The sequence below is a fragment of the Phragmites australis genome, chromosome 4 (genome assembly GCF_958298935.1).
Source record: "Phragmites australis chromosome 4, lpPhrAust1.1, whole genome shotgun sequence".
In the NCBI taxonomy this organism is placed as follows: Eukaryota; Viridiplantae; Streptophyta; class Magnoliopsida; order Poales; family Poaceae; genus Phragmites; species Phragmites australis.
Window position 1 is genome coordinate 38,094,646 of NC_084924.1, and position 141,550 is coordinate 38,236,195.

General features: G+C 43.2%; 12 protein-coding genes and 2 pseudogenes across 16 annotated transcripts in view; 8 read left to right on the forward strand and 6 right to left on the reverse strand.

Annotated features, from left to right (window-relative positions):
• Positions 1-1,230: 1,230 nt before the first annotated feature.
• LOC133914767 (uncharacterized) lies at positions 1,231-18,344 on the reverse strand (annotated as a pseudogene).
• Positions 18,345-23,005: 4,661 nt separating this feature from the next.
• Positions 23,006-24,118, reverse strand: LOC133916382 (photosystem I reaction center subunit III, chloroplastic-like). Its single transcript, XM_062360025.1, has 2 exons — positions 23,298-24,118; positions 23,006-23,173 (listed from the first exon to the last, which is right to left on the reverse strand). Exon 1 carries the CDS (start codon positions 24,010-24,012, stop codon positions 23,323-23,325), a length of 690 nt encoding a protein of 229 aa, XP_062216009.1. The 5' UTR covers positions 24,013-24,118; the 3' UTR covers positions 23,006-23,173; positions 23,298-23,322.
• A 6,502-nt stretch (positions 24,119-30,620) lies between these two features.
• On the reverse strand, positions 30,621-31,672 carry LOC133914380 (uncharacterized). The gene is made up of 3 exons (XM_062357497.1): positions 31,380-31,672; positions 31,117-31,222; positions 30,621-30,954 (listed from the first exon to the last, which is right to left on the reverse strand). The coding sequence occupies exons 1-3, from the start codon at positions 31,422-31,424 to the stop codon at positions 30,866-30,868; spliced, it is 240 nt and encodes a 79-aa protein (XP_062213481.1). The 5' UTR covers positions 31,425-31,672; the 3' UTR covers positions 30,621-30,865.
• Positions 31,673-42,239: 10,567 nt separating this feature from the next.
• Positions 42,240-50,291, forward strand: LOC133916383 (ABC transporter B family member 20-like). The gene is made up of 11 exons (XM_062360026.1): positions 42,240-43,093; positions 44,324-44,378; positions 44,456-44,631; positions 44,735-44,935; positions 45,188-45,447; positions 45,528-45,838; positions 45,920-46,140; positions 46,251-46,591; positions 46,857-47,650; positions 47,756-47,997; positions 48,882-50,291. The coding sequence occupies exons 1-11, from the start codon at positions 42,683-42,685 to the stop codon at positions 50,109-50,111; spliced, it is 4,242 nt and encodes a 1,413-aa protein (XP_062216010.1). The 5' UTR covers positions 42,240-42,682; the 3' UTR covers positions 50,112-50,291.
• Positions 50,292-52,762: 2,471 nt separating this feature from the next.
• On the reverse strand, positions 52,763-59,834 carry LOC133916384 (kinesin-like protein KIN-5B). The gene is given in 25 exon segments (XM_062360028.1): positions 52,763-53,097; positions 53,180-53,691; positions 53,965-54,116; positions 54,196-54,305; positions 54,406-54,507; positions 54,622-54,827; positions 54,904-54,987; positions 55,066-55,224; positions 55,315-55,422; positions 55,521-55,682; positions 55,778-55,953; positions 56,039-56,125; positions 56,233-56,344; positions 56,457-56,537; positions 56,636-56,689; positions 56,809-56,885; positions 56,956-57,003; positions 57,006-57,024; positions 57,105-57,261; positions 57,359-57,456; positions 58,039-58,177; positions 58,251-58,588; positions 58,673-58,828; positions 59,076-59,202; positions 59,432-59,834. Coding segments are annotated over 24 exon segments (3,183 nt in total). The 5' UTR covers positions 59,647-59,834; the 3' UTR covers positions 52,763-53,097; positions 53,180-53,475.
• Positions 59,835-76,573: 16,739 nt separating this feature from the next.
• LOC133914381 (zinc finger protein ZAT12-like) lies at positions 76,574-77,495 on the forward strand. Its single transcript, XM_062357498.1, has one exon. It carries the CDS (start codon positions 76,715-76,717, stop codon positions 77,273-77,275), a length of 561 nt encoding a protein of 186 aa, XP_062213482.1. The 5' UTR covers positions 76,574-76,714; the 3' UTR covers positions 77,276-77,495.
• A 2,740-nt stretch (positions 77,496-80,235) lies between these two features.
• On the forward strand, positions 80,236-84,450 carry LOC133916385 (uncharacterized). 3 transcript variants are annotated; one of them, XM_062360029.1, is made up of 2 exons: positions 80,236-81,095; positions 81,362-81,425. In XM_062360029.1, exons 1-2 carry the CDS (start codon positions 80,341-80,343, stop codon positions 81,408-81,410), a joined length of 804 nt encoding a protein of 267 aa, XP_062216013.1. In that variant the 5' UTR covers positions 80,236-80,340; the 3' UTR covers positions 81,411-81,425. The 3 variants fall into 3 exon arrangements, with proteins under 3 accessions (XP_062216013.1, XP_062216015.1, XP_062216014.1); XM_062360031.1 differs by lacking the exon at positions 81,362-81,425 and adding an exon at positions 83,871-84,450 and having other exon boundaries at positions 80,237-81,095; XM_062360030.1 differs by lacking the exon at positions 81,362-81,425 and having other exon boundaries at positions 80,238-81,342.
• Positions 84,451-86,992: 2,542 nt separating this feature from the next.
• Positions 86,993-88,684, forward strand: LOC133914382 (uncharacterized). The gene is made up of 9 exons (XM_062357499.1): positions 86,993-87,044; positions 87,122-87,182; positions 87,283-87,389; positions 87,484-87,560; positions 87,640-87,798; positions 87,963-88,037; positions 88,170-88,235; positions 88,388-88,406; positions 88,539-88,684. The coding sequence occupies exons 1-9, from the start codon at positions 86,993-86,995 to the stop codon at positions 88,649-88,651; spliced, it is 729 nt and encodes a 242-aa protein (XP_062213483.1). The 3' UTR covers positions 88,652-88,684.
• Positions 88,685-90,974: 2,290 nt separating this feature from the next.
• Positions 90,975-95,480, forward strand: LOC133916386 (arginine biosynthesis bifunctional protein ArgJ, chloroplastic). The gene is made up of 16 exons (XM_062360032.1): positions 90,975-91,368; positions 91,468-91,591; positions 91,885-91,958; positions 92,079-92,123; positions 92,235-92,285; positions 92,366-92,434; positions 92,535-92,593; positions 92,733-92,802; positions 92,900-92,980; positions 93,077-93,163; positions 93,602-93,724; positions 93,983-94,045; positions 94,224-94,301; positions 94,418-94,563; positions 94,696-94,766; positions 95,178-95,480. The coding sequence occupies exons 1-16, from the start codon at positions 91,201-91,203 to the stop codon at positions 95,258-95,260; spliced, it is 1,392 nt and encodes a 463-aa protein (XP_062216016.1). The 5' UTR covers positions 90,975-91,200; the 3' UTR covers positions 95,261-95,480.
• A 7,494-nt stretch (positions 95,481-102,974) lies between these two features.
• LOC133916388 (histone H2A-like) lies at positions 102,975-103,804 on the forward strand. Its single transcript, XM_062360034.1, has 2 exons — positions 102,975-103,287; positions 103,395-103,804. The coding sequence occupies exons 1-2, from the start codon at positions 103,060-103,062 to the stop codon at positions 103,650-103,652; spliced, it is 486 nt and encodes a 161-aa protein (XP_062216018.1). The 5' UTR covers positions 102,975-103,059; the 3' UTR covers positions 103,653-103,804.
• A 1,615-nt stretch (positions 103,805-105,419) lies between these two features.
• Positions 105,420-106,306, forward strand: LOC133916387 (ATP synthase subunit b', chloroplastic-like). The gene has a single exon (XM_062360033.1). The coding sequence runs from the start codon at positions 105,507-105,509 to the stop codon at positions 106,137-106,139; it is 633 nt and encodes a 210-aa protein (XP_062216017.1). The 5' UTR covers positions 105,420-105,506; the 3' UTR covers positions 106,140-106,306.
• A 2,321-nt stretch (positions 106,307-108,627) lies between these two features.
• LOC133914383 (organelle RRM domain-containing protein 2, mitochondrial-like) lies at positions 108,628-110,056 on the forward strand (annotated as a pseudogene).
• A 619-nt stretch (positions 110,057-110,675) lies between these two features.
• Positions 110,676-119,365, reverse strand: LOC133916390 (uncharacterized). Of its 3 annotated transcripts, XM_062360036.1 has the most exons (22): positions 118,951-119,364; positions 118,754-118,834; positions 118,306-118,670; positions 117,586-117,898; positions 117,390-117,461; positions 117,083-117,281; positions 116,927-116,990; positions 116,318-116,565; positions 116,140-116,227; positions 115,902-115,986; positions 115,751-115,810; positions 115,603-115,655; positions 115,301-115,437; positions 113,209-113,308; positions 113,056-113,113; positions 112,915-112,968; positions 112,608-112,826; positions 112,459-112,517; positions 112,273-112,332; positions 111,933-112,026; positions 111,272-111,412; positions 110,676-111,121 (listed from the first exon to the last, which is right to left on the reverse strand). In XM_062360036.1, the coding sequence occupies exons 1-22, from the start codon at positions 119,041-119,043 to the stop codon at positions 111,047-111,049; spliced, it is 2,718 nt and encodes a 905-aa protein (XP_062216020.1). In that variant the 5' UTR covers positions 119,044-119,364; the 3' UTR covers positions 110,676-111,046. The 3 variants fall into 3 exon arrangements, with proteins under 3 accessions (XP_062216020.1, XP_062216019.1, XP_062216021.1); XM_062360035.1 differs by having other exon boundaries at positions 116,140-116,565; positions 118,951-119,363; XM_062360037.1 differs by lacking the exon at positions 110,676-111,121 and having other exon boundaries at positions 112,278-112,332; positions 116,140-116,565; positions 118,951-119,365.
• An 18,380-nt stretch (positions 119,366-137,745) lies between these two features.
• Positions 137,746-141,550, reverse strand: part of LOC133914768 (uncharacterized) — a 4,504-nt gene continuing 699 nt past the window's right edge. Inside the window, exons 2-10 of the mRNA XM_062357790.1 lie at positions 140,308-140,426; positions 140,023-140,216; positions 139,660-139,916; positions 139,436-139,542; positions 139,142-139,331; positions 138,771-139,057; positions 138,551-138,691; positions 138,075-138,254; positions 137,746-137,963 (exon numbers count right to left, since the gene is read on the reverse strand). Of these exons, the coding sequence (XP_062213774.1) occupies positions 137,760-137,963; positions 138,075-138,254; positions 138,551-138,691; positions 138,771-139,057; positions 139,142-139,331; positions 139,436-139,542; positions 139,660-139,916; positions 140,023-140,216; positions 140,308-140,426 (1,679 nt within the window). The 3' untranslated portion in view covers positions 137,746-137,759. The remainder of the gene's footprint in view (positions 137,964-138,074; positions 138,255-138,550; positions 138,692-138,770; positions 139,058-139,141; positions 139,332-139,435; positions 139,543-139,659; positions 139,917-140,022; positions 140,217-140,307; positions 140,427-141,550) is intronic.

Consider the following 141,550-nt stretch of genomic DNA (forward strand, 5'->3'; position numbering starts at 1 on the left):
TTCAAATAATCTAAGTACTCTAATTTATCAATTTAATATAATTTAACAAATGTAATTGAACAGATTAAACAATCTATTCATTCTAATTACTATTATTAATCTAAGTATTAATTACATATATAATCTAAGTACTCTAATTTATCTACTTAATATAATTTATCAAATGTAACTGAATGTAGTAAACAATCTGCTTACTCTAATTACTATTATTAATCTAAGTATTAATTACCTACATAATCTACGTACTTAATATAACTGCTCGTGCTGCTGCACCTCCTCTCCCTGCGTTGCTGCTGCTCCTCACCTCACATTGTGCTACTGCTCCTCACCTCACACTACGCTGCTGCTCCTCCCTCCTCACTCCTCATTTTATAGCGGGCATCACATGACACACCGAACACGGCTAGCAAAAAACGACATCGACGCGACATGACGCAACAATGAGGCGATGCGAGTGACACAAATGAATCCCAGCCTACTATTTTTGGCACACGAGGTACCGAATACGACACTGTGGACTGTATTCGGCACATCACCCTAGGTTTTCCGCACATTAGGTGCTAAATACGGGCCGTATTCTGCACCTTGTGTGTCAAAAACGGTGGGGTAAGCTTGTTTTCGGGGTAAGTGTGCCGAAAATCCATTTTCAATAAATAAGCTACTGAATACGTATGCTAAAATTATAAACATGACAATATGTTATTTATTTCGATAAATACGATCAGGTATATTATCCTCTTTTGGGTTTTTAGCCAGCTCGACCCGATATTTCTATATTCTTTTTGAACATTAAGAAATTAGACGTTTAGACATATGGTAGGATCATAATATTGCCGGGAAAATGGTGCCGACAAGTAGCTTTTAGCATCGGCAGTTATGCACTATCTAATTTCGTTCTGGAAGTCGGGATCCCGGACAGCGACAACTGGAACAAGTTAGGTGATACACTGAAGCTAGCCGGGAGCACAGGCTAACTTTCCCGCGAGGTAATGCAATAAAGCCACTCACCCTTACTGTACATCGAGGCTTTCGGCAATTTGCAACAGCAACCCAACTACCAATAGTTTGCTTTGAGCCGGCAAGGCGACAAGATCTAGAGTTAGTTAACACAAAATAGTTCCATCCGTCAAAAAGACTGGATCTAGTGGCCTGAAAGTACCAGAATAACCTAAACTGCACTGGGCACTAACTCCTGGTAGCAATCTCCCTTCAATCATTTTGACAAGGAGCAAGATAAAATGCACAAGGCTGCCATTATTGAATAATAATAATAATTTGAGCAATAAGTCAAGATAATATAAATCTGGTACCTAAAACAAAGCTATCAGCCATAAATACAAATGGTAAGCAAAATGGTATCTATAGAATCACTAAAATGGAAGAATCGCATGAACAATCCCCACCGAATCTACACCATTTGACATGCAAAATTGCCCTCCATATGAATTCTTTACAAGCCACCGGACTAATACAAGCTTGAACCAATATCTGGAGCAATGAAGACACAGAAAAAGCCCTCCAGAGTTGGATGTCAGATCAAAATGGTAGATGCGATGTTGAAATCCTGAACAAGAAAATGAAAGCACGCAGAGATTAAATCATGTCAAAAAAGGGCAGAGATGCAAATCAAGGCCAACTACTTCATAGTTTGAAAGATCGATAGTGATACATATGAATCTTCAGACTTCAGGCCAATAAAATCGGGGCTTGCAAGACTGAATGATGTTAGTTTCAGAATGGAACATGATTTTTTTTTTCTTTTTGAAAATAAACTGGAACATGAAGGTGAATGGAACTCTTTAGCCCTGTTCTTCTTTGGAGCGCCCTTTTCTTTTATCCTCAAGTATTACTTGCAACGTATGATTCTCAGAGGAAGCAAAATGCCTACTGTGCTATTAATCTCGTGATGCTATGTTTAGTTGTTTTACTAGCAAACAGAGCTAAGTCTTGTTGTAGCCCTGTGTTGCAGTGCTACAATTATGGAATGAGCATGTCAACACAAGAAAAACGAAGTGATTGTAATACCAAAAAAAAAAACGAAAAAGGAATCACCTCAAGACAATATAACCAGTCCAAGGTATATCGACGCACAGAGAAAGATAAATGAGATGAAGCCCCTGAAAGAAAGAATAGCAATTATCTGTTAGCACGGAAGCCTTTAGCTTCAGGAATATCTTATTACGATAGCAAGAAAACGGGGATGAATGAAATTGCGGACCATACCATATAACACCCCATCCAACACCATTGCAAGGACAAGGGCAGATTTCAGCAAATTTCTCAGCATCACTTGAATGAATTCTTCGGGATATCAAGTCATCATAGATATCTAGATAATTTGAAAACAAATAATTTAGATGAGCAGATAGTAACTCAGTGCTTGTTCTAACATGGAACAACAAGAAAAAGGTCATTAATTTCCCTTACCATAAACTGAAAATAAGCTATTCATCACACCTGTTGCACACAAACAGACATAAGCACCAAATTTCCAGCCATATAATCGTTCAAAATGTATAATAAAGGAAAAGAACATGTCTGTAGGGAGTCTTTGCTCTCACGGTCTCACCTATGAATAAAATCACATACTTCAGAATATGGAATGTTGTAAATTCTTGTATAACCCAAACAACAGCAATGAATACAATGAATCCTGCAGAATAAGATTGCAATTAGCATATTGCAGACCAAGTTCTTAAATGAACTTTAAATGAACACGAAGTCATGTTTATGCATACCAATGCAGAGCCAGCGAAGAAACCACGGCACAATTCAAACAAGAGATGACAAAGCTTTACTAAATAAGTAAATAATCATTATTATCATGTGGGCAAGCAGGAAAGGACAAATGAAGGAAATCATAAATTGCAACCAATAATTTAGCAAACTTACATTTTTTGCAACAAAAAGAACAACAATCAATGCAAGTATGAAGCATCCCACTGCAATTCTTGTAGTGAGGAGATCTGTGGATGCAAGTATAAAGACCATTCCCCAAAATGAAGAGCCCAGATCTGCTCTTCAAAACAAAACAGTAGCATCACAAAAAAAGACCATATGATGGATTGCCTAGATAAGGATATAATTAAGAGAAATTTGAACACTAGACAATAGTCCTTTAGAAAATCTCTGGTTGGACGGCATTAAAAGAACAAAAGATTTCTCAAATATCCAAAATAAGATAGGCCAGTCTTGTCAGGATTGCAAATTCGTCCCATCAAATCATTCTTTAAATTCTTTAAAAATTTGCCTGTTGGTTCTAAGTGTCCAAAATGATCAATACAATCAGCCATTCAATTCCCATGTGTTAATCAATTAGAGAGAACACATCATTAAAAAGTCAAGTAACAGTGCATAAGCTAATTCATCTTTTTTGTTGGCATTGTTGTGAGTAATCGTATGAGAAAGAGAGAGAGAGAGGGACAAGTGATTTACATCCAGCATGCAAGATTATCCAATATATGCCACCCCAAGTCTGTGTAACACCGCCCTCATTAGCATGGACCTGCATGCCTTTGACCTGAAGAAGCCAAATAAATTGAAATATAATATTAGAATGGAGCTGCATGTCTTCCACCTGAAGAAGCCAAACAAATTGAAATATAATATCAAGTTATCCTTTTTGACGAAAATAATATCAAGTTATCAACCTAGGAATTCTTCAAAATGTGCACGTCTGAGGCAGATCTTATCTGGCACTAACAATGTCTAGATATAGTAAGTTGGCAGAAGCCGGCCAAATATTATGGCTATGTAATGCACCAAATGCCCAACTCCAGACACATCAAATGACTACATTTTTCGAAAGGCAGACAAAAACTTCTCAAAACAAGAGTATAGGTCTAGATAAGGAACTCAGAGATGCTTTTGAAATGTTCCAAACATTTCTTGCCTACAAGGCTGTTCACAGATACAATCAGGGCTATAAAACAATTGATCATACTCTTAGAAGGAACTGTTTAACATGGGGAGGAGCACCAAATGTCCAACTCCAAACACCTCAAAAGACTGCATTTTCCGAAAGGCAGGCCAAAATTTTTTGGAACCAAAGTATAGACCGAGATAAGCAACTTAGAATATGCTTTTGAAATGTTCCAAAAGACATTTCTTACCTACAGGGTTGTCCTTGTCCACAGATACAATCAGGACTATCCAACAATTAATCATATTACATTGGAGGAACTGTTTAATGTGGGGAGAAATAAAAGGAAAGAAACAAAGGCAAACTAGTAAGAACTTCAGTTCTGTTCATGATGACCATGGAATAAAAAATTATCAGCAAACAAAGTCTTCATGACCCACAGTCCACACTTAATCCTGCGGTTGTCCCTCTAGTTGAAAACTTCAGAAGCATGCATTACTTCCCATTTTGCAGGAACAAAGTACAGCACGATCTTCTGAGGTCCCCTAGCAAAGGGCCATTGGTCTGCCTTACCAGGAGGTTGGACTGCGCTTGAGCATACCAAAACGCCCTGCACTGCACATTTTGCAGACAGTTGACAATCATTGGCCAGAATCCCTCACTTGAACACTGAAGAACAGTACAACAGCAGCAAGAGATAGTTGCGGGTAGAAGGAGAAGAAAGCCTAGCTGCGGTGTCCAGGTCCTTGATGAAATCATGAAATCAAACCCCTGTATCTAGAAGAATGCAAAGATTCGCAGTATATTCTGCTCCCGTGCAAAGCAAACAATATAAAATGCGCACCCCCACTAGGCAATATGGACTCTGTGATCCCTACTGATTGGGTGCCTACTTTTCCTACCTAGCAGCACAAAATGATGGGCGAAATCCATCCGCCCCCATTTCGAGCCTAATCAGACCTCGCTCGTAGCTCCTCGAATCGCAATGCCACACCATCACGACACAGCGAAAAACAAAATCCCAAAACGGGTGCGAGAGGGAGCAAGGGTTTTGTCTTTGCTTACATCGCCGCAGGTGAGCTTGCAGGCGAAGGCGTGGCTGGTCTCGTGGAGGAAGACGGTGATGAGCTTGAACGGCGTGAGCAGGAACGTCCTCCACAGTTGCAAAAAATTCCAGACCCTGGTGAGTCAGAAACCCCCGGCTCGGACTTGCGAGAATCGATCGACCAGAGAGCAAAAAAGGCGGCGGCGGCGGGAGGGACTCACGAGGAGGATGACGACGGTGGAGACGCCGACGGCGGCGATGAAGATCCTCTGATCGTGGTCGCAGCATCCCGCAACTCCCAGTTCATCGCCAACCTCCCCGCTCACCTTTCGCCGCCGTGGATCTGACTCCGGCTCGAGACAGTTCGGCGAGCGCTCGCCGGTGAGGGGAAGGGGATGAGATGGAAACTGCTCCGGGCTTTGGTTTGGCGATCGGGATCCTACCGACTGTAGATGATCTACTGTAGCCGTGATTTCACGATGGTTGCATCAGATCCGTAGGCTATAACGCTACTGCTGTATCGTTCTACTGTTGCTACAGTAAATATGATTAGCTAATGTATATCATTATAGTACCAGACTCATTTTACTGTATTTCATGATGTATATTTATGTTTAATGAAATATGAATTTTTCCATTGTATCTAAAAAATAATTAATCGTAGCTACACAGAACGGTGAAGTAGAAGACTCTCCGTAGATCCGGCCTCGGGTTGGTTGGTGGGCATAAGAGGCGACCAGTTCAGGGACTCGAGCCATCGTTGTGATTTGAGTAGGTTCGGTGGTTGGTTTGGGTCCTGAGCTGCGGTTGGTTGGTCGGTTTGTCTCTGCTTCTTGCAACCGCGATTCAGGATTTTCTCCCGGCGGTTACGTCCACCACCGGATTTTCCTTTTGGAGCTGGAACTTGTTCGCAGTAGCCGAGATTTAAACTTTTTGCTTAACGGAGCTCTAGTTTCATTTTATTCACACGAGATATTGACAGTGTAATCTAAAATAAAATAGCTTAACTATTTGTTTTTAATCTAAATTATGGATAAAATAATTTTCTTAATCTCATAAATGTATCTATAACTCTAACTCTATAAATTTTTGAGCTAGAAATACCCAACTCTAAAAATATTTAGAACTGAAGCTCAACCAAACACGTCTTTTTTTAGCTAGAACCTGTATCACATCTCAAATTTCGTAGGCATGTCATTAAGCATAATTATATATCATGACCATCATGTTTAATTGTGAGTATTTGTTGAGTACTTGTTAATTTCAATAGTAGCTTAGGCCATCTCCAACGGAGTCTTCAAATTTGAGGATTCTCGTGCAACAGTGTTTTGCGGTATACTGTAGCACTAGAAATCCATCTCCAACAGATCCTCTATCCAGTGATACAGTACTGCTACAGTGTTAGAGATAGGGGATGCTGTAATAGTATTTTGAGGATGAAGATTTGAGGTAGCTGTTGGAGATGGTCTTAGCATTTGACAAGAGTTATGAGAATATCTGAACGTGGTGTTTTCTTTTAATTTAAGTTTCGCTTAGACGTTGTGGGTGAATCCAATTAAAATAGGTTTATTCTTTTACTGTAGTTGCTACACAAAATTTTTTAGGATTTTTGGAGTACTATAGCACCTCTATTTGGGTCAAGAAAAGGAGAAAAACAAAATGAGCAGAGAAGGAAAAGAAATAACAGTTGTAATAGGCTCGAGGCACTTATACGTGGGCCACATGAGCTGAGTTGGCCCTACCACCTCTCGTTCTCTTTCAGCTACAACAGCACCCTCTCCCTCACCTCACTCTCTCACTCCCACGTTCTCCCTCCCTCCCACCGAACAGCCAAGAGCTGCAACAGCTCTCCCTCCCAACTCTCTCCATTTCTTCCCCAAATCCTCTATTAAGAAGCTAAAATCAAGATATGTATATCACATCATTGCTTTCCCTAGCTTCTAAGCTTCACATTCATCCAATCTTTTTGCGCATGCACGAAAGATTCGAGTTGTTCTTCATCTTCCCAAATTCTTCTGGTTGAAGCTTGTGGAGCAGCAGCTTGGCCTCTCTTCCCTAAGTTTTTCCCCCTGTTTTTCTTTCTCAACCAACGGTCATCAGTCTCAACAAGGACATTGGGTAAATCTCCTAGAATCCCCATGGTGAGAATGCACGAATTAGTTTGATTAAGTTCGAGTTTTTAGACTACAATTGAGTAGTTGTGAAGCACCACTTCGTTCTTGTTGCTTTAGAGCTCGTAGGGGAATGTTTGGATGAGCAAGAGCTCGTGAATTGTGCTTGTGAAGTGGGTAATTTAAGTCTAGAATACATGCTTTAGTGCCAACACGTGCTCATGTGGGATAAGTTTTAACATGCAAGTTGAATCGACCGACGAATCATCGCGAAACTCACGTCTGCTAGTTCACCCGGAAGTTCCAGATTCTAGATCGAAAGTTTCGGATAATCCGAGTTAAAACTAATCAAGAACCCCTGTCCAAAAGTTTCAGCCATCGACCGGAAGTTCCGGATTAATCCGAGTTGAACCACCCGAGACCCAATGTATGGAACTACACCCGGAAGTTTCGACCTTAATCCTGAATTTTTGATTAAATAGCATTGCAACCCGAGAACTTTTGTTCAGAACCATATCTGGAAGTTATGACCACTCGAAAGTTTCGACCTTAATCCGGGACTTCCGATTAAATAGCATTGCAACCTGAGAACACAAAAACTCTTGTTCAAAACCACACCTGGAAGCTCTAAGTTTAATCCAAAACTTTCGGTTAAATAAAACTTGCCAACCCAAGAACCCCTATTCGGAATCACACCCGGAAATTCCGAACACCCGAAAGTTCCGACCTTAATCCGGAACTCTGGTATTTAGTTAGAATTTTAGATGTCGTTTGGATCGGAGAACTTCTTATTATTCTGCATGTCTTTGTACTCTTAGCTTGTTGTACTGCATCCTCACTCTTAATGCATCTTATAGCATATCTCTTTGCATCTTATTCATGCTCATCACATTTCATGTGCTCTTATTTAGGGAACGAATAACTGGAGCGTGACGCAGGCGTAATCAGGGGCGATCCGGAGTTTGTTGCCATTGATTGTGAAGCTCAGCACCAATGCAAACATCTAAGCATATTTTAACTTATAATTTGGATCATATAGAGTCCAAATTGATAAGTTATCACTCTACATATGTTGTGCATGTTTAGCAAGTATATGTCAGGTTTCATGGGTAGAATCTAGGTTGATGCATTACATCTACCTTGTTTTGTTGATGATCTCTATTCTTGTAACCCGAGTATAACATGATATTGTCTAACTTAAAAGTTATTCAAGATGCTTAGATATACATAGGACATAGGTAGGAGTCGAGCAGTGGTTCGACCATCATTCGCAAGCTATAGACTTAATTATTAATCACAAGGATAATATTGACGATATGATGTATGAAATATGAGAATGAGATGAGATGTGAGCGATGCTAAGGGTGGATCGGAAGAGGAACCCGAATGCTATAGACAGCTTATATCGTTTAAGCATCGATCGTTGTTGTAGTTAGGGATGACAATTTATCCTGATTACTCGTTTATCCGTGGATAAATACCCCAATAGGGTAGGGTATGGATAGCAAATAGTACCTGCGGGTATGTTTGTGGGTAAAAATACTACCCGGTAAGTAAACGGCTACAGGTATGGGTAAGTATACCCATACCTGCGAAACCCGTATAACCTCCATATAAGTATCTCACCTCCAAATCCTAACATTCTATATCATATAAATACCTTGTCCCGGCCCACCCCGCTGTGCCACTGCCACCCCATCTCGCTGATGTCACCCCACGTCGCACCACCTCGGCCTGCCCCGTCTCGCCTCCGCTGTCGCTACGCCGCCCTGTCACGTTACGTCATTGCGCCGCCCTATGGATAAACAGGTATACCCACAAGTAACGAGTATCCGCAGGTAACAGGTTTGGAGTCGGTTCTTCACCCGCGGGTGTTCGTAGGTATACCCATGGGTGGGTAAAAACAGGCAGGTGTGGGTATGGGTGAGCACTACCCGTACCCACCATACTTGATTGCCATCCCTAGTTGTAGTTGACTTTAGTATTTTTCATACTTTCTAAATATCTGTATATGAGACAAGTGAGTTGAGTACCTTATGTTGATGTGGCCTTTTGGTGTTCGAGTCTATAGAGTTGTGGGCTGCGAGCTTATAGAGGTATTTAGTTTGCTCGGAGAGTAGTTCTAGATGACACCCACACCTATAGATGCATGTTCGAATGATTGGAGCTTATTTGGGAAAGATTGTCATGTGAATCATTGCTTGCAACTGACAGGTTATATGGAGGGTGGTCTCGTGTTGTGTGGATAAAGATGTATCTCTGAAGGGTGTGAGAACAATTCGAATTTCTGCGCTATCGGTTATGAGTATGTTTCTGTCCATTTGCATCAATCGTAAAGTCCGATGTGAAATGATGTTATGGTATGTTAGGAAGTAGTTGTTATGGTTGATGATGAGTTGGGATGTTTCAAGTTACATATATGTTTATATTGTTGATCTCAGTATAGAAGGGTATAGGTGTTTAAGTGTAGCTGTTCACACACTTGAATCGAATTTTACTTTTGTATACAAATTTACTTAACTTTATGGTCGATTTCTTGCTAATTAATCTAAATGTATTATTCTTGGTTTTAGGTTATTATATGTATCCATTATGGATTAAGTCGTGCGAGTACTTTTATACTCACGTTGTTTTGATGAGTTTTGCAGATGAGGAAGAGGTAGTTTTTAGTTACTTCACACCCGCTGATGTTAGTGACGGGCGAGTGCGGTGCCATCTACTCAGATGATGTCGTTTTAGGGAGGTGCCTCTGGACAAAAGGCTTCACCTATTTTTTTTTATCAGACTTTATATTCTGCTATGTAGTATCTCTAAGCAGATAAGATGCTAAGTTGTGCTTTTATCCTCCTGTCATACGTTTTTGTAAATAGATAAAATCTATAATAATTTAAAGACTTATAATATAATTTTATTACTTGGCATTCATTACATTTTGATGCCATGAATCATATTGTAAAAGCTTATGTTTCAATATTGGCTATAAAACACTTACTAAGATTATTGAGATTAGATTTTAGTTAATTATTATGGTTATGATTATATAAATGACTACTCTAATAATTAAATAAATACAATTTGAACGGTTCTGATAACTTGTTTGTCGTTGCGAGATTTTTTGAAGCTGAAACTTGTTTGCCATAGTCGTACGCTACCGGAGTCGAAGATTTACTTAAGCCTATGATTCAGCTAACGCAGCTAATGATTTATGCTATTTTTGTGTCGGTGTGTGTTGGGTTGCGGCGGGAACCAATTTCTTTGACGTAAATATTAAAGAGCAGTTGTCATTGATATATGAGCCTCTCACACCTGAACCTTCGTATCAGTGTCGACTGTCTTCTGAGGTTACATTAGAGGAGCACCGTGGGTTAGGGCGGGGGTTCGCATGTTGGGATTTGAGTTCGATTATCGTGTCGAGGTTTCGGCGGAACACTGACCACGTGCGGATATGGTGCCTCAATTCGCAAGCAGCTCTGGTGCCTCCACAACATTTTGCAGTTATTAGCCACTCATAATGTTTTGTTTTATAAATGAAAAATCTTAAAGAAGAGAAAAATAAATTTATATTAAAAAATAAGTTTTTAATATATGTATGTGTTGCTTATTTTTTAAAATTTTATAAAATAAATTATTATCTCATAATAATTTATGATGACTCAAAGAGTTTGTTTCTTTTATAAAAAAAATAAGCTTTATCTATTTTTTCTTTAAATAGTTTTTCACATCATTTTTTTCTTACGTAGACACCTAACTAATATTTAAAAATTAATCATATTAGAGCATTTAAAAAGACCTTAGACTAAGGTCAACGGTTTCCCTTCAAGAATTAAAATCCTGTTGCGAAGGGATTTTCGTTTCTTTCAGCGTTCCAACGGTTTCTCTTTATAGTTTCCGTCACGAAGAGATTCTCAAGATCATTCCCTCTAAAATGGGATTATCTCTCCTTTCACTTCACGATTTCTCTTGAAAAAAAACTGTTGGAGATGAAAGAAAATAAAAGAATAGAAACGAAGAAAAAAATCAAATAAAGAATGAAACGAAGAAAATATGGTTGAAGATGATCTTATTATCTATGTATTCGGAGGTAAAAATTGAAGCCGCGTGGTCAACAAAAGGAAATAACGCTTTGGGACAAAGTTTCGACGAAATCCTACGCTTCAGCGAATGGCTGCACCCGATTAGTCTGCTCCGAGAGCGTGGACGGGCGAATTTGCTAGTTTATTTTTGTTTTCTCTGTTAAAATGTTTATTTTCTCTATAGAAACGAGTATAATTTTATTAGTAGATCGACACGGTCTCCGACGTAAAATAAATAATGAATAATTATATATTTAATAGAAATGTAGTATATATTAGAACAGGTATCCACCGTACATATGTCTTTTAACTCGATACGGTAGATTTTATAACCGTCATAGGTAAATAAGGTATGCGTCGATATTTCAACCAATTAATTGTGTTCTATATGAAAATCATCCTTGGTTTAGAAAAGAGTGTTCTAAATATTTAGAAATAATACAATTTGAGAAGGATATATTTAGAAACTTCAAGTACGGTATGTCTCTTTGACCCGACTATATAAGGAGAAGAGCAGGTACATCCTAAAAGAGTTAATGGAGAGCCAAACAATCAGATTTTAAGCGAGAAGTCAGATAAGCAGCAGAGAGCAAACTAGTCGGGTAGGATCAGAATCAATCTATTGAAATCCACAATAAAGTTATATTAAATTTAGATTTATCCAACAAAAGTGCTTTGAGATTTAGAACACAAGGAATCTCCTCCAGGTCCTTATGATTAGATTTAGACACATTCCTATTTTCTTTTCATGAGATAAATTAAGACATAACATGATATATAACTATTTTCTTAAGGGCGGCATAAATCTGAATAAAATCTCATATTCTTTTCTTCAACACTCATAGTTGATTACTAGTTATCCCTACTTTTAATAAGTATTTACATAATCGACTTTAACGATCATCTACTGTCTCTAATATGACACTTTAATCAGCAATATGTATAAAAGTATATTATTTTAAATATAAAGAATTATATATATATAAGTACTTTCATAATAAATCTAGTAATATCAATCTTAATTTTTTAGATATTTATGACAAAACAAAATTGACCAATCACAATCTAAATGAACTTATACTGAGATCGGAGTAGTAGCATACGTAGTGAATCGTCCCATGCAACCATAGATTTTTATTTTTATATTTTGAAAATAAAAAATTGCAGAACTGGAAGTCCATTTGAAAAATTGTAAAAATAGGCTACTATAACCCATTAGAAGAGCAACAACAAGTTGTTGCCTTTTCAACGGACGATAGATTAAAATTTTTTAAAAAAACAATGTGTTCTATTGTTCTAAAATTCAAAGTACTGTCAAAATAGTAATGAAAATTTTTAAAAAATATGTTGTACAGGATACTATGATTAGAAAAAAAAAATTAAACAAAAATATAATATATACAATGAGAAAAAAAGACAAATTTTATTGTACACTATGTATAATGAAATTTGTCTATTTTGTTTCTCATTGTAAAAGTAATTATTTGAATTAATTTTTTTAAGATATATTATAGCACCCTCTATAACATACTTGTTTTTTTAAAAAGATTATGATTATTTTAGTAGTGTTTTAAAATTTTAAGATCAATGAAACGTAGTGTTTTTTTATTTTCTTTAACTTGTCCCCCGTTTGATGGGATGCATCTTTAGATTTTTAAAGATGTCGCATGGTAGAAGAATGATATGTGTTCTTTTAACGGATGATGATAACCTATTTTTTTAATTTTTTCAAAAGGACATCTGGTTTTGATTTTTTTTTTTGTTTTTGAAATATAAAAATAAAAAAGCTCTGCAACCATATACTTCAGATGCGCTCTAGGCCGGACAACTTCGGCCCAAATTGCATACAAAGCAACGGCTCACCCGAACATATCAAAGGCCTGATAAAAAATCCATCATGACTGCAGTCCAATCCACTCGAGATTTCAGATGAGTCGGGGCCAGGGCCCATTTAGTTCATAATTAATTTTGCAAAACATTTTTTTCCTATAAAGATTGCAAGCTGTATGGGCCATCATATGGGTGGTATGTCTCCGCTTTGGTCTACCCTCTAGCAGATCCGACCTTTTACAATCTTTTATCTCTACTATATAAAACACAAGTTAATTTCATATTACATTTTTTCCTACTCCCATCTCATCCAATAAAATCTTTAAAATTAAAATAATTTACTTACTTTTACCACTGAAAGGATCGAATAGCTCAAAGGAGATAAATTGAACCCTAATTCAAACTATTTCAACCGAACTCTAGAACAAATAAACAATCTTGTCATAAATGAATAATAAAGCAACTATAATGACCAAATTTGATATGATGCCAAGTAAGAAAACATGCCAGATATAACAATAAGAGAATTGCAAACATTTGCTTCTAAGAAAGTAAATGCTCAAGATAAATGCAGAAAACTAAATAGATGTACAAAAAGACATCAAAAAAAATTTAGGTATCGAGGAGTTGGCACTCCCCTTTAATCTTCGTTGGAACATCTACTAAGGATACCGCTCCACCTTGAATCAACAAGACTCAAGTGTTCACTAGTGATAGCCACTTCTCTATCTCCAGATTGGCGGACTTCAAACCAAGCACAAAATTTCCTCTTAAGGCTCCCATAAAAACTCCAAGAGCTTACTAAGATATCTTCAATCACCAAGACCAGCTAGGTGTTACCAACCACCAAGATTAACAAGTTAATAGCTTCAATTAACCTAAATCAAGTCTAGACTACAACTAGATACACGCTTGCTACTCTCCTTGCACTAATGGTGTCCTTAATCTTCAATTAAGAACTTTGCAAATCACTCTAGTGCACTCCCTTGCCTCTTGATCACACACAAAGTGTTTCAGCTCTTCTGGCTCGCAAGGTTACTCAACTGAAATGAAATGAGAGGGTATTTATAGGCTTAGAGGTCCAAAACTAGCTATTGCGCAACCACCCACATTTCCCGTGAATGCCGGATGATCCAGCATGCACAAGCTCCAGACACCGGACCATCCAGTGTGAATTTTCCATCCAGGACAGGCTGTTACAGCCACTGAATCCTCCGATGAATCCTCTAGTGAATCCTCCAATACATACGTTGGATCATTGGCGTTGTGTAAGATCATTTTTCAATGAATAGAACCTTTGGACTTCACTCCAGCAACGCCTCCAATATATGCGCCAGACCATCTGACGTGCATAAGTCTATTTCCAGTGAACATAAAGAAATCCTCTGAACTTTACTTCAACGACCCCTCCAATGTGTACGCCAGACCATCTAACGTGTACAATTTGAAATCTTTCTTCTGAAAAGTACATCGGCGTGTATAGCGCTTCACTGTCTGACCATTGGCGTGTTCAAACTTGAAGTATCTCTTCTGAAATAATACTCCAGCATGTATAGGCTCCTTAGTGTCAGACAACCGACGTATAGAGTTTTCCCAAAACTTGTCCAATTCAAACTTCTTTAAGTTCTATTTTCTTTTCAATTCATCCATGAGCTTCTCTGAGCTCCATAATGTTAGAATTTCACAAGCATGCATCCAACTAAATCTAGACTCAACTAGGTTAAACTACCACTCTTAACCCCTCTTTATAGTACGATCAAAGAACAAAAGAGAATATATGCTACTTTAAATGTTCTTTATCTCGTTGTGACACTTAAAACTAGAAGCTCCTTAATCTTGACGTTCACATCCTTTGATCGCTCAACCATTCCATTAAGGGACCAAATCACCCAACAATATTATGAACTAATATTTTAATTGCCCTTCAAAACAAACTTATTAGTCATAATAATATAGTTATCATTAATCATCGAAACACTTACCACTTACCTAAGAGCCTAGATGCTACGACCATTCACCATCGTCCTCCTGCCTCCCCCACCCCATTACCGGCTATAAATATTGAACTTGTTTTACTAATGAAAATAAATGAAAAAATTAGGAAGAAAATTAGCGAATAATATCCTCCTCCTTTTTTGGATCCCATTTAAAATCAAACTACGACATCGCATTGACGTATTCGTTCAGCGGTGCTCTCATGGTGCATCCATATCTCCATACCTTGAGTTTATGCATGATGTTACAGCGTCCAATATTTATGTTTTCATTGTAACTTACGAACACTTAGCTAGTATCTAAAATGCCTCGATTTCTCGACATCTGGTTGAGCCATGTCACCAAAAAGGTTTGGACCATCGAATGAAGCCATCAAGGAAGGAGAGCCATCTGATCGTGGATTGTGAACCATCTTCATGAGTCTTCCCCTCGCTGCCCCGATCCTCATCCTTTCTCCCACCCCCCCACTGCCCTGCTCCTTCCTCCTCCCCCGTCTCCCATGCCAGTACGCCGACGATGGTTACTTTGTGAGTCTGCTAACTGCCGGGATCTGCTATATCCTTCGCTCCTACTGCAGCCTGCAGAGGGCTCCTCGTATGGCATTTCCCTTGGTTCCCTATTGCACTCCCTCCGCTGAGTCTCGACACCAACTTTGGGCTACGTAACTACCTTGACTCACATCGATTGGATGTCACAGAGGAATTTGTTGGTTTGCCACTCCTCGGTCTCTGCAGTGTCGACGTCGGCGAGTGCAGTGGGGTCCTCGAGGACCTCGTGAAGGAGATACATGTGTGTGGCATCGTCCTCAACGAAGAGCGTGGCTAGCTATCGCAACACCCTCATGCACTGGATGACCTCCCTAATCTCGACGCGTCACCATGGTGATATGTCGAGGTAGGCGCATAGTAGCACGGTGATGACGGCATTGCCTCAGCGACCCTGTCCCTCACTATGGTCCTCTAAAGCATCAGCAGCAGCTTGACTGCCTCAGCGTCCTTGGAGCTAGACACATGTTGCTGCAGCAGATGCAGGGGACGCAGTATCCTAGGGCTGGCTAGCTGCAGAGGGACCATCCTTGGCTGAGCAGGGGTATTTTGAGGCTGCTATTGGTGCCTGTTGGGAAATCGGGGTGGCCATAATACCCACCAAATTGAGGATCTAAGATATACCAACTCATGTCTAACTCACGTGAGTCAGATAGCCCTTTTTAATTTCTAATTACTTAGTGCACTGAGTCCTTTTGACCATAGAGTCATCTTCTCACTTCCAAGTGGCAAAGCCAAACTTCAGATAGATCAAGTGATCTCGGGTGGCAGAGCCAACCTTCAGATGGATCACAACCTATTGTGCACTAAGTACTTAGAAACTAATGGCCTAACTAAGAGACTACTAATTACAAGAAGATATTATATATTACAATACCAAAATATTGTACCGAGTACACAACGCTCTTTGATTGGTGGCTAACCTAGCACTCACCCTTCTCTCTCACTGTCCTAGCTCTTACTCCTAGCTTTCATCTACCATTCTCCTACTTATGTGTGTCGTGGCAATGTGCATGACACCTCTATTTATAGTTGTACAAGGCCATGGGAATATTGCCATGTGGTAATATTTCACACTCTTCTCTACAAAATATCTTTCTCTAAAAAAATCACTCATACTTATCTATTTCCTAGATATTCTCCTTAATGGAAAATATCTTGTTCTACAATTTTTCTTACTTTGTCATGAAGCATGGTAGCTTTAGTCTTAAATTATTTCTAGTAGTTTCATAGAAAATATCATGAGTCATGAGAGGTAGGGAGATTTCTAGAAGATTTCATTGCTCTTATTTCAACACTCCTCCTTAATGCAAACTTCTTTCCATAGCTGTCTTGCAGACCATGCCGAGTGCCTCTCAAAACTTTTCAAATTTTGCCTTATTGAACCTTTTGTTAGAATGTCGGTAATCTGCTCGTCAGTCTTTGTTAGCACCATCTTAACCTCTCCCTCAAGGACATTTTCTCTTATGTACTGGTAGTGAACTTCTGTGTGCTTGGTCCTTGAATGAAAGACGAGATTTTCTGCCAAGTGAATAGAATATAAATTATCATAGAAAATCCTTCCTTGGTATTCTGTTGGTTGGTGAAGATCCTCCATTAATCGCTTGAGCCAGGTGTTTTCTTGTGCTACTATTGCTGCTGATCGATACTCTGCTTCAGTACTGGATAATGCCACGGTAGGTTGTCTCTTACTGCACCATGCTATTACTCCTGATCCAAGACTGAAGGAATATCTTGTGGTTGACCATCGCGTGCTATAATCTCTAGCATAGTTGGCATCACAATTTCCAATTACCTGAGAATATTTTATTTTCTTGTATAGAATACCCTTTGATGTACCTGAGAATACGCCTGACTGTATCAAGATGAGGCTTCTTTGGTTTGCTCATATATCGACTAACCACTCCAACTGAGTAGCATATGTCAGTGTGAGATAAATAAGACTCCTGACCACTTGTCGATACATGCTTACGTCCTTAAGGTTTTTTCCTTTATCTTCTTGTAGCCTCACATTAGGATCCATCAGGGTGGAGATAGATTTTTAGTCAAACATGCCATATTTTGTGCACTCCACCTAAAGTCTAAGTAAATGCTTCAGCTCTCCAAGCTCCTTCATTTGAAATCAAACAGAGAGATTTTCTCTAGTCTTATATATTTCCTCATAGTAGTCTCCTGTGATGATCAATCTATCAATGTAAACTAAGATTATTGCTAGTCTTACTTCCTTGACCTTCACAAATAAACTAGAATCTAATGGAGTGACTATAAATCCACTTCGTACGAGGAACCCACCAATCTTCTTGTACCTTGTTCTTGGAGCTTGCTTCAATCCATAGAGCGTCTTCTTCAATTTGTACACATACTTAGGTGGGTATTGTTTTCGAAGCCTCTTGGTTGCTCCATATAGATGTCATTATCAAGTTTGCCATGTAGGAAGGCATTCTTGACATCCATTTGCCACGACCTTCAAGACTTGCAAGTAGCCAGTGCAAGCAAGACTCAAACAGTTGTGATATTCGTCATTGGGCTGAATGTTTCTTCATAGTTCAGCCCATACTGTTGAGAGAAACCCTAAGCAATAAGTCGAGCCTTATAGCTTTCAACCGAGTCATCTAGGCGAGTCTTCACCTTGTAACCCCACTTGCAAGATATGAGTTTTACATCTTTTGACCTTGGCACTAAATCCCATGTTTGATTTTTATTTAGTGCATTTATCTCTTCCTACATTGCCTTACGCCACTCAGGATCTTGTGCTGCTTCTTCATAAGAGGATGGCTCAGTGGGTATAGACTCATCAACAAGAGCAGCATTTGCATACCTTGGGTTAGGCTTGATCTGCCTTACTGTCCTTCGTAGTTCTTGGATGGGCTCCTCAAGCTCCATTTGTTGTGGCCGAAGTACCTTCGGGGTCGACTGATATACATCGGTTTTTCAATGGCTCTTAGCTTTACTTGGTGAACCCTCTTTGTCTTTATTTGGAGTTGGTACCTGCTTCTCTTCTTCTTCTTGAATTTCTTCTGGAACCTCCTCCAAGGTATGAGATCCGTATCTCTCAATCTTCTCAGGTGACCACCATGCAGAAGCTTCATCAAACACCACATTTCTTGAGGTATGGCACTTGCCTGTGGTTGGATCGCAGCACCTCCAACCTTTTCGTGCATCATCATAGGCAACGAAGATGCACCGAATTGTATTTTTCTCGAACTTACTCCTTGGGTAATCTGGTACAAACACATAATAGACAACCAAATACCTTCAAGTTGCTGGTGGCTAGCAACCGACTTCACCTTCCATAACATCTCGTGAGGTGTTTTGAATCCCAGCTTGGCTTTTGGTAGCCTATTTATTACATAGTATGACATCCTCATACACTCGGCCTAGAACCTTTTGGGAACATTTTTGGCATGTAGCGCACTCCGACAAGTTTCAGTAAGGTGATGATTTTTGTGCTCGGCTAGTCCATTTTGTTGTGGAGTATTGGGGGTAAGTTAATTGGCTCTTTATCTTGTGCTTATTAAGATAGATGGTGAATTCATTGGATAAGTACTATATCCCATTATCAGTGTATAAGCACTGGATTTTCTTGTTGAATTATCCCTCTATCTTCTCTTTAAACTCCTTACATTTTGTGAATGTCTCACACTTCTCTTTCATGAAGTAAACCCACACGTACCATGAGAAATCATTAATAAAGGTCACCATGTACCTCATTCCTTCAAGAGATATTTGCTTGACTAAACCGAAGACATCCGAGTGTATGAGCTCAATGGTCTCTGGAACCGATGCTATGACTCCTTATATGGCAATTGATAAGCCTTTCCATATTGACAATCATCACAGATTGTGTCTGTCCGGATGTCCACTTGAGGAAGCCCCTTCAGCACTTGCTTTTTCATCATCACCTTAAATTTATTATAGTCCACATGTCCAAGCCACGCGTGCCAGAGATCACTAGTCTTATTTCTCTGAGTCTTGTCCACATATGCGGACTCTGCGGAGAGAACATAGACCGACTCTCTCCTCCTTCCTTCGATGATAGGTGTGTCGATCACCTTCACCCTTTTAAAAATGACCACCTCTTACGGCCCAAAGAGCGCATATTTTCCTTCCGCCATCAATTGAGGAACTAACACCTGATTCTTCTTTAAGCCAGGGACATGATAAACCTTCTCGAGTTGGAGTTGTTGAGGACCATACCTTGGAATTGCCGTCTTTCCGACATGAAAGATGGGAAGTCTTGAGTTGTCTGCCGCCAGCACCACTCTCCTTCCCTTGTAGCCTGTCATATCTTGCAGCTTCTTACCATCACTTGTCATGTGATTGGAGCACCCAGAATCTACAATCCAATCCTGCTTGTAATTTACTCTTGAATTTGTGGTTACTGCAAAAGCAGGTGCATCAATGTCCTCCTCAAACTCTTCTTCATCAATTTCTTGAAAAAAAATAGCTTCGAGGTCCCATTCATCTTCACTTGAGGATGCTTCCTCCTTATCTATTTTGGTGGTGGCCACATTCCCTTCGAAACGCCTTTTTGGCAATCGACACTCTTGAGTGAAGTGACACTTCTTAACATAATTGAAGCATCCACCATTATTCTTTTTCACATGTTGCTAGTCTTCTCTTCCTCCTTGAGCTCCTTCCACATAGCTACTTCTCTCCTTTGGTTGATGCTTGCCACCTTCCGTCCACCTTGGCTTGGGCCTTCCTTGTCCTCGAGGTGGACTCTTCTTCTTGTTAGTAAAAAAACCTCCTCTTCTTCTTTCACGATAATACTCCGCATTTGCTTGGTCAGCTCCTCTTGATTAGCCAATAAATTTTATAGCTCCACCAAAGAAGGCTAATCCCCTCACCGTGGCTATAAACCCATTATATTCGGGTCTAAGGCCGTGAATGATGATTCTCCTCATACTGGTCTCGCTCACCTTCTCATCCGGTGCAAGTTTGGATATCCCTCGACAAATAGATTTCATGTTTGTGAAATATTGGCTGATAGTCAGAGTGCCTTGAGAGATACCTGACAGTTTATTCTCTAGGAGCTGAAAGCACGCCTCATTTTCTTTGAGAACAATTTCTCCAAAATCTCACAGTCGCCTTTGGAGTTTCCGCATCTTGGATGTGTTCTAATAAGTCATCCTCGATTGTTGTTTTCAGTACAAGCATAGCCTTGCTAGCTTTGATACGCCACTTTCGCAAGGTATCAACACCCTCCTTTGGTGGAGGCACTATCTCGGTGCCTGCAATGACCTCCCATAAGTCCCGACCGTATAGATAGGACTTTATGCGTGTCTTCCAATGGTCATAGTTGTAGCTATTGAGGTTCTTGGTCCCACTACTTGTGCTAGTAAGATCCGCCATGGTGACTAATGCCTGACGTTAAGTAAGCTTCTCTGGTTCCGGATCAATAAGCTTCACAGTCCCAAACCGTGCACCGACAGAGTCTCCCCTTAGCTCCTTGACATTGCACCAAACACGGTAAACACCCTGTGCTCACCAAAGCCTCCTCCTACAGACGATCTCGAACCGCTGGCTCTGATACTAATTGTTGGAAAATCGGGGTAGCCCTAATACCCACTAAGTTGGGAACCTAAGATAGACCAACTCACGACTAACTCATACGAGTCATATAGTTATTTTTAATTTCTAATTACTTAGTATATTAGGTAATTTTTGGAGCTAGGAATACCTAGCTCTCTGCCAAACAAGACATTGGTCTCCAAATATTTATAGTAGCTTCATAGAAAATATCATGAGTCATGAGAGGTGAGGAGATTTCTAAAAGATTGTATTGCTCTCTTTCAACAGTGCATGTACAACATGGGTTTGGAAGAGCGGAGGAAGAAGAGCCCATGCTGCAATTCTTTGGCAAAGGCGACACCTTGCCGTCGCCGTCGTCTCAAGGATTCAACGCAGCGAGCACTCTGGCAACAACCACGTGCTCTTGCTCCTCGCTGGCTCCGTCGGCGCCCGGATCCTTGCGCGCCTCCGGCATTGCAAGCATCAGGTGATGAGCTGCCTACTTTGCTCTGTGTTGCTGTCAACGTGAGATATTGCGATTGTGCCTTACTGCCCTATGCTTGCTAGCTGTTCGACGAAATGATTGTTTCATTGAGCGTTAGGGATGACTGTGACGCCCTCGTGTTTGCAATCATGCTAGAGCATTTCTATCTGTAAGGAATATGATGAGAAGCTTGTGATCTCTGAGCCTCCAATGCTGATGAAATTTGAGGATATGTTGGTGCTTGCAGATTTTGAGTTTGAAAAACAAAACCTAAACAAATGTATTCTGCTTTAATACTGGTTCTGAAAAAAAGGTTTGCAAATCTTAAAGCAAAAATAATGTAAAGGTTAAGCTTGCATTTGCCACTAACACGTCCCAAATCTTCCTTTCGCCACTGAAAATCTCCACTTTTTTTATTTTGGCACTCTATGTAAAAGTGTTGCAGCTTGTTTTTTTTTTTTGTTACTTTTTTCACTACCATTAGTTATCTACAAGTCAAATTAGTAGAACTATAATCAAATTAGTCACGCCAGTCTCCACAAAAATTTAACCATTCTGACCTAATTCTATAGTCAGATTGAAGAGAGGAAATTGGTGGATTTATACCATAAGTGACGGATTTGGTTGGAATGGTAAAAATGGTCAAGCTAAAAATTGCTAGATTTTTTTTTTTTGTCAAAATGAGATATATCCTTAATAGCCCAGACAAAATTCCCTCCCATAGCCGCCGGGGTTGAAGTTAGCTTGTCTCATTGTCATCAGAATATGCCTCCTTTTCTAAAGGATTAGAAATCTTCAAATGCTTAAAGAATACTATGAGGTTTTAAGTTGATATTATTTTTGAAAATGAGTTTGTTTCATTGTCGTATATAATTTATTGTAGCATGAAGATATGAAGGCACCAGTGTGAGAAATTTCTAGTTTTATGATCACTTGAGTGACTTCTTACCCAAATCTCGATTTCATTGTTTTATGGGATTGAAATTTTCTGTGATAGTTATGGTTACAAACTTTTTAGCGGAAAAAGCATGCAAGTGTGTGTGAATGTTTTATCTCTTTTGACCTCACCCTGTTGCTTCATATTTACATACCCACACTCACCACGTCATAGGAAAGCCACAGAACAGAAATCATTCACAGAGCAACTCACGGGCGGAACAGAACAAGTCTGCACACAGGAATTTCTCTTTTGTCCTGAAGAATTTCTAAAACCAATCGGGATCCTTAACGTCCACACGTCAGTAGTGATGACTGACTTCCATCAGGAGATCTCATCTTTCATACACATAACCTTTGGACTTCAGAGGTCAAATCATGGAGATATCAGCTTACAAGCTAGTACAGTACTGTGCTTGTAAATTATCCAATCAGGCCCAAACCACATTACTGGTGAGTGGTGACACACCAGACACAAGAGTTCCAAATGACAAATGGTGAGCCCATAAGCTGCGGAGGGATCCCATCCGGATTGACTCCTTAAGAATGCACGTATGCGACTGTTCATGATTTTCAACACGGCTGCGACTGATCCGGCTGTTGCTACGAATGCATCATGAAATCGTTCTCAAGAATTTTCAACACGGTGAATACACACAAGAGAGAGGTACAGTTATACGAGGCTTCAGTTTCTTAAATACAGCAGAGCTTCCATTCCTCCATAATCCTATCAGCTCCTACACCAACAGCCATCTTCCCCGACTGCCCAAGTGTCCAGCTGCAAGACAAGGCAAGAAACAAGAACACGAGGCAGTGCCACATCAATCTTCCATTAATCGTCAACTAATTGAGCCTTGAGACAACAAACAATGATGCTCTGTGCATGAGCCATGGATGCTTACCTAGCCAACAGCCAGGCATGGGCATTTAGTAGTAGCCGATGTCGGCGTCGTCGACGACGAGGTCTCCGTTGATGAGCTCGCGGTAGGCGGCGACGGGCCAGATGAAGCCCCTGGGGAGGAGCCGTGTGGCGAGCTCGACGTCGATGATGATCTCCCTCATGGCGGGCTTCTTCTCGCCGCGGATGGCGATGAGGTAGCTCCTGCCGACCCACCCGATCCAGCCGGCGATGTAGAGGAAGAGCAGGCCGGGGGTGATGAACTCGCCCCAGTGCCGCTGGTCGCCGCTGACGATGAGGTGCGGCAGGCCGTCGGCGCCGCAGAGCAGGCCGAACTTGCCGTAGTTCTCGAACCGGCGCTTGGTCTTCTCGATGGTAGCGTTGATGGCGAGCGCGGGGGCCGAGTCGGGCGCGTACTTCTTGAGCGACGCGTTGAGCTTCTTGAGCGAGTTCTTCTCGCGCTTGGCGAACGCCTTGGACTCCTTGCACGGGGTCAGGCCCGCGATGTCGGCGGCCGCGGGAGGAGGGGAGGTGGCCGCGGAAGAAAGAAGCACCGACGACAGCGCGAGCGCGGCCGAGAAGGTCTTGACGGACGCGGTGAGCGAGACACTGTTGCCGCCTTCGTTGCCGGAGGCGGAGCAGGACACGGGGAGGCGCGCGCGCGGGAGGCGCGGCTTGGTGGCGAAGGCGGCCGTGGAGGAGGCGGCGAGGGCGGCCATCTCTGCTGCTGCTGCGTCCGGCGGGCGGGCGCGCGCGCGCGAGGCGTGGAAGTAAAGAGAAAGAAACGAGGTTGAGATCAGGAGGGCCGGTGTGCGCGATCAGAAGGAGGAGACGCGCGGGGAGACGGGAGGGGATAAGGGGCGCAGCGCGAGTGGGTGAGACGGGGGATAAGGGGGCGTGAGATGGGCGCCGCGGATTGGCGCGGAGGAATCCGGCGTGGCCGCGCGGGCGCGGGCGCGGGCGGAAAGATTTTGTGGGGGCTATGGGCTTGTGGGTCCGCGTGCTGTCGCCGCCCTGCTGCCACCACCGCTTCGAACACCGTCAGCTCGCTGTCACCATCGCGTCGGCTTCTGATTCTCACCGCGTAGTCTACGCTCCCTGGCCTCGCGCTCCTGCTCCACGCCTCCGCCACGCCTTGTGCTACCCGAAGGAGGCAGGGCCGGCCCTGGGCAAAGGCAGCAGAGGCGACAGCCTAGGCCCTCAAAAGTTAGGGGTCCAACCCATATATGTATGTTCTATGTAGCTCCATATACATATATGTATATATATATGTATGTATGTATGTATGTATGTATGTATGTATGTATGTATGTATGTATGTATGTATGTATGTATGTATGTATGTATAGGTTAAAAGATAAATATGCAAAGAGAGATTATGGTTTAACCTAAGTCTCCAGTAGAAGAGTTAATGCATTTGCTTGTGCTCTTCGCTTATCACGCCGCCGCAACCAACAAACGAGACGATAGGCAGCCTATGCGCCTGTGCCCCAATCCCCTTTGATTTCATCTTCTCTCTTTTCCAAAATTGAATGTCGCAGTAATCATCTTGCATTCTCCATCTTATGTCACCGCAATTAATAGATGAGACGATTTTGATTTCATAGATTTCCAATCTACCGATTTCAATTACTTTACCAAAATTAATGGAGGAGAATTAGATTGTCATCCTAATATTTCTATTGCTTATTAAATCCTATTTACTGTGCTGAGTATAGCATCAATTGAAAGAAGTTTTTCAAAGCTAAAATTATTGAAAAACTATTTGAGGTTAGCAATGTCACAAGAAAAGTTAAACTGTTTAGCTATATTATAAATTGAGAAGAATTTACTGGATGAGATTGATGTTGATATCATCATTAATGACTTTGAATCTAAAAATGCTAGAACTATTTGTTTTAAATGATCATTGTGCACTCAAACTCACAAATGGTTTCTTTGTTTGGTAGGTAATGAATGAGTGGATGACGAGCTCCTTCCATACGTTGGCTATTGCGATATTTTCTAAAAAAATGTTATCATTAGTAGTCAAACGCTATAATTTTTACTTCTTAATGTATTACTGTTGTCACAAAATAAGTTGTCTTTGTGGTGAACTTTTAAATATACCATATATTTGATTTTCAATTGAAATATAAATATTATTTTATTTATAGGGGCCTTCAATTTTTATTTTAGGACCAGTCTTGGAAGGAGGGGCAGAGGGAGGAGGTCAGGAGGATGGGGTAGCGTGCTCGAAGGAGATCGTCGCGGCGATGCCCAAAAAGAAGCCTGAGGAGCTTCTAGCCCGGCCGTAGCTCTGACGACTGGAACCGTCATGAACGGCGAGGCCGACGCTGAACCCCACTGTGGTGTCCATTCCCTATTCCCATTGTAGCGGTTTGGGCTCGGTGTCGAATCCAACAACTTTTCTTTTGACCAGTAGATTACTCTAGTCCAGTTTGACAGTCTAAGTGGAGACAATTTAGAGGAAGACCGGCCGATGCAACCTGCATTGCAAAAGAGGGGTAGCTATTTCTCCCAATTGGCAGTGGCTTTGCGCTGCTGGCTAATCTCCACCACAGGCCAAATCCTCTGATTTCACAGAGGTGAAGTCCGAGGGATACAATAATTCATGATATGTGCTACAGTAAAACAATAATATCTTGCCACCATTTACTACAACACCGGGTACTGTAGACAAAATCACTATTTACAAACTTACCGTATTGCTACTGTATCATCAAAATCCTATAGTCCAGCTTAGATCCAATGGCTCACAGTTGAGTGACGTCAAGAATCCGTACCTGACTTCACTCCACCGTGGAGACAGAGGATCTTGTTCCCTTCACCATGCATAAAAAATCCGTAATACGGATCCACCAATAGATGATGATGTTTATGGCGGGAGGCAATTCAAATCACCAAGTCTCATTTATACATTTTGTGCTATCATCCCCTATCATGCATCTGTTTGTTAGGAGTCCTAATAAGCCTAATATGCATGTCTTTTCAGCACTCTATGTGATAAAAACATTGACCGTAGTATCTTTGTATCATTATTCAGATATATATATTGAAGGGGTTTTCTCCTTCAATTGGTGGCACTGGTCTTTCACGATACAGAACCGATTTCCATGAAATTGAGGTATGCTCTGAATATATGCTGCCTGTTCATGTTACACTCATTCACTTTGATGGGTTTTTTATTCACTGATAAAAGTGACATGCTTAATCCCCAGAAAATTGGTCGTGGCAACTTCAGTATTGTGTTCAAAGCCGAGCATCAAGCAATTGCATAATGACAGGGAGAGGTAGTTTTGATAGCAACTTCAATTTTTTAGGGAAGTTATGGGTGACCAAATTTCTTCTTTGCAGTTGTTGACATTCATATTTTGGGTGCATACGCAATGCTCTGGTCAAATTGTGATCATCTCATGAAATAAACAAGAAGTTTTGGAATTTGAAACAAATAGCTGAATTTCAAAATCAATTCTGACTTGAGAGCTAGATGAGTGCAGGGATGCCAATTTTAAAAATGGATGAAACAAATATGATTGAATGAAATGAAATACACTTTTGTCATATAAAAAACTATTTATCGAGACACATATGTTTTATTTTTACAGGTGGTTTATATGACAAACCGCCTGAGTACTCGGCTGCGGCTCCGTGCGGATGTGAACCGCATATGGAAGTAACTTCATTTTCACAGACAATTTACATAAAGAACCACCTCAAAAATTATCCATTTTCACAGGCAGTTCACATAACGAACCGTATGTGAAAATAGAGCTATTTTTACATACGGTTCACATAATGAAACCGCCTATGAAAATATCTTCTTAAATAGTGCCTATCCGTAGTGAGCTCGATTCAGACCGAGCTCACTGTTATTCGAACAGTACAGCTCAAGAGGTGGCTGTGAAATTTGAAAACAAAGGGGGGATATTTTATTTTTGAATTACTTGGAGGAGACATCTAAGGTAAGAGCATCTCATCCGTAGGTAGCATCTTTTTAAGTAGAAATTTAGATTTATGGCTTATTTAGGGTTTGAATATGTTCTATAGTGTTCGTGGTTCTAGTCATTTAGATTCTTAAATTAGCTAAAATTTATGGCAATATTGATTTCATTATGTAGATTCACATGATTCTAGCATTATATTTTTAAAAATGTAGCTTCAGTTTGATGTTTTTTAAGTTTCTAGGAGATTTTATCATAAATGGAGATTTTTTTATCTAGATGTAGAGGAGAGAGAGTAATGAATTTATATTGTTTTGAGTCATAAATTTGCGCAAATGTAGATTCAATTGCATAGACATATTATAATCATAACATGCCCAATTTTTCTATATTTTAAAAAATCTTTTAATTATGATTTTATTATTAAGTAATTAATTTATGTATCTAATTTTGTGATTGAAGCTAAAGATGAACAGAGCATGGATGTATGATGCGCCAAGACCTGTGTCGTTTATTAGTATACTTTCACTTCCATACCTGAATTTAGTTTCAGTATCTATCCATGCATATGCTTAGAATTGACAGTATATCGGTGATAGTTCAGTTTTAGTACACTAGCCACTAGGTTGTTCAGATGCAGTATATGAGTAATTTTAGTTTCAGTATACTTCGAATTGACATTATATGAGTGAGTAAATGTTCATTTCATGTTTGGCAATCCCACTTTGACCTGATTGATTAAATACACCTTTCCCCCTGAAAAATGAACCTGGATGATTTAGTTTTAGTATCATTTACTTCCATGCATGAAAGTTGTTTCAATATCTACACTTGGAACTGAAAATATTTGAGTGAAAATATTTGAGTGATACAGTTTCAGTTCACTAGGTTGTTCATATAGCTAACAAAATGGTAAATATCCAAAACAAACATGTAAATGAAATTAGGAGCATCCTGGCTGATTTAGTTTTTATTGGCACTTTTAACTAAATAATAATAAGGCATCATGGCTAATTATGGTTCTTCTCGTCCAGTTTTTCTTATCGTGACTCTAAGAGCTATATTCATGTTTACATTTCAGTTATCCTAGTTAACATTTTAATCTTGCTTCTAAAAAACTTATTTGCCCTCTCCTCGTGCAAGTCTCAAGAGCGAGAGTTTCAAAGATTTGCTCTCCTGGTTGCCGGTGCACGTCGATACCGGTATGGAGTAGACTACAGTGAAAGCGCAACAATGAGAGGAAGAGGGGAAAAAAATCTAATTCTTATATAGACTCACGTAATAAGAATATTCCTAAATTAAGGGCTACTCTTATTAGTAGTCTATCTTCTCACTCCAATAAGATGGAGATCCTTAGATATATATAAGGAGAAAAAACTCACCACCATATTTATTAAAAATGTGGTATTAATAAAAGGCGGATCGTATCATAATCGGTCTCTTTATAATATAGATCTTTAAAATTTATTAAGAATTATTAAAATTTATGGGTCCTATAATTTTAACAAGGGCAAGTAGTGAAACATCACAAGCAGGTAGCACGCATCTTGGCTTAATTACCGCCCTTCTCCGATATCCGCTGCCTGTACCTAGAAGAACTCCTCGTTCTCCTTCTCCAGCTCCTTCCACACTGCATGGAATGCACACCCCCAGCACCAGGAACAAAACACGCATAGTAATCAGAATTTCGCACAGCAAAAACGATATAGATTCAAGTAGTCTGTCCGGTTGCTAGCTCCACATTCAGGGGAAATTATTTAATAGCTGGTGCCAACGGGACGGACCTGTGGCGGTGACGACGAGCTGGACGTCCGCGCGCTTGGCCAGCGCCTCCATGCTCATTTCTAGTAGTCTCACATTTCTAGTAGAGTTGCCTCAACAGTAGGAACCATCTCTTGAGGTAGTGGACTAGTTGTTGAGACGTGAGGGGAGATTTTATACATCACCAGGTTTGAATCCTACTATTTATACACATGTACTTACTTTTAACGATATTATTTGTAGACGTGTGTCTTTAACACAATATATATATATATACATATATATATATACATATATATATATATATATATATATATATATATATAAAAGTATGTGCGCCTGTCCGTCACCTTCTAATGGGGAAGGAAAAAAAAGAGTTGCCTGAGCAGTTACCAATCTTGCTGTTGCCTCTCCAGGCCTAATTCATGAGCTGAGCCCACTCCCCTCTGGAAAAATGAAAGAGAACCTGGCCTAGACTCTTGGCAGTGTACCTAGCCAACTCCACTCAAAGGGGGGCAAAACTAGCCCACTGGTCACTGCCTCGCCTTATTCTTTTTCAGCTGGGATGACTCCATGTATTTTTCTCATAGAGCTGTTTGAACAGATGATATCAACACGGATCGCGGTATTATATATTAGACGCATCGATACCACTTCTCCACCCTCTACCCGTATCCTCATTATCTCAAGGCTAATGTGACGAGAAGACGAACAGACCAATGCTAGTACACTGACTGAGCGAGCCGGGCCAGCACCCTGACCGAGACGGCATCTCAGTCGGGACAGACCCGGACGAGACGGTTCCTATCTCGTTGGTGACCCCTCCATCTCTCTGAGCGATAGATCCCGCGGTAGCCGGTAGCTATCGGCCATGCTACTCCCGTCGCGTCGCTCCCGAGAGCTGTCCCCGCCGTCTAATGCATGCATGCATGCATGCATGCCACGACACGAGTTGCTTGTTGCGGCCGGAGAGGCTCTTCGTCCTGTGCAGAGGAGAGCTCGGTCGATTCGGATTGGACACCGGTCGCATCGCACCAAACTCCATGTCTCCATCCTGTTCTGTTTGGCCCGGCCGTTTTGTTCCATGGGTTTCGTGCCGCACATCATTTCAATTTCGTTTTTACGAAATTTTACAGAAATTTCAGTTATTTTTTGTCATATGTCGCACATATTAGTGAAAAAAATTCGGAATAAAATATTTTGTTCATCACCGAAATTCGCAAAATTTCGCTGAAATTTCGGTGAAATTTTAATCCTTGCATACAACTACCTCTTATCTCGTCACGGAACGCACCTTGTACACTCCTCCAAAGCTCCCAAGAGGCATATATCTCCATTCGGTTCTTTCTGTTCCCATCTTAGCATCAGTCGCCAGTCTATGAATCAATTGCAAAGTCAATAAATTATATAGTGCGTGACTAGCTCTTCACCTCAACTAAATAAACTTCTCAGACCACACGACCTAGCTTCATTTTGTTTTACAAGTTTTAAACTACTCTCGTCGATCGATCGCCATGGTGCAACTGGTTGATTTTTGCCAGGACAAGCATTTTTCAATGGCAGATACGTACGTTCAACACGAAAAAGTGCAACAGCTGCTATCTGTCGTTACAGAGCCGATCTGAACCATGTGGTATAGGAGATAGATACATACAGAATCGAAGAGATTGATGCAACAACTGCTATCGAAGAGATGGCTTCTCCCTGCCAACCCTGTACACATGCAACACCATAGCCCAGTAGGTGATACAGCAGATCGATCGCATTAGCAGCTGACCTCCCCATCTCTATATTATTTCCTCTAAGTACAGTAAACCTAAAAAGAACTAAAAAACATCATAAATAAGCAAGCAAGCAGCATAATTAATCAGGAGCTGCCTGCGCTTATCTTCTCCGATATCCACCGCTTGTACTTGTCGAAGAACTCCTTGTTCTCCTTCTCCAGCTCCTTCCACACTGCACTCACAGGAGCGGTATATACTCATTCATCAGAATTTCTAACAGTAAAGATAATCAAGTGCCTAATTTTCTGCATCCTCGGAGGCAAAGTTAAGGTCTGGTTCTGGTCATCGGCTAGTTGTTAGTGTAGCTGCAGGTGCCAACGGGACGGACACGGACCTGTGGAGGTGACGGCGGGCTGGATGTCGGCGCGCTTGGACAGCGCTTCCATGCACTCCTCCATGCTCATCCCGAACGTCATGCATCTCTCTATCAGGTGCTGCACCTGCAACAACGCATAGCAGATCGACGGCGCCACCCACCGGATCGGAATTAGTTTTCAGCATGCATACGAGCTGGATTATATAGTTAAACAGCAGGCGAGTGTAATTTCGCGAGAACAAATACAGGAGTTGATAGAGATGGAAGAAACGGTTGATTACCATGTGGATATAAGACGCGGGACTAGAGTCGTCTCCCAAGGCCATTCTTTCGGGCCAAACTGCACTGCACTAGCTTGGACCTCTGATCGTCTTCCTCCCTGCGCTTAGCTCTTTCCTACGCAAGTCTATGGCTTCCCGGCCGCACTCTGATGCTGTGTGTGATGATAAGGCGTGCAGAGTCGACAGGGGAGGATGCTATATATACATGCGCCACGGATGAGGACACCGCCTCCCTCCGGCCGCCTCGCTGGGACGAGTCCACGGCTGCTCCGCCCGATGCCGCATCGGGGGTTTCCTCTGGACCAGGTGCACGGAGGGAGCGGGCGGGAAAGCGGGGCGGGCGTTCACGTGGGCGCAGCGAGGCGATTGGAGGACGGAGATTGGAAAGGGACGTGAGACGTCGCAAATATCTCTTTCAGCAGGTCCGTAGTCTATGCGGGTGGGTCCGGGCGCGGAAGCCGCCAGGTGGACATGCACCTCGCGCCTTCACGTGCCACCGGGCCCCGCCGGCCACGTCGCGACTTCTCCTCCCGGTGCCGAGCTAGGATCCTCTGAGCGCAACGCGATGGACCACACAACTGCGCTGCGTTCTTCTAGGAGCCGGCACCGGCACCGGCACCGGCACCGGCTAGAGGGGAGAAGACTGTTGCCTTAATCAGAGTCAGACGACTCGGCGGCACAGCTTCGACACGAAGGGCATACGCGCGGCGCCTCAGAGGATCCTGCGGCTGTCACCGGCACGCAGCATTGGGCGCCATGGAATTTAGCACGCTAGCCCCCAAGCGGTCGACCAGACAAAAAAGACCTGCGTGCCTGCGTGGTGCGTGGCCCGCCGACGCGTAGCCGGTAGCCCGGTAGCTGTCTACATGGCGGAGTACCTGTCATGCATGCACGGCGCCTACGCATCATGCCTTATCTCGCTCTCCCTCTCGGCCCCTCTCCCTCTCGGCCTCTCCTGAACCGGCGTCGTCGCGGTCTTGCTCCTGCAGACAGAGAAGCTGCGACGGGCGTACACCTCCGTTCTCGCTGGAATTAATGCCAAATACGGCATACGCACGGCGCATAGTAGTGCTCAGATCAGCGGACTGGATCCCAAAGTCTGGTCGGTCGCTTCCAGCGCACCAGCCGATCGAGTCGAGCCCAGAGCCAGCGGGCACGTTCGCTGCGAGCTTCCATGCGTGCCATGACTAGCCGCTGCCCGCTGGCAAGTACGCGTAGGGGCACGCAGGCACACGATCAAGAAAACTAAAAAACCGGACATGCTTTTTTTAAGCGGGACCCTTGCTCGTGTCGGATAATATAGATAGGTTTGTTTCACATCTAAGTTTATTATAACTAAGATTAATTAAGTATAGTTTGTCATAAAAAATTAAATATATGACGTGTAGACTACGAACTAATAAAGTATAATTTGCTATAATTATAATAATCAATTAAATAATTATTTAAAAATTTATGACTGACTAAACTTAGATATAACAAATTTAGATACGAATTGAACGGACTTAATCAGGTGGCAAGTGTGAGGCCCCTGCGCCTAAACCCGGGTGGAACCAAGTCTTCAAATCTAAAAAAAAAGATTCCCAGTCCTCAAACTGCACTTGAAAAGCAGAAGTAAAAAAATCACTGTGCATACGTTAACAACCATCCAGATTATTTCTTCATTGTTAGGCAACAGAAATAGAAGTGAGCTACATAAGTATATATCATGATGGGAAATGCATTTTACTGATTCTAGCAGACAAATAGTTGTATTGTACCACCTGTATAATGCACCATTCTTCCAAAAATGAATATTAGATAAATGAATTATTTTATCTCAAATATTCATTAGTAAGCTTGTGGTATGCTGTCTGGAACATATTATACCACGAGAACAATCAGGAGGCACCGAGTCAACAAGAGAGCACTGCAGCAAAGAGACGGCATTCGCCTCCTCTATTACTGAGGTGCCGACCATTGTCATCTCTGTTGCCTCTAAACGTACTTCAGCAGAAGCGGCTTACAGTTCTATAGTGTTATGGCCAGTTGCGCTGTAGCACTAGAGTACTTTAAATTTGTTGCATACCCTCTCCTCTCCTCTCTCAACACTGTTCATGAAGGATGAATATGGATCCGAAGAGAGGAAGATAGTAATGAAAAATAGATAATAGTGTAGCTACTGAAGATTAAAAAAATATAATATATTATAATAATAATAGTATTTTAGAAGATAAATTTTTAAAATATCTACTGAAAATAACCTTACAACTGAAGAACACATGCATTGAGTCAACCAGAAACAATCTTACCGCTAAACTCTCTCCAGAGCAATCAGGATGCACCGTAAAGTTGATATATGGAATACAACAAGAAAAATATTAGCGTAGTCTTTTTCGGAGCAATTCATCAAAGATCAAACACCTGGTGTTAAATATTTTATAGAGTGAATTGCACAAAACTATAATTAATATGCTATTTGTAACACAAAACTGAAAATATTGTAAATAGTAATATAAAACTACAAGTATTGTGCACTAATTTCGTATAAAATCTAATTTTAATTAGATTTATTCAAAAAATGGTCGTATATTTCTCTAAAAATTCTAGAATTTTTTGACGTGTTTCATATCCATGTACAACCCATTTTAATTAGACTCAGCTAAAAAGTCTGTGTAAAATTTAAACTAAAATTCTCCAATAAGACTACTTTTATAACTCTAAAAAATTTTAGGGCCTCAAATAAAATCCCAAAATATGAAAAAATTCACTAACATTCTTCTATATTATAGACTAATTCTAAAATTATTTTCAATCATAGGTTATATGATGAAAAAGTGAGTTCTTTTGTAAGTATATAATGTAGCATTACAAAGAAATTCACTTTTACTCACTTTTTCATCGTATAAACTAGGGCTGAAAATAATTTAAAAATTAATATATAATATAACAAGAATATTAGTGAATTTTCCCATATTTTTGGGATTTTATTTGAGGCCTTAACAATTGGTAGGAGTTACAAAAGTAGCCTTTTTGAGAATTTTATTTTAAATTCTACATATGCTTTTTGGATGAGTCTAATTAAAATAGGTTACACATGGATTATGAAACACGTACTTTTAAGATTTTTTGAAATATAAGACTATTTTTAGAAGAATCTAATTAAAATCAGATTTTGTATGAAATTAGTGCATAATCATTGTAATTTTATGTACTATTTATAATACTTATAGTTTTATGTTACAAATAGCACAATACTTATAGTTTTGTACAATTCAGTCTATTTTAAATCTGTCGAACTACCTGGAGAGGGGACGAGAAGAGATGGTGAGGAAAGATGACGTGTTGGTGAGGGGTAGGTGTCGGCGTGTGGCACCGGCAACAGTGAAGAAGATGCGTCCTTCAGGGGTGGGAATAGGCACGCTTTACTGGCAGTGGGGGTGCATGCAGTGGCGGTGGCGAGCTCAATCCTCCGCTACCATCCTTTCATTCCCTATTGCAGCGTCATCGCACTTTGCATCTTCACTTCTATGTTCCCCTCGATCAGTGGGAAGGACGAACTGGTGATGACACCTAGTGGGGAGGGGGCGCACGCACTCATATTGCTACGGCGTTGGCACCTCCTCTATCGTGCTCTGTTGCGGATAGGGGTCCTCCTTGTGGAGGAGGCGGTAGGACGAGCGTCGGTTGTTCGGTACCTGGGTTGTAGAGCGTCATCGCAAGTGTGCAAGACAGACGCAAATGAGGGATGAGGCCGCAAGCCAAGGCGCGTTGTCGTCGATGCCCGCTAGGGAGAGGTGTCCGAGCAACACTGCATGCAAGCGAGGGAGAGAGCTCACTCTGCAGCGCTGGAGAGTGCCATGGAGCGCGCAAGGTGTGGCAGTGGCTAGCAAGGGAGAACGAGTTGAATAGTGGACGAGGGGGCCGACCAACGGGAGGCAGGGAACGAGTTGAATGGTGGACGAGGGGGACCGGCCAACGGGAGGCAGGGAACAAGTTGAATGGTGGACGAGGGGGACCGGCCAACGGGAGGCAAGGAAGGCAGACGATAGAGAGGATGGGGAGAGAGATCACCATGTGGGTTAGGTTAGGTGCTAGTATATCACAGGAACTCCACACTATTTAGGGTTGCTGCTTTGTGGCACCACTGCCATAAAAAAAATTGATTCTTCTGTTCATGTAAGACCCCATTCTTTGGATCTCCTGTGACTCATGTATTAGTCCCTGAATCAAGTAGCTGATACACATAGTATAACAGTTGTAGTATCACAATCAAACTTGAACATAAGTATTAAGGTTACAGAGTACAAAAGGTTACAAACCATAGCGTATATTACAAACCTAGCCGAACAACCCACAAAAACACAGCGAAAAACAGAGCCAAACCACAGGCAGCTAGGGTGCGAACGCGACTCTAGAGACTACTCTTCAACCCCATCTTCACCTCCGGCGTTGGCGGAGTCCGCCTCTTCATCTGAATGACAGCAAGAGTGAGCACGGAAGGCACTCAGCAAGCCCTATATATTTCAAAGTGTTGATAGATGTATAAATAGGTAATTCAAGGATAAGGATTTATAGTTTAGTTTTATGTGTAAAGCGGATTATGCAGGTATTCTATTATATCATTTATTATTGACTTTAAAGCCGTTTTAAGTAGTTTAAAACCGGGTAACAAGCTTTATCTGGGGGGTTTTCGGTCCTGAGAGGGGCTACACCTCACTCCGCAGTCCTTATTATCACATTTGGTGTACCTCTAGTATTACAGCTTCTGACGTAGTGAGCGAGGAACCTCATCACACGGATATTTAGTCCACACACTCACTCATCAAAACACACGCACCCTGAGTCTAGTCATCAGGGTTATTGCTTTCGCATGTCCATGATCGTGGACACGACTATTTGAATAGGTTTACACTCTGCAAAAGTTGTACAACTTACCCATGTGATATGCTCAGCCTCCAACCATTGCAAGCGAAGGAGCGAATCATACCGAGACCCTCCAAACACATTTCCTGCCAGGCTTTTCTACAAGACACTCCAAGTACCAGAGACCATGTTCAAAATACCAGATTGGCTATGCCATCTCTTGAAATATTCAACAGAGGGCCAGATGGACACTTGGCTTCTCGCTTCTCCCCAGCCGCCTAGTATTATGCCCAACCAAGTCCGGTAAAAGAAGAATCAAGCCCATTTAGGACGCATGGTTGCACAGGAGTGGCTAAGCATGACAGCGCAATGACTCAGTCCTTAACCGGCCAGAGCAGGTATCTTCTGGCAATGAACACAACAAAGGTGACTCAAGCCCCGAGGAGCATCTTTGTCCAGAGTACTACTCCACCTACCCCCGCCAAAACAGTTTTCACCCATTTTTACACATCTCCCACCATATCTAATACGATGTCAAGGATTTCATAACTATCACGGAATTCATAACCATCAATGATTCATGGTATATGAGTTAACATTTATAACAGTAAATCTTATCTCTAAGGAGAAGTGTTTGAAAAGCGACGTCTCCGGGGAGACGTATTCCATCCTAAGCATGCTAGATATCAAGGCGTCGTCCATCGTTAATATATTTAACAACAGGTATTCTTAGGGTGATATATATCTTGGATGATTACATGTAAGGCATGGCTGTGTTGATAGGATTAACTATTACTATTAGTTTGAAAGAAAACGTAATATATAGCACATGTGATAATAAGTCCGGTTTTAGTTGGTCATGTATATTATTAGAAAACTATAGGTTCGGTATGATCAAGGAGATAGAACTTGCCTTCTCCGAAGTTCTCTTCAGAGTCTTGCTTGTAGTTCGGATACTCCTCGCTCCTGATGCTTCCTACGCAACACTTGTAGAACTCTGATTGCTCTGCAATTACGACTACGATCAATAATGGCTATACTAGAAAAGAATCAAATAATACCAAATGGAAAACCAAATGAGCCCTAATGGACATCACAATGTGACAGATAAGTAGATCTTGATTTTAGATGAATTTCGACGAAAGAATCGCAGAAATCGAAGTCAGAACGGAGAAGTTACGACTCTCGAAAGTGGAACCCACTGGTGGGGCCCACTAAACAGTACTAGTTGGACCGAATGGGCCCAGATTGGGTCGAATCCGGGCCGAGCTGCACAATATCGGGATGCACAGTGTTGGGCTGTATAGTATTAGGCTGCACAGTGTTGGGCTGACCCACTGGGGTGCGGCCTTTGAATGGCTAGGCCGGTCTGGCAAGCCAATGACGCTTGGGCCGAGTCGTGGCCCACTCGGGCTTTAAAATGTTTTTACACCCTGCGGGGGGTACAACTTTATCCACAAGACTCGAAGACCATACGACCTAAGTGACCACATAGGTCTACCAAAGGGGTACTCGTGTCAACCTTTCTTAATAAATATCAACCATTTGAATCAGGCATTGTTCGGTACGAAGCCAACTTAGGTTAACTCCCGGAGCAACCTCAAGTGTCTCTTACAACCCCACCCGCTCACACTATTGATGTGCTAGCTCAAATGATCACAGCTACAGAGGTATTCGGTGTATCTTACCATTTGATCGATATGTGATAAGTACAATAAGTGCTAGAGCCAACCGCAACAACGATCGGTGTTTAAGCAACACAAACGGTCTATGATGTCCGGGTTCCTCTCCCGACCTACCCCGGGGCACTCCACATCAAGGCAGGAGAAACACCCCTAATACCGCCCACATCTCGTCTCATACTCACTACTCATCCAACCAACACCATCAACCCAACATTGTCCTCAATGTGATGGTAAATAAAACCAATAGCTCGTGAACGAGGGTTAAACCACCGCTCAACTTCCACCGAAGAATCTATGCATGACTAATCATTTTGGTTAACTTTTAAACTAGACCATCATTAAATTAAATCTCAGTTGCAAGGAGATGAATCACCAATAACTCAAGATATGGTGTAATTCATCAACATAGATTCTACCTATACAAGACCTAACATCGACTCAACAACATGCATAACGTACATAAAGCATATTTTATCACATTAGACACATATGATCCAAATTAATGGGGGGATATACTTAGATGCTTGTCTTACTACTCAGGCGACTGCTTGATACTACACACGTAGAATTCATAGAACCCGTGTGCCTTGGTGTCATCTTTAACCACACCCGCGTCACGCTCCAGATCCTTGTTCACTAAAGAAGAATGTGTGCAATGATGAGTATGAATGAAATGCAACAATATATGCTACAATATACATAACAATAAGCTAAAAGTGAAAGACACGTGAAATAATAGCAAACTTTACAATCTAAATAACTTTGGAAAGCTAACAGGAGGTCGGAGACTCCGGGTTGAACTCGGAACCTCTGGGCTATACTCCGAATAAGGGGTTCCCAGTTAGCTATTTTTGGATTAACTCGGAAGTTTCAGCGAATTAACCTAGACCCTCTGGGCTATACTGGAATCTCCGGGTTAGGCAGATTATCCGGGTGAGGCTCCGAGTTAGGGTGCTCGGCTAAATCTAAACTGAATACCCGAATCCTCCGGGTTTAACCCAGACTATTTGGGTTGGGCAGACTTGCATTTTTCGATGATCTTTCTCGATCGATTTGATTCGCATATTAAATCCATTCCATCTAAATATGGATATACACTACATAAAAGGTTTTTAGACTCAAATTGAACTCTAAACCCCAACAATTTTTTTTAGCATAATTCACCAGAATGTCCCAGGTCTACCCAGAACATCTGGGCAATACCTAGACTATTCGGGTTGTCCAGAGAGGTTGCTTCGAGGGAAAAAACTTGGCCGATTTGATTTGCGGGCCTCTCCAAACCAAAGAGAAACATGTTTAAGATAGTTCATAGAGTGTAGAACTCACTTACCAACCTAGCAACACGATTCCTAGCACAAATCTTATTCGAATACTCTCTTTTTTCTCCAAAGCTTAAGAACTCCATAAACTTAGCCCCAAACACGAAATTGACTTACCAATTCACTTATTCTTGCTGAGAGAAGCCTAAGGGACTTACCAATAGTGCTTGTGAAGGTTGGTGACCACCGGGTGATAAAGGAAACGAAGAAATCGTTCGAGAAGAGGAGTCCAACCATGGTTCCTCGTGCTTCAAGCAAAAACATCAAGAACGTCGAGAACAACTCAAATCTTCTGAAAAAACACAAATGAATTGGATGGATAGTAAGCTTATGAGCTAGTGATTGCGTGAATACCACATGCATACCTCGATACGGCTTCTAGATGGAGGAATCGAGGGTGAAAGAGAAAGAGGGGAGCTTGGACTGCAAGGTGGGAGAGAGAGCTAGAAGAGTGAGGAAGAAAAAGGGAGTTGATGGGAGCTGCTGCCCAAAAGAGTGAGGGAGAAAGAGCATGGATATAAATAATAAATATCTATGTTTGAGTTTTTCTTAAAAAACACTCCTTTCCGACGGAGTTGAAAGCATGAGATCACACCGTGACCTGAGTGGAAATATAACATCACGGAATGACAGGTTTATTTGCACCCTTCTCAGAATAAATTAAAAGAAGGAATTGCCATATGGCAATGCTACTACGAGAACCGATGACTCCTTCAGGAGGTAGACGACGGGCAACTGTGCGTACAGATGGATGTGCGCACCATTGCAAACTTGGGTGTGGAGCGTGTACGTAGGCAGGTGCGTGGTAGGATCAGCAGCATGCTTCCAGAAGGATGGTCCAAATGAGGCGTCTAGAATCTAGAGGGGGCACCTAACGATGGAACTGTGCTGCCTGAGTCGTCAATGACCGTTGCTATCAGGCGCTGCTCGAGTCAACAAGACGACAGCGTGGAGGCCAAATAATTCTACGGTTACCCAACCCAACCCAACCTTAACCCAACCATATATTCTAGGACTCCAGCTCGTTTTGATACGGTTTAGTCTTTTAGAGTTTTGCCAGTGTACTGGCTATGGCAACAGCTATATTTAGATGCATGTTCGTATTCGATCTAAGTAGTACATAGCTAACCACTACTCCCTACGCTTCACAGTATAAGCACTACTCTAATACAAGTACTTTCGAAGAAGAGAGTGTAGCTATTGTTATATTTCCACGCTCTACCCTTGCTCTAATGATGTGGAGGAGACAGAGTCCGTTGGTGCATGCTATTTAGCAGAGGCATGTGTGGTCATTTCTCGTCTACTTTTCATTAGACTTAGTGTCTTCATGATATATACATATGATAACTTTGGACCTATACCAGATAGCATAAATGTTACTCCCTTCGCTTCAAAATAAATATTATTTTGAGTTACGTGTAATCAACTGTTTTAAACTTTAGCTATAAATTACTTTTTATATATTGAGTTTGAATACTTGAAAATGATATGCGTGAATTTATCTTAAAAAATGTTTTTATAATAATATACTTTTACTCTGTTTTATCAAAGTATTATAAAAAAATAGTAGTCAAAGTTATATTTTAGAAACTATATTGATATTTAAAACAACACTTATTTTGAATTAAATGTAGTAGTTAATTTTTAGTATTAAGCCTTTTGGTACCATGCATGTGTACTATCCTTTAAATGGAGTGAGTATGATGTTAGAAGCATCTGGTGTAACTACTAGATACATTCTGAAAATAATAAAAATGTTAGAACAAGATACTATGAAACATCTTACCATGTCGTGATCGGATCGGAGACATCACAGTTAACGAGTGAAGTACTGCTACAACAAGGCAGTTTTCAGAAGGTAGCTGCACGGCGCCTCCAGCTCCGTGTGTACCTCGCCAGAAGAGAAGGAAAGCTAGACAACACAGCTCACACCGGTGGGGCGCCGGCGGGCCCCGCATCTGCGATGCCCACGATACCTTTCCGCACCCATCCCGCCCGTCTAAAATTATTCCGGAATGCTTAGTTGTAGGTTGACAGATTTAGACGGGTAAATTTGTTAAATTTTAGATCGTTAGATAACCTCAAACGATTTAGATCTATTCCTCACCTCTTTTTAATTCCTCTGGCTCCTAAGCCTCGTCTAGATCTCATTCACTCCTCGTCACTTTCCCCATCTTATTCACACCTTGTCGCCTCCCCATCCGCCTCATGCGTCGCCTCCACTATTCTCCACGTCGCTGTCGACATCTCTGATGCTGACGCAGCCCGTCCTCCTCCACCGCCTCTCTCCCTCCTTCGTCGCCACCGCTTCTCCTTCCTGTGCTCTCTCACCGCCACCCCCTCACCTGGCTCCGGCGGTGACCCTACCGTCAGATCCATCGCCGCTAACCACTACGACCACAACGCCCTCGTCGTCATCCCCGTCCAATCGTTGGTCCTTCACTACTCGCCACCGGCGATGTTCCCGCCGCCTCGTTGCCTTGCCCTCGCGATCACCTCCACCGCCGAGGGCTTTCTCTAAATCAAGGACCACGCATTCCCGCGAATCCCAAAACCCTAAACCCAACCTCTAGCCCTAGCTATCACATAGAAGATGAGCTCATCGGAGTAGTCACGGGAAAGAAGGCTGCGCGAATTTTGATGTGACAGATAAATAATGTTTTTGAAATTATTTTAGCAATTTTTTATATACCACGGTAACACGTAGGATCATCTTAGTTAATAATATGTGGGGTCTAATAATATATTAAAGATTTAAATTTTAGTCAATATGTGAGAAATTATACTAAAATTATTTTCCACGCGCCCACGCGGAACACGGAATCTCTCGCTCTCACTGCCACCCCTGGCCCACGACACCGTACGCGCCTCCAGCGCAGAATCTCCGTGCCGCCGCCACACGGGCCCGCACCCCCTCACGCCAACCCGCTTTACACCAAACCCCAGGCAGTAAGGGCCACCGCCACGTGGGCCCCGCCCCCATCACACCGCAATCACACGCTCAGGTCCCCCTCCCCCCCCTCCTTTCCTACCCGCACGCCAGAAGAGACCCACGCCTACGCGCTCACCATCCCAGCACCGCAACCCGCCTCCTCGCCGGCGACGGGCCGCCGCAGGCCGCTCGCCCGCCAGAGAGCTTCCGTGTGGCGTGGCGTTCTCGTGTGCGGGAGACGCTGCCGAGTTGCTCTGACCGGGTCCTCGTCGCTCTCGCGTTGCCGTGTGCCGCCGAGAAGAGAGTTTTTATAAGGGGCTCCCTTTTGCGGCAGTGTCCTGGCCTCTCGGAGGATAGTTCGATCGGAGGCGGCTCGAGGTTCGCTTCGGAAGCGACTCGGTCACCGCCGCCGCCTCCAGTCGGTGCCGTCTCGGGGCGAGCCGTGGTGATGAGCTCCTCTGGATCCTAGGGTTTTTGAATTTTGACGGCGTCGTCGAGCTGTGCAAGGGCGTCGAGGGGGAGATGGTGCCAACTGGGCTGTTCGGGTGGGCGTCGCCGCACGTGCAGCCGCTCACGCCCGTGTCCGAGGTGTCCGAGCCGCCGGAGTCGCCGTCGCCGTACGGGGACGGGCCGGCGGGGGATGCGGGCGTGGGGGCGAGGGAGGGGGAAGGCGCCGGCGCCGGTGAGGAGGAGGTGGAGGACGACGAGGTCGAGCCGCCGCCAGCGGCAGTCTCGTTCTGGAGGCTTTTCGAGTTCGCCGATGGGTTCGACTGGGCGCTCATGGCTGCTGGGTCGCTCGCCGCTGCTGCGCATGGCGCGGCCCTCGTTGTGTACCTGCACTACTTCGGGAGGGCCTTGAATTTGCTCGACTCTGAGCGAGTTGAGTCCGCTCTCCATGGACGCAGCGATGAGCTGTTCCACCGGTTTAAGGAGGTAAGCTGATGCTTCTGATGCATGCCCATTACATTTCCGATTTAGATGGTAGACTAAGGCTTCGTGGTGGATTAGCTATTCTCATCAAGCCATTCTTAGATGACAATTGGAATTGCTATCGACTACTGCTAGTGATTAACCACAGATACTTATTGTTCTCCCTGGACATGACAAGTCTCAAATTTTGTAGTATCTAGTGCTGCTTGTGCTTATGTTTTGAGTAGGCATTTTTAAGTTGCATTTGAAATATTAGGGCCGGGAAAGATTCTAGCTGCACATGTTCGCTGCACTGCATATTATTTTTTTAAAAATTGAAGTTATGTTTCAACTCAGGTTCCATATAATTTTTAATCAATGCTATGTTCTTAGCTTTGCTAATGCATTTAGGGGCAAGGGGTACACCAATGGATGTCTCATGGTTGGACATTATTGTTGTATACATAGTGTAATTGGAATTTATTAGATGAGTTCTGTATACTGCATGATACAAGTTCTTTTGTATTATATTAATTTATTTTCAGAAAAGTTGCCTGAAATATCCTAGAGCTGTCTTTAGTTATAAGTTATAACCATTTTGGAAATTGTCTTGCAAACAATGGAAGTGAGACAGCCAAGTGAGGATTTCGCTCTACATGTGTGCTCTTTCCATAATTGAGCTAGGTGCATATAAAATCGTGGGGATGTGAGAGCCTCATCTATGACAAGAGGAACTGAAAAATAAAAAAGTGTTGATGGGGTTCATTTCCTTAGGGGATCCACAAGGCTGCCCTTGGATGTTGGAGTCATCCCTTGGGCGGAACGAAGGTTCATTGTTTTAATTTCTAAATAGTCTTTTGTTGTTTCAAAGAGCTCATCCAACCTTATTGGTTGGGCTACATTAAACACTTAAATTGGCTCATAATGGCTGCTATCTGGAGCACTGCTAGGATCCTCATAAATTCCATATCTTAATTTGTTAAATGATGTGTTTTGTGACCGTTGTACTCCTAGTCTTGTAGTTTATGGCAATCCTTTTATGTACTTGATATTCCAATGTTTTCGGTTGTTCCATTCTGGTTACACCCAAATTTCGGATTTTTAGGAAACTATCATTGAAGCATCTAATGGTCACTTTTTCCTCCAAAAGTGTGCGGCCGTACATGTTTCCTTTGTCACCTCCCTTCCACTTTTCCTTATTCTCAAATCCATATCTTGCCCTCTGACAAATTTTCCATCTGTGTGTTCTTGCAGCATGCTTTGTATATCGTCTATATAGCTGCTGGTGTTTTTGTTGCAGGATGGATAGGTAAGTAACTCATTTTCATTCAAAGTGCAGTTCTTGCTCTGCACAAACACACATTCCTGATTATTTCAATTCTGCAGAGGTATCATGTTGGATTCTCACTGGGGAACGGCAGACTGCTGTCATCAGATCAAAATATGTTCAGGTCTTGCTAACTCAAGACATGAGCTTCTTTGATACATACGGAAACAATGGTGATATAGTTAGTCAAGTGCTCAGTGATGTATTGCTCATTCAGTCAGCTATAAGTGAGAAAGTAAGCTCAGAGAGTGAAGTACCCATTTGTTCCTCTGTAATTATGATTTACAGAATGAACTTCCTCAATTATAGGGTCTTCTAACAACTTAGTTCCTTTATAGGTCGGGAACTACATACATAATATGGCTACATTTGTTGGTGGTCTCATTGTTGGCCTTCTCAATTGTTGGCAAATTGCACTTCTAACTCTTGCCACTGGGCCCTTGATTGTTGCAGCAGGAGGAATATCTAACATATTCCTTCATAGGTTGGCTGAAAACATTCAAGATGCTTACGCCGAAGCGGCTAGTATTGCTGAACAGGTTGTTACCTTTTATTTAATCTTCCAAGCTGCCCATTCTTCTGATTTTGTTTAAGTATACATCAACCTAAGCTGCTGTCAGATACAGTGCTCATGGCTGTCTTATCTCCTATCTTGAGAGCACTGTATCAGAGGGCAGCTATTCCTCACTCTTGATTTTGTAGATTACAATTGTTCTGGTTCCACGTGCAATTAGTGAGTTCAAATATCTCTGGTTCTATGTTTTATTTAATGGAGACACGTGTATGCACAGGCCATCTCATACATCAGGACACTGTACGCTTTTACAAACGAAACTCTTGCAAAGTACTCCTACGCTACCTCACTTCAAGCCACACTGAGATATGGCATTTTGATAAGCCTTGTCCAAGGAATTGGCCTTGGATTTACATACGGACTTGCCATTTGCTCATGTGCTTTGCAACTTTGGGTTGGAAGACACCTGATTGCTCGTGGAAAAGCTGATGGTGGTGAAGTTGTGGTAGCTTTATTCTCTGTAATTCTGAGCGGCCTGTAAGCAACTTAACATACAGTTTTCGCTTCATATTTTTCATCGTGTATAGCCTTATCTAAGTTTCTTTTTAAATTTGTAGTGGTTTGAATCAAGCAGCTACAAACTTCTATTCATTCGAGCAAGGGCGCATTGCTGCGTATAGATTATATGAGATGATTAGCCGTTCAACTTCCAGTACCAATCAAGAAGGGATCACCTTACCCCAAGTGCAGGGGAACATTGAATTTAGAAATGTGTATTTTAGCTACCTGTCTCGTCCTGAAATTCCAATTTTAAGTGGTTTCTTCCTCACTGTACCTGCTAGAAAAACTGTTGCACTTGTTGGTAGAAATGGCTCGGGGAAAAGCAGCATAATTCCTCTAATGGAGAGATTCTATGACCCAACATTAGGTAAGAGCACTGAGAAGCATCTTTGATTTTCCGCTTCGATTTCTCCATTTTAAAAGGCTACTCTCTCTTTTATATTTGCAGGGGAAGTTCTTTTGGATGGGGAAAACATAAAAAACTTGAAAGTAGAATGGTTAAGAAGCCAAATTGGTCTGGTGACACAAGAACCAGCTTTATTGAGTTTGAGCATTCGGGAAAACATCGCTTATGGAAGATCTGCTACTTTTGATCAAATAGAAGAGGCAGCGAAGACAGCACATGCCCATAGGTTCATCAGTTCACTTGAAAAGGGATATGAAACCCAGGTAATGGCAGTATCAAACATCTTATTGACGTTATTGTCTACCCAGTTTAGGCTGGTTAGGCATTGAGGCTCTAGTACATATTTTACAAATTCTGGTTTAATTTACCTTAGGTTGGTCAAGCTGGCATAGCACTGACTGATGAACAGAAGATCAAAATTTCTATTGCCCGTGCTGTGCTTTCAAACCCATCCATTCTCTTGCTTGATGAGGTCACGGGAGGACTTGATTTTGAAGCTGAAAAGGCTGTCCAAGAAGCATTAGATGTTCTCATGTTGGGAAGGTCAACCATTATAATTGCTAGACGTCTTAGCCTCATAAAAAATGCTGATTACATAGCTGTAATGGAGGAGGGGCATCTTGTTGAAATGGGTACACATGATGAATTGCTGAACTTGGATGGACTTTATGCTGAGCTTTTAAGGTGCGAGGAAGCAACAAAACTTCCTAAAAGGTAAGCTTTTTTTCCCTAGACAATGTCCAACATCTGGTCTAAGCATATCTGAAGTATGGTACTTGTGGACACTAACTATTTCCTGGATCCTGGAATCTTGCTGGCAATAGCATCCTTTGAAAGACTACTGTTCTAAAGAGATACTGCTTAACCTTTTGTGCTTACTTCATGACTCTGCATTCTGTTGCGGTTCTTGTGCTGTGAGCAGCAAAAGTGAATGATTTGATTTAGGTTGCCTTATTAATCCTATCTTGATCCATGCCAGGATGCCCACCAAGAATAGCAGGGAGCGCAAGTCACTCCAAATTGAGGACGCGTCAGTGAGCCAATACTTTCAAGAATCATCCTCTCCTAAGATGGCAAAATCACCTTCACTTCAAAGAACACATGGAATGCTTCAATTTTTGCGATCAGATACCGTCAGAAACTCTCATGATTCACCAAAGGATATAAGTCCACCTTCAGAACAAACTATAGACAGTGGGATACCTATGGTTGCAACTGAAACTGAAAGAACACCGTCCATCAAGAGACAGGATAGTTTTGAAATGAAATTGCCCGATCTTCCCAAAGTTGATGTCCATCCTATACAGCGGCAATCATCTAAGAATTCAGAATCTGACTCGCCCATATCTCCTCTTTTGATTTCTGATCCTAAGAATGAGCGTTCACATTCACAAACTTTTAGCAGACCACAGAGTGAACGAGATGATATGAGCTCTGAACATAGTGATCTAGATGAGGTTCAGCACCACACTCCTCCATCTTTTTGGCGACTTGCAGGACTTAGTATTGCTGAATGGCCTTATGCTCTTTTAGGTACAATTGGTGCTGCTATATTTGGCTCGTTTAATCCACTTCTTGCTTACACAATAGCACTTATAGTGTCAGCATACTATCAAATAGAAGTTCGTGATATGCACCACGAAGTGAACAGGTGGTGTTTATTCATAGTAGGCATGGGTGTTATTACAGTGCTGGTCAACTGGTTGCAACATTTCTATTTTGGAATAATGGGGGAGAAGATGACTGAGCGCATAAGAAGGATGATGTTCTCCGGTAATTGCAATCTGCATGTTTATACGCTTTTCTCGTATTCTGCTGCAATCATGGAGTTAGTTTGATCTTGTAGAGTTTAAGACTGATTTATAATTTCTTTGACAGCAATGCTGCGCAATGAAGTTGGATGGTTTGACAAAGAGGAGAACAATGCTGATACACTGTCCATGCGCCTGGCAAATGATGCTACATTTGTCCGCGCTGCCTTCAGTAACCGTCTTTCCATATTCATACAAGACACTGCTGCAGTATCTGTGGCTCTTCTTATTGGAATGTTGTTGGGATGGCGGGTGGCACTTGTTGCACTTGCAACTTTACCAGTTCTTGTTATCTCTGCTATTGCACAGGTAATGAGATCTTCTTTATTAGTCTATTATCTCCTAATGAATAGCATGTTAACAGAAATTTAATGCATGCCCATGGAATTGTTGCACAACACACACTATTTTGTTTGGTTAGAGGTTGGATTAGAGAAACTTTAAATAACAGCAAGTGTGTGCTAATACAGCGAAGAGGGAATCTTCTAATAAAAATCATGTGATCATTTCCAAACCTCAGTTAGACTTTGGATTACTTGAATCCTAATATATACAAGTTGAGCCTGAGAAAGCAAGCTCAGTGAGCCTCATTGAGCTCTGGAGTCTTCCAAAATAGAACGCTCGGCTTAGCATATACTCCCTCTGTCCATTTTATAAGGCGTATTTTGGTTGAAAAAGACTTCAAAGTAGATTTTGACCTTTAATTTCTTACAATTTATTTTCAATTGCTATAAAATCAACATCATATTAAAAGCACTTTGAAATATGAATCTATTGATACAACTTTTGTACACTAAACATGCATATAATTTGAATAATTGTTGGTCAAAACTTACGAAGTTTGACTTTTCCAAATCAAAATACGCCTTATAGAAGTGGATGGAGGGAGTACTTCACTTTGAAGTTCACGCGTGTAAGATCGAGTAGTCTGTCAAGGATTACTGCACATGTTAAACTCTAAAAATATTACTGTTCATGTTTAGAATTGGCTTCTTGACAGTTCTGTACATGATTGATCCCTTTCTGTAGGATTAGCCGAAAAAATGACTATATATGAGTACCAGATACTGATTTTTTTATATTGTGCAACATGCTGTAAGCAGCATTGCCTATTCATATGGCCCATATGTTATAACTGTAGCACATCAGCACACTGGCAAATGTCTTAATGGATCTAATAAATAATGTCGCAGAAATTGTGGCTTGCGGGCTTCTCAAAAGGAATCCAGGAGATGCATAGAAAGGCTTCTTTAGTACTTGAAGATGCAGTCCGGAACATATACACTGTAGTAGCATTCTGTGCTGGGAACAAGATAATGGAACTCTACAGATTACATCTTGATAAGATACTGAAGCAAAGTCTTGTGCACGGATTGGCTATAGGCTTCGGCTTCGGTCTCTCGCAGTTTCTTCTTTTTGCCTGCAATGCCCTACTTCTTTGGTACACTGCCATTTCAGTGGACCGGCAGCATCTGACAATAGCCACAGGACTAAAAGAGTACATTCTCTTTTCATTTGCATCATTTGCTTTGGTGGAGCCCTTTGGGCTTGCGCCTTACATACTTAAACGGAGGAAGTCTCTTATGTCAGTGTTTGAAATTATTGACCGTGAGCCAAAGATTGATCCTGATGATACCACTGGCCTGAAACCACCAAATGTCTACGGAAGCATTGAATTCAAGAATGTTGATTTTTCTTATCCTGCTCGCCCTGAAATTCTTGTGCTGAGCAATTTTAATCTTAAAGTGAGTGGTGGGCAAACAGTTGCAGTGGTGGGGGTTTTAGGATCAGGGAAAAGCACTATTATTTCTTTGATCGAGAGATTCTATGACCCAGTTTCTGGCCAAGTTCTGCTGGATGGTCGAGATCTGAAATCATTCAACCTGAGATGGTTGCGTAGTCACATGGGCCTGATTCAGCAAGAGCCTGTTATTTTCTCAACGACAATAAGAGAAAACATTATTTATGCAAGGCACAATGCAACAGAGGCTGAGATGAAGGAAGCTGCGAGGATAGCAAATGCTCACCATTTCATTAGTAGCTTGCCACATGGCTATGACACTCATGTGGGAATGAGAGGGGTTGATCTCACACCTGGGCAGAAACAACGGATTGCCATTGCTAGGGTGGTTTTGAAGAACGCACCGATATTGTTGTTGGACGAGGCCAGCTCTGCTATCGAGTCCGAATCAAGCAGAGTGGTACAGGAAGCTCTCGACACTTTGGTCATGGGTAACAAGACAACGATTCTCATTGCACACAGGGCTGCAATGATGAAGCATGTGGATAACATTGTTGTCCTAAATGGTGGTAGGATAGTTGAGCAGGGTACACATGACTCTCTGATGGACCAGAACGGTCTATATGTTAGATTGATGCAACCCCATTTTGGCAAGGGCCTTCGGCAGCATCGGCTAATGTAATTATTGTTGAGTTTGGTAGGTGTAAATTTTCTTAGGGCATGATCTGGTCTTGACAAAATTTTAGCTTGAAGGTTCAGGTAAGTAGGGGTGTCCAAACTGTAGTGAACTACTTATTCTGGAGATAGCAAGTTTGGTGGGCATTGTAATTGTTGTAACATATGAGTTGCAAACATTCTTTCAGAGGCTCGTGTTCGTGATTTCTCTCGCCTCTGTAATGTATCATTTTGACCATTCAACCTGTGTAAAATAGCTAAGTTCTAGGTAATTCTCTACGCACTGTCATTTGCGGCCCACGGGGGTGTTTAGATGAAATGGGTTGCTCTCGAATTTTTTTAAAAGTTATAGTTGTACATAGTTTTCTACTTTGAAACTATTATTATGTGTTAATTTGAAAATCGATCAAGAACCCTATCAAGGAGATGCTAACGTGCTCGCTTAAAAACGAGACGAAAAGAACTCAAATCTAAGTGCGAAGTGCGCACCCACAGCTATCAATTGAGGATGGAGTTCCACGGTGCAAGTGCTAACAACATACATGTTCTGACTCCTCGTTGATACACTTGGCCCCTGTGAGCAACGAGCAGAGCATAGACCCAGGAACTAGGGAGCTTGACCTTGACCTGCGGCATGAAGAAGAGCCGATTTACCTTTCCACTGCAGGGGCTTCTGCTCGGCCAGATGGTCATACTCACCGGAATTTCCGCCCTGGCCAGAGCCTGCGGCGATTCCGCGACGTCCACCAGGAACATATCTGGATCGGAGTTATCCCGGCTCGCGGAAGCGAAGCCATTGAGAGAAGGCCGGACAGTGTGTGCGTCCATCGAAGATGCAAGGTTTCTGTGGCCGAAGTTGCTGGACGATGCAAGGCGGTAGGCAGGTCCAGTCCGGGAGTGTTGTCCCTGCATCATCTCACCAAAAGGCTTGAGCGGGGTAGGAGCAAGGGACTGGCTGTTGCCGATGGCCTTGCAGCTCTGCAGTGTGCCCTTCCTGGAAGCATCGTCATCTGGGCATTTCTTGCCTGGAAGTCCGCGAGGAGAATCCTCGCTTGGTTCCTCGCCTCGTCCCTTTCTTGCATCATCTTCCGTGCAACTGCAGCTAGGTTGCAGATTTTTTCATCAGCCTCTGCAGACAAGGTGAGGACCTTTTGCCGCTTCATTCTGACCCAGAAGAGTTTTCCTCCACAACAGCGCACTCCTGCAAAGTAAACACCACTGCTACTGCCATCAGTATATTTCTACAGTTATGTTCGTAGAGCTTTTTTACGGTCCTTGTAAAGGTCCAAAATTATAACTTAGAGTTTGGTACCGGAGGTACTATTATACCTTTTAAGTTAAAATCAAGTTATAATCAGTGATACCTTTCTAAGGATGGTAAAAAAGCTCATGTTACTAATACTATGTATCATCAACTTTACAAGAAAAATATTATTTCTGTATAATAAAAAGTGGTGCATCATAATTAAAAAGCTCCTACAAATGTTAAACTCATACTTTTCTTAGGATGCTAAAGCCATCCGAAAATTTTTGGCAACACACCACCAAAAGTTTGGCTATATTCATTTGAGCTGCCCATAATTCAGTTTTTTGTGCAAGTGACATTTGAAATTGTACTGCTCCGTTCATACGCCACTACACTTGCGGCTTGCCTATTCTCAAATCGGACTGTGCAAAGGGATTACTATTTTTTTAAACCGAACAAAAACGAAGAAAACTATTATTATTAGGGATGCAAGATTTGTTTTTTTTTCCGACCAAAAAGTCACTCCGCCCTAAAAATGCTACTCCACTTAATTGTTAGTTTAATTTCTTAATTAATCATGGTGGAAATTTTTTTATGAACTAAAATGGGTCATTGGGAACTCACTGGATGGCCACTTGAATCCCTAATTCTTATGTTTTACATGTTCATCCGTAAGTGACAAAAACAGATTGCAATATTGGAACATGATGCGATACTTCAGCTTCAACAGAAGAAAATGAGATGCAGATTCGAACACAAAACCTCTACGGAAGTAGGCAGTTTGGTCACTTTAGTTTTTCTGAAAACTATGCTTTGAGCAAACAAAGCGGCAATGCGCAGTTTTTAGTGATGTTTAGTTAGATGAATGTGCGTAGTTATTATTGGAGAATATTCTTTAATATATTGGACGCCAGACCAAGCCATTCACGTTGTCAGCATGTAGTTTGCTCGACGGAGAAAGCTAGCTAGCTGGCTATTGTGTTGTGCGCATGTGTGTTCATGTTTTTTTATTTATTTTTATTTTTTTAAGTATAAGAGTGATCTAAAAATTGTAAATATTTTCATAAGTAAACTATAGCTCACTAACAAACTGTTTTAATTAGTTTGATTCAAAAGGCCTGAGGCAATATTTAATTAAAATTATCTAAAAAGTCTACTTGTATAACTTCTATCAATTTTTAATGTCTCAAATAATTTCTCAAAAATCTGAAAAACCACTAATATTCTTCTCATGTGATGTACTAATTTATAAAAATGTTTCTAATCTTAGGTTATTTGGTAAAATAGTAAACTTCTCTGTAATGCTATATTTATATGTATTTTTATCATTTCATATGATATTTTCTTTTTAATTCAATTTGAATTAAAAAAAATTCAAATATGCACAAATCATCCAAATGCTGCATAATCAAGAGGTAGGTTTAACAGAAGATCATCATAACTCAGCTTATCTAATCCATTCAACTAAACAGAAAACTAACTTATTCTATCTATTTTAATCCTACCAACCAAACAGAAAACAAACTCACCCTATCTATAGTAACCAAACAGAAAACTAGATCATCCTATCATAAAAAATAAAGATGATACTATTCCATCCAACCTCACCCTCCAACCAAACATACATTTATTCTCTCCCTATCCCCTTTCCTCTGATGATCACTTGATCAGTAGGCAGTTCTCCACATTATTCTCTTCTCCACACCTATTTCCTTCCTGTGAATGTGTGATGCTCTCTCCAGGAATCCTGAAGCAACCAATAAGGGGTGAGTAATCAAATATTTACGGTTGCTAGCAACATTTTAGTACTTATATTGTTTTGGACTTACCATGTATATCAGGTATGAGAAAGAAATTGAACATTTTAGTCCTTATCTTGTTTTAGAAAGAGACATGAAGCGCTCACTGGATTGATCAGAAATTTTGGAAAGAATAAACAGTAAGAAGACCACGTAGATTTTAAATAGTACAAATCGTTTGGTCTCTGCATTTCTTATCTAGCCCTACTGAGAATCTTTGCATGCAGCATCCCACAGCCGAGGAATGCTAAATTAAGAAGGTAATCAATGGGCAAGAGATCTTGCCATCTTTGCAGCATTTTAACATTTTACAATTGCCACTTTCTTCACTCATTGTAGTGATTGACTGGCATGAGAGGACTTCTAGGAGTGCGTGTTCTTTGATCCAAGTTTTGCTTTCCCTTGTCCACTCCATCCAACTTATTCTCCGATCTGAATTTCGCTACCAGGTCTGCCACAGAGGCTCTTAGCTCTTCAATTGATTCCAAACTGTATGCATTGGTCAATAGCTCCCGTGGACAATGCTGAACTGGACTATTAACCTGATGGGTGAACATTAGTAAGGACCAAGTCAAGGGATATAATATAATCATAATAATGATATATAGGTGGTGTGCATTGAGTAATTTCTCTTGAAATGTTAAGCATGCCCTTAAGTTGATATGGCTCTGTAGCAAAGAGGAATTAGCCACTTTTCAGCCAGAAAGACAACAACAATATAGTTATATAGTCTCACTTAATTAAAATTCATCAACTTGCTTCTTCACTTCTAGTCTAAACTGGTGTGCTGACACAGCCTGACAAGAAAATCTTACCATGTGATCCTTCTCGAGACAGTTACTCGCGATGTTTCTTATAGATTCTGCGCCTTCATTGTGTTTTTCATTCAGCAATTCCAGACGATCCGAGAAAGTGGAGGAGACAGTTTCCATCATCTTTCTAGTTTCATGATCCAGTAAGAGGGAATCTGGAAATGAGCACGGACTATGTAAGGAAAATGCCATCATTTGGAAAATAAAAATTTATAATAAAGGTAGATGTGTTACTCTCTGAAGCAGTCAACACATCAGATGCAATGGCATGAAACCCTGCATCATCCTGCGAAGATAACATCAGCTTTTCCTGGAACAGATTTTCATTTTCGTTTCTCCGTTCTCTGCATACAAGAAGCAAGTAAGAGACCTGGAAAAAGCCATAAACTAAAGCTCAGAGTATCACACAAATGATAACTTTTACTAACTATGATTGCAACTTACTCGATAAATTCATCAGCCTCCATTATTGAGCTCTTACAAAGATATTGCAAAGATGATTGAGTATGTGACCAATAAGATACGGAATGGCCACTATTTTTCAAGCTGCAATGAATAGCGCTTCTTCAGCATAAACAAATAATGGAAATAGAAGCACTTCAAGGGAGAATAACTGATTCATATTGCACTATGTTTGAGATTGGCAAGTGAGATGAGTACCATTGCTGCAAGATGTCTTCCATTTGATCATTTAATTTAGCATGCGATGACTTATCCTCCTGGAATTGGTTCTTTACCATTCCAGCATAAGCCACGGACTCTTTTATGCCGTTATCTAAAGTGTGCTGTAGGTTGGACATCTCCAATTTCAGGTGATTGTGCTCTTCACTGTATCTCTCATTCAGCTGTCCCACATATTCTGAAACCTGCTAACAGGTAGATCGGTTAAAGTTGAAGTCATAATAAATCCATTTTATTTGCTCATGCAACAAATTTTCTGACCATTGTAGTTTTCTTGGTAGTGAACCCTGATAAAATTCCAGCAATCTTGTTAAGAGCAGCTTGCTCGTCTTTAACACAAATTTCCTATAAAAAGGAAGCGTGTCATTAGAGAGTTTGTTCATAAATGAAACGTATATCACGATATCTACCATAACCAACTACCTTAAATTCCTTCTCAAATTCAACAAGCTGGGAGGGCCTTTCTATTTGATTCCGTTCCATATTTTTTATGAGCCTAGACACCTGTACCCTGATATCCCTAAAGAAATCAATTGATGTCTTTGACATGGCTTGTGCGGAAGTAAGACTCCTTTGCAATCCCTGCAAAAAAATCATTTGAATGGGTTGCAGCATCTTGCTAAATATGTTCCATACAGGCACGTGAACTAAAACAAAATCAAGGAGACATACTGCCTTTTGTAGTTCAGCAGAAAAGGCTAATAGTTCCTTGAGCTCTGAAGTAGATTTCAGAACATCAGTCAGAACTTGTTCAGCTTCCGAAACCATCATTGCTAGAAACTGTTAGTGTTTATACATAGACAATAATTAGATTGTGTACAGCACTTCGTTTATTTGCATTAGATTGCACTTATCTGAAAGTTTCTATTATTTCATACATTGTCAACAGCAATTGCATGAGCAGATATATTCAGCCTCATCTGCTCAAAATCTATGATGGATCGCTGTCTTAGGGTACTAGCGAGCTCCTTCATGCATTGGACCCCAGAGACATACATATCTTTGACTTTTGCAATTCTTCTCTCCAATTGGTTTGCTGACTGGAAGCAATGGTATGTTGCAGTCATATTAGTGTATTGGGAGAGGGACAGTAATCCTTAAAATGTAAATGAAATCAGCATTTCAATAGTGACACCTCAGTTTTAGCTGAAAAGTATGACTTCGTTTGTTCATTCATAGACCCCAAAAATTTACGTTGTTCACAAACTGATCCAACAACTGTGTTATGCAGAACTCCGAGACTGTGATCCAATTCAGACCGAAAACCAGATAGCAAATCTTCATTTTCAGCTTCAGTTTTTGATTGCCTTTCTATAAACGATTGTGAAAGGAAAGAAGAACAGTTAGTACAAGGAAACAACAAATTGGATTAAATTAGGTGATGGTAGCTATTTACCTAGTTTATTCAGAAGTACATTAATATCTCCAGATGCATTCTCCAAGGTGTTGCGCATATCCTTTGCACGTTCCATAATTAAGTGTTCTATCCAATATTATGGATAACAAAAAAAAATTGATCAGAGATTGAAGCTTTATTACATATATTAAATTCTTCAAGCTATAAACTAGCAAAATTACAAAAAAAAATACCGGCACAAAGTAAGTTTGAGATTATGAAGTCCTTCTCCTTAAGCGAAATATTGACTCTAGAATGAGCTTCTTGAAGATCTAGAAACTTTCCCTTCCAGTTTTCAAGATTTATCTAAATAGGGATATGTACAAAATGTGAGGACTCTAAGAAATCTAAACAAATGAGAACAAAGTTTTTGTTATTAAGATAAGAAAATGAAAGAAAGTTCTCCAAAGCACTTTACCTCCAAATCTTGGTTCTGACTTTCAAAATCCAAGCTGCGTTCCTGTTCTGCTAGGTACAAACCTTTGAATTTTTCCACTTCCTACCATACCACCAGAAGTACAAGCCAGTTCAACCTTCAGTTAGCAAAAAAAACAAATAATAATAATAATTCGGGATTGGGGTTGGGGATAGGTATACTTTGCTCTGCTTTTCAAGACTGAGCTCCAAAAGTTCTATCTTTTCTTTTATTTTCTGCAACGAATAGTCAAAATGATTGAGAATATTAAAAATATTACACAGAAGTCCCATAAGAACTGTATTTAATAAAAAATCTGAAGGCTTTTGGTGGTGGTGGTAGTGTACACTTGTACCTTTTTTTCTGCCTCCTCTAGAACGAACCGTTCATGAGGGATATAGATTCCATTCTTTTCCCTTGCAACTTTGACATCTGACAATATACTTGTGAGATCCTATAATAATGCGAGGGACGGAAGCAAATCTAGTGGAAAAGAGAGAACCTTGTTTCATTCTTTCCATTTCTTGGTAGAGATCCTTGAGCATAACGATCTGCATGTTTTTTGGTTTGCCTACAATGGATGTTAAGTTTGTAACAAGGGTAGCAAGCAAATTTCAAGTTTCAAACACCAAGCATGAATAGAAGTTGAACCTCTGGCTTGTTTCTTATGCTTTTAGCACGAGAAGCATAATCAAGTGTAACTAGTGTTTCTTCCAGAGAATGTACAGATGGAGACACCGTTGCTATGATGCATGTTTTGGCTTTTCCACCTAACGATTCTCTTAGCAGTCTGGTGAGCTTACTATCCCTGATAAAAGTTTCAAATGAATATGCATTACTTCCCTGCACAATAATAAATAAACTACTCATGAAGCTTACGTACAATACAAGCACAGCTGTACAACCTATATGGCACATGAACTGAATGCTCCACAAGCGCGGTGATGACACGCCCCAGGGTTAATAAGCTCTTATTCATCTCTCCAGCTTCTCTTGCTCTACCCTATTAGCATACTAGAAATCATGACTTAAAACAGGACTGGAATGCTAAAAGAACATTTTTGGGGATTCTAAGATAGCACCACAGTGAGATTGGATGTACAATAAGTCTACTCAGCATAAGGTAACAAAGCTCTAGGTAAGAGAAAAGGAACACTCCATTTTACTAAAACATAAGGTTCCAAAATACAGATGATTACTCCTGGGATATGCAGTATTCCTGAACTATATTAGCCCCTTCAATAGCCATGTAACCCCATAACTCCAGAACAACACAAAGACCATGTAACCCCAGAACCCCCGTATCATCCTTGCATAGTACAAAATATTTTCCAACTTATGCCTGTTTGTGATGGTAGTGAGATGATTTTTCATTATTCAATACATGTATTTACATGATACAAGATATAATTCAATCATGTTCGAGCACGTACTTTAACATAACCAAATGATTCAATAAAAGAAGATAGACAAGATGGATAGACCGATTAAACTAAGTGACCCAATTGGACAAGATATGGAGAACAAGCTAACAGGTAATGCAATCACTAATGGATGGCAAATGTCAATAGACAAAAAAGAGTACCTCTCTTGCACCTGATCGAGCTATATTCTCCGATCCTGCCAAGTCTACAAGGTTCAACCTCCCACACTTCATGAGTTTCTCATTCCCTACTGTTGTTTCTTTGACATGGATGCTTATAGAAAAAACGGCGTGTGATCGGCTGCAAGTACAGAATGCAGAGTGCTTAGCATCCAACCCCGGTACAAAAAGATGGTAGCAGAATGATCAATAACCTGCTTTGCTTATTTAGTGCAGTGTCAGCAGTGCGTCTCCTAGCCGATCCATGTTCCAAAAGGCTATATATGTCACTAGGACTGTAGACAACAATCTCTTCAAGCCCTCTTATGACCGCCCCACCTTTGCCATCTTCCATAAGAGTTATAGGCCTCTTCTGTCTATCTTCAGGGAATTTGCTTTGGTCCTCCAAAGCCAATAGGTCTGTTATCTCTTCGTTATAGAGCTCTAAGAAGGTTACCTTCATGCTATAATCATCCTTCCGTGCTTCCAGTATAGCAAAGATATGCCGCACTGCTCTAGGGATGACACCAGCAGTATCCGGCAGTTCACTAAACTAAAAAAATTAGATGATACAAATTATTCAGGAACTACAAGCAACTTCCTGCCTTCATAGATGATTTCAAAATATTTTGGGTACCTTCTGCCTCATCTCTCCCTCCATGGTATACGTTTTCCCGGTTCCAGTCTGCCCAAAGGCGAAGACAGTGCAGCTATAGCCTTCGAGGACATCATTGACAAATGGTGCAACAGCATGCTCATATATCGACCTTTGCTGAGATTTTGGTCCAAAGACCTGGGACAAAACAACAACCACATATCCAAGACCATTGATCGTAAGCAATATCAATCATGAGTCAGCAACTATTCCATTATCCCCAAAAAATATGAGTCAACTTCTCTGTTAAGGTTTTGTCATGCGTAAGATTTTTATCTTTAGAATCAGTAATCAAATCAAATGACAGTAGGACTGTTCGCTGCTACAATCATAAAAAAAAACTTACAATACAAACAGCAAACACATAGATCCATAGAGGCATTACCTTGTCAAAGGTAAACGTCTTGTCTGCTTGCTTGAAGAGGCTGTGAAGAACAGTGGCCTCCCTCTTCGGGTCATTGCAAGAGATGGCGCTCTGCACATTCGATGTCTGCTCCTCCTCGCTCAGTGGCCTGGTTGCGCACAAGTCGGACAAATGCATCAACGATGCTAGCTATAGTCGGACGCGGTTACGAAAATGATCTGTAGAACAAGGCTGTCTTGCGGCACCCATGAAGCACACGCTAGTCTTCGGAACCATTAACTAGCACAAGCAGCAAGCCAGCCGTTCGATATTGTCGCTGTCACTACGCAATCAAAACGCCAGATAAAAAAACCTATCTCCACACTCCCGCAACTCACCTGCACCGGAGCATGACCTGGACGTTGACCTCGCGATCCCTCTCGCCCCCGCCCCCGCCTCGGCCGGCGCCAAGGCCGCTGCGGCGCACGGAGCTCTGGGATCCCCCGTCCGCCCACCTCAGCTCGAGCTGGCGCCGCTCCGGCCGTGGCGTGAGGAAGGGCGTCGGCGCCGGTCCGACCCACGACCTCCTGCTGGGGTTCGGCGTCTGCGCCATGCCGCCGGCGACAACAGGGACGGCCCTGCCCGCGCTCAGAATCTCCGACCCGATGAGGCGCTTGAAGGAATCGCGAGGTTTTGGGGAGATTTGGCTCGGCGATCTGGGCGAATCGGGAGGGGAAAGGGAAAGGGGCAGGAGGAAGGGGAGGGGGAGGGAGGCCGCGCTTTTTCCGTTGCGGAGAAAATTTGAATTCGACGGCGGGGACTGGCCGACTGGGAGTGTGTGGGCTTTCTTGGCGCAGGCCATGTATGGACACGTGGCTACGTGGGAGTGGGGGTGCGTGCGGTTCTTATGGACGGAGGGCCTGGAGCGCCTGGGCTGCGGACACGTGGCTTACGCAGGGCAGATCCACCGTGGCTGGGGGGGGGGGTGGGGGCAACCCCGAATTCAACGGCTATCTCAACTTGCTATAGGTGTATCATAAACTTTATATAGTTAATTTTTAGATAAGATGAAAAGGAAGAACAAAGGGGAGCCCTCCTTCCTTGATGTCGCCTAGGATCTGCCACTAGGCTTACGGATTTATGATCATTCTTCGCAGAGATGTTGCTATAAGTAAGGTTGGAAAAAGCATAGAAAGATGCCTGCCGTAGCAGGCTAAAGCGCTAGGCGATGGCTCATAGCATAGCCCCAGGCATAAGCGGCATCCTAGGCAGGCCCATCGCCTAAGCGTAGGAACGTGTGCGCCTAGGTGTGAAGAAGCAGAGAAAAGCGACGAGGAGGCGGAGCGAGGCGGGCTAGAGAGGGAGCAAGAGCGGATGGCAGGAGATGAAAGCACTGGCGGGAGATGAAAGCATGGGCGGGCAATAGAAATAGGGAAAGGACTAAGGAGAGCTCGGACTAGGTTTTTTAGCAAGGCAGAGTGGGGGTGATGGCTTGAGCTCCTTCGTCCTCGTCTCGTCCTCTAGTTGCCGGATCGAAGAGCTCCTCCACGTCTTCTCGCCATGCTGTCTGGATCTCCTCCTCCTCGCCATCTCTCTGGTCTCTACACAACCATGACCTGAGGCCCGAGCTCCTCCTCTTCACATCGCTGGCGCCATCTGGCCCCTACACCCCTCCTCTCTGCTCCCTGTCCTCTTGCCATCGCCAGACCTCTAGCACTAGGTGATGTGAGATGTGTGATGCCTTCTTGTCTCTTCCTGTTCCCTCCTTGGTCCCTCCCTTTTTTGGCTCCGCGCCTCCACCTCTGCTCTGCTTTGCTTGACTGCTTCTGTAAAACTGCTTGATTGAGATTTGTTCTGTCTCTGGATATGCTTGTAGTTGTAGAGTAGAATTAATTCGTGCATGTGTGCTACCTCTGGATTGCAGATTGCTTCTTTTATATAGTATACAATATTGTCTACCTCTGGATTGCTACTTGGATGCTGCTTCATGCCTCGATCTGCAGTGTGATGCCTTACACTATATTGATCTTCATGTAATATATTGCTTGCAAATTGCAATGGCCAATGCCCCGATCTGCAGTGTGCTGCCTATACTATATGACTTTGCATGTATTATTGTTGGCGGAAGAAAAAGCCTTTTTCTGAACAGAATGCGGTGAGAGTCAACCTACAAGAGTGGCTCAAGCTTAGAGACCAAGTGGAGAGGAAGGCAACACCTAGAGTGATCAGAAAAAATCTCTTCCTCTAGCATGGTGGTCGGGGGCTGTATTTATAGTGTCATCCAGGGTGTAAAGTGTACATGCATGCTCCTTATTGATAGAGATATAAGTCGTCACTATACAGCTAGGATCCAGGGCTAGCCTCATAAAATATTGATACGACAAGGGGCCGTGACTATTACGGCAAGTGGCCATAGGGTTAGATCGGTCGTCAGCTACAACACCGGTCCTATCCAATGTGTCAGGGCAGCCACCGACCACATCGGCATTAAATGCCGATCACTTCGTGTCAAGTACCATGTGGCCGGTGGGCCCATTTCTCGTTGGTCCTTCCGAAGGGCCAATCACTCCCTTAAGGCTCTAGAGGTTCACAACCTCCAAGGATCCGCGGTCTCTGGAGGCTTGGGGCTTCGTGGAGAATCAGAGCCCAGGGCTCCCGGAGGGGTTTCGAAACCTGGTGGCCTTTGAACTTAGAGTGACGGAGTCTAGGGCATTAGGGGTGCTCCATGGTGACCCCCTAACAGTAGCCCCTCGCGAAGGTGGCCAACAGAGCCATTGGCCATGCGGTCTTCGGAGCAGGACCTCGGACGATCCTTCTCTTTGTTATTTGGGGGACAACGGTCCTTCGGTTGCATTGAGTTGTTTTAAGTGCCGATCCAACAGTTGAGCCGAATGCCTAACATCATCTACGAGAGAGAGAGCATTAAATGCGACCTGCGATTAGCGGTGCAGTCATGTCTTGCCAGGCGGTAGTGGTACATGTGGCATCTTGGTGTTGGAGCGTTATGGAGAGCGGTTCTGCTTCCCCCATGATCATGGGTGAAGGGACGAGGCATGCGCACATGCCCTGAGGTGGCAGCAACTCCTCCTCTAGCTTATAAAGTAGGGGTCTCGGCCGAGCGGTGACTTTATCTAGCATTCTTGTTCTCCTATGCTTTGCTCTTGCGCGAACACCACCGACCTCAACACTTCCAGCATCCACCATCGATGATCACTCCTCATCGACACATAGGGACTCCCATGGTTCGCAACATCCGGGGACCATGCGGCCACGTTAGTAGCATCAACCGCTGCCTCATCATGCGGAATTGGTCTCCGCCACTGTTGGCATGGGCACGCAGGCAACTGGTGGGGTTGTAGATGTGCGCACACTGACGAAAACAGTGATAGTAGAGACTCCACCGCCTCTACTCGGGCCTTCGTCGAGCGTGGTGCTCCGCCGCGCTAATAAGAAGTATCCCCTGCAAACCAGCGTGCTGAGAGCATCTACCATTACTGAGGCTAAGCTTGACTGGGTCAAGGAGGGGAAGATCTCTTATAGATCTGTCGCTCACGTTTCATGAGGGCAGATGGTCTCGGCACTGTGAGGCCACGAGATCATGGTTTTTGAAGTCTTCTTCGACACGGGCCTCGGCTTTCCGGCCGTGCTGCTCCTCGAAGGGGTGCTTAGGCACTTCTATGTGGAGCTCCCCTAACTCTTGGCCAATGCTATTGCCTGCTTGGCCATCTTTGAAGGAGCCATGCGGGCATAGGGCTGTGAGGGGTGAGTGAAGCTTTTTGCCGCCATCCATGAAGCGAGCTGCAAACCGAGGGAGGAGAGATGAAGGCCCTCAACTTCAGTAGCGTGAACTTCCATATTCAACAAGAGTACCAGGACGCATTCCCGACGAAGGACATCAACAACTGATGGTACACAGGGTGGCTGAAGGGGTGGTTCTACTACGATGTAGGCTTCGACTCCCCCCTTCGTTTCACCTGTCAGGATATCCATTATGCCTGGACCCTAGTGGTGGACATACCCAGCACTCAGCTTGCATCGAGGGTGGCGCAGAGGATGAGCATGTGTGATCTCATGGAGGAGTTCACGATGCTTCGCATCCGGCCCCTTCTGGAGGATTGGGACCATGCCTTCGAGTGAGGTGAGGAAGGCAAGCCAAACGCGTACTCCGGGCACACTGTCAATTCTAGTGAGTCCTCCCCCTTGTCTAGCATCTAACCCACATACATGAGACGTCTTTTACTTTTAAAGAATTGCCTTACGCTGGACAAAGCAATCGAGATCATGGACAAGTTCCTCGAACATCCTTCCATTGTGGAGTGAGACCAACGTATGGAGCTAGTTGGGAACTAGGAGTGACACAACCATGTCTGCTCTTGCCTCGGAATGGTAGCTCCGGTGTGGCCAGACCTCATGAAACCTCGTGCCACCAGAAAGCGAGGGTGCGGGGCTTCAGGTGCCATGACCCACACGATCCATGTGGACATGCTCCAGATTCACCCCCTCTGACCCCACAGCCTTGTGCACTAGCTCGGTGGTAGGGTCCTCCAAGGTGGGGTCAGATGGGATGAAGCGTCGGAGGCTTGCCGAGGGCGCCGAGGCTATGATCGACGTGGACACGGATTAGTCGCGAGCTAGAGGTGGTGATCCTGGGAAGGCTTTGATCCTCTTGGACCCAGCCAGCCATGGCCAAAGCGGAGGGGATGCGAAGCCTCCCTCGACGACTATTTTGCATGGGGGATTGCAAACCCCTTCGACGACGAGGATTTCACAGACCCTGTCACTGCCATAAGCATCGGTAAGGGTGTGGCATTACTTCCCATTTTACCCCACCGCATTTGCGCCTATGGATCCTTACTTTTGTGTTTTTCTGTTGACAAGGGCCGTTGAAGTGGTTCCGTTCTTAGCTTCTGCCCTGGAGGTTCTGTCTCTGCCTAAGGATCCGACGACCCCAGTGGAGGTACCTGAGGCAACCACTTCAGAGGCATCGGCTTCATCGCCTTGGAGTGTTTCTCTCGGCCATGACTTGGCCCTCGGGGTTGGAGGCGGGGCAGTCGGACCCTTCACATCTTCCACCTCTGCCTTCTTAGAGTAGGGTTTGAGCTTTGCTCTAATCCCCGATGACTTTGCACTATGCCCGGAGGCATCAAGTGCCTTTGCTTCAGCTTCATCTCTCCTTAGGAGCGTGGAGATCGAGCTATCTGTGGCCCGGAGGCCTTCAAAGGAGGTGGTGTCACGTCTGGAGGCTATGGCCTGGTAGGTATGTTCTTAGATGAAGCTTTTCTGGTTCCGGACTTTTGGCTGCTAACCTCATCTCTCCCCTCTATAGTGCTCTGCAGCTATTACCCCTAGGCAAGGCATGGCTTAGGAGGAAGCAACAGGGCTCCGATGCACCCTAGAGGAGGCCAAGAAGCGAGCGAAGGCTATGGAGAAGAGACGATGCCCCGGGGGCGTGCAGAGAGCATGGCTTGGGAGGTTACCGAAGTCCACCGAGTTGCCGAGGCATCGATCGATCAGGCCATCACGGGCCGCATTGCTGTAGAAGGCGAAGCCCAAGACCTGGATCGTGCTAGACGTAGCCTAGCAAGAGCGGGAGGAAGCCCAGGTAGTGGAGGAGGCACTATACACGAAGCGCTAAGGGCTAACAGTGTGCGCGATGGAGGCAGTCCACTCCATCGAAAAGGCTCTAGGAGGCCTCGAGGCCAAGGGCCCACCACTGTCCTCTAGCCTGAAAATCTTGAGCCCGACGCTCTGCTGGTTTCAGACTGTAGCGGGGGTTACGACCAATGCTGTTGAGGCCTATGCTAGCTCTAGCATCTAAGTGGCCTTGGTGTTTCAGCTGGCGCTGATGCACTGCGTTGGGCACAACTAGTTTGAAGCAATGGAGCAGTCGGTTCTGGACTTTGTGTCTGAGGACATTCGACCCAAGACACCTCCGACCGAGATATGCATACCCTTGGACGGCTTCCAATGGGGGGGTTATGGGAAAAGCATGGTCGACCTGTGACTCTGTGTTTTATAGCAGATCATGTGAAGTCAAGCATCCGAGGGGCTCCCAGCTCGGACACCCTTGTGAGAGGCCAAGCCCGTGTTCAGATGCTTCCTCATGTGGACCTCTGTCACAACCAGACGGATCTTTGCCAGGGATGCCTCCTCATTCGAATGCCACCCTGCAGGAACAACCTCCCGTACTGGTGATGCTCCGCAGGATCAGCCTTCGGAGATGTAGCTCTGAGTAGACTTTATTTGTGTTTACCTCCTTTTCCTGCGGGGGGGGGGGGGGGGGGAGACCTTGCGTGTTTACCCGGCTCTCCTGCTTCATGTATTTTGACATTGCTCGCTAACTTTTGTGGAGCTATGTCTCATTTGTGCTTTATCCATTTATTTATGTGTTGTGCTAGGATATTGTCGGTGGGTTAACTCCTGTCGCAGGGATCCTGAGGGACCCCTTTTTAGAGATTCGGCCGGGGGGATGATTCTGAATATGTTTGCCGGAGAAATAAATGGATGTAAATGCGATGGCTGGTGGGGTGGAATGATCTAGTGCGGAATGAAGTAAATGCACTGGGGGTTTAGACAGGTTCGGGCCGCACGGAGGCGTAACACCCTACTCCTGTGTGGATGCTATAAATGTCCTGAGAATGTCTCTCAGAAATGTGCTAGTTACAAGAATGTCTGTCTATCCTAGAGCCTGGGGCTCCTTGTTCTTCGGTTTCTATGCTCGTACGAAGGTGTTCTTCGATATGTGTGTGCCTGTTGGCTTTGGGTGTCCTTGGACTTCTCGATCTTCTCTACCTCATTAACTTCTTCAACCTTGCCGAGCTTGCCGAGCTTTTTCAAGACTTGTCTTTGTCCGCGCTGCCGGCCGCTTTAAATACCCGCCGGCAGTAACGTACCCCGAATAGGAGGGCACGAGTTCCAAGGCACCATAAATGAAAAGGGCGTCATCATAGCCTCTGCGCGAAGTGACGGGGGTTGAAAACACGCCCCGCGCCTGGTCATCAGTCGTCATGATGGCGCGGGCAACGGGCGCCGTGGAGAGGGCCCACCGGGCAGCCGCAGAGCAGCCCGGCGTGCTCGCCCCGTCTTGTTCGCCTGCCACAGCAGCGCGGTAGACGGAACGCCTCGGGCCTCGGGCACCGGATAGCGCGGGATGGGACCCGTGCATTTAATGTTCCCACGCCCTTCTGCCAGAATATGGCAGGAACTGACACCGAGTGTGGCGGGAGCAGTTGGAGGTGACAGGCCATGCGCGCTCTTAAATGCGGCCTCGGGCCTTTCACCGGCTGACGCCTCATCGCTAGACCCCTGTGGGGGCCACTGACGGAGGGGTTTCCTGGGTCGTCGGGGAACCGAGTGCTCGGGGGTCACTGTTCACCTCCCCGAGCACTCTCTCCCAAGAACGCCCTTTCTTGGCCTTCGGGGAACCGAGTGCTCGGGGGCCACTATTCACGGCCCGAGCACTCTCTCCCGGTCTTGACTGTACGGATCCTCGGGGAACTGAGTGCTCGGGGGCCGCTGCTCGCAGCCCCGAGCACTCTCTCCCGGAACTTCCTTTGTTGGGTCCTCGGGGCACTCGGGTGCCCGGGAGGCCACTGCTCGTGGCCCCGGGCACACCTCTCCCAGTACTTGGCTCTCCTGGTTGTCGGGGGACTTGGGTGCTCGGGGGTCGTTATTTACCTCCCGAGTACTTTCTTCCCGGTCACTTAGTCTTCGCAGATCATCGGGGAACCCGGGTACTCGGGGACCACTGATTGTGGCCCCGAGCGTCCTCTCCTGGGACTTAGTCTTTTTTACCTCGCAGAGCTGACCTCTGTTTGAGGGCACCACCTGGCGGATTGCTGGCCTGGCCTCAGGATTCGGGGACCCCTGGTTCCTGATTCACCGACAGATATGCATGCCATACGGCTGACCCTTGAGAAGGATTTGCGCATACAGCTTTGGCGACCTGAAGCAAGAGGAATCTCCCCGAGTGTTCGAGCTGCTACTTCTAGAGGGGGGACCAACGTGTCCCAATTGCCCGGGCCTGTGCTACCTCTCCTGTGGCAGCAGCGCTTCGTCCTACCTCATGACACTACTACACAACATGTCATAAGTAGTGCCCTATCAATGTCGGTTATGCAAAAATCGCTATTGAAGACGTATCAGTGCCAGTTGTTAAACTCCCGCACGCGAACAATGGCTGAGGCACTAAGAACTGGCACTAAAAAGTCACTATCAGTGTTAGTTCATACCACAACCAGCACTGATAATGAATGGACTATCAGTGCCGGTTCGTATCACGAAACGCCACTGATAGTTGATGACAACCGATTTTTCGAAATTCATAACTTTTTCATACGGTGTCGAATGGAGATAAACTTTATATAAAAATTATAGCTTTCAATGAGATCTATAACTTTGTAGTTGACAACTTTTTCATTTAAAGTAATTTAGATGCCAAAATAATCATGACAAACTTTCAACATGAGGAGTCAAAAGGAAAATATCTCGTAGTGCTATCAGCAATGAGAGATAGTTGAGATGGTAAGAAATGTACGCGCAAGGGAGGAGGTCACGGCTTTGAATTCAATAGAATGAACATGCGTGAAAAAACGCGATGACAGCTTATGCATGTGGGGTATCTCAGGCCTTGATCGCTGGTTAGTTGCAAAAAAAATCAATTTTTTTTGGCTTCGAAACATCAATTTTTGGAATCTGGTGCCCGATTTAGTTAAGAATAGGCATTGATATCACTTGCTATGCCGGTTCCAGAACCGTGACTATAAATGCCGAGTAATCAGTGCTGGTTCAAGAACCGCCACTGATGGAGATTTTGAACCGACATGGATGACTTGTTATGTGGTAGTGTGATTCGTAAGGATGCATGGACCCAGAGGTGGCCACCGACATCTTATTTAGGGAGGAGCCAAAGGACCCTTCCGCTTCTTCTTCGGAGGCTAGCCCAAATTCCATAGAGATAGACGAATGGTGGAGGGTTTTTTAGGACGCTGGCCCACGTGACTCTTGGCGTTTTGCTCTCCTACGGGACCTCAACAGAACGGTTCCATCAAACATCCTAGAGGATATCATGGCCCGGATCAAGAAGGAGGATGTGGAGACCACAGAGGCCTCATCATCATTAAGGGACTTGGATTTCTCGACCTTCGACTCCTACCCCTTCCAGGTGGAAGCCTCATCTTCTTGGGCTGGAGGAGACTCCATATTCAGCAAGAGGTTCTTGCGTCAAGAGTATGCGCGATGTCGCCCTGTGTACCGATCCAGCTGTGAGGTTGGTGGCTCCGGAGGGCAGAGACAACCCTCCGCACGTTGTCGTACTTTGGGAAGCGTCATGGCCTAGCTCGTTTGTTAGAACTAGATTGATTGTAAGGCACATTGCCAAGTGCAGTTTTTGCACTTTTATTATACACAATTAAGATTGTGATGCATTAACTTAGTTTTCCTTATCGCCTTTTCATTCTTTTCATACCTACGCTTTGAAGGCTTTCCCTGTCCCAACCCCCTCACATTCTGCTGCCGTTGGCGGCCGAAGGGTGCGACTATAGGGATCCTCCGATGTAACTAGAGCGACGAAGTAGCACGCTATTGATTGCATCGTGAGTCCTCTTGGTCCGAGTCCAATGGCCCTGGAAGCTACGACTCAACGTGATCAAATGAGTCCAGCTCGATGCTACCGAGGCCTATGTCCTTCGATGTGGCAGAGGATTCTAGCTCAACGCAACCGAGGCTTATGGCCTTCGAGGTGGTGGAGTATTTTCTCGACGTGATCAAAGCCTATGGCCTTTAAGGTAGTGAAGGATTGTCTCGATGCGACCAAGGCCTATGGACTTCGAGGTACCAGAGGATTTTAGCTCAACGTGATCGAGGCCTATGGCCTTTTTAACCCCCTGATTTTTAGAATTTGCAACTTTTTAAAATTTTCTAATATTATTGAATAGCTTCGCCAGTAGAATAAGTTTAAAACCTATTTTCATAAACAATCGATCAATATAGGTTATTATTTATTGTGCATTGCATGCTGAGTTTTGGTAGAAGCCATGTAAATGCATTAGAGTTCCTTTTCTTTTTCTTTCTCTTTGGTGTTTATTCGATTTTGATTTTGTTTATCGATAGAATTCGCAATTAGTCGATAACACTTTAGATCCATTCGAGGGATTTCAAGACCAAGGTTTTGACAACACCGAGCAACATTAGGTAAATGGCAAGTGTACTTCTTGATCATATTGCTTCTATGTTTTAAATTGTTTTGTTTTAAATCTTTAGGTAGAAGTTGAGCGGTGGCTCGATCCCCGTTCACGAGCTTAGGACTTACTTACTTATTCACAAAGGATGTGACTATGATGCCGATATGTTTGAGTGTGGGGATGAGGCGAGAAGTGGGCAGTGCTAGGGGTAGGTCAGGAAAGGAATTCGAATGCCATAGACCGCTTGCATCGGTTAAGCACCGTCCGTCGGTGCCATTGGCTCTAGTATTTTCCGTACTTAACTTATGCTGATCTAATGATAAGGTAAGCCTAGTACCATACACCGTGCTAACGCTCGCCTTGCGGCCCTATGACACGTATGAAAAAGAATGAGGAGAAGCAATGTGGCGAGGAGCCGGAGGTGTCCGGGACATGCTCGTGGTAACCCCGATGCCATAGGAGTATGTACGAGTAGGTAGTTCCGGGTATGAGAAAGGTTATCTCGGAGGTCAAGAGGATGGACCCCAGACGTATGGGTAAAGGAGTATCCCTTGCAGGGTGTAAAATCAATTCGAATTATAGCACTCTCGATCATGAGCATGCTTTTATCCATTCGCATCAGTCGTAGAGTCACGATTGTGGATTGGTTTGGTTGAGGTGGTTATGTTCAGTTATGCTAATATGGTTCCAATTACTTGCACGTTCATGATGTTGGTTACATGGTAGAATGTTACTTTTAGTATAGTATAGTTGCTCACATGTTTATATCAAACTGCTTTCGAGTATGAATCTACTTAACCATGTGGCAACTTTATTGCTAACATCCAAATGCATAATCCTTGGAGTTGGGTTATCTATAAGTACCCATTATAGATTAAGTCTTGCGATTACCTTTGTACTCACGTTGCTCTTTTAGGCGCTACCAGCGTGGAGGAGTTAGTCTTTAGCTACTTTACGTCTGCCAATGTGGGTGGTGGGCATGAGTAGGTAACTACTCGGAGATCGTGCTTTTGTGATTGAGCCTAAGGGCATATGGTTCTATCCTTATTTTGTTGTTTATAGCTCTAGCTTCCGTTGCATAGTTTCTTTTTGTCTGGGGGTTGATTAGTAGTATCCTCCTAGCTCTTTTGCCGTAAATTACGAGAATTCGTAAATGCTTAATTACTCGCTCTTTATTAAGTTGTATTGTGATGTTAAATGTTGGTAAGGCATGTGTTCCGATCTTGGGCACAAAACACGTGTTGGAACTACCGGGATGATATTCTGGTTAATTGTTGAGGTTATGATTATATAAATGATCAATTTAATGATTAATTAGAATATTATTTAGATGGTTCCTCATAAAACTCTATGGAACTAAAACACCAGCTTTATAAAGGATGGCTATGAGAATCCTCTCATTAACATCAAGCTCTTCCAGCTGTGAAAGAAATTGGAGCACTTTTGAATCAGTTAGTCTCTAATCTCAAATCTCAATATTCAATAATCAATACTCTCAAGTCTCAGTTAGTCAATCTCATGTTTTAATGTTCTCATGTTTAATTTGTAGATACATACCAAGAGAAGAAATAGGCTAACTACGGACCGTCTCAACTCTCTAGTCTTCATACAATTCAATTCCAGAATGATGGCCAAGAAACAAAAGATCAAGGAAAAGAAGATCATAGACGTCCTCCTATCTACTGAAACTTCTAAAGATCAAGGCTTTCTGTCTGAGGGAGGAGATGATCGTGTAGTGGTTGTCTATAGGGATGAGGATGAGGAAGAGATGTCGAATATGACGATATCATGGCGTGTTATTGAAGAAGCAATGGGAGCCAATGAACAACTTGAGCTATGTAGGATAGGAGTGCAAGAATGAGAGAGCTTTATGAAGAAGAGGAAATCGAGTCTGAAGAAGAGGAGTATGATGAAGATAATGATGAGATTCCTTTTGAGGACAATAGGAATGAGTATTGAGGAGGCTGGAAGCCTGGAGTGATGACATTTGTCTTTTGTTATGTCTTATCTCTCTTATATGAGTGGATTGTTCCTTTTGTGACTTGTTCGCACAGTCCTTGAGCTAGGATTCTAGAATTAAGAATTTCATTGTGATTTGTGAACTACTGAACTAATTATGTTATGCCAAGCAATGTCTTTATGTGTTGCCCTATTTGTGTCTATAAGTGCTATCTTTGTGTAGTAATGTTGTTTACAAGCTGCTCTGTAGTGTTGCTGACTTGCTGATTAGAGGCTTGGAGCTGCTATGGCTGTGAGATGAGTTCCTAATCCCTGTATCTTTTTTTTCTTTGCTCTTATTGTTCTTGTTCACTTTTATTTATCATCTCTGTTAGACTGAATGTATGCAAGGACAACAAGAGTGCAAGACAGCAAACCAAGATGAATGAAGAACAGACCACGTGAGCTGTTGTTTAATTATTTATTATGGTATTAATGTGTTATACACTTGAAACTGCTACTCTTCAATTAATTTTACAATCTACTATTTTGGCCGATTTATTTATGCTATTTTGACCTTAGATGCACCATCTTCTTGGGCTTCAGGTTTACTGAAATTGACATCTGACATGCTATTGTACACCACGCCTAAGCACACCTAAGCAGACAAGGCACTAGGCAAAGGTTCACCGCCCGCCTAGCGTCTAGCGTTCTTTGAAACCTACCACTTCAGTCGCTGTCCATGGAGGAAAAAAAACCTGATATTAATCTCCAGGCTGTGGTTTGAACTCAAACAAACACCGTTGACTTTTGTGCAGCACGTTGGTTCTGAATAATGCCGCTTAGCTTATTGCTGCCGTGCTAGGTCCAACCGAATGAAGCTAGCGATCGACACTTGGAGTTGATGTCGCTCGCATTAAAAAAAAAAGAATCAGGCAATATTGCAGTTGGGAAGGGAACAATGTTGACTTGGGGAGCAGCAGTTGTTTACGCGGCTAGATCAGTTGTTTCAATATTGCAGTCTAGAAGGTCAACGACATAGTGAGTTCCTCAAGGCTAACCGAAGGAGAATATTGAAGATTTTTATAGTGCACGTTGCTTTGCGTCATGAAAAATGCCGCCCAAAAAGTCAAATCTTAAGAATATTCGGCGAATCGGGTGAGCATGTAAGTTGGCTTCAGATTGAGCTTAGCAGTTAGCAAGCTGGCCTGACTTAGGAAAAAGAAGTAGTCATGCAGTGCAATTTGAGTGGAGGTCAACTGTCTCCTGCTCCTCCCTGGATACCGCGAATGCATGTGAGACTTTGGCACCTGAAACTGAACCAAAAATATACTACTGTTTCATTTGGTTCTGACTATGCCTGAACAATGCAGAATGATGATTGGAAATGGTAGAACGGCCAGGAGCATCGGCACATCGATCGGTTAATGAAAGGTCAACGGGATAGCTAGGGCAGCGAACTGGTTCACCTCCTGGGACAAAAAAAAAACGAAAAGAAATATCTCTCCAGCTGTGCAGACGTGCAATCCAGTAGTAGATCTTTCAGGGACGCATACATGATACAGGAGTTAGAAAGGATTTGTCAGGCCGAGGGTGGATTGGATCACAAATAGAGATGAAGTAGTTATTCTTAACTTAATTGAGTGAGAGTAAATTGTTAGGTTATTTTTTAATTTTAAATCAACCTAATGAACTAGAAAACACAAAACTTACATGCCTGATCACGACCGTCTCTGTTGGCCTCAATACGAGTCTTTTTTTTCACAGAAGGCGCATGGTAAGCTGTACTTGTGACTGCTACGAAGCAGTAATGAGCACAATGGACTCCTAATAATAAGTTAAACACGTAAGGATCCACTTTATATGCTGCGATTAAGGAAAATAGCTAGAGAGAGACAGCAAAGTACCAAAATTTAAAGAGGGGCCAAAGAACAAAGTAAATTAAAAAATATTCAAGTGATAAATGATAATACTAACATATGGTACAATTTATAACCACCAAAGAGCAGTGCATTGATATTTTCTATACTTAAATTCAAAATATATATTTGAATGATATTAATAGATCATAATAGAAGTAACTCTAAAATAGAGTTAGCATGGGCTGCATAAGTTGGACGAGTTTAAGCTCCGCCACTGGCTGTCGCCATGAATCCACCATTAGCCGCCTCATGTTCCATTCCATGCCGCCGCGGAAACAAGAAGCTGAGCTCTGTAAGCTTATTAAACCCCTCTGATAACTGCATCGCGAGATATTCTAGTCTAAATTAGACGACGTAAGAGAAGTAAAGAACCCGGAAATCTTCGTGTGATGAGTGCGATTGAGAAAGAGCATCCAATGTAATCAGAATGATGAAGGCTACTCCATGCTGCGATTGAGTAGCTTGCGTTGTTGAAGGAGAACTAATGGAGCGTGCGTGTGTACGGTGTGTGTGATCGCAGCATGACAAGCTCAGGGCTGCGGCCAAAGCGCTGGGTTCAGTGCATGTGTGCTGACTGCAGACACGGCAACAGAAAGAACAGTTCCAAGGAACAGAATCTAAACACCCCCTGTATGTTGCTTCATATTGGAAAATGCTCCGATATCTCTATTCACATGGGTCCTACTTATTTCGATTTTTTTAAAGAGACCTTCGTTGATTATCAAAATAGGGGAATACATTCCTCATCGATGAGTTTGGCAATGGTAGGGGGCGCTTAAAGATGTCATACTGCACATTGGTCCGAACTTATTCCCATCTGAGATAAAACATGAGCTATCCTATTACAAACTCTCTTTATATGGTGCCACTGCACCTGTTGAAGACGTCTTTACGATGCTACCTGCTTCATCTATGATTGGAGACTAGGATGCACGAAGCCCTTTCCCTTTCTGCAACGCTTGAATAATCGTTGCACTGTCCGACTCTAGAATGATCGGCATATGAATCAATTCAGCCGCTACCTTAGTTCCTTCCAGACAAGATATCGCCTCGATCTCCACCGCCTCACGCCCTGGCAGGATAACATCATATGCGGAGTAAAGGACAATTCCTCGACAATCACTAGCCACCACTCCAATCGCCGATTCACCCGTAGTAAGCCGGAAGGCCCCATCCACATTTATCTCGGCCCATCCTTCCTCGTATTCTGAATCATTACAAAGCTCTTCTTCTTGTCTCTCTGGTCCTCAGTAAACATTGGTGCTTTTCCTTTTCCGTCCTCCTGTTGTTGAACAGGTAACAGTTCACTGCAGTAGTTTATCAGGAAGACATCGAATCCGCGATTGTGGCTCTTCCTTTATCATGTATAGCATCATTCCTCAAATGCCACGCCCTCCATAATACCATTAACGTCTTAGTTTTCATTCCGTGAGGGAAGTCAATAGAACCAGAAGCCAATCTGGACCGGTGTAAGCTACTTTGCACTCATGCGGCAAGGTACATACCTTCCTCATCTCTACACGCAACGCCGTGGCCATTGTGCACCTCATTGCCGCATGGGGCCCATCCTCGACCTCCTGACCGCATACTTGTTTCGATTTTACTCTGGCCAGACTACAAAATTGGCTGATAATTCAGTTAATACATCAATTTTTATCACCATCTGCTGAAAAATACGATCACATTGTACATGCCTTCTCCCGCAACCGGGCGGGCGGGCTCTCCACGCATCATTCACAAACATCCTTTTCTTGACTAGTACTCGTTCCGTTTCAAAATATATATAGGACGTATTAGGATTAAAAAAGTTAAACTTCAGAAATTTTTATCAACAATTAGTCAAATTATGCACATATTTATTGTACAAAAGATATATTAATAGATTCATACTTCACACATTTTTTAATAAGATATTAGTTTCGTAGCAATTAATAATGTATTGTAAGAGAAATTAATAGTCAAAGTATATTTTAAAAAACTTTCTTAAATCCTAATACGCTCTATAAAAAGAAATAGAAGGAGTATAATGCACTGCACTAGGCATCGAAACATCCATAGAAGTGTTTTTCTTTTCTTTTGAAACCAACATAGGAGTGCTTAATTTTGAGATGCATTTTTTTTCTGGAAAAGAAAATAGTCAGACACAAGGGCCATTTAGATATCCCTCTAGTCGTCCCAACTGCCTTCAGCAACTTGACCTTGGCATACGGAATTATCTGTTAGAACAGCGTCAGTGCGTGCCTACTCACGCTTCTCTTCTATAATCTGTGCCGCTGTTGTCGCTGTCCACACGCCATCTTACAGCAGTAGTGCTGCAGAAGTCGTCTGAATCTACGAGTTCATGGTGGCTGCTCCGGATGCTGTTGCAGTCCAAGCACCAAATCTTAAGTCTACTTCCTTTATTATTATATCTCGTGCCGAGTATACATACATGCATGTATGCGTGGAACGCATAAGCACCGCGCAGTTATGTGCTTAATTTACAGGTATTATTATGTATGCTTTGACCTCTTGATGCAGCATTATACTAGTATTCTTGCAAGAAATGTCAACGGCCGAGATGTACACTCTCTTAATTTCTTTCTTGCTTTTAACAACAGAAATAATGGAGTGCGAGACGTATGTAGGAGCCAATTATATATAGTCTGACCTTCTTGTTCCATTTGGAAGCGAAGTTGATGAGGTTTTTCTTGCGTGCCTTATGTGATGCGGAGGGATTTTGCTTCCTTCCTCCTTGATCGATCTGGTGTACACACATCATGAGTTCATGCTGCACCAGCTGCGCCACATATGCATACCACGTTGTGTAAGAACTGTACTTTGGTTGGGAAAAGAAAGAGAAAAAAAATGGAACATGAAACTTCTCGCGGACATGCATGTGTAATTATCGAAGTTGCAAACAGCAGCTTGGACCGGGGTTTAATTTGTGTAGAATCAATACAGACTTTTGCCTTGAGAGTCCATTGTTAGGGAGACTTATCAGACCCTTAATTTCAACGCCTAAAGACTGAACAGGGCTCCTACTTACTGGCAACTGGTCTAGCTTGATGCGGTTAATAACAGGGTTACTCTCGATCGTGTCACAATGTGACAAGTGCATGACATGGGACGACGATGGAACAAGACGAACGGGCAAGCTGATATCTCGCACCGAAAGCCAGGTAACGTCAAAGTAATCCGAATGGGATGGGACACGGCCCAGATAGGACAAGTTCCTCGAACGGCATTTGGCAATGCAACCAAAAAGGGCTTCGCCGCGCGACGGCGCGCGCAACCCGCAGCAGCTCGGCTCATTTGTCCCGCCGTGCATGCATGCCGTCACCACGACGACATAACCAAAAACCAACCAACTGAAGATAGCGAAGCAAAGGCAACGGCAAATCTGACATACATATTCAACTATTTTCGACTAGTCAAGAGATTAAAAATGTTTCAATTTGGGGATGTAGACTTCTCGGCCTAGCTAGGCAGCTAGCTGTAAGCCTATAAAATAGGCAGCTTCCTCAGCTTTGATCTCCCCTTCAATTCAAACGCTTCCAGGAAACTCCCAATATAGTCGGACTCATTCTCGTGTCTCTCCTTCTGCCAAGTTCTTCTTTTTGCTAGCTTGATCTGTTGTTTGTTAATTCTTGGTGAACCAATGGCGTACGGCAAGAGGTCCCGGCAGCAGGCCGAGGAGATGGTCTGGCTGCCCGACGGTACCGACGCCGCGCGCTTCCTGCTGCTCTTCTACGGCCACCACCACGGCGGCGGCGCGGTGTCGACGGACGCGGCCTCGGCACCGGAGAGGGTGTTCGAGTGCAAGATCTGCAACCGGCAGTTCCCGTCCTTCCAGGCGCTCGGCGGGCACAAGGCCAGCCACAAGAAGCCCCGCCTCGCGGACGGCGACGGCGCCCCGGCCGAGCCGCCCAAGCCCAAGGTGCACGGCTGCTCCATCTGCGGGCTCGAGTTCGCCATCGGGCAGGCGCTCGGCGGGCACATGCGCCGCCACCGCGCCGCCGATCAGGCGGATGGCCCCGGCCTCGGGCTTGGTCTCAGCCTTAGCAGCGGGCTCGGGCTCGGGCTCGGGCCGAAAGACGACGGCAAGAAGGCGGCTCCCCCGGCCGAGCTGGTGCTGGACCTGAACACCGTGCCGGCGCTGGAGGAGGAGCCGGGGCTCGCCGTCGAATTCCCCATGGCAGTAGTTGACTTCTTACGTTAAGAACGTGGAAGAGATTGATTGATCTTTTCAATACACCATTTTTGGATTGTACTGTTTACATTCAACTACCCCAAAAGTCAACCCTCGAACCATTAGAAATTCCAGCATACATGTTTTTTTTTAATCCTCAGAAATGTATAAGGATACTTCTAATGTTCCAGGGGCTCTATATATATAAGGAAATCCATATATACAATATGGTTAGACTTTTCTGTGGCAATTGTAGCATATTTTTTCATATATTTCAATTGTTCAACATATACATCTCTTTTTCCTCTCATTATTTTTCAGATTTTTCTGATCGGGTTGAATCTCTTGTTTTGTTTTCCCCGCATGTAGTTCTGTTTTATTGGTGACACTCCTGAGCTTGGCAGCTTATCCAATAGGCTTAACAGTAGTGATGAGAGTTTGGCTCCATCTCCTAAAAGGTAATAAGATAAGTTAATTTGTGGAGACTTAACATTCACAATCTAACTTCTAATAAAAAATAATTTGATCCCAACAATCATTAATCATAGCTCTGTTGGTTCTCACCTATACGCGAACATAGTTAACCTTACCAATAAGGCTAGCTTATTGTTAGAGTATATTTGACTATTATGGTATGATGTGATTTGATTATGATTGAGTGTAATCTGTCTAATATGATTCAATCTTATCTTTAAAGTTATCTTGCGATTCAAGTCATATACTCTATATAAACATGCCGATGAGACTCGATAATTCATCAACAATTATCACATTATATTAATCATTCTACACTTAGCCATGTATGCAAATTGAGAACATAAGCAATAACGTAAAAAGAACACAATCTAAAATATTGTAGATACGGAGGAAGCTCAATTGATAGATGGTTAAGTCTCGATTGGTTGGTCTAGTCCACAGAACAAGAAAGAGACCCTGAATCACAATAGTTGATCTAGTCTATGCAACTATTACGAAAATGCTCATAGCTTTTGATTCCACGTGGAAGAAGCACACAAACTTTGAGTGACATGTAAACTATCTCTATGGTTTAAAGATGAAAATACAATTATTAAGTTATCCCATTGTTGGCTACAATACATTTCACTCAAACAAAAAGCCAAGCTTCACGAAATACTATATGCACCATTTGAATCACTTGATTCCACAACACAAAACAAAAGAGAAAGTCAACCACAACGTCTCAACTATATATATCTCAATCAGCTAGAGCGCATTCATAAATATTAAAAAAAGGAAGAGCTTTACCTTGAATTGGGAGGACAATCGAAGATACCAATATCTTCTAGGACTATGTTTATGGACCACGGTAGCTTTCAATCTTTCTCCTTATGTTTGAAGTCCTTAGATGCAACATTAAATTGCAAATCAAAAGGCCAAACAAATAATTCATGTTAATCAATTGGTTGTCTGCAACACAAGTCAACATCTAATGCATTATTGCAGTAATTACCACCTATTTCGATCATGTCATCAACCATGCCAGCAACTGTCCTTTGCCATCACTTATTCAGTGCACTACCTGCATCCACAGTGACAAGAATAAGGTTATATATATCAAGAAACATTCATTTATAGAATATTTTTGCAGAGACAGCCACGGGAAGGGTGTTGTGCGGGTGAATGTTTTGGAGAGGAGACTGGGGATTTCTTGTTTTTAGGCACAACAGCAAATTTCATGTGCTCGTAAAGGTAATTATGCCATGTGGCATGAAATAAAAAATTGGCGCGGAACTAATAGAAAATAGTGTGCCCACGTAAATGTTTGCACGGCAAGTGGTGCACAATTATCCTATGGGCAAGAAATCCATAAGGAAATTGTAGGCACACACAAGGAAATGACTGTCCATTACGCTGTGAGTTAATTTTACTAGAGTTCCTCACGTCCTAGGTAATTTATATTTTTCTTTGTGTTCTAGAGAAACCGACAAGATAATTCGTATTTCCCTATGAGTTACCCGAACCAACAAGGTAATTCGCATTTCCCTGTGAGCCTTTGTCGCGCCCGTAAAAAAAAAAAAACCTGGTGTACAGGAAAATTCCAATTTCCAGCAGTGTTTGTTCTTGTTGGTTGGAACAATTCCTTTTTCTGTACATGTAGCAATTTGGCTATGAGGTGGGGCTTGTCAAAGAAGCCAGCCGACGTCGTGGGAGACGGTCAGTGTGTGCTGAGTAGTGGCGACACGCGACGGCAAGGTGACTAGTAAGTTTGAAAAATCGAAAAATTGTAAAAATAGCTGTTCATTTTGAAAAATCATATATTTTAAAAAATAAAATTGTCACTTTTCAACACATGTTAAAAAAAATAAAAATATAGCATTCCAACTCTCAAAATACAAAACACTATCAAACCAATCATAAAAATTCTGAAAAAAAAGTATGGTGTAAATTATACTATAATCTAGCTCTTTAAAAAATTTCAATTCAAATAATTACTTGTACAACGAGAAACAAAAATAGCATAAATTTGTCTTTTTATTTCTCATAATATAGATCATATTTTGTGTAAAAAAATTTGAAAGCTAGATCATAGTATCCTCTACATCATCAAATATTTTTAAAAAATTCATGACTATGTCGATAATGTTTTGAATTTTAAGAGCAATGAAACTTATCATTTTTTATTTTTAAACATAGGTCCTGGTCGTACTTCCAACGTGTAACAGCAGTCTATATGTATGATTTTCAAACTGAACCTCTTTTCCTGTAATTTTCCGATTTAAGAAATATAAAAAATAAAAAAATCCGGTAGGCCCTAGTCAACATGGGCCGAGCTGTGGGGAGTACTTGGGCCTTCGTGGGCTTTGTTGGGCCGGAGAAGGGGTGTGTTGTTGCCGTCCACTGGTCCATAGAAAGCGATGGGCAGGGGAAGGGGTGCCAAAGAGCTTCAAGCCCAATCCACACAAGAGGAAGCCCGTGTTCAAACGCTCCAAAGGAAAATATCTCCTCGCCTGTCCCATCGGCCATCGTCGGCATCCACATCATCCGTCCACGGTCCATCCATCTACCGGCCGAGCCACACGAGCCCGCCCAACGCAAGCGCACACCCCCAAACTCAAAACCCTACCACGCCGCCGATGGCCTCGCCGCCGCCGCCTGCCCCGCGCCCCTCCTCAGCCGCCGGCGCCGCCTCGGCGGGCAAGGGCCGCGCCACCTCCGCTTCGCCGGTGGATGCTCTCTTCCTTCAGAACCTTATGAGTCGCGTCCAGCTCCGCCCGCCCTTCCTCGACACCAACTCTTTCCTCACCCAGGACCTCGACGACTTCCTCCTCAACGAGTTCGCCGCGCTCTCCGCCGCCGCCGGGGCGTCCGATGACGAGGAGGAGGAGGAGGACGATGACAGTGGGCTCTCCGGTGGGGAGGGCTCTGGGGAGGCGAGGCGGCGGCGGATGCTGGCGAGGGAGGAGGCGAAGCTGGAGAAGGAGATCGTGCGGATGGTGCTCGCCGGGGAGGCCGAGGAGAAGCTCAAGCCCAACTCGGGCCAGTCCGTGGCCGTCGGCGACCACCACCTCTGCGTCGGCTTCCACGACGAGGCCGGCGGGGAGTACCGTGTGTGGGAGTGGCACGGCCACGTCATGCTCTTCGATGACGAGGATGGGTACTCCGCCGAGTACATCTACGGCAACCACTTCGAGCCGCTCGCCGCCGCCACCGCCAGGGCTAAGAAGAAGGAGAAGGAGAAGAGGGAGAAGGACCTGAGCATGGGGCTGCGGGATTTGGTCGTGGGTGCCGACGACGGTGGCAATGGCAGTCGCTCCAAGGAGAATGGCAGTAGCGGAGGGCCCAGAGTAGTGCGCAGGAACGTTGTCAATTCCCCTGCCGCGCCTGCAAGGTAATGGCTTTCTAGAGTTTGCAATGAGCTTGGTGGAAGCAATGCATCAATCCGAGTGACTGAAGCAATTAAAGATTTGATGAGTTTTTTTCTCGCCAATGGATGTTTAAGCAGTCTCTTGTGTTCTGATGAGAAATCATACTTTGCTTCTGTTATGATACATACAGTGTACCCACCGGGTTTTGAGGTGGATTGTTTGTTCAATACACTATATGATGTTTGGATCAAGTATCTCTCGTTAGGTGCTTTCTGATTTTTTTTTTCAGTACAACTTCATGCAGTTTGTGGTTTAGTACCTCCCCCAATTATGCCTAAGGTAAGTGACACGTTTAAATTGCTTTTCCTTGGAGGTATCATTTATCTGTAAAGAAAAAGGCAAACATACTAAACATCACATTAGATGAAACATTGTTTACTTGTCTACCTTCCATGTGCTTGAAACTAAACTCCCTGTTCTGTGATCAACGCTACTGCGAACCTTTAAAACATTACATGGACATGGGCTAGAAGTATTTCTCAATGCTTATTGCTGCACCTATTCAGCCTCTGGATGAACCAACTGCATGTAATTGCACAGGTGATTTCCACAGTATTCTTTTAAAACATTAAACCATGGATTGGTTGCATTTCATTAGCTGGATTATCTTTTTTTCTTTTCTGTCAATGAAACTAGGATGAACTTATCAGAGTTGTCAGTGTTGATTGACCATATAAACCTCTAAACTTTAAGGCTCACGAGTCAAGACCACAAAAGTATTGGGATGTATAGTCTGATACTCTGAATGAATTGTGCAGGCCGTCTCAGACTTGTGTATTTGATCAATAATTTTGTTGTGGAAAGGTGAACGAGGCCCTATTCTTGTAGCTCTATAGGTTTTCCAGAACATTTTTCAAAAGTTGCTGTCAAAAGGGCCACATGATATATGCACCCCTTTATGCAACTTTGATAACCACTATAATTCTTATTCACTGGGTTAAGTATAAAACTGTTTTTTTTTTCTCCATAGATGTTCAGGAGCTACTCATAGTTATATCCATATGTTTTCAGAGGGCTTACTATATACATATATGAATGGACTGAAGTGTGTTTTATTAAGTATAGTTGCTGTAGTGTTTGCATTCCAGTGAATGGTTTGACAAAAATTCCAATCAAAGTGTATTTGATAAAGTTCACAATGTTTGTTAAAATCTTTCAGAGAGGCATCTTACTCTTACATGGTATCAGTATCTAGTATCTAACATGCTATGCTGTTAGTGTTAAGTTTCCCAAATGACAGATTATAATTTGAATACTAGCATGCTAAAGAAAATTGCTTTTTGACATGCCATCAAACTCCAGCAAAGGATTCAGCAAGACTCTATTTTTCTACCACTTCTTTAATGAAGTGCTTGTAAGTCTATGCTGATTACTAAGGGACTCGTATTTCTGGTAATCATTGTGGATCATAAAATGTTTAGTCTATCCTTAACTGAGACATCTGAACCGCCATATCATTTTCGCGTTCAGTCTGTTCACTCACTAAGAGTCTCGAGCAAGGATCTCCTTGCGTAGAGTTTAATATTTTCTTAAGAACAGCGTATTACAATGAAAACCAAGAGCTTTACAAATGAAATACCTTATCTTATATATCATCTATAACATTTTTTCTAGATTTAGTTTGTTATCTTATTATATCTTCCAGAACTGTGTTTGCTATCTTGTTGCTTAAGTTGTTTTTAGTCATTTCATCTATGTTTAGATGTGTTGATTTAAGGTTTCTTTTGAAATAAGTTTGGTGATTTCCTTTAAATAGATGCCAACTTTACAATTTGTTTAGGAACGCACAAATGACTGACCAGCTAAATGAGAGTTCAATTTTGAGCCATTTTTCTTGGTGCAGCTGTTTAGCGGAATCATCATGACTTTTGGCCTTGTATTTATATTTTTACTTGTGAGGCTTGGGCACACTGGGCTGCATTTTCAACTTTCCATGTGAGATTAAATGAATTAGCTTGTACGCTATATCCTTGCTACTGAGCTTGGTTGTCTTCTATTCTGTGTCGCTTTAAGCTTTGATCTACCTCTTAGTGTTTGTTTGTTTTCCTGTGCCACCTAGTAAACAGGTAAGTATACAGATGTTCTGCTACTTAATCATTGCTTGGCTGCTTGCATTATCTAAGCAGTTGTAGTTCAGTGAAATTATCTGCAATGGGAAGGCCGAGACTTGCATTCAGTTTTCTTCCTACTTTGTTGGCCTTGAACCCTTGGTCTTTAGTCTGCTTCCATAAGCGTGTGGTGGGCTGGTGGAAGGTAATATGAAGTCCCTGTTTCATCAGAACATGACCCAGTGTTCCATATTTTTCTAGTTGAATTGATTATGGCTTTACCTGTCACATAGATGATTCTTGATTCTTCTAGCAGTATGCATCAAAATGTAAGCTTTCTGGGCAGATCCATGATTCGAATCATGTCATCAACTTCATTTGCTCTTTTCTGCTTACACCTTATGTGCATAAAATAGAGCTTTTCATTAGGTTCTGAAGTGGTTGATACAAAAGTGATTCTAGTAAGTGTAGGGACATGCATCCTCTGTCATGTAGCTTCTATTTGATCACTTGCAAGCTCAACCTCATTGCTTGTTCAAAAAAAGAATCGAGGCTGCAACAGCATTTGTTTTGTCCTGGAATGAATCGGCCTTTGTGATGACCGCAAACATAGTCAGAGTTGCCCTTGCATTTTTTAGCTTGTACTACCAGTCCCATGACTTTGTTAAACAGTTGCTTCCTGGTCTACAGGTAAAGGCTGCAACAGTGCAACTGCAAGAAGAGGCAGGTTCTGACTTCTGAGACTCATCAGCAGCAACTGCTACTACTTATTCTACTCCCTCCGTTTACAGATAATTGACAACGTTGACTTTACTATTTAAAGTTTGACCATCGTTTTTTCACAAATACATGAGCAAACATTTATAAGTGTATGATGTTATGAAAGCACTTTTGATAGCATATCAAGTGATATTTATGTTATATCAATCAACTAAATATTTAAAAAAATTATAGTTAGTTGAAGTGTAAATAGTAAAAGTCAAAGTTATCAAGTATTTGTAAACGGATGGAGTATATAGTGCAGAGCTGAAGACAAGCTGCTGGCCACACGAAGCATCTAGTAAATCAGAACGTGATGGTCATATGAAACAAACTTCTTGCCGTATTGGAGGGCTAGAGCCCTTTTATTCCAGTAGCCTATTTTTGCTGTGTTCAGTACCTGGGTGTTGAAATGGCAGGCATTTTTTTTTCTCTTATGGCTCTTTTCATCTATTTCTTGAGCTTACATGTCGCCAAGGATCTTTCAGCTGGTATTTGTTCAGAACAGCCTGATGTCTTTGCACACGGCACTGTGCACTGGAAATGATGGATTGACAATCTTTACCAGAAAAAAAAATCTATGCTTGACAATCTCACACTCCGGAAATGCTAAATTGAGATTCTGTACAAGAATGTGAAATCTATATTGGACGATCTCATCTGCTTTGAGCGATACGCGGCTGTTGAAACAGAAAATCTATGGAAAGGATCTCGTCGGTATTTGCTCATAGATTTTTTTTAGACCAGTATTTGCTCATAGCTGACGTGAATTTCTGGCTGATAGTAGTAAGACGATTGTTTTTCTCGCCTAGCAAGCACGAAATATTCTCTCTCTTTTTTCCTCCGGAGGGCAAAAGAAAAGGATATAGCATTTTTTTTTTTTTGTAGTTTAACATTATAACGTGATTAAATGCATGTTCGGATCTACAGCCTCACGCCGACCGGCAACAATAGCAGTTTGGTATACTGCTAGATTTGGCATTGAATCTCGCTCGTGCCAGCAAGGATTTCCTTGCCCGAAAAAGTGAGCCAACTCTATCTTATGAAAGATCTTTTTTTTATAATACGTGTTCACTTTTTCTACTTTTCAGTTTAACTATTGAATCACGAAATAAATAATATAAATAAAATCTCACGAAAGACTTTCTACACATGATTCTATAAAATTTGCTCCTGTAAGGCTAAACTACCCTTCCTCGCTAGGCACTTCTCTGGCTAGGCAAGCTAGTACAACAGTCTAATGTGATCTTTCAAGTGATTTAATGTGATGTGAATGTGATTCATGGTCTCTGCTGACTTTTTTTTATTGACTTTCGTTTTAGGAAATCCAAGTGATATAATGTGACCTTGCCCGGATCGAGCTGTTGAATTGAAATAGATCTTGCATTGTACATCTAACAATCGCGTCGAAAGCTATAAGCTGCAACCCTGAATTGCGACCAGACTCTAAGTTGAGTTGTGATGTTTGAGGAAGCAAAGGCAACGGCCAGCTGAGCTCAAATACACGAAATGCAATTTCACATCTACTTATACACACATATTTAATTCCGTCGTACATTTCTCTCGTATAATATTTATCCACATATTAATTTCATCATCTATCTTATGATTTTTTTTATCTACTCCTCTAATATGTATCTTAATGTTGTGATAAGCCAAACGTGTGCATCACCGTGTGAAAATTTTCGTCCCAACAAGAGGCAGCATTTTTTTTGCGGTACGGCTCTTAAACAATCGGCCGGCCTCAACGGAATGCTTGGCCGCTGGTGCTTTGTTTATGCTCACGGCGCTTGAACTGATCCTCGAGAGGATGAGGAACTCTGAGAGCTCGGACAATGGTCAACCGGATCCAAAGTTTCAAAACCTGTGTCGTGACACTCGTCGGCACGGGAAGAAGAGACAGAGACAGACAAGAGCCTAAGCCATGATTTTTTTTTCCCATCGCTGTACACGAGACACCTGCACTGCGATGCCCGGCAATCGGCTGTCAATAGAATAGTAGCCAGCGATAACGCATCGCAATCGTCATTAGTGATGAGCCTATCATGTAATCATCGTACGCATCTGCATGTAAGGAGTCAAAGGGGTTCGAGTGATAAGAAACGGCCATGAACGGCAGGAGCTGGGATTTGTTTATTTACTACAACAGAGGCACGGCTAGTGATGGGGTTCATGACATTTTTTTATAAATGTCTTCTCACCATGCGGTCTATTTGAAGACATTTTAAGGTGCGAAACGAGATGGAATTCTCGTCGGCTTTCTCCACTCATGTAGTTTTGCTATTGGACTACAAACCCGTTCTTATGTCCATGACATTTGATCCCCTGCTTTCTCCAACCATCGATCCAGCATTCCCGTGGGCTCCTTTCGATTTTCTTGGCATGCTCCTCTGCCCTGCCCATCTCATCTGCTTGCAATTAGCTACTCGGAGCTATAATTAGCAGCGGCCTCTGAGTGAAAACGGCTGGAGAGGATAGGAGAGGAGAGAGGAAGACCAAGCAAGCGACGCATCCATTGCTCCTCATCATGCCCGCCCGCACGTAGTAGTACTCTGCTAGTATTTAACCACAGCCCCAGGCTCACTTCTCCTCTTCCCTCGTCTACTGCATTGCGCTTGCGACCGCCCTGCCCGCCTCATGTAAGAAGGGATCGATGCTAGAGGGTTCAAAAGATTTAAAGATGATGACGAGTTCAGTAGCACAAGAGACGAGCCTTTGCTTGGTTATGCCTTGTGTTCTTGTTGTGTTGTTCTTTCCTCATAGCTTTTCTTGGGGCGCGTGGTTTTCTGAATCTTGTTATTCTTTCTGGCTGCTAAAAAGATGGGGAGATGATACTTCCTTGAATTGTTCTGTCTTTTACGCTCTTTAGCCATTCGGCTTTTCATGTCGGAGCCAGATCGCCAAGAAATTAAGGCTTCAATCTTGTTTTCATCCTGTTCTTGCCCCTCTTAACTAGTTAAATTGGACTCTTTTCTCCGACTATAACCTGCCGTTTTGTTTCTAGGTGGTGAAGACCTGCGTACCAGGTGGCGATCATTGTTTGATCGTACACAATGTGGAACTGCTCTGCACCGTCCTCGCTATTGCTGCCGTTCGGCGACGACTGCAGTACGTTGTGCCATCCTACCATCCTCTTTTCTTCGATACGATCGATATACTTCGAAATGTGATCGCGGTTTTCGTTAATGCAGTGAAGTGCGAAAACTCTAGCTCACCGGCAGGAGCTGTAGGTTTGGACATGATGTAAGTTCCATGTCCATGTACTTGTTTCATTCAAGAGATGGCACTCCTGAAGATTTTCATCCTGTCACTTGAAGTGCCTGAATTTGTTCCATCTGAGCAGACTCGCTGCGGAGTATGATCTGTGCCATACTCTGAACTTGTCGCCGTCACTTCAGAGTCTTCAGATACCAACGCTTTTATCTATGCACGGTCGACAGAGCTATCTAGGTAACTTTTTTTCCAGTCAACCTCGTCAAATATGTGAGATAAACACATTATTTTCACTTGTTATATCTATGTACTTATAATGGACTGAGAACAGGGGAGAGCTCGATCTACAGTGGCGAGGCCAGGCCGGCATTTGCGCAATTCGGTTGCACCCAACCAACTACTGCTACTGTAATTTTCTCTTCACCCTATTCAAGTTGAAACCGTGGTAATGGCATGCTAATGCTACTCTGAAACTTACGTTGTTCAGCACCTGGTGAAGTGGACGGCGGCGGGGGCGCCAACGACCGGTGGCGGCAGCAGTCTCAGGGGCTCGAAGAGGCTAAAGGCAACAGCCACAGCGACAGCACAAGGCCCACATCACGGCCTGCGATGCAATGCAAAGCCAACAAGAAATCAGCATATGAAGGTAAGGAAGGTTGTCTGTTGTTTTATTTGTGGAATGCTAGAAGGATCGTCAGTGCCAGAGGGACAGTAGATTTCGATGCCTGACCATCCTGCTTGATCATGGAGGGATTGGGCAGTAACGTTGTCTGAATGTGCTAGATTTTGTTGTCGTTTTACTGTATACAGACACCATGTAAGCGGGGCCAGAAGCTGGGGGACAAGATCACAACACTTCAGCAGCTAGTCTCTCCTTATGGCAAGGTTCAGACGTCAGATCACCTTCATAAACTTGTTTCTTTGTGTCTTGCTCATGCATGTTCATGCAACAATTTGACCTGCATGCCAATTTGAAAGCATTTCTGTCCCTGAGACCTGAATCTGATCTACCCGCAGACGGATACCGCATCGGTGCTCCACGAGGCAGCCACTTGCATCAAGCACCTCCACGAGCGGATCCAGGTGAGCAGATATTCCATCAACCACTAAGCACCAACTGAAGGATGCGTTTCTTTGAACATGACCAGTAACAGATTTCAGTATCTCGCCGCCTTTTGCTCATCTCTTATTATCCGCTTTCTGCAGATTCTGACTGCCTCCTGCCCTGCAATAAGCTCTCCAGCGTCACAGCAGGTATCCTATTCTGGGAATGCATGATGCAATGACAATATAGAGGGGTTAATTTGAATCCTACGTGCTTGTCTTCAACATTTTTTGGCACGGAAGATATTCTCTGAAAAGCTTGGCGTCTGTGGTGGGTGGCAGGACACCGAAGAAGAAGGCGCGACGGATCTGCGCCAGCGAGGCCTGTGCCTGGCGCCGCTGTCCCCGGCCGTCGTGCAACTCGTGTCGTCCGAGGCCGCGCGCGGGCACCGTGACACGGAGGATCGTTGGCGCTGGATCGGCACTCTGTAGCCGGCTGGAGAACACTGCCGTGGCTCAGTTCGTAGGAGTGCAGGGCATGACTTGCTAGTTGGTAGCATCAGGCCCTTCAATAACAGCGGCAGAACTTAATTTTACCGGAGCCATATGTAGATTATGTACTAGTAGTTTAATTAGCACTCACGCACTTCCGCACGGTTATAATGCAAACTGAAATACTTCAGCAACTGCTTTCACGTAATATCTACAAATTATTTTCACGTGCTAGATCTATATGTGAGTTACTATCAAGTGCTTTGAGCCATCTGATCGCTGGATATTACAGTAGTAACGCAAAAGGTAGTATGTATACCACTGCCATGCAAAACAAGGTGTTTCCGGAGGCCAAAAAACAAGTGTTCCCTTCTACCGAAACAAATGCTAATGCGTGAGCCGCATGTAACCCCTCTGTTACTATGTAGTGTTAATTTGCGTTAAGTTGTTGTCTTAAAGTTGAAATCCGACTGCAATCTGTATTTTTTAGTTTTTCTTTTCAGCAGGGGCTTAGGGCCTCTCCTTCTCCTATTGGGCTAGCCTCCAATCTTGGATAATACATAAATTTAGGCTTCAGGCTTGGCTCAGGATTAGGGCGAACCCAACTCGAGGGTTGCACACCCCCATCACAAACCCACTTAAGCCCAAATTCACCCACTGCTCAACCCACGTCGGCCACCTCTCATCTCCCTCCTCTACAGCGCTGCCACCCACCATACACCCCTACTCAGCCACTCGCCACCGTGGAAGCTCCGCTAGTGAGATCCTTCAGCAAGCACTACAAATGTTCTAGGCAAAATCAAAATTATGTCAGTCCATAGCACCAAATGTTTCGGCTTTCTAGACAAATTATTCCATACATTCAATAATTTGTTCTAGCTTTCTAAGGTTTTAGGAACGAACCTCTAGCCTTCTTCCTTGATAAAGGCGACGACGGAACGGAGGATGGAGGAGGTATTGATTACACGTAATTTATTAACCACATGTGTAGAGTCAGTGTAACATATTTTTAGAGTATTCCAAGGTGTCGATTTCTACATGTATTCCTACACTTCACTAGAATCGTTAGACGATGACATTCATGATATAATAATGAGAATATATCCATCAAATTGATAGTAAATATGGTACAATAACTCGTGTCGACATAAGACATGACACGAGGTCGGTGAGGAACTGAGATAGAGTCAGTTGGGTCATGGCGTTACCAAGCCGGCTAAGGCTGTGATGGGGGAGAAATGAACCGACGACAGGGAAGAAACAAACCGGACAAGGAATGGAGACAACGGGCAAGGAGCTTGGCTGGGAGCACAAAGGCTGGGAGAGGTGGAAGCGACACTAAGTGGTGACACAGAACACTCATGGCCATGGCGACACAGTGGACCAATGGGTGTGAGACAATAGGTTTGCATCTAACTTGGGTGACATATAACATCCCCCGCTTGCCACAGCCTTAGCTTCCTCAAGCTTGGCTCGTAACTTGGCTTGACATAATGAACAATACAATTTAGGATGAATTTAAAAAATACCATCGTAAAGATCACTTAAATTGAAAAATAACATGTGTCTCTAAGATATGTGGTCCTAAGGCCCACATGTAATCTCACGGCCGATAGTATTTTTTAATATAGGCATATTTACAATAGTATCTAGTTAATTTTTCCTCCGATTTAACTAGGCCTAAGCAAATCGACACGAGACCAACCAAAAATCTCGAAAACAGACCTAGTGACCTTGTAGGGTTGAGCCTGGCTGCTAAGCTCAAAACAATTGGGCCTGATCCGATCGGCTCGAAATCTTATTTAATTATTTTTACATGTAAAAATGATCGATTGGTCTAGCTCCACCCAATTTTCACAGGCCCAATAGCTCAATGGGCAGGTCTATGCACAAATTTTTGGCTCAAACAAACATGATGTTCAGGTCTTAGTTTTAAGGTCTGTTTGGTTAGACTAAGACTTTTATTTTTTAGTTTTTTGATTTCTAATTGATGGTTTTTTACTATTAATTTTTTAATAATTTTTTAGTTTATTAGTACACTGAAAACCAGAAAAACTCATCATAATAAAATTCTCAGGTTTTAGCTCATTTTGTCAAATTTTAGTTTTTTAGCTTTTCAAAAATCAATTTATAGCTAAGTTATTTTGTCCGACTTCTAACTTATAATAAGCATAAGCCAAAAGCCAAACCAAATATACCCTAACTTTGACCCTATGCACAGTGATAGTGGCCTAGTGGATTCATCCACTTTGTTTAGTACTAGCCTTTCAGTCTACCACTTTGTTTGACCGGGTTCGCATGCCCGAAAGCAGCTCGTGTCCACGGCCCAAGCAAGACCCACCTGCCCCGCCAGGCCGCCGCCACCAACTAACCTTGTCTCTGACCGGCACCAACCCGCCGGCCGGCCTCGCCCGATAAGACCTCGGCCCGCCTCCTACTCCACTCCCACCTGCCCCGCGCGCCGCGACCAGCCAGCCGCCGGCCGCCGCTTCCGCCTCCCGCCGTAGCATCGATGCCGCCCCCGTCCCTCCTGCTCCTGCACTCCCGCGCCCCGCTCCCGTCCCGCGCCTTCCGGATGAGCTCCCAGCCGGCGCCAGCCAGGGTCGTCTGCTCCGCCGTGCCCGCGGAGGGGTACATCCCCGCGGCACCGATCCTCCTCCCCGACGGCCCCTGGAAGCAGGTGACTGACGAAACGACGGGTCACAGTCGCGGCCGCATCGCTGGGAGGGATTTGGCTGGGTTTAAACTGAACCTGGTTGCTGGTTGGTGTGAAATGCAGGTGGAAGGAGGCGTCACGGCTGCGAAGGGGTTCAAGGCGGCGGGAATCTACGGCGGACTGCGCGCCAAGGGCGAGAAGCCCGACTTGGCCCTGGTCGCCTGCGACGTCGACGCCACTGTTGCAGGTAAGAGTTGAGTGTATGAGCTCCTCTGATCACTTGTTAAGTTGTTATGGCACAAGGAGCGAGATTTTGTCTTACTTTTGGAATGCTAGAGTGCACCAGTATTTTACCTTGGCTTATTATGTGTTGTCACGATTCACAACTGAAGAATGTCTATGGTCACTGATGAACTGAACAACAAGAGATGTATGTTCCGATGTTAAATTGCTGTATCGGCTTGTGCTATAGCTTGATGTGGCATATATGATTGGTAAGTTGTCTGTTAGGCTTAGTTCTTATTTTGTGACTCCTTTCAGGAGCTTTTACCACAAACGTTGTTGCTGCCGCACCTGTTTTGTATTGTAAGCACGTCCTTAATACATCAAAAACAGTAAGTTAATCATGTCTGTCTTCTTGCCTTAAAAAAGTTATTTTATTGGAAAATTTTGCGGATCAAATCAGAGTAATCACTCATTGAGCTGTTGTCTGTTTTCAATACTTTGCTTCATAGGCTCGTGCTGTGCTAGTTAACGCTGGTCAAGCAAATGCTGCGACTGTAAGTGTTTATAACAACTGTATCTGTTCTTCTTGCCAGTAGCAGTATTGAGCTGCATTTGGCAACCCAGTGACTAAGATTGAGCTATGTCTCTAAATGATTGGTTGTCAGGGTAATGTCGGGTATCAGGATGCAGTGGATAGTGCAGATGCTGTTGCCAAGGTAGTGTCCTGCCCTTTATTTATGTCAATTCACAATAAGAAACATCGGTATTTGTATTTTAACTGGTAACTAGCTTGCAGCTTCTCAATGTGAGCTCAGATGACATACTGATCCAGTCCACTGGTGTCATTGGTCAAAGAATAAAAAAGGTACACGAATATACATTCCATATGAATCAATTGCCGAGCTACTCGTTTGACAATAGTCCACCAATGATACCTATCTGATGTCTGGGTTTTGATACTACAGGAGGCACTTTTAAATTCACTCCCTAGACTTGTGAGCTCTCTGTCTCCATCTGTTCAGGGGTATAATTAACATTCAGTGTTTTGAGTAACATTATATTTTGCTCGAGCCTTTAAATTATAAAATTTTTATGATAAATCATCAACACTGTTAGATGATACTTACTGTCTCTAACCTAATATTCCTGCCCTTCCATCACAGTGCAAATTGTGCTGCTGTGGCCATCACAACTACAGACCTCGTTAGCAAGAGCATAGCTGTCCAGACTGAGGTTTGACTTTATTGGTTTACTTGCAATGTTCTTCCTTTGGATTTTTATCGTGGCGTAAAGTGATTTTTATTGTCATCAATATGTGTTGAAAAACTAGATTGGAGGAGTGCCTATCAGAGTAGGAGGAATGGCCAAAGGTTCTGGAATGATTCACCCAAATATGGCAACAATGCTTGGTGTATGTTCCCACTCTCCGTTCTCCTTCCAAACATCCTTCCCCTTCCTTCTCTATCTAGGCATGTAGCGAGCTTAATGGTCATTTTTTTCATTATAGGTTTTAACAACCGATGCTCAAGTCAGCAGTGATGTGTGGAGAGAAATGGTCCGGATGTCAGTGAGTAGAAGTTTCAACCAAATTACAGTGAGTAGCCACCCTTGTATATTGTATTGATTACGTGTAAAACAATGTGGAAAGGAATTTGATGATGTTTTTGAATACTTCTATAGAAGGGATACTGTACTCACATCAATCCGAAATGGTTATGGAAAAAACACACCAGAATTTTATTCACGGACATACTTGAAATGTTTGGTGTACAGTGTTCATATCTAGAACCAAACAAAAGCCACTCTAATGCACCACTATTCTACAGAATTATATTTCAATAGATAATGTGTTAAATATTTGACGATGAAATATTTTTCTTGCACTAAGATTAAATTTGTTTGCTAATGTGGCAATCTAACCGGCATGATACATAAACTCAGGTCCATTACTTTGTAGTATTGTTATGATGATACAATCTTCTTGATCTAGTAGACGTAAAAGCCATAACTGTTTTATGCCACAATCGTGAAGGTGGATGGTGATACAAGTACCAATGACTGTGTTGTTGCTATGGCAAGTGGGTTATCTGGTTTATCTGGTATTCTCACTCACAATAGCACTGAGGCTCAACAGCTCCAAGCATGCATAGATGCAGTAAGTCTCTTCCCTGTTCCTTGATATTTCATGTACATTAGGTTCCTGTTTTCACTTTTATATTCAGATGTGCTTTAATGTAGCACAATCATATTTCATAACTCAGTTGTTGTTTTTCTAAAGAATTACTGTTGTTTTTTTCTTCAATTTACATGTGACAGACCAATACAAATCTTATATAGTTCTTAGTAACATACTTGACTGTATATTTTACTGTACCTGTCAAGCGGAAGAAGCTAACTTATTCCTTTTATGTAGGTAATGCAAGGTCTTGCAAAATCCATAGCATGGGATGGTGAGGGTGCGACATGCTTAATTGAGGTAAAGTGATACGATCTGAAATCATTTAACACTTGTTATTTTGGACATGATAACTGAGCTTATACCTTTTAACAAACAGGTTGAGTTATCTAAGAACTGCAGCATCCAATCTATCGAGTTCCTTTCCTATATTTCCAGTAATACAACCTAAAATTCTAATGTGCCTTTTCCTATGTAGGTTGCTGTAACCGGTGCCAATAATGAGGTAGAAGCAGCTAAAATTGCTCGTTCAGTAGCATCTTCCTCTCTGGTTAAAGTATGATATTGTTTCATCCACAGAATATTGCAATTCAGTAGTATATCAGCCTTAACTGTTTTCTCCTATTCATTCATTACCCCAGAAGATCAGAATGATTATATTGTTTATGTCAGGCTGCTATATTTGGAAGAGACCCAAATTGGGGACGTATTGCTTGCTCTGTCGGTTATTCAGGCATTCAGTTTGATGCAAATCAGCTCGATATTTCTCTAGGGACTATTCCACTAATGAAAAATGGCCAACCGCTTCCTTTTGACAGGTTTGAAAACATTGATTGCATATTAGCATATCCATCCACATTTGATTGTTTGAATCACTGTGAGTGAATTAAAACTGCACTCACTCTTTAGCTCTCACTATCAGGAGCTAAAATTCCAACTCTTTTTCTTAGATCCGCGGCTAGCAAGTATCTGAAAGATGCTGGAGATATCCATGGTACAGTGAACATTGATATATCAGTTGGTAAGCTTTCAGTTTGCTCATTGCACATCCAAAGTGAAGAGCATCGTGGTGTTTATTTATGGTTGCACCTGCTAGAAAATCCTGGTTCATAACATTGATTGCATATTGCATCCATCATAGATTTGCTCTGAACCATGTTAGGATGTTCCTGCATTTGATTAGTGGTCACCTTGGCCTTATTCATTGATTTTCTGGATGATCTTGGGGTTACTGCAGTGGCCAGGCAGACCAAACAGGCATCATGAGTTGAATCAATGCTTGCAACAAACACTTGAATATGTTTCTGAAAAGCTGATATCATGCATTACCCTGTTGTATTTCTTACCTGACTAGTCTGGTGCTTCATTCTCCTTATATCTTATGAAATTACGAAATTGCCATTATCAAATATGTCTATCATGTTATTGACAGGGAGTGGAGTAGGAAATGGAAAGGCATGGGGCTGTGATCTAAGCTATAAGTATGTTGAAATAAATGCTGAATACACGACGTGAGATTTATATCGTTCATGTAGAAGATTGTCTTCATTGGTTTGAATGATGTGTGTGGTCTTTCGGTGCAACCACCTTTCCTGAGGACACATATCATATTGCAACGACAGCTTTGTCTTACCAAGATGTTGTGCATGTGTATTCTTTCCCATGAGATCAATCAAATCAATGTTCTGTAAGTGTAATAATGCGATGAATAATGAAGTGACACTGTAACAATGCCGATGTCATCTTGTTCGGTTCCTATGATTATACTGGGAAATGTTGGCCTGACAAAAAAGTTTGAATTTTGGTTTGCTTTTCACTGGTTGATTCTGATTCTGGGTACCAAGTCAAAGTTTCACGTTTCTTCATGGCAGACTGAAATAGTGTGAATTTCACCACTGATACCAAAATCAATTGCATCCCATACTTTCAGTTTTGTCAATAGGATTCCTTGAAAGAACGGGTTTATCAGTTGAGTTAGCATTTTTTCTGCATTTGGTCCTTATGTCCCTTCCGTTACCTTCTGGATAACTTATCAACAGAACATGTTGATATAACAATGGCCACCAGTTTCTATTGTGATGCATTTCAAACATACTTGGTTAATCTATGGCGCCCCACCTTCAGTTACTAATGTCCTTCCGTGGAACCATACCCTAATCCCTTAGCCCCGTTTCTGTACATCTGGTGTTGCCGCCCAAGTTTTGATGGAACCATACCCTAATCCCAAACCCCTTTCTACTAGTGCGTTACTCCATACCTTAGTATTGTTACCCACCTTAGTATTGTTACCTTAACTAGAATTGTGTGTAGGGGAAGGTGAATAATCCAATGCCTTGATGTCAATCTATATAGAGTCCTCATGGGCTATGGGCCTAGAGTATATATACTTAGTAAATGAAGCCGATGATGTATTTGAGTTTGAGCTTTAGTAAAGAAGTCTGTAACTTGCAATTTTGATGGCACGTACTGAAGAGTAATTGTTTTTTTATGACAATGAGATTGAGTAAAAAAGTATCAGCATTAATATGCTTTGTGATTTTATGCTTCACAGGATCATTAGCAATCTATATGGCTCCAGTGTTATCATATAAAAGATGTGTGGGTGCTTCACAAGAGACTTCAAAATTAGCCAATAACCAGATAAGGCATACAATCTCTGAAGTAGTAGTGACAATGGCTCGAAGTTCTACCTCTGTACTAGAATGTGATACAACAGTCTTTTTCTTGAACTTCCATATAAGAGGAGAAGTACCAAGAAGAATACAATAACTAGTGATAGAATGACTAACCATCAGATCACTCATCCAGGTAGAATCCAAGTAAGCGTAAAGCTGAAGTAGACTAGAACGAGCATAGAACAAGCATTGAGATGACATCCCCTCGAGTAACGTAACACCCGAAGTAAATAGCCAAAATACACAGAAGTAGGAGCACTCGCAAATTGACTCAAAATATAAACTACATGAGCAATATAAGGCCTAGTGACAATGAGATAAATAAGACTACCCACTATACAACAATATCGAGAGGGGTCCTCAAGGGGTGTGCCATCAGTAGGACAAAGGTGCAAATGAAGCTCCATAAGTGTATTATTTGTCTACCGGTAACACCAGAGCTAGCCATGCAATCCTAAATATATTTAGATTGAAAATATGAAACATTTTTTTCATAAGTTATGATTTCAATCCCCAAGAAGTAACTAATAGAGTCTAAATCAGACATCTGGAACTGCTCATTGAGTTGTTTCTTCACATGAGCAACATGCTTAGTATCGTCTCTGACAACAATATAGAGGAGAAGCAAAGTACGCCCTTGTGGCGATAGATGAATAAATAAACATGATCATGTTCACTAGGTGAAAAACCATAAGCCTGAATAACAAAAACAAAAATGCTCAAACCAAACACGAGGAGCTTGTTTGAGACCATATAAAACATGGTGAAGGCGACAAACATATCCTAAAGAAAATCATTCTTAACATCCATATGAGAAATAGTCCAAGAACGAGTAGCAACCACTTGAAAAGAATCTGATGTCGCCTAGAGAGGGGGTGAATAGACGGAATCAAAAATTTTACAAACTAAAATACAGCGGATCAACAAAATGCGGAGTCTCCGTAGATTTTTGTGGACTTTTCCGCAAATGTGCGGAGGTTCCGCAGGAATATGCGGACACTTCGGATATTTCTGAGAAATTTGAAAATGCGCCTATGTAACAACAACTTGAATCAAGTACACGAGTTACCAAGCACCAAAAAATGTGTTCCAATCTTTTTCTTCAGATACCTGCAGCTCAAACCTTGCAAAGAGATAGATCGAGTCAAAACTGTAGGAATCAATGGATACAAGAATATGAAGCAAATCAAAACAGAATGACAAGTAAGACACAATGATTTGTTCACCGAAGTTTAGCCACTCCACAAAGAAGTGCCTACGTCTTCGTTGAGGAGCTCACAAAGAGCCGGATCTCTTCCAACCCTATCCTCACCCAAGTGATCACAAAGATCAAACTAGCGTTACTTACTCAATTCATATGAGTTTGTTTCAAAAATGCGGACACTCCGCATTTGCACACTTTTACAACATAAGGGCTAACCTAGATGCAAAAACAAAGTGTTCGAGGTAAAGATGACCAAATGGGCCAATCCGGCCGGCCCAGCACGGGCCCAACTCGGCACGACCCGAAATCGGCACGGCCCGATTGGCCCATTTATTGTTACGGGCCGTGCCGTGCCGGCCCGCGTGCCGAGCCGTCGGCCCACGGCACGGCCCAACTGTCACCGTGCCGTGCCGGGCCGGCCCACGGCACGGTCGGCACGATGGGCCCGTTCGGCACGGTGGAGGCACGACAGGCCCATTTGGCACGACGGGCCAGGTCGGCACGGGAAGGCACGACGGGCCCGGCCGGCACGGTGGAGGCACGTTGGGCCCGTCAGCACTCAAAAAAATAGGAAAAAATCAAAAATAATAGCTAAAAAAATCCAAAAAAACAATAAAAAATATAGAAAATAAATACATAACATTTTTATTGATTGGTTGCCTCGTTAAAAACCTTTCTACTAGAAGGAAAAAAGAGTACAACCTATGATTATGCTCTGAAAATTACATGATTTTATTAGAAACCCCAGAATTTTGCTTGCAATTTTTAATATGCTTCCTCAGTGTCCTGTTCCATTTGGAAATCTGGCACCTATTTATATGCTGCATATATTACACTTAGCAAATCTTACCTGTTCCCCGTTAATTTCTCTGAAGATCTTTTCAAAATGTTGCCACACCCATGACCATGCACGCGAGTTCTCGGCGTCTTGATCCATGAATTGAAATATGGAATTGGTTTCTTGATGTGAAGTGACTACTGGCTACTTGGCTAGCAAATAGGAAAAGAGAGATGGGTGGGCAGGGTGGGCAATGAGAATACATGGAGTTTGAGATGGAGTAGATGGTATTTATAGGCCACGATGAGAGGAGAGGTAGGTGGGGGTGGGGCCACGGGGGGTATTTTAAAAAAATAAACAAAACACATGAATAAAATAAAAAAACCTTAGAAATAATAGGGGCACATGATTAATTTAAAAATGAGCTTTATTGATAGGTTGCCTCATTAAAAACCTTTCTAGCAAAGGAAAAAAGAGTACAACCTAGCTCAGAAAGTTTGAAATTACACGTTCTCATCAGCATCTAGATACAAATTTTGGAATGATTCTTCAAGCTCAGTATTTTCTGCAATGTGTTGCATTCGTGTTTCAGCTTGTTCCCAATCCTTTACTATGGTGAGTATTTCAACCATCTCACTTGATAGATTTGTTCTTCTCTCTTCGATTATCCTTCCTGTAAGACTGAAGGCAGCCTCAGAAGAAACTGTAGATACAGGAACCGTTAACAAATCTCGCGCTAACAGTGAAAGCACTGGATAATTCGTCTCGTGCTCATGCCACCATTGCAGTATGTTGAAGTTTTCTTGTTCGTGGCTGATAACGTCATTGTCGATGAAGGTAGTTAGCTCCCCTCCGGATGTTGGAATTCCGGTGCCCGTAGACGATCGTGACGAAGAGTCTGAACTTCTTGATGAAGAACCTGCACCAAATATTTTTCCCCACGTTGTCGTCTTCTTACTTGTTGTGGGTGCTAGTGGAGGTCGTTGCAGGCGAACTCCGCCATACTTTGTTTCATATTTACTATAAACTTCGAATAACTTAGAATGAATATTAGTATAATAATTAGAATAATCATGGCCAAGAGCATCACCTAGAATTACGAGAACTCTACAGAAAGCTGCAATTTTAGCTCTAGGATATAAAATAAAGGCAAAGGCGTATAACAAAGGAATTTCTTTCCAATACTTTAAGAATTTAGATTTCATAGGAACTACACAATCTCTTAGAAGATTGTCATTTTCATAGTTGTTTAAATGAGTAGCAATTTCAACAATATTATGCACTACTAAACAAGATGTTGGATAATAAACTCCTGATAAACTCACAGTTGAATCATAAAAAAATTCAAAAAACTCCAGTATCCTTTCAGCAACATACCAATGCGCTTCCGTGAGTAAAGTTTGACCCCCATGCTGATGGTAATACGTATGAATAAACACACCAAATGTGCTCTTATATGGTATAATATTTTTAAGCATCAAGAAAGTAGAGTTCCATCTCACCGGCATGTCCAGAGCAAACTTACGTGGACGCACACCCATTGCAACACAATACTGTTTATATGCTGCAATTCGTTGGTTAGAGGAGTTCACAAAAGATATTGCAGTACGAAAATCTTCTAAGTATCGCGACAACCTCTTCAAACCGGATTTTACTATAAGATTGATAATATGACAAGCACAACGTTGATGTAACAAGAAAGATTCAGCATAAGTACTAAACAACGGAGTAAGAATATCCATTGCTCTAGAATTTGCACCGGTATTATCTGAAGTGATAGAAAATATTTTATTCGTGAGGCCAAAGTCTGCAACTACTTGAGATATTTTTTCAGCAATATTTTCACCGGTATGCGCGTTGTCAATCAAACGAAAACCTATTATTCTCTTTTCTAATTCCTAATTATTATTAACAAAATGAGCAACCACACTAAGATAATCCTCTCTAGCCCTACCTGCCCATATGTCCGAGGTCAAAGCAACTGAAAATGTACATGTTTGCAACATTTCTTTAAGCTTGCTACGACACGTATTGTAGTATTTTACCATATCCCTACTAGTTGTCTGTCTAGAAACATGCGTGAACCTAGGATTATGAGCTTGCTTAATGTAATCTTCAAATGCAGCAGACTCACCAATATTGAGTGGTAGATCCGCTCTTGCAATGAAGCGACATAGCTCTTTTCGAGCATTGACAGAGTCGTACTCCCAATGATGAACAGAGCCGTCGGGGTTGTACTGCAACACCGTCTGCTTCATGGCTGCTCCACTCTTTCGCTTGCAACTTATGGCGTGCCTCTTCAAGTGCCCCGTTCCATCTGAGGGCTTTGCAGATAATTCATTTTTACAAATATAACACCTAGCATACCTGACACTTACCCCCTCTTCCTCTTTGTAGATCCTTTCAAAGTCTTGCCAAACTTCAAAAGTACCGGCTCTTGATCTTTTAGACCCGTTGCTTGCTAATGTGTGCGCACTTGTAGAGCCTGACGATGGAACTGTTGCTGCATCACATGGATCTGGATGTGAACCAACCGGAGGTTCACCGTCGGGTCCATCATCACCTGCAGCACTGGTATCAAAGGGGCCGTAGTCCCCTGTGAGTCCTTGGAGAAAAAAAATCATGATATATGGATGTATCATGATCACCGGCATCCATGAACAATGTCGAATGACACTACAAAAATTGTAAATATTCAGAGTTAGAAATAATCAAGTAATAAAACTAATAATAAAATAAGACTCAACAACGATGCAAAAAAATCACCAAGATTTCTTCAACTTCAAGATAGCAAGTCAGCAGGATGACGATTTTGGAATTGCTCGGATTTTTTTGCAACAGTTCAAACTAATTTTGTCAAATTATTGCTAATTCTCACGAACTTTGAGACAAGAATGAGAGGAGGAAACAAGAGAGAAAATGGTGTTGCTGGTGTGGAATGGAAGGGCAAGGTGCTCCTCTATTTATAGGTGAAAAATGGTGATTTTTGCAAAAAAAATTTGAATTTTTTGGAGCTCAAACGGTCACAAAATGGCTATAAAATTCAAAAATATCGGGTTAACGGGTTAAACGGGCCGTTCCCGGCCGGGCCGTGCCCCCTACGGTGGGCCGTGCCGTGCCGTGCCGGCCCGACCGTGCCGTGGGCCGCCGCGTGCCGAGCCGGCACGGTGGGCCGTGCCGTGATGGGCTGTCGCGTTCCCGTGCCGGCCTGCCGTGCCGCGCGCTCGGCCCAGGCACAGCCCGTGGCCTCGTGCCGTACCGGCCCGGCCCATCTCGGCTCGGGCCGGGCCGTGCCTACAGTTTCGTGCCTCGGGCCGGCCCAGTAAGCACGGCCTATTTGGACATCTTTAGTTCGAGGTGTCTCTTATGGGTTGTTTTATCTTTTGAGCACTGTCTCTACGCAAAGAAGTAGATTTCGTATCACCCTTTATAGTACGACATTCTAAACTCAATTTCAAAAGATAAATGAATTTAAAACTATACAATCTATGTGCCGCTTTCCTTTTTCCATATTTGGGGGTCACCGTGCATCGAATTCTCACTGAATTGAATTACACTTGTTCATACTTCATAAAAACTTATTAGTCCTTTAATTGTCTTGTTATTATCACCAAAACCCACTTAGAGATATAGATACATAATTGAAATTTCCTTGACACTTGGAATCCTACATGAATTTACAACGCAGGAAAGTAAAAAAGAAAGAAGCGTTTGGATGATACATAGTAAAAAAGCAAGAATCCAAGACACAATAGAAAGAGAACATGAGGTGCCATTATATGCATATATATTCAGCATATATTTCTATTGAAATATTGGAGGTGCCATTATATGCATATATATTCGTTTTTAAGCCAACAATTTTTAGAGCTTTAGTTTCCATATTTTTGTTGATGCCAACAAAAGTTGCTCAGCATACAAGTATTTTCTTTCATAAGAACATCTTTTTGTTACGGATTAGAAGTCACATTCTGAACCATATTTTTACCATGCCAAATTTCGTAACCAACTCATTGGCAAACATTTCCTTTGTGCCGAAAAACTGCCCCCCCCCCCTGGTCTGTATCGAAAATTGCATCCCAAAATTCGACAAAAGAATTAGTCACTACAGAGATTTTGGTAACAGGAGGATACAAATTCTAATGTAAACCTTAGGAGTACCATATCTCTGCCCGTAAATTATTTTCTTCCAAATCTTCACCAATGTGAGCAAACAAAATCTGGCGATCCTTGTGTTCAGAGTTCAGACCAGCACTGCTGGCCCTTTGCCGCTCGCCACTTTTCGCTGCGAAAATTCACCTGCTCGCTGGCGCCTGTTGCCGAAGATCCCCTTCCCGTGGGCGGGAAAATGAAGGCGCGATTTTTTCGGGGCTCCCGAAATCTCCTCGCGCCTGATTGGCTGAACCACCCCTCCCACGGATCGTTCCGCAGGAGACTCCACCCAGCCGTCCATCTCCCTCACGATCCGACGGCCCAACGCCCTCGCCGCGGATCGACGGACCCACCATCCCTCCCCTCCCCTCCCCGCCGTTTAAATACCCGCGGCGCCTGCCATTGCAGAGCACATCACAATCTCGCATTCCACCAGCCTCCTCCTTCCGAGCGATTCCTCCTCGTCCCTAGAACTCTAGAAGCGTCACGAAGCGCAGCAGCGGCCATGGACGGCACCGGTGCAGGAGCGGGCGGGAAGGTGAAGAAGGGCGCGGCCGGGCGCAAGGTGGGCGGCGGGCCCAGGAAGAAGTCGGTGCCGCGTTCCGTCAAGGCCGGGCTCCAGTTCCCCGTCGGCCGCATCGGGCGCTACCTCAAGAAAGGCCGCTACGCGCAGCGCGTCGGCAGCGGCGCCCCCGTTTACCTCGCCGCCGTCCTTGAGTACCTCGCCGCTGAGGTAATTAATTTCCGTGCTGCCGACATGATGCCATGTGTTCGTTCTACTCTGGCAATTGCGGTCTCGTGGTGTGGTGCTCAGTCGGGGTGCTTTTGCTTTGCGATCAGGTGCTGGAGCTGGCCGGGAACGCGGCGAGGGACAACAAGAAGACGCGCATCATCCCGCGCCACGTGCTGCTGGCGATCCGCAACGACGAGGAGCTCGGGAGGCTGCTGTCCGGTGTCACCATCGCGCATGGCGGGGTGCTGCCCAACATCAACCCGGTGCTGCTGCCCAAGAAGGCGGCGGAGAAGGCGTCCAGCGGCGGCAGCAAGGAGGCCAAGTCGCCCAAGAAGACCGCTGGCAAGTCCCCTAAGAAGGCCTAGAGAGTCGAGTCATGTGCGATGTGTAGCGCCGTGCCCTGTTGACATGTTGTGCCTAGGTTGTAGATGGGATCGATGGGTGTGCTAGCTAAGAAATGGGCCTGTCATTGTAGCTCCTGAGATCTTTGCTTTTCAATGGAACTTTTCAGAATCAACATAGTTCTTCACAGCGTTCTGTGCTGTGCCCGATTCTTGTATTCTTAATTTGCTGTGCGGTTCGTCTCAGTGGTAAATTTTTCTGATCTACGGATTTAGCGGTAGGCCTTGGGTAATTGATACTGATCTGCCGTTCTTGGTTGCGTATTGGCCTTGGTCGTGATCTGCAAACCTGTTTCTCTCGAGATTTAGGGAATCCTTTTGTGTTCGTTTTGGGATGAATCGGCTTTGAGCAGACTCAAATCTTTGTTAGCATGTGGTAAAAGCTGCACTTGGCATATAGGACTGGAATTCATGCGCTTCCTCTGAATCCGATGCATTCTCTTAGGTTAAGAGGTGGGCTGCTGGCATTCCAATCAAATGAACGTGGAACATGAGGAATTGCTTTTCAATCGGTGTTCGTTCTTGCGTTCTTTCTGTAGGACCAGATTTGTTGCTCTTGTTTGAATTTTGGCGGAGACGGTTGGCGGGCTATTCTGAGTCCCTCCGAAAGTTCAGTTAAACTAAGCCAGCGGGAAACGTCTTGGCTTGCCAATCTTTATCCTTTTTTTTCATAAACACAAATACAACTTATGTACACACACCATCACATGAATACACTTACATAATATTTATTGAAGACTGAAGATATGAAGTTTGATTAATAAATTTACCATAGACGTCTTGCTATTGACATATGCTTTACTTATTATGAAAGAAAATTTCATGTTGATAAGACATGTAAAGAAAATATAAAATTTGATTTTTGATAGGTACAACCACTTCTTTTAACCATTAAACCAAAACTTAGTTCTCTTATCGCGCACATTCACTGGGATGCACTTGGTGCCACAAATGTGTTTTTTCCTTCACCAACTACGAATAAGTTTGAGCGGATTCAGATTTTTCTGTAGATAAAGATGTCAACATTTCTTACACATGCGGCCAGGCCAGGAGAATAAAGTAGCACAACTGGAATTTTGAAGCGGCATGGTAGAGCTCACAAAATCAGAGGCCAAAATCACCTTCTGCATAGTAATTTCTTACAGAGCAGTGCTTCCTACAGCAATTGGAGGATCCAGTTTCTGACATAACCTTTGTACATTACTCACGGTCCAAGTTCAGAAACAAACAGGAAAGAACAAGTTCAACTGCAGTAGCTACGGTAACAAATGTGCTTGCTCATGAACCAAAAACTGGCTCATATTACTCATGCACACCATACACACCACCCGTATACATACTAGAAGAAAATAGAAGGCTTAATGCCTGCAATGCGCGAGAAAGCGTGATACCACTAAATGTGTACCCTACTTAATCTAATCCGAACTCAACTTAAAAACAGATGAGCAACTGCGTTGAGGGAAACTCGAACACAGACGGGTTCCTCGCTCCCTTGCCGACTTACCAAACGAGCGGCTCGTTCTGGTACGAGTGTGTATTCGGGCCGCTTCTAAGGGCTTAGGCCGAAAATGATTTATGGCTTCAAGGCCCATCCATCTATGGGCCCTCAACGACCCGTTCGAAAGCCCAAAAAGGAATATCGGGAAGGCGTTAGTGGCAGCGAAGCGAGCAGCGGCATCGTGTGGCCTCCGTTCGTAAGACAGTTGGGCACCGCAAAGCCAACCCGTTCGGATAGATAGCCGATGCCCCGCCTCCCCTCTCCCCACCACGCCTCCACTGACTCGCCGCCGCTGCTCCCACTCCTCCCGCCACACACCCATGGCGACGGCTATGATGGCTGCAGCCACCACCTCCTGCTCGCGGCGCCGCGCGGCGCCGCTCCTGAAGCCCGTGGCCTCCTCCTCATCCAGCTCGGCGCGGCCGTGGCGGCCCTCGACGCGGCAGCTCCCGGGGCTGCTGGCGACGGCGGCGGCCGCGGTGGCCGCGGCGCCACTCCCGGCACTTGCGGAGCAGATGGAGAAGGCAGCGCTGTTCGACTTCAACCTGACGCTCCCTTCGATCGCGATCGAGTTCCTGCTGCTGATGGTGGCGCTGGACAAGCTCTACTTCACGCCGCTGGGCAAGTTCATGGACGAGCGGGACGCCAAGATCCGCGGCGAGCTCGGCGATGTCAAGGACGCCTCCGAGGAGGTGAAGCAGCTGGAGGAGCAGGCAGCCGCCATCATGAAGGCGGCCCGCGCCGAGATCGCCGCGGCGCTCAACAAGATGAAGAAGGAGACCACCACAGAGCTGGAGGCCAAGCTGGACGAGGGCCGCCGCCGCGTCGAGGCCGAGCTCGTCGAGGCGCTCGCCAACCTTGAGGCCCAGAAAGAGGAGGCCGTCAAGGCGCTGGACGCGCAGATTGCCTCCCTCAGCGACGATATCGTCAAGAAGGTGCTACCATCCGCGTGACGAAACCAAATCAGCGAGCCGGCCGGCGTTCTTGGCCTTCTTCCTTAGCTTTTCTGTGTGTGTATACGCTGTTGGGGCTCCGTCCATTGGTGTCCCTGCCTTATCCTAAGATTGTAATTGCATGAACATTCTGTCGCAAGTATAAATGAATTACATTTTAGAAGAAATTGGGATGGATTGGAGTCTACATCATGAATCATTGATGAATGGTGCTCTGTTTACCAAATGTTTGGGATGTTGCAGTGGAGTAACAATGTGAAAATTGCTTGACACTTTCATGCTTCTTGTGATCCTGGCTCGAGTCGAAAGGAATCATTCAGCTCCTCTCAGTCAGGTTCAATTTCATTCAAGTACAGGACATTCTCGAGCCATCTCAATCATCATGTCTCAATGGATTGGTGTTCCGTAGTCACAGACTCAAAGCCTTCTGTCTCAAACGAATTCTGAAGAAAGACAGAAATGCTAGTAACAAGGAAGAGAAAAACCCGCCCGGAATGTCCCGGTAGAAAAAATGCCCCAAAGCCGAGAACTCGATCAAGTACTAACCCACAAACTTTTGTGTGAGAGAGCACAGGTCAATCTCTGTTAAAGCAAGTACATATGGCTCTCATGATGGGTTTTTATGAAAAAGAAATAAAATCTAACAAAAAATGGAGTGTTTTTTCTTTGAGGTTTCTCTGAAATTCTTATGAACTCTGAAGGAAGAAAGAAATTTTGTGTAGGAATGGGATTAGGTTCAAGGGCTGTTTGGTTTTTGACCTCAAAGCCTTACCAAATATTGTCTATGGCTAAAGTCAGGGCAAGGCTAAAATTAGAATAAAAAGTGATGTTCGGTTTGTGGCTAAGTCAAAATAACTACAGTGCTAAAAGAAAATGTTTGGATTACGATCATACTAAAATTTGCCAAAATTATACGTATGATATGTGGGTCTCACGTGTCATTGATTTTTTTGCACAAAAATATAGTTGACATGTGTTTTGATTTGTAGATTTAATTACTATGAGTACAATGATATAAACGTATCATCCATTAGACATCATGTTTAGAAGATATAATCGTTTAAATGTGTCGCGAAACTCAAAAGGTACTTTTAATGTCTCCAATCAGCTACTGACACCTTAACAAGAGCTTGCATGTAGCCAAGCTAAAACTAGGGTGAGCGAAATCGGTTGGCGTTTTGGCTTGCTTTGCCGTGCCCCTACCAATTTTTGATTGGCTGGCCAAATGTTGGTTGCAATTCAAGTGACAGCCAAATCTTATTGGCAATACCAAATTTTGGTCTGGTTTCAAGGACTAATAACCAAACAAACCCTTAGAGTATCTCTAACAGACGCACTATCTCACCCTCCATCGTCAAAATAGCGTGTGCAATGCTAAAAACACGCTCCAACAGGGGCACTATCGCACACGCCATTTTCTAGAGACCCTCCAAATCACCCTCATCGCACGCCAAATATAGCGCGTCCTCTCAAGTCGCATCGAGCAACCGTCGTGTTCCCTCCCGCCTTCCTCCCCTTCCTCTCTCTCCTTCGCCATCGACCAGTGGCTCATTCCTCCCCACCGCGATGGTCCTCCTTGTGCACACGCCCCTTTTTCTTTCTTCTCCCCAGTCGAATAGAACAGAGAGTAGAGCAGAGCACAGCTGCCGCTAAGCCCAAATCCAACATGCCACCGCCGATTTTTGCTGAGTCCGAGCCCCAAAAGCAAGTAAGAGGACACCATGAACATCCCGAGCCGAGTCCACGCGGATCTGAACATTTCCCTGGCGAATCAACGTTTGCACCACTGTCTTCTCTGTCGCATGCGAGATCCTCTGCCACACACCGACGAGCGGCTACTACAAAGCTTGTTCTGATCAACCAATTCCTTAGCCCGCACTTTGGTGCACATCAATTTTTCCTTAGCCCATCGTCGACAGGGCCACGACCAGGCCCTCAGCCTAAGGACCCCCTGGCCGGCTTCTCCTTGGTGCGCTGCAACTTCTCCTGCCTTCAGCCAGCCAATTTTCACATTCGTCCTCCCTGTTCCAGTGCGTGTGCCGCCGTCGTAGTATGACCGCTGCCTATCTCTGCAGTTGACCATCCCTCACCAGCCGAATGACCCCAAACGAGATCCCCTTCGCGCGTTGAGCCCCCTAATGCCCTCCCAGGCTAGGTGCCACCACACCCCTCGCTGCCGGTGTGCCGAACTGAGCCGCCAGTGCCGCTGCCCGACACTGTGTGAGCCAATTGTAACCTGGTTGGCATGGACTTTGGCCCCACCAGCGGGAATATAAAAAGTGAAATATGTTTGTTGAATTGTGAAGAGATATAAAAAAGATTGATTTTGGATAATTCTCTATATGAAATATAAATGGTGCAATTTAACTATCCGCCGAAGACGCTCTTACAATCTGAGTAGGTGCGTACAAGCCCAAACAGTCACGGGCGCGCTCTCTCTCTGGGTCTCGGATGTCAGTGTCAGGCTTTGAACAGAGCCCAGGGCCAACACCCAAGGAGAACCCAGGACACGAGTCGTGGATGACGGCACCCGCCACCCAAAACCAGAACGAAGCAGACGCAAGGGGCGGGTAGGATTTTAGCCGCCGGCGATGGCCCTCCCCTCCGCCCTGCTCCGCCGCCTCCTCCGCAGCTCCACCCAGCCTCCTCCTCCGTATTTCGTGCCACCTTCTGCTCCTCCTCCTCCGGCCCGTCACCCACCCCGCCTCCTCCATCCTCCATATTCAGCGACGACACTGAGGTCGCCAACGTGCCACCGCTCACCCCCAAGCTCTTCGTCAGCGGTAACATCTCTCCCCTCTCCTGTCCCGCCCCGCCCAACTCATTCTCCTCCGCACCGTAGTTAGAAGATAGCCTCAGGAAACGCAAACTCATGGTATTTTTTTTTTAAATCAGGCCTGCTTGTGTGTGCTGTGAATTTGTGATCTTACACTGTCCTGGCAAATTAGAGCTGTCGATACTTCAGTGCCTTTATACAATGATTGTATGAGCAGTCCAATGCACTACTAGAGATAACCAATATCCCATCGAAGTTTTCAGATCTGCTACTACAATTTACATTCCCATATCAGCAGCTCCTGCATCGTTAAATCCTATTGACTTGTGTGTTTGCCTTGCTTGCGTTGTACAGTATCATTGTAAAAGTAGTCTTATTTCATTTATGTTGTAGTTGGATTCTGTGCTCAGTAAGTATTAACTCTCAGGAAGTAGCAGCTCCCAGTTCATTTTTGCTTTTAGGTTTCCCAAAAAAAAATCGCTTTTAGGCTCATAATGTCTGCTTGATGCTGTTCTACACAGGCCTTTCAAGGCTAACAACAGATGAAAAGCTTAAAGGGCGCATTTGCTCCTTTCGGGAGACTCCTTGAAGGTACAAGGCCTTGCTTCAAGTAGTAATGTTCCGATCATTGTTCATCCTTTTCCTCATTGCTAATTGTAGTGTGCTGATATTGCTTTGTGCAGTGAAAGTCGTGACAGATGGTATTTCTGGGAGGTCCAAGGGTTTCGGTTTCGTGAGATATGCCACCATAGACGAGGCTGAAAATGCGCGGCAGGGGATGAACGCCAAGTTTCTGGATGGGCGGGTCATTTTTGTCGACCATGCTAAACCAAGGCAACCAAAGCCTGCTGCAGCAGGATACCCATTCATCACCCGCAGGCTTCACAACGAACAAGACTGTAGGTTGGTGTGGTTAGTCGCATTGAACTGTCATTATACAGCACAAAACTTGACGAAGGATTTAATCAGGGACATCAGGGAGGAGTTTTATTTGATATGGGCAAGAAGAGTTGAAGATACAATTCTCATCTGTTTGGTGTCTCCCTTGTGTTTTTAGATTTTCATCCTCATTGTTCTAGCGGGTGATGAACTCCTTTCCTTTTGACTTTGTATTGCAAATTTGCTACTTATGAATACAAAATATATGATGTTAATTCGATCTTGTGTACATGGTTGCTCATCCGTTTACCTGTGAGGGCTTCCCTATTGTTTCAGTTTATCATAGACGCCAACCCAGACATTTGGCTAAGCTCTTCCAGCCGTTGGTTTAATCGATCCAGACTGGATGTAGTCATGTAGATTAATGGAACTTACAGTTCAGAGCTATGGACTGCTTATATGAAACCATCGAATTGGATCCTTGATATCGAACTATCGGGCTAGATAAACTTGGCGTGTAGACGTGCTATGATCCGAAGTTCTACAGAGATATGGCATGCTTACACATTGATGACGAATAGGACACATACCAGTGTTCAGACCTAATTCTCTAAGGTGTAGAAACACCGATGCCGAAATGATCCGAAGTGTAGAAACATTACTAACCGAGAACTCGGACACATTGTACAGAACAATATAGAACACTAACCTTTGCAAGGCAAGCACGATCGGTGGAACTTGCAGTTCAGAGAGAGATTATCAGCACAATGACCGGGACAATTATGAGCACGCATTGCGGCAACCTACAAAGGACATCGTAAATATCCAAGTATACCCAGGAGTTATCAAGTGGAGCTCAACGAACCCGGCGGGGGAGGGGGGGAGGGCATGGCTAGACAGCGAAAATAAATTCGAGGGCTGAACTGCCTTTACATGTCAGAGAAGCAAAGCATCTGGGAGCACTGGGACATGACAGGTGAGGGCACCTGCTGCCATCACACCAGGCTGGAAACATGTGTGGCAATTGGCAAATGACGCCCAGCGCCCCAGCAACCGACTCAGCGAGTGAGTACTCATTTAGGTTCTATAGAAGTTACAAAAAAATTAAACAGAAAACTTACGTCTCCAATCTCTACTTTCTACAAAGGTAGCAATCTGAATCATCTCCAAGACTAAGCTACACAGAACTTCTCTTCCATGGAGAACGATTTCCCTTTTTGAAATAGTATAAACAACATAAGATTATATTTGCTCAAGCAAGTGATTTCTGCACCAAGATTAGGTTCTCGAACATCACCAAGGGGTGCCTCTCCAGCATTGACTTCTTCTGCAACAGGCACAACAACAATAGAGCGGTAACAATGTTATTAGTGGAACCATGCCAATATTGTTATATTCAGTTAGTCTTGGTTCCGAAACTTAACATTTTCATCATTTCACGAACCATAGGAACACGCAACAAAGAGGATGTGATTACCTCTTCAGCTGATAAAATGGTGAACCCAAGCTTCTCAGACCAGATTGGCGCCATTTCAGGATCAACAGGCACCGTAAGTAAGTTTATGTTCCAGGTCCTCAAACGTTCCTCGATTGACTTTAGGAGAAGTACAAAGTAGCCCTGCAAAAAGAGACCAAACAGTAAGAATGACAGTTTTGCCACGCAGATAGATTATCACTGAAGTGATTTCATTCAGAATTATCAAAAAACAAAGGCATTATCACATGTCAGACCTTAAAAAGAAAAAAAAAGATTATATGTACTCCTAGATGAGTAAAGGAAGCGAAGGTAGGCAAAAGTGATCAAATATAAGAGTATTTACGAATTTACAAAAAGTGAAAACACTGCACAAAATATCTGCAAAATGACTCATGCTTCATGTTCAAAGCATATTCCATTTTTTTAAAAAGTACTTTATTTATTGTTTAAAGCTGAAGCAGAAACCTATCAGGTGCTCTATTGATATTTAATCGGTACTATTGTCAGTAGCTCATGACGTTCAACTGTTGTAGTCACAGCATCCCTCCTGTTGTTCTTCTCTTTTTTTTTTTTTGAGGAAAAGTGAGACATGCAATATTATATTTACATCAGATAGCTGACAACATTCACTACGGAGTATATGGCTCAAATCCATTTCTACCTTCTTCCTGCACTCACGACGAGTAGCAATAAGAACCAGTTCTGCAAGTTCTTCTGTACGCACTTTCAGAATTGCAGCAGACACAACATGTGCACTGCAATAAAACCAAAAGGGGGTAAAGTAAGAATACCAACAACAAAAAGTAATACAATTCACAAGCATTTTTAATTACGATTTCAGATAGCTAACTATCTGCAGTTTATTTTGGCCTACTTTTTGCCAAGTTTGGATGCAGAACTACACAAATGCAAAGATTGAAGGCATAACAGATGCATTACTGTGCGCAGACCAGACGAGCACAATGCCATAATAATGAAACGACTGGCCAGAAGAGCACCACCTTACAGTTAATGCTGCACAATACATTCCTCGAAAATCCTTCTCTCCATCTACATCTTTTCTGCAAACATTGAAGTTTCGATTATTTACTCTGGCATTAATAGAAAACAAAAGGACTACAGGAAAATGCAGATCCATGTGCCTATTCATACAACAGTTAAGAGTTGGCAAATAAGCAAGAACCTACGCGTTAACCATATCTGCTATGACATCACTGTGCTCGGCAGTAGTTTCTGCAAATGCATCCTATAAAACACGAAGATCAATTTGAGACTATAGCAGCCGAGAAGCTACTGACAAGCAGATGCAAAATTGACAGCTGAAAAAAGAACTTACTTTGAAGATATCAATGACCTGAGGCATGTAGTGGTGTACATTGCTGCTCGTGTTCATTCCACTTAAAATTCGCCAACAAATGTTGGACCTTATTTGTCTGAGGAAGGCAATCTCTTCACACTTTTCCAGTCCTTCGCCTAGACGGGCACGAAGCAATTGGCATTTTTCACAGCACAAGAAGCGAAATTGCATATATTCTTCCAAAACTTTCAGAGCCCCCTGAAAGTTTAATAAATATAACCATTCAGCAATATCTTTCACAATGATAAGCTTTCCTTCCCCATATATAAATAGAATGGTCACATACCTTCCTTTTTTTGAGTCCATTGTTGTAACACTTCACATGGCATGGTCTCTCACACTGTAAATAGTAATAAAGCAAAACTTGCAAGCCAGAAATCTAACTATCAAATGAATACATAGGATATAACCATCCAATAGAACAGACCTGGTTGCAGAAGACAATCATGTCTGGATCGATATTTCCAATCGTGGTGCGGCCATCTCTGATATTATGTAAAGATGCAATTTTGGATATAAAGGAGGTCACCTATCATGTCAATTCTACCAATGAAACGTATGCTTATTCTTAGTATCTTACCCACATAAATAGCAGCTCTCTGTTTCGACCACTCTCTCTTGTAATGTTCTTTTCAGGGGAACAATAGGTCCACTGGTGGTAGAAGATTCTTTCCCAAAACCTGTAATACAACAGGAAGAGGCTCTCAAATATTTACTCAAACACAAAAGCTCTACGACCATTCCCTCCTTGCCTAAAGGTAATACAATTAAATCTACGCAGCACAGCCTTCAACCAAAAATCTATCTGTACGAAGGAAGCAAAACAAGGCCTGCGGTCAGCGAAGTCAGTTATTGCAACTGGATAATGCAAAGTCCAAGTGTAACCACTCTGCTCACTTCTTCAAACAAATATTCTGAATCTTTTTAATATACCGAGCAGAAAATATTTTAGTATTAAAATTGAGTATACTGTATAAGCAGAAGGTACATCAAACGAGTAAATCACACACTTTGATCATGAATGCACGAAAAGAGAATATAAGTTAGCATTTCTATACACTAGATAGCCAATGGATTCATTCAAGTGAAAAAAAAACCCAAATAGTAAGGAACAAATCGGGGATGTGCAATACAACCCTATAGATTGAATGAAGAGACTGTATCAAACCAAATTAAGTGGGGGAAAAATGGAACTCGGAAGGCAGAATAACAGACACTGATGATTGCAAAAGGAAAAGAAACTCCAAGTGAACAAGAAAATCTGAAATTTATATCCCAACACAGATAAAACGCTAACTACAACCAACAATATACACAACTACGGTATCTCATCTCAAGATATTAGCCAATGAATAGGACCACAACTTGACAAGCTCTTGGCAAAGCAAGAACAATGGCCTTGGAAGGTAAAACAAATGATGGGAGTAGTAAAGCCACCCAGAATAGGAGACCCCTGGCTTGAAAACCACATTGCCATCCCAAAAGTTGCGCTATTCCACTACTCCTTTCCTCTTCATCGCTATGGCCAGGTAAGATGGGCAAGAATCACCGAGCTGTCTAGTCACTACCCATCATCCTTTTCTCCCTAGAAGTTTTTTAGACAAGAGACCCTAGGAGTATGGATAAATGCAAGCTTTCCAATCCACAGGATGGATTCTAGCAGAACCAAACTATTCTCCTCGTGAAGTGGGATGCTGTTCACCATGCCCTGCCCTCTGCAGAAGTTTGGGTCACAGGTCACAAGTAACGAAAGTCTCGCCTTGAGAAACCTCCATGAGGGGATTACCTTATTACCCTTTCATCCATATTTTATTTGTTTTCAACATTAGAAATGGCAAATGCCCAGTGCCAATAGTTCACTACCAGCAGTGCCTCTGTGCTGAAGCGTTTCCTTCTATCTCAGATATCAACCTCATAGTCCTAAAATAGTTCAATTCCTAAAGTGAACCCAATAATCCAAGGCCACAAACAAAACCATCAACTGGAACAGTTAGAACCATATATATCTATCTCTTACCAAAAGTTGAACAAAAAACCTTCGAGCCAAACTTAACAATGCAGTATTCGGATAAGTAAAAACAATTTGATATGACAACTGATAATCATGAATATTTCCCACGTTGGGCTGAACTTGGGCTTGGATTGGGTTCGGGCTTGTTAACGGGATGGGCTTGGGCAAAGCTCAAGCCCAATCTGGGATGGTCTTGCCACAATATAGATAGTTAAATTTCTTTTTTCTTTATACATGGAGAGACTGCAAATTCAGATTCGTTTCTTTCCTTAAAAAATTAATAAGGAAGCAAGCAAGCTCTTACCTACCAGGTCCTACAGACTACAGACAACTAAAAAGATAGTAAGCTATCAAAGAAGTCAAAATGCAGAGAAAACAGAAAATAGGATAATCTTCTCTCCTAAGTGGTGAACTGATGGTGCATTATTGCAGCAGGATACCCTCCTTTAAACAAGGCAACACAAAGGCATCAACCAATATATGCCCAGAGCATTCACAAAGGCCACAGTGAGGTAGTTACTCATTCAGAAGAGATCATGAACCATAGCCACTCAACACGCAACAGATAAAATAATCTGCACCGGGTTATTTAATGAAATAAATAGAAAATATAAATGACCTGTTGTAATGAACATAGCATACATAACACCCATTAAGTTACCTGAAGAAGTAAAGTTAGGGTAGTCATCAACGCCAGAAAAAGTTATGTTGCTGATTCCATCTGAATTCAAACGATCTTGCAATTGCAGTGCTAGCTTATGAAGTGTTAATCCTTCCGAAGTATAAATGTTACGATACCTGAAACATGAAATATTCACCACTACACACTAAAACACCCAAGAGCTCTTTTTGACTCGAAATTATTACAAGCACTCTAATGAACGACACTCTGAATTTTAAACTCTTCTATGAGTAACAAAGTTTAAGCTAGGATCAATTTCTTTCTAAAATGGTTGTGCTTACGGTTGCCGTCTTCTCCCCATGCCAGCGTGTTCTTCAAAGTGTGAAGGAGTAAACTGGAGTCAACAAAGAACAACACAAACGTCCATTGGTCCTTGAGCAGAATAAATACACCGTAAGAATAAAGTTTGCCAATTGCTTAGTTTGGTACCTCTTCATTGCAGCAATCACATACTATACCTGTCCCCCGCTTATGCCCTTGCTTTAGAGCCTATAAAACAGGAAGTATGAGTGCTCGTAAGAGTGCTACTCAGATGTGAGAAAGAGACTATCTATATAGTTCATGTAACTATCAAGAGGACCTCTCCGTTCTTCAGCTTGTAAGTCAAAAGAGTATTATCTGGAAGGCCACCCTCCTTGAAAAGCAGCGGATGCAAAGTAGTATCCCTGAGGTAAAAAGAAAACAAACAAGATTAATGGGTTATGCATCAGGGTTCAATCCAATTGCCACGTAAAAGTACCAAGTTTTCTCCATTGTTTGCAGAAAGATCCCCTAAATGTTACAAATGTCAAGCAAATGCTGTAAGTTAAACCTTTTACCTCGTTTTTGGTTCTTTTGACTTTGAGCCTATGCTGTGGTCTGAGGGAAGCTCTTGAGTGATTGTTGCTGGACTTGATAAAGAAATCCCTAAATTTATGGGATCATGTTTTGAATAGTCAGGTATAACCACAATAGGTCCTGGAGAATTAGGCTTTACACCATCGATGCTGAGAGGACCTGCCGTGTTCTCACTAGGAGGTTTTTTAGTGTCCTTCTTTGATGTGCCAGTACAGAGGTCAGAAATTCCTTTCTCAGGGCTTCCACTCATCGTTGGAGTTGAAGTCTCAGTGCCTTCTCGTTTCAACTGTCTCTCAGACCGCCGCCTGAATGCACTCCAATTCAGGTTTGAAATGCTACTGCTGGCAGATTCTTTCAAGTAGTCTGTCAAACTACAACCTATCTCCCCCACAACTGACCCCCGTGAACTATTAGTGAGGTTTCAAAGAAAGCTGAAGTTAGTCTATGGTGCATTATGATTACTCAAATGTAATTGACAGCAAATCAGCAGTATAATTCACAAAATGGTGAAAAGACTGGAAAAAAAGGTAGCAGGAATAGCTAGTTCCAAGTTAAGTACCATTTTTTACTGAAAAATGTATGGCATTAAGGTTGAAGCCATCCCTTGCAAGGTTTATGGGCTTACCAAGCATATGCAAAAGTTCAAGCCCCAGAACAATAGGTAGACATAGACGCATAGAAAATACATAGTTCTTGCAAATATCAACGCATGTCATATAGGTATTTTTATAGAAGATTCGTAGTAATTTTGGATACACTATAACTTACCTTTGAGTTGAACAATGATCTGAAGCCACAGCATCTAAATCATCTTTCCTCTTTTGAAATGAAGCTAAATTATCAACACGATGAAAGATATGCAAAGAGAAAGATTAGCAGGTTCTGGACAACACACAAAGTTACAAAAGATATTCGCTGAAATACCTTTCCACTTGTTATACTCAATCATATTAGGAGGGAAACCAATTGTTTCTTCAATAAATTCCCCAAGCACGTTAAGTTTATAATGTTTCAGTGCTTTCACCACCCTATAGAGAGAAATCCCAGTTTCCAAGAAGATGTGATCATTTTGATTGTTGGATAACTCACCAGAATGCTGCTCAAACTCGCATGCATTCAAAATCTACAATTTTATCAAACATCGCAAGGTCAGGTACAACTTTTAAACAATTTACAGACAGAGGCATGACAGTTACGTTCCATGCAGTACTGAATGTAACAGAAAGCTTACCTGGCTACTGTAACCACATTCCGAGCAGCCACAAGAATACCCTTGTCCATTTATTCGTCCAATTTTCTCCACCTAAAGATCATCAAATGAAGCATATGTGCCGTCCTTGATATATATATATATTTTATAAAACTATGTAATCAATCAGCATCCACGCTGAATCTACAATCCTACTGCCAGCAGGAACAACACAAACCTCATTTTTCTTGTAGGTCACCTTGAAACCTTCAAGAAGCCCAGTGGACAGCAATCCTCTAACATCCTTAAGGTAACTTTCTAGCTGATACTTTGTTTCTGTCACCCGCACTTTAACAGGAGTGATTGTCGACAAACTATAATACCTAGGTTGCTCACCAGCTCCATTTCTTATCTCTTCAGCATCAAGCATTGCATGGTCACCACCTGCTGCATCCTTGATCTCTTCAGCAGAAGGCCCATCCTTGATCTCTTCAGCAGAAGGCCCTTCAACCCCACACATAGGATCCAAATTAGTGGCTGAACCACTTCCCCTGCTCAAAAAAGAAAGGATTATGCGGGTGTGTATTTATGTGTATTAGTAGTGAGGCCTTTTAAGAGTTTGTAAAACCTTGTAGGGGCTTAAGTGTAAAACAACCATGCAATATAGTAGAGAAAAAACAGAGAGAGGGGAGTAGTCTAGAACAATCCCAATTTCCTATCGTGTGTCCTGTGTTCTTCCTCATTTCTCAAATCACTCCCTAAATTCTGCAGATTAAGACTGAAATAACCCTGCTACGTGTTTTTACTAAGGGATAATTGGATAAATTCTTGTCCAATTCCATCAGTTTATCATCGCACACATCTCCAGGAGTCCCAGTAAGGGCTTAAGAACTTTGCTATGAAATTACACCATTGCACTGATAGTTCCAAGCACAAATCGACCAGGGGAATCGCTCACCTCAAACCAAGTAGACACAAGCTGGCCTTCTCCTCCTCGGTCAGCATCTCCACGTCCTCCCGCGTCGGCGCCGAAAGGGGTTCCGCCGTCACGCCGTCAACCTGAACCCCATTCGTCTCCCAGCTCGCCGTCGCGCCCGGCTGCTGCTCCTGACGCGGCCCCTGCGGCGCAGGCGACGCTTCCGCGGAGTACACAGTCATGGACACCCCAGCCGCCCGAAACTCCTCAGGGAACGCCTCGGCAGGCACGTTCCTGAGCGCCTGGAAGAGGTCGTAGCGCGATTTGCCGTTGCGGAGGAAGATGCGGCCGTTCTGGTTCCTCGACACCACTCCCGCGTGCTTCTCGAACTGCAGCGCCGACAGCACCTGGGCGGCGCGGAGAAAAAAACCCCTCAATTTCCAGCACAAAACCACAAAACCGGTAAATTGTTCCTGGCGATCGAGCTGACCTTGCGGTGGTAGCCGCAGGAGACGGAGGCGGCGCAGGCGCAGGCGTAGCGGCCAGCGGTGACGAAGCCCTCGAGCGTGGCCTGCGCGCGGTGGCGGAGCTGTTAAAACCAAAGCGAGGCGAGGCGGCGGCGGGGAGCGCGTGCGTGCGTGGGCTCGCCCGAACCGGGTCGAGTGGGTTTTGGGTCGGCTTACTCATACTGTGCCTCTCGAAGCGGTACGTGACGGGGACGCTCGGGAGGAACGGGAGGAGGTCCTGGACGGAGCTGATCTCAACGCTCGGCGCTGCCATCGCGTCGCGCTGTTCGGGCGGCGGAATCCGATCGAGATTGACCCGCCTCACGACCGGCAGTGCCGAAATTTGGATGGAGGCGACATCGCCGGTTGGGGAGGTGGTTTCGTTCCAAAGCTGAGCCGTTCGAGGGGGAAGTTGGTCCAGACGACAGCAAAGACGAGAAGAGGGGTTTCCGACTTTCCGTTCCGAGGTCTAGATGGGATCGGGCCGTACATGCCACGGTAGCCACAGGAGGCAGCGCCGGCGCCGGCGCCGGCGTAGCCGCCGGGCGTGACGAAGCCCTCGAGCGTAGCCTGGGCACGCGCAAGGGAAGATATATGTGTATCAGGGGTCTCCGATGCAAGGTTTTTTTTTTTATCCAAAAGATAAATCTTTTCACAGGGTGCTAAGCTAGATATGTCATGAGTGCTTGCTGCCTTAGCGAAAAACACTCCAACGTCTGGTTTTCTGAGAATTCTAAAGGTAGGACCCAGAAGAAATAAAATAATCTTTTCATTACTTTCGTCGCCTCATCTATCACTAAAGCTGCTAAATGGATCATGTCTACTGGACCGATCTAAGGCACGATACTGCAGTCATGGCACGGCCCGAGCCAAGATGGGCCAGCATGGCACGAGGTTACGGCTGGGTCAAGCGTGCGGCACGACACGGCCTGGCTGAGTCGGGTTGGCACGAGCACGACTCAGCCCTGGTCGGCACGGGCACGACACAATCCGGTCCGACACGTATGGACCTGACTATTTTCTAATATATATATATATATAAATATAATTTTGTAGCTATTTTTTTTATCTATTTTCTATATTTTTATCTATTTATATATATATATTAATTTTGTAGCTATTTTTTATTTTAACGGGCTTGCTGTGCCGAGGGGCCGTCCATGTGCCGTTGGATCGCCCGTGGAGCTGTGCCCGCTGTGCCTGTCGTGCCTACCGAGCCGTAATCGTGTCCGAGCCGACCCGACATGGCACGGTGACTGACGGGCCGTGTCGTGGGCCGAGGGGAGGCACGTGGGTCGGCACGGCACATCTGTTACAGTAGCCGGACCGTTCGGACCGTGTCGTAGCCGAGTCGGGCTCGCATTGAGCCGACCCGAGTGGCCCATTTAGCCATCTCTGCCTATCACCTCTACGACTCTATCTCCTACCCCGACCTCCCCCTCCCCGCTTGAGCTAACAAGCAGAAAGTTTTTTAGTGTGTTTAGTCTAGTTGCCTATTTTTATCCAGCCTTGTCTAGTAAAGACAAGAAAGTATATTTAGTTTTTTTTTTCTTGTGATTGCACATCCAATGATATGTATGTTTCTATCTGGGATCGTAGTTTCTCATCCACTAAATAAGTGATATATAGTCATCGTCAAGTAACTTTTCGGTCATTTGTCTCTTACTCCTTCTCAACACCAAATCAGGAGCGAAATCGTACACACTCGAAGGAATAGAGAATGACTCATGCAAGCCACCTAGAGTGGCTATCTCATTTCCTTTAATTGGAAAGATGTCTTAAAAAATGTCGCATCATAAGACTCCATAATGACATTAGTAGCGACTCCGCTTGTCTCAGATTTGACCACTAGAAATCTATAGGTTACGCTGTTGGTAGCGTACTCGAGAAAGATGTAGTCAACGGTCTTTGCTCCTAGTTTTCTCTTCTTTGGTAAAGACAGACAGACTTTTGCAAGACAACATCAAATCTGAAGGTGAGAAAGGTTCGACATTTTTTCTCTAAATCCTTCATATGGCATCTCCTCGTGGTTGCATAGAAGTACCCTGTTGAGGACATAGCATACTGTGAGAACTGACTCGTCCCACCATACATCCAACATAACTAAACTCTGCAATAAAGAATTAACTAAGTCGCATACAGTTCGGTTCTTTCGTTTGGATACCCTGTTTGACTGGGGTGAGTATGGGCAGTGGTTTCGTGAATGATCCCACTTTCTGCACAATATTTGGAAAAAAGGTTGGAGAGATACTATCCTCCTATATCAGACCTTAAGCATTTAATCTTCCTTTCTATTTGGCTTTCTAATTCAACCTCATAGATTTTGAAAAGTTCTAGGACTTCATCTTTCGTTCTCATTAAATAGATGTAGCAATACCTAGTTGCATCGTCTATTAATTTGAGAAAATAGTGTTTACCACCTTCAGAAATTATATCATTTATTTTACATACATTAGAGTGGACAAGGTCTAGAGGTGACTTATCTTTCTCATCTACTGATTTGAAAGATAGACGAGATTGATTAGCTTGCACACATATCTCACATCTAGAAGCATCAGGTTTATATTCATGAATCAAATTCATGTTGCTTAAATTTAATGGCCTCACATTAATGTTGCACAATCAGGAATGCCACACATCATATTTTTATTACAAGACTCATGAATAGCAGAAAATGAATAGTTATTTATTATAGATATGCGAGACAGACAGTCAGACTCATACGCCTTCCCTACGAAGTTACTAAGTTTTGTCAATGATTTTATTGGACTTGAACACTAACTTAAGAGCATGGCGAATGAGCTGTGACATTGAGATGAGGTTTCGGTTCATGGTTGGCACGAACAGCACATCCTTCAATACGATCGTCTTGCCCAAAGTCATCTTCAGGTAGACTTGTCCATTCCCAAGCACTGCTACTGGTACACCATTAGCCTAAAAATAAGAGAATGCAGAGGGATCATCACATATATGTACATTAGCACCAGAATCAATCCACCAATCATTGAATAGACTTGTCATAAAGTCATCTGGTACATAACCGTTGGAGCTGTAGGGACCAGCGCTACATGTGGAGCAAGACCTTCGCCCTTCCTATCCCGGCACATGCAGGGCAATGTGCCCATACGTGCCATAGACATAGCAAATAAAGGCATCCTCCTCCTTTATTTTCTTGCCTTTGGGCTTGTTCGGCTTCTGGAGAGGGTGAGCTTGATTCTTCTTTGGCTTCTGATTTGGGACTTCAAGGTTGATATTTTCACCACTAGGTGAGCTTGGACTTGTGGCAATGGTTTGTTACCGACCCTTGCACATTCCTCTATATTGATAGCAACAGACAGTTCAGAGAGTGTCATTTGCTTCTTCATGTGCTGACGAGCGGTCATGAAGTCACGCCATGAGGGCGCCAACTTAGCCAGAATGGCGTTCACCAAAAAACTATTTGGAAGGATGCAATTGTACATGATTAGGTCCTTGACAATGAGCTAGATGAAGCACCTCGGGTCATCCTTGGTGCTTAAAACCTTTATTATATCAGTCCCTGAATCAGCCGCTGGTAAATAAAAGTCTCACAATATGTGAAATCATATTCATACAACAAAGGAAATAATGAAATAACTCCACCAAACTAATAAAACATACAATACTACACACCAGTGCACGAACAACAAAGTTCACGACATCTGAGTGCACAGCAGGGACAACATGATGAACACGCCACTCCACAGGCAACTCGGGTGCTAACGCGACTAAGCCTACTCGTTAGCCTCACCATCGATGTCGGTGAAATTCAGATCCTCCTCTTAAATCATAAGCAATGGTGAGTAAAAACGTACTCAGTAAGTCCTAACCCTTGCCCTATATTAAGAGGTATAAATACATGCATACAATATTAACAAGGGTAATGCTATAAGCTTAAATGTTGCGGAAAGCCAAAGTTACATATGCATTGGTTCATTTTCATAAAGTGGGTTTTGGGAAAACACTATATCATTAATATTAAATGAAGGGGGTTCAGCCGTGGTGGAAGTCACCAGGGCCCTAGTTGTAATGTTATCGGACACTCCATCTACAGCAACCCACAGCACATTGCCGGTCCTATTTCCTAAAATGGGCACACTCTGCCCTCTCACACTCCAAGGAAACACACACATGCTAGTTGTTGTGATCGAATTATAGTTCGTTTATGACCGTAGACACACCTATTCGAATAGTTTTACCTTTGCAGAGTGGTACACTTTACCCACAAGCTGAGTTTGGTAACAAACCACCGTCGTGGCAGTGCGACTCAACAAATTCATTACCCATGTCACATCCCAAATCCGTAAACATGTCATTAAGCATAATCATGTATCATGAGCATCATGCCTAATTGTTAAATATTTGAGGAGTGATTGTTATTCTAATATTGGATTAGTATTTGCTAAGTATTTTGAAATACCCGACGTTAGAGTTTTTGTTTAGTTTAAGGCCCGTATAGGCGTAGCAGGTGAATCCATTTAAAATGACTTCATCTTGTTATAACCATTGCGCATAGTCTCATAGATTTTTTTTTCGCAGCAAAAAATTTGAGCTTGTCTCTATAGCATGTGGGACCCACTAGCTGGCCCCACACCTCACCCTCCCTCTCCTACTCGGCTGCAAAGCAGTAGCCCCACCCCTCTCCCTCACGTGCTCCCTCTCACTCCAAAACCGAGTAGCACAAAGGAGTTGCTGGTCTCTCCTCTCCCTCACTCAACCTTTCCACTATCCACTCAAAATCCCACCTCAAGAGCTAGAATTGAGGTATGCATATCACACCACCATGTTCCCCACCTCTTTAGCTCTCCATCCATCCAATTCTTTCTTGCATGCATGGAGATTTAGAGGATTTGCAAATAATTTTCATCACCTCTCTATTTTGAAATTTTAGCAGCATCTTGTATTCCTTTCTCCAAGCTTTTCCTCTGGTTTTCCTCCTTCGCTGACGACCACCAACCTCCACAAGACCTTGGGTAAGTCCTTTATGTTTCACTTGGTGAGAACGCGTGTTTGGTTTTGTTGGATTCACGTCTAGGAGCTGTGTTCTTGAAGTGGCGAAGCACCTTGTTCGTTCTTGAGGTTATGGAGCTAGTGTGAGAAGTTCGGATAAATTGAACTAGTGATTCATGTTTGTGGAGTGAGTAAATTAATTTTAGAACAAATACTTTAGTGCCATGCATGTTTAGGTGGTTGGATTTCAACATGCAAGTTGAATCGGTCGACGAACCATCGCAAAACTCGTGTTCTGCAGGAACCTGGAAGTTCCGGGTTACATTCCAGAAGTTTTGGGTAATCCTAGTTAGAACTACTCGAGAACCCCCACTCCTGAAGTTTCAGGTATAGCCCGGAAGTTCTGATTTAAATTGAGCAAGCCAAACTGAGAGCCCTTACTTGGAGCCACACTGGGAGGTCCGACCATCCGGAAATTTTGGCCTTAGTCCAAAAGTTCCAAATTAGTCCGAATTACCTTTAACCGATAGCCCCTGCACGGAAGATAGTCCAGATGATACGGCCCTAACCCGGAAGTTCCGACCTTGACCTGAAACTTCTGAGTCTATCAAAAGTTACAATCTGAGGACCCCTATCCAGTCAGAAGTTACGATATTGTTTAGACCATAGACTTCGTCATTTGCTCACATATATTTGTACTTTTAGCTTGTTGTTATGCTACATCCTAAATTGTCATGCATCATGCAGCATACATTTTCACACCTCATTCATGCTCAACGCATTGCTTGCGCTCTTCCTTAGAGATCAAAGAGCTGGAGCATGACGCGGGCATGCTCGAGGGTGATCAAGACTTTGTATGTGCTAATTGGGAAGCTGAGTAACAAGGCAAGCATCTAAGTATACTTCACCTATTACTTTGGATCACGTGATATTAATATGATAAATTATGCTTATGTATGTTTGCATGTTAGCGAGTCAATGTCGGTTTGTGGGTAGATCCTAACGTTGCACTGCGCCACCTTGACTTTGTTTATCCCTTGATCTGTTGTAACCTGGGTGGCTCTCGTGTAATTATCAAACGTAAAATGAATGCGATGTGCTTAGCAAGCTTAGGTCATCGGTAGAAGTCAAGCGGTGGTTCGGCCACCGTTCGCGAGCTTAGGGCTTATTTAGTTATTCACAAAGATAATCATGATGTTGGGTTGTATGAGTGTGAGAATGAGATGAGATGTGGGTGGTGCTAGGTGTAGGTCGGGAAAGGAGTCCCGGATACCATATACAGCTTGCATCGATTAAGCATTGTCAGTTGTTACAGTTAGCTCTAGCACTTTCCGTACTTACCATATGTTGAGATAATGGTAAGATAAACCGAATACCTTTTGTAGCTGTAACCTTTTGGCCTGTTAGTCTATGGTGTCGTAGGTATAATAGACTTGTAGAGGTAACTTCATAAATGTGTTGTGAGCATAATAAGTTTTTAGAGGTATCTAGTTTACTTGAGGAGTACTTTTAGCTACCTCCACACCATTAGGCGTATCTAGGGTACTCCAGGAGTAGCCCTAGTGGAGGAGATATAGGCTCGAGAAAAATTAAAGAGGAGAATATTCTTGGAATATTCTTCAAAATCGGATATTTAGGAAAAAGAGAAAAGTTACTACTTCGTAGACTTGGCTCATGGGTCTGTGGACCGAAGGGTCTTTAGCCTAGGGTCTACGGTGGACTGGGTGTGTGGACCGGATGATGTGGCATCTAACTAGGCTAACGAGAGTTGGACTGGGCTAAGGTGGCAGTCGACATGGCACTGGCGTGACTTCCACGCCTCGACGCAGGCTGCTGGGTTGGCAGGATGGCATGGGAACGGTGGTGTAACACCCTGAATTTTAGCATTTTAGAAAATAGCAAAATTCGCTCCAAATTAAAACTTTTTCTAATTATTAGACTAGTATAAAATCAAGGAAATATATATTTGATGTATATATACTCGCATGTATATATTCAAATATATTATTTGGGCTAAGTATTCCAAATAGTACCAAGTTAATTTCTAAATAAATCGTTGCATTGAATTAATCATATGCATTTGTGGTTTGTTTGCTCTTATGGTTCCTTGAGTGGCGATTTGAATTTAAACGTCTCTCAAATTTGAATCTGTTTAAGTTACTTCGGTAACTACCTTTTCCAAATTAATCCGTGAAAATCGATCTTCCAATCCAACCCAAATCTATAATTCAATTACTCAATTGAATAATCCCCAATTAATTTTGATAGACATGAATTTGAATGCCTCTCGAATTCAAATCTATTTCTTAGCTTCTTTTCAGCTGAAATTCAAATTGAATTCAATTCCTTTGAATTCAAACCTCTCTCAAATACTGAGGTTTCTAGTTCAAACCTTTTTCCTAATTCAAACACTCTTAATTGAATTTAATCCCGAATAATTGAAATCTAGTTTCAATCAAATCTTTGTCGATTCCATACTCGAATGATCTCCAGTTCAACCACTTCGCAAATTCGTTCGATTCGAATCAAGTTCAACTTTTAATTTCATATTTGAATCCTCAATCCAAATGTCATGACAACTTTCAATTCAAATCCAAATTGAATTGCCTACCGATCGATTCAATCTCAAGTTATTCATTTGAATGATCATGCAATCCAAATTCAAATTCGAATACCATTATTCGAATTATCATGAATCCTTTCCTAATTCAAACTCATTTTGAATTACACCAATCCGATTCAATTCAATTTATTCAAATTAAATCTTTACAAATACAAATACATCCATTTACACAAATATCTCACAACTAATCTCTCTCTTATCTCTCTCACCCTCACAGCTAGCCAAACCAACCCTCACACTCTCTCCTCAGATCTTTTCACACTCTCTCTATTCTTTCTCATACCGATCCTCTCCCATGCCCTGCCTCTGATCTTTCCACTGGATGGAAAACTCCATCTTCTCCTTCTCCTCTCTTCCTTCCACTGCAAGGCAGGCCTCCACCATACATACACGTAGACATGCACACTAAAGTTGGCAACGGGCAAAATACCCGCGGGCAGAGGCTACACACGCCCGCGCCCGCGAGTTAATTCCTGTGCCCGTGCCCGCGCCCGCCACCCGCCACGGGTAGGAAATGCCGCCCGTGCCCGCTACCCGCGGGTATATCGTGCCCGCGGGCACACCCGTGGGCAAACCCGTATGCCCGCCAACGTGCATATCAACATTCAACACAATATGCAGATCTGGACATCTAGTATACAGAAAACAACAAATTTATCTAGGATGCAAGTTCAATTCATACATGAACAATAATGAATATAAAGATAACAAACATGAAAAGAATTCATCCAACTCGTGATACAATACAACGATAACATCTCACATAGTTTATAGATAACATAGTCAGCAAGTACTCTAGTGCATCTCATGTAGTTCATCACACAATAAAGTTCAACAACGATCACATACAAAAATATAAGATTGTTCAACAATGCAATTACACAATAAAGATCACTAATCAGAGTCAACGGTAGTGATGCATGTTTCTTCCTTCATTTCTTCTTCAATGTCTTCAAGGCATGACCAGAAGCTATTGAACTTTCTATCACCTTCATCTACAATCAAGTTTTATATACATTAGTAACAATCTACAGGTTATATAGTAGAAAACTAGAAATAGAATACATTGCAAATGCAGATTTGTTTACCTTTGAGAGTGTGACGAAGCCAACTTTGACTACACATCAAAGCTTCCAACATTCTAGGAGTAAGATGGCTGCGATGCTCACTTAAAAGCCTCCCACTAGTGCTAAAGGCTGATTCAGAAGCAACTGTGGTGATTGGAATAGCCAATATGTCACGAGCAATAAGTCTCAAAGTGGGATATCGAGTTCCCTCCAACTTCCACCAACCAAGGACATCAAAATAATCATTCTCATCATGAGGAAGAGTTTTGTCATCCAAATAGCGATCTAGCTCATTCTTACTTCTAACAAAGCTAGTAGTCTTCTTATTTGCAGCAAGGGTTTTAAAAATTGATAACACAGCAGCTGCACCAACTGAAGAAGAAGCACCACTAGATGATGTACTCACAAACTCTTGGTTTTTCACTTGGTAATGTTTCATCAAATCAGTTAGCAATTGATGAGCCTCTGTAACATATTTTTCAGCTGCATCTTCACCAAAAAGGGCAATATAGCAAGCATGCAACATTGTCATCTTAAGACGTGGATCAAGAATAACAGCAACAGCCATAAGACCGTGGATGTCAGCCCAATACTTATCATACTTTGCTATCATTGCATCAGACATTTTTCTAATAGTTTCATCTTCATCATGACCCCAAGAATTGATTTTAAGTTTAATCTCACATACTTTAGGGAAGAAAAGGTTAGCTGTCACATACTTTGTCCCAGAAAATAGCACAGTGAGCTCATAGAATAATTCTAATTTCTCACAAACAGTAGTAGCAAATATCCAATCATTTTCTGGAGGGCAAAAAAAGTTCCTATCAAATTCACCCAAACGTTCAAAAATCTTCCTATAAGGGATAGCAATTTTAAGCATGATGTAAGTTGAGTTCCATCTAGTTTTGCAATCTAAGTGCAACTTCTTATCCAATTCAACATTTTCATCTATAGCTGTTTTCTCAAACTTTTCATACCTCTTTGGTGTAGCAATCCAATAGGCAACACTCTCTCGAATGTGTGCAACGGCAGTTCCAATGACTTCCATACCATCTTTGACGATGAGGTTGAGGATGTGTGCGCATCACCGCATATGCAGCCACTTTCCTTTCAATAGCATATTAGCTGCCCCAAGCCTTGTCTCCATTAGGCCAATCATGTTTTCATGCCCGTTTCCTTATGCCCGTTGGGTTTATACTTATATCCGCACCCGTGCCCGAGGGCGAAGAATGGCACCTGTATCCACGCCTGTCGGGTTTTTTACCCGCGGGCACACGGGTAATCTGTGCCCGTTGCCAAGTTTAATGCACACACACGGCACCAACACCTCACAAGCACAGCAGCGCTGACGCCGACCTTCTCTCCCTGCAAGCAACCACCCATTCGCTCATACACATACACACAAGCCACCCTCTCTGGCTCCCTCATCCCACTCCGCTGGCCGCCTCTTCCTCCGCACCGTCGACCACCACACGCGCCCACTTGCCCCGGCCCCCACCTCCATGCCACTCCACCGCTCCCTCCCTCTCTCATCTCCTCTGACCACCCCCCTTTTCCGCGCCGTCGTTTCCTCCGGCACCGCCGTCCCTCCCTCCGGTCTCTCTCTCTTCTGCCGCTCGGGAAAAGCCCCCAGCCGACCGGCCTTATCCATCTGCTCAGGCCGGCGTGTCCACAAGTCCGGTCCACCGTGGACCATACACCCGGGCCGGCCTCGGTCCACAAAAGCCACAGACCGAGCCCATGGATTCCGGTGCACCGTAGACCCTCCTCACAAATCCCCTCCGGTTCACAAGTCTCGTGGACCGAATCCGCGGCACAGTGCTCCTTTTCTATTTTCAAGATTTCTTTTCCGGCAAATCTTCCGACGTCCATAACTCCTCCGTTTCAACTCCGATTTTGGTGATTCTTTCGCCGATATTCCTCTAAATTCATAATCTTCATCCCTACCAAGTCTTGCAAATTTTGGAGATTATTTAATTTTCTCATTCATTAATTGTTTCGTGTCTCAGCGTTTAAACCTAGAATTAGACTTAGTCTTTTATTAAATAGAGCCAAGTTAGATAATTCGATAACTATGTTTAGTTATGATTGTGTTATTGTCGCATGTGATAAACTAGCTTAATCTTAGATTAATCCTTTTGTTAATTAGAATAAACTAAAGATTGCCTTTGTTTTAATTGAAGTGGATCGTTATTTCATGCGTTAAACTATAGGATTAATCTTAGTATACTTAATGATAGAATAATTTAAATGCTAATAGTTAATTAATTGAATAACCTTTTCTAATTAATTAATTATATTCAAAGGATAGATTAATCTAATTAACTAATATATGCTTTTATGATAGCAATAAGTTATAACTTAATTAGCATGGTAATTAAGCAACACTAGGTAATTAAGAATAGATACTAAACGACCATGTTTTAGTGCTATAGATTAGAATGTTTAATCCAACACTTAAGCACTTATAGTTTAATCCCCTAGGGTTGTACTTATGTATATATGTATACATGTTCGTATACATATAAACATAAGTATTACACATACATTCATGCCTGTACACGCGCACTCACCTACACGTAGAATCTCTAGCTGTCGCCTTTCGGCAGTTAAGCTAATAAACGTTCATCTAGTTAATCATGATTTGTTTAGGCTTTCTCTTAAGTTAATAAAACAACTAAGTTAGCAGCTTAACCTAGCTTTACTAGATTATCCCATTATTCTCTGTATATTAGCTTCGTATTGCTTAGAGTTATCGATCGTCTTCCGCTAGGTTTAGGTTTCGTCGTTTTCCCTCAGTCGTTCTCTTCCACTTTGGTATTTTATTTGGTTTTGTTCTGGTGTTCATTTGCTTAGTCGTTGTGCGCTTTTTGTCATTAATCTGCGGAGACTCGAAGTCAAGGTTCTAAGCAAGAACGTGAGGAATGAACTGAAGGCAAGATCCAGCAATGAAGAAGAACCCCGGGAAACTCAAGAGACAAGACCAATCGTGAAATGACCCTTCAGGAAGGCAAGTCCTATCTCCTTGATCATATTGAACCTATGGTTTTCAAATAATATACATGATCAACTAAAACCGGACTTATTATCACATGTGCTATATATTGCATTTTCTTTCAAACTACTTGTAGTAGTTAATCCTATCAACACTATCATGCCTTACATGTCATCATCCAGAATACATATCACCATAAGAATACCTGTTGTTAAATATATTAACAATGAGCGATGCCTTGATGTCTAGCATGCTTAGGATGGAATATGTCTCCTTGGAGACATCGCTTTTAAAAACACTTCTCCTCGGAGATAAGATTTACCATTATCAATGTTAACTCATATACCATGAATCCTTGATGGTTATGAATTCCGTAATGAATGTGAAATCCTTGACATCGTGTGGGATATGGTGGGAGATGTGTAAAAATAGGTGAAAACTGCTTTGGTGGGAGCAGGTGGAGTAGTACTTTGGACGAGTATGCTCCTGGGGGCTTGAGTCACCTTTGTGATGTTCATTGCCAGAAGATACCTGCTCTGGCCGGTTAAGGACTGAGTCATTGCGTCGTCATGCTTAGCCATCCCCGTGCAAACATGCGTCCTAAATGGGTAGGACTTGACTCTTCTTTCACCGGATTGGGTTGGGCATAATACTAGGAGGCCTGAGAGGCAATGTTGAGCCAAGTGTCTTCAGGTTCTGCGCGAAGGAGTTTCCACCCCAGTTGATCATTGGGGGTCTGCCCTCTATACGAGACCTGAAGAGCTTGATGGATCACGTAGAAAAGCCCGACAGGAAAGGTGTTTGGAGGATCTCGGTATGATTCGCTCCTCCGCTTGCAATGGTTGGAGGCTGAGCATATCTCACGGGTAAAGTTGTACAACCTCTGCAGAGTATAAATCTATTCGAATAGCCGTGTCCACGGTCATGGACATGCGAAAGCAGTAACCCTGATGACTAGACTCCGGGTGCGTGTGTCTTGATGAGTGAGTGTGTGGACTAGATATCCGTGTGATGAGGTTCCTGGCTTGATCCGCCAGAAGCTGTGGTACTAGAGGTACACCAGATGTGATAAAAGGGACTGTGGAGTGAGGTATAGCCCATCCCAGGACCGAAAACCCCCAGATAAAGCCTGTTACCCGGTTTTAAAACTGTTTTGAAAGCTTTGTTACCAGGTCACCTTCTAAATACGTTGGGGACTTGAGGTGATACTCAGAACCATCAGAAGAGGCCTGCAATTGTTTCTTTTAAAACTGTTTTCAAAAGCTTTGATGCATTTATTTAAAAAGGATAACGGTGGAGAATATAATTAGATACCCGCATAAAACCTGCTTTACGCTCAAAACTATGCTGTAAAGCCTTATCCTTGAATCATCCATTATGCATCTATCAACCTCTTGAAGTAGTATATGACTTGTTGAGTACCTTCTGTACTCAGTCTTGTTGCTTTCAGATTGTTGAGTTGGAGATGAACCTCAACCCAGATGAAGTCAAAGAGAATAAATCTAAGGTCGCGTCCGCACCCAAGTTGCCTGTGGCATTAGGTTGCATCTTCGTTTCGCTCCGCTGTGCTGTAGGCTCTTCTGCTGTGGATTCTTGTTCACCAGACCATCTTTTCACTTTTCAGATATTTATTTTACTTATTTGTATTCAAAGTATGTATTTGATATCATTTTGTTGAATTCTGTGCGTATCAGCTACTTGATCCGGGGACTGATATAGGAGGTACAAGGGAATCCGGGTTCGGGGTCCCGATAGGTGGCGCCAAGGGGGTCCATGGAGGGGATCACCGAAGAGCTTGCTGCCGGCGGATCCCAGCCTTGGTTTGGGACAAGGGATGGCTCATGGTGATTGGCGTGGTACTGCGGAGCTGCTGGGAAGAACATCATCGGCGAGCGAGGGCCGAAATAGAGCTGATTGCTCATTAGAGATGGGAAGGCAGTGGTTGATGGAGGAAACACGGAGAAGCTACTTGGCTCAGGTTTTTGGGTGCTGGGAGCATGTACGTGATGCGGGACACATCGTCGCTTTGCTTGGCTGGTGGGGCACCGACGGTGGTTGACGACGGAGATGGAACTCGGTGGCCATGACGACACGATGATGGCTCGAGATAGAGGAGAGGCTAGACAGAGGGGCTAGGGAGGTGGAGGGTAGTTAGGTGGAGCTCGCTATGAGGTCCAATTGGATGGCGGTGGCTCCAAGGAGCGGATTGACGGCGGTGGTCACCAGAGAGGGGAGCCACACACACACACACACACACACACACACACACACACACACACACACACAGAGAGAGAGAGAGAGAGAGAGAGAGAGAGAGAGAGAGAGAGAGAGAGAGAGAGAGAGAGAGAGAGTAGGGGAAGCGCTGGAGCTTTCCTTAGCATGCTCGGTGAGCGGTGGTGAGGTGCGAAAGAGCGAACGACGAGGCTTTTATAGCCAGGCAGAGGTAGTGACAGTGCTGGCGGTGGGGTCCACAGTAGAGCTTGCGTGCGGTACGGTGTGTGCGTTTGTCAACTGGTGACAGTGCTGGTGGTGTAGTGTCACGGACTTCACATGACGTGGGGTGGGATAAGTCGGGCTTGACAGCCGAGGTGGTGTTCTAATTCTTCGCGTGCATGCTCGGGCCAGCAGAGCTCTCGAGCACGATCTTCATGCATGAATGTGAGAGGAGCGACGTGGGAGGAGTGGTGTGAACGGAAACCTTGGTGGCGGTGTGGTGCGATGATGTCTGAGTTAGGTGGGCGGTGGTGGTTGGCTCGGTGATGGGGTCTGGTGACCAGCGGCTTGAAGCGAGAGCGGTAGGCGCGGGAACAAGAGGAGAAAAAAGGAAGAGGTGATGGACTAGCTAGGTTGGGCCGTGGTGAAAGAAAGGGAAGAGAGAGATGGGCCGGGGAGAAGAGGAAAGGAAACGGGCTGGCCGAGGGTAAAGAAAAGGAAGAGGTGGGTTGGGCTTTGAGAGGAAGGATGGATTGAGCCCAAGAAGAGAAGAAAGATTTGATTTTTGGAAATATATTTGAAAGTAGATTTGAGCTGATTTCTATTGAACAAATTTTGAGATTTGAATTTTGTTTGAAAACTAGGATGTTACACTGGAGCTCCTACAACTGCTCTGTCACAGACCTTCCTTCATGCATTTTGAAGTTGAGGAAATTTTTAGTGGTGAAGGACTCATTGCCTCTATTCACTTCCAAGAACTCGTTCTCCATATCTTCCAAGAGGTCCTTGGCTTACATGAATCTCGAGTACACATCAAATAGACAGTTCGATAGGACGTTCAACATATGAGACAGACATGCTTGGTTTGCTTCTTCCATTTAGCGCTTTTCGCATCCGCCATGACCTTCGCACTACATGAAAAAAGTTCATAAGTGACGGAGTGTACTAGATGTAGCCTAGAGAGAGGGGGTGAATAGGTGTTTCCTAAAAAATAAAACTTCGCAGCGGATTAATAGAATCCATATAGTCTGGGTTCAATCCGGAACTTCTGGGTTTCCGAACTTCTGAGCTCAACCCGGATAGTCTGGCTGAAACACAAAGTTGAAAACTAAGAACACCTATGCAAGTCTAGTTGGTTCTAAACGTTACCATAGGTTCCAAAGGTTTTCAAGAGGCTTTTCCATCAAATACCTGCAATCACAAACTCACAAACACATACATCGGGGCAAATCGCCCAAAATACCAACTAGAACAAGTATGAACTCGAGAAAGCAAAGGAGACACGACTTTGTTTCCTGAAGTTCGGATCCAACGATCCTATGTCTTCGTTATGGTGCTCACAAAAAGCTAGGTCTCTTTCAACCCTATTCCTCACCAAGCGACCATGACGATCGAGTTTGGGCTTACTCAAGTGTTCCTCTTCCCTCGTGGAAGCGAGGATGACCTTCACAAACTTCCTAAGGCACTCCACAAGCTTGGGTGCTCTCCGGACGACGCCTAATAGTCTAGGAGCTCCATGTTCCAAGAGTAATGAACGTGAATCGACAGCTTAATGATGAACTCAAGTGCTTAAGATTTGAATTGGCTCACTTGCACTCAATTTCTCGCTATCACACCCAACTCTCAAATCCTTGAAAGAGTTAAAGCACTAGAGGAGTGGGGAGAGCTAGGAGGGGGTGAAGGGGTATTTATACCCTTCCCAAAAAACTAGCCGTTACAGGCTTTTCTGGCCTAATCCGAATACTCCCGATTTAACCCGGAATCTCCGAGTTGGCACTTGAACGTGTAACTAAAAACCCCTGGCTGGAACTCAATTTAGAGGGTTCGGATAAAGAAGCCGAAGGCAAGGCATGCAATAGTATTGTCCCAGAAAATAGAGACACCCCTCTATGTTGAGGTCGTCAGGGTGCATGTTCTCGGAGATACAATACCGTTGTACTAGCTGCAAGGCACACTGCAGCTAGCACTCGAGGAGTAGGGATCACCGCAACCGAGAGTGGCCCAGCTTTGGACCAGGGAGGACATCGTCAAACACTAGCTCGAGACAACCAATGCATGAGCACGGTCACCATGAGCAGTAAGCGTGCACGAGCCATGCGCACCATGGCCAAAGCACGCACACGAGGTGAGCACCATAAAGAGACTACGAGCATGGCTTAGCCACTGCATACAGGCTGCACACGGTGTGAACTCCACCTGCAAAAATGTGCACGAAGAAGGGACATAGATGACCACCACAGGAGTATCACCACCACCACGACCAAGGCACTTGCTCAACTGCGCACCCAAGGTCGAGCTCCACCACACAAGGTTCATCGGACCTCACCGCGGCCAAGACCACATGGACCGGCAGGCGCATAGTGACTGGGTACACAACCAAACCAACACGCCATTATTGTCGTCACCGAAATCGACAAGGCACAACCACGGAGCAGGCGTCAAAGGACGCTTGAGAGTGGAGGGCAGAGGTTCGAGGAGAAGGTGGAGAACTGATAGGATTGATGGATCCACATAGAGAGAACCATCCGAGATATAGCCAATCGAGCCAAGAGATAGCGCATGTCGTCGCCATCCGAATATGCTAGGAGCACGAACTGCCTCGGCTAGGGCGGAGCATCCCCAAGTGCGGCGGCGCCCCTCTTTTGAAAGCCTCCCATGTCGATATGAAGGACGGCCGGGCTATGTGGGCTACTCGACCACAAGGGCCTAGAAGAGGCCCACCGGTTCGAAGCCTCCTCCCTTCCTCCTTTTTTCATTTATGGATTTTGCTCAAATTCAAATCTGACTTCATTTCAAATCCGAATTTCAAACATAAAACCTCTCAAATTCCAATAGTTCAAAAGGAATCTAACTGCGGAGGAGTGGTTGCACCATGAAACCCACAACTGATGGCTGGAACTTGGTTGGAGAAAAGAGCGAGAAAAATAAGAGGTAAGGAAAGTGTGTGTGAGTCAAGACTCTCGAAATGAGAGGGGCAGAGTGGGAGGCAACGAGGGTACCATTTCGGGGAAGGGGTAGAAGCTCGCGAGGGTGGGGGTGGGGTCGGGGTGGGAGGAGAAGGGAACAGACGAGGAAGAGGAAGTGGGAGGAAAAGAAAACCTAGGTGCAGGGGGCGTGTCACCGTGCCCGCACACCGCTCCTTTTCATCGCGGCTCACACGAACACGACATGCACCGGTACTTGCACTGGCCTCCGTCCGCGTCCCCTTTCCCGTTCTATTTGGTTTGCCTTCTTGTGTGGCGGCGTTGTGTTACTGCTTGTTTCCTATCACCGCGTTCACTTCCCCAAGATTATATGCATCCGTCGAACCAATATCCTCCCACCCGGACAACAAATCAGCCCCTTTATTGCTTTCATGGCTCTCTCTCTCTCTCTCTCTCTCTCTCTCTCTCTCTCTCTCTCTCTCTCTCTCTCTCTCTCTCTCTCTCTCGTGTTCACGATTCTGACTAGCCGACCCCTCGGCTCTCGACTGTGATGAACAAGCTGGTTGCACCACATGTTGTGTAGCACATGACCATGCAATTCATACGAGATACGAGCCACCTTGTGCAGTGAAAGCTCGTCGAACCGGACACGCCTGGTAGAGTTAGCAATAGATTGCCGGACATGCTTCTCGGTGCAAAAGAGATGGGCTGTCACATGGACATTTTACTAGTGTGCAATCTACGGTTGAGGCTATGTTTGTTTTTCTTGTGGATTGTCAAAATCTAGATTCTATGGAGAAATTTATTTCCATCAAATTATAAATTGTGAGATTTTATAGTATAACATAAATTGTGGATTATAAGAATCAAATAATTTTTGCTTTTGCTTTTAGGGCTAGAATCCATAATCAAAATAAAAAAACAAATTGAGGCTTCTCGGTTGCGAATACGAAGTGCTCCAGCTGAATACAACGTCAACGTGAGCGTAGATAAAAGATTCAGGGAGTTTGCAACTTGTATGCTTAGAGTTCTCATTTCTCTAATTCTACCATAACGAAAATAAATCTAACTGAAGAGTTATCTCGCCAGCTCGGACGCACAATCACCGTGCAATTCTTATCCCGCCAGCTCGGACGCACAATCACCGTGCAATTCTTTCTGGTCGCTGAAAGTGCGAGAGCAGACGCAAAAAATTCATTTCCTGTCAAAAAGACGAAGATTCTGTCTGTGGCCCTGGTCCGTGCATTATTTCTGAACAGAATTACCAATTTTGATGGACGGCAACACTCGCTTGAGCAACGAAAGATAGCTCAGCTCCACTGATTTTAGAGCATGGTGCCGGTAAGTTGTAAATTGCAAGCCCAGCTCAGTAAAATCAGGGGATCTGAGCAAAGCTCCTCTACTATGATTCTAGCAACACCTGCATCTGTTATCGTCGTATGTGCAGATGTGCTTGGGACATCCATTCTTCGACATCAGGACAAGGCATTGCCAAGGAGGATGGTGCACAGCTTGGCCCGTCCGTCCACGGCGAAGGCATGTGCGGTTGTTGCGTGCGTTCCCATTGTTCATCCAACTTCACACAAGCTGAGAAGGAAGCAACATGGAGGCCTGTATCTGACGAAGTAATTTGGAAACGAGAAAATGAACGGAGCACACAGCTCCCATGTTCAAAACTACATGATAGCCAGAAGCTTCGTTGTCTAAAGCCTGAACTCATCACGAACAAGGCACCATGATCGCAAATATTGCCCATTAACATACACGAACGTCGCCGCAAATATATTATTCCCTAAGATTCATAGCATGTCCAGATAAAAGTTTCTAGCTTAATCTAATTCTTATTACTAAGTTCTATAGCAAGCAAACAGTAACTCAACAAATCCAACCAGTAAAACTCCGCAAACTAGAAAGCAGCTACCGCCTAATTGCCATCCCTAAACAGAAGGCAGCCAAGAAGCTTGGCTCGGCAACAAAATCTTAGCTGGCGTCTACACTAGCAGAGTCCAGCAGGAAGCCTGGGTGCAGCGCCTCCTGATCCTCCGACTTGGTCTTCGTTGCCTGGAGCAGATGCATGCACTCGTCTACCTTGGCCGACAACATCTCCGACGAGCAAAGCAACGCGATCACTTCGGAGTTGTCCAGCTCAAGCAACATCCCAGTGATTTTGCTGGCAAGTTCAGGCTGTAATGAACAAGGCAAGATTACCAAAAGTAAGCCCGAAATTAGATCCCTGTACTATGGAAAATATAGGTTAAGATAAGATATGATATTGATTATGAAAGGAGAAATTACCTGGTGTCTCTCAACAAGTGGATAGAGCTTATTGCCGAGCATGTTCTTTTGCTGGTCAGGTGGAGCAGAAGCCAGCAAGCTGTTGAAGGCATCATTCATCGATGAAACAGGGTCACCGTGATGGATGGCCAAGCTGTTGGCCATAACATTATTCGAGAAGTACTTTGGATGGCTGAATCGCTGCAAAAACTCAAATGTATAGTAAGTTACTGTCTAGTGCCTAGAAAAACTCAACCATAGCTGGTAGTAGTAAATCATGAAGAAGATTATCACGAGGCGATGTAATCACATTGGACATAGTAATATTTTGTATTCAACATATCAATCTAGGAAAATAGTGCAGGCACTAGACGAACAACATATAATTGTGTATTTGAGTGCTACTGTGCAAGCATAAAGCATGTACTAAAGAGTTTTGAGACCAATGTATGCAGTAGGTACATAATATCAACGTGACGAAGTAGAGAAAAGCATACCTGTCGGGGCATGGACATGAAATCTTTAGCTGGTTGTGCATGTGCGACATAGTTAACAGTATGGACAGCATGGGGAAGAGGCATCATATTCCCACCCATCCTTCCCCTGTTGCTTCTGTAATGCCTTGGCGAATTCGGCATCTATGAGATGGTAACGAAGAATTTACCAACAGAGTGCTTAAAAATGTCTAAACTTACAGTTCAAAAGGTAAGAACATACCACAGGTGAATGTATTTGTTGTAGATTAGGTGGTGAGGGAAACATATTTGGTCTCCATTCATGACCGAGTCCCATGGGTGGATACACAAATCCATGGCTTGGAGGGCCTTGGGGGAGCTGTGTACTTGGATGGGCGAAGTAAACATGTGGATATCCAGTGGTGATAATTGGGTTTGCAGGTCCAACCATTCTAGCAAGCTGGGCAAAATGTTGTTGCAGTATGGCCCTTCTATCCTCTTTCCTTTGGAAAAGAGCAACATACAATGGTTTTCCATAAAACATAACACCTGCTTAATAAAAACCGAAGCAACATGTTAGCAGTCTGCCACTAACAGTTGATGAGTTAATTTAAAAAAGTAACATAGGATTACCACGCATGCTGCTTACAGCACTCTTTGCCTCCTCTGGGGTGCTGTAACATACGAACCCAAACCCTCTGCTAATGCCCTTATCGTCACGCATGACCTTTGCTGACGTGATGTTACCAAATTCCTCAAAACGTGCACGAAGGGCACTATCGTCAGCTTTGTCGTGAATGTTTTTTATATAGACATTTGATCCCTGTGAAAAACATTTGTACACTTGTAAATGGAAGGATTTGTATGCATATATGTGAATTTATGAGATAAAACATAGATAGCTCCCAAATTTAGTGTGAAACTTACATTGCTCTTAGTTATTCTTTCATTTCTCTTCTGCTCGTGTAAGTGCTGTAAATATTGCTTCCGCTCCTCCTTCTTTTGAGCCCTCCCCACATATAAGGTTTTTGATCCTAATAAAAAATAAGAATGAGACAAAAGAAAAATGTATATACCTATTATGTTTCTTTTTTTAGCATCATGGCAGCATTTCCCATCATTATTATTTTATATTAGTCTAATGAACATACCAAGTGGCAGCCCATTCATCGCCTCTGTTGCTTTCTTGGCACTCTCTGGGGTTTTGAAACTGACGAATCCAAAACCCCGAGATGACCCATCGTCTCTCCTCATAATCTTCACACTAACTATCGAACCAAACTGTGAGAACTTCAACTTAATAAGTTCCTCTGTTATGTCATCATCCACATTCTTCATATATAAATTAGTATACTTGTCATCATTATTGGGAGATCGCTCACTTTTCCTAATGAAAGTAGCAACATGCCTGCACAATGGTTAAGAAGAAGTTGCACAATGGTTAAGAAAAAGTCTATGTAAACAAATAGCACGTTAAAGAGAGTAATACTAAGTATTTTGGAAGACAAACATACAGCTGCCTATCACCAAAAAGGGAGTTGTTGAGGTTCTCAATTGCCGCGTCTGCTGGTTCTTGTGATGTAAATTGAACAAAACCATAGCCTCTGCTAGTTCCGTCCTCGTTTCTGGCAACTTTACAAGATAATACATCTCCAAATTTGGAGAATAATTCTTGAAGGCTAGCATTGTCGACGGAATCACTAAGGTTCTGCAAATTTATATGACATAACCAATTAGTTCTTAAATATAGCTCATCACATAGAGAGGTATTAATGCTATTGAGGTTATTGCTACTTTACCTTGACAAATATGTTCCCAATGCCACTCCTTCTAGCATCAGGATCTCTATTCGACCACATGACTCTTATTGGTTGATCCAAGACTAAGCTGTGATTGAGCCTTTCTAGAGCAGAAGTAGCTGATAAATGTAAGCAAACTAGTAAAAATCTAAACACAACCCCTCCGTGGAGAAAATTTAATTAGTCAACAATTAAATTATTATTCGAAACAATTAAACAACGCAGGATATAGAATGCACATGAAAGTAGATAGCACGCTTCATTCCACTCAATTGTGCCGAAGAAATAAATTTATATTAATGTAGAGCAAACATAGAACCTTTAATACATTAACTACATTCAAACATTTGTATGTAACAAGCCAAGGCCAAACAGAAGAGAGTGGCAATAGGATAGTGCAAAATCAATCTAATCTATTCTAAAGATGAAATACATGGAAAGAGGTTAAGCAATACACAACTATACATTCAAGGAGTCGTAGAATTTGAAATGATAGATCAGATAGTTCAAAATATTCAAAATATTATCCACTTAAATAATGGCACACTTCTACAAAATAAAACTGTAGAAGTACACGCTAATGGTGATTGGTACCATTGCTACAATAGCAACCAGACACCTCTCTTCATCATACATCTGCTAGATAGCACTAAGATTGACCCTCATACTTGAATGATCAACAAAGGTAAGAATCTTATTAATTCATGTATATAACCATATACTATGGATTATCACATTATGATAACATGTAGCATTGCGGCAGATACTAACAAAGTCTCAAAAAAAGCGCATTAGCAAGGGTAATGCAACTCATGCACATCTTGGCAATGTCACTCATAAAAGTGTCGTGCAAGTGCATCATGTAACTACCATAGACACGCTTGAGGAGACAAGCAGACTTATGATCACTCAAATGTAAGAAAATTATTCTAACGAGAGTACATGAGATTACTTTTCTCATCATTCCAGAAAACCCGGTCCAATAAAGTATGCAACCAACTAACCAATATACTACATTCGTTTCAGAATACTTGTCATTGTTGACTTTACGGTTTAAATTTTGACTGACAATAAATTCTAATATATTTTGTCAAGTAGAATGAAAAGGCACGGTTAGATTCACCATCCAATGAACTTAATAAATATTATGTGCTTGGAGCTATTTGCATACGTATTTGATTAAAATTTATGATCAAAGTTTGAATAGTAAAATAAATAATACTAATTATTTTAAAACGGAGGG

Bases quoted from the DNA above. Each gene is read 5' to 3' on its own strand.
- LOC133916382 (XM_062360025.1), bottom strand. From the start codon at position 24,012: ATGGCCGCCCTCGCCGCCTCCTCCACGGCCGCCTTCGCCACCAAGCCG.
- LOC133914380 (XM_062357497.1), bottom strand. From the start codon at position 31,424: ATGGCCTTGGGAGACGACTCTAGTCCCGCGTCTTATATCCACATG. The intron at 31,223-31,379 runs GTAATCAACCGT...GCGTTGTTGCAG, and splicing joins CCGCGTCTTATATCCACATG to GTGCAGCACCTGATAGAGAG. The intron at 30,955-31,116 runs GTCCGTGTCCGT...CTGTGAGTGCAG, and splicing joins GCCCGCCGTCACCTCCACAG to TGTGGAAGGAGCTGGAGAAG.
- LOC133916383 (XM_062360026.1), top strand. From the start codon at position 42,683: ATGGTGCCAACTGGGCTGTTCGGGTGGGCGTCGCCGCACGTGCAGCCG. The intron at 44,936-45,187 runs GTTGTTACCTTT...GTGTATGCACAG, and splicing joins CGGCTAGTATTGCTGAACAG to GCCATCTCATACATCAGGAC. The intron at 45,448-45,527 runs GTAAGCAACTTA...TTAAATTTGTAG, and splicing joins TCTGTAATTCTGAGCGGCCT to TGGTTTGAATCAAGCAGCTA.
- LOC133914381 (XM_062357498.1), top strand. From the start codon at position 76,715: ATGGCGTACGGCAAGAGGTCCCGGCAGCAGGCCGAGGAGATGGTCTGG.
- LOC133916385 (XM_062360029.1), top strand. From the start codon at position 80,341: ATGGCCTCGCCGCCGCCGCCTGCCCCGCGCCCCTCCTCAGCCGCCGGC. The intron at 81,096-81,361 runs GTAATGGCTTTC...TTTTTTTTTCAG, and splicing joins TCCCCTGCCGCGCCTGCAAG to TACAACTTCATGCAGTTTGT.
- LOC133914382 (XM_062357499.1), top strand. From the start codon at position 86,993: ATGTGGAACTGCTCTGCACCGTCCTCGCTATTGCTGCCGTTCGGCGAC. The intron at 87,390-87,483 runs GTAACTTTTTTT...GACTGAGAACAG, and splicing joins CGGTCGACAGAGCTATCTAG to GGGAGAGCTCGATCTACAGT. The intron at 88,038-88,169 runs GTTCAGACGTCA...ATCTACCCGCAG, and splicing joins TAGTCTCTCCTTATGGCAAG to ACGGATACCGCATCGGTGCT.
- LOC133916386 (XM_062360032.1), top strand. From the start codon at position 91,201: ATGCCGCCCCCGTCCCTCCTGCTCCTGCACTCCCGCGCCCCGCTCCCG. The intron at 92,435-92,534 runs GTACACGAATAT...TTGATACTACAG, and splicing joins TTGGTCAAAGAATAAAAAAG to GAGGCACTTTTAAATTCACT. The intron at 94,302-94,417 runs GTATGATATTGT...TGTTTATGTCAG, and splicing joins CATCTTCCTCTCTGGTTAAA to GCTGCTATATTTGGAAGAGA.
- LOC133916388 (XM_062360034.1), top strand. From the start codon at position 103,060: ATGGACGGCACCGGTGCAGGAGCGGGCGGGAAGGTGAAGAAGGGCGCG. The intron at 103,288-103,394 runs GTAATTAATTTC...CTTTGCGATCAG, and splicing joins TTGAGTACCTCGCCGCTGAG to GTGCTGGAGCTGGCCGGGAA.
- LOC133916387 (XM_062360033.1), top strand. From the start codon at position 105,507: ATGGCGACGGCTATGATGGCTGCAGCCACCACCTCCTGCTCGCGGCGC.
- LOC133916390 (XM_062360035.1), bottom strand. From the start codon at position 119,043: ATGGCAGCGCCGAGCGTTGAGATCAGCTCCGTCCAGGACCTCCTCCCG. The intron at 118,671-118,753 runs GTCAGCTCGATC...CGCGCCGCCCAG, and splicing joins CCTGCGGCTACCACCGCAAG to GTGCTGTCGGCGCTGCAGTT. The intron at 112,827-112,914 runs GTATGTGACCAT...TTAAACTTTCAG, and splicing joins ATGGACTCAAAAAAAGGAAG to GGGGCTCTGAAAGTTTTGGA.